This window comes from Myotis yumanensis, unplaced genomic scaffold (assembly GCF_028538775.1).
Source record: "Myotis yumanensis isolate MYYU_CA2020_CCGP unplaced genomic scaffold, mMyoYum1.0.hap1 SCAF_20, whole genome shotgun sequence".
Classification (NCBI taxonomy): Eukaryota; Metazoa; Chordata; class Mammalia; order Chiroptera; family Vespertilionidae; genus Myotis; species Myotis yumanensis.
The window spans coordinates 9,961,064-10,080,172 of record NW_027223771.1 but is presented as its reverse complement, the minus strand read 5'-3'; the positions used below and the strand labels follow the sequence as shown (position 1 = coordinate 10,080,172).

Genomic DNA, 119,109 nt, shown 5'->3' with positions numbered 1-119,109 from the left:
CACACGAGGCCAAGTTCGCACAACAGGAAGCCCAGGGCAGGAGCAGCTCCTCTGGGCTCCGCTGGAGGCTCGGAGGTTTGTGTTGGTTCCACCCGGATGGAAGCTGTGGGTGGATGCGGTCCTGCTCCCTCCTCCCAGGCAGTCCTGTCTCCAGGGTCTCCTGGGGGGTCTTCAGTCGCCCTCCCCCTGCCCCTCCCCCCCCAGCAGCGCCCTCCCCTTTCCTGTCCCAAACCAATGCCTGGATCTCCTTGGACCCCGGTTCTCAGCATGTCATTTGGGGAACCCGGGAGACCCCACGAGGCCCTTTTAGGAGGCGTTGAAGGTCAAAAAGGATTTTCCTGATAAAACATCAGTTGCCCTTTTCAATCTCGCTCGCTCTCAAGCGCACAGAGGAGTTTTCCGGGGCCCACGCGCCTGATACGGCCACAGCCCGAGTTCCCGGGCCAACCCAGCTAGCTGCCTTCTCTTAAGCCAGACGGAGGTTTTCACTATTGGGGGGGGGGGGGGGCGTTCTTTTTTTCATAAAAATGTTCTTTGTTAATGTGAAGTGGACTTGTTACTTTAATGTTACAGTGTTTTAACATGGCCGATATCAACAGGCATACCCCACGCGAACAGGTGCGAGCCCTGCCCTGGCCGGTGTTGCTCAGTGGGTAGAGCGTGGGCCCAGGGAGGAAGGGTCCGGGTTCCATTCCGGTCAAGGGCACGACCTCGGTTGTGTGCGTTGCTTGCGGGAGGCAACCCATCTGTGCATCTCTTCTCTCTTGTCTCTTCTCCCTTCCACTCTAAGTCAATGGACACATACCCTCGGGGGAGGATTAACAGCCGCAGCAAAGGAGCGCGTGGGAGTCCCGAGGCCAGGAAGTTTGAAACCCACTAGTGAGACCAGTTCCTGGGGAGGAGCCAGGGCTGGGCCAGCCGGGCAGCGGCGGGAGTAGAGGGCGGGGGCGGGGGAGGGGGGGGGGGAGACAGGGGCAGCTGCACCTGCTGTGCTCGCTTTCCATCGGAATCGGGCAGCTCCAGACCCATGCAACAGGCCCGCTGAGCACGAGGTCCGCGGTGCAGGCGGGGGACCGAGGTGCAGGTAGGGGATCCCGGTGCAGGCGGGGGACCGCGGTGCAGGCGGGGGATCCCGGTGCAGGCGGGGGACCCCGGTGCAGGCGGGGGACCGCGGTGCAGGCGGGGGACCGCGGTGCAGGCGGGGGATCCCGGTGCAGGCGGGGGGACCGCGGTGCAGGCGGGGGATCGCGGTGCAGGCGGGGGGACCGCGGTGCAGGTAGGGGATCCCGGTGCAGGCGGGGGGACCGCGGTGCAGGCGGGGGATCGCGGTGCAGGCGGGGGGACCGCGGTGCAGGTAGGGGATCCCGGTGCAGGCGGGGGACCGCGGTGCAGGTAGGGGATCCCGGTGCAGGCGGGGGACCGCGGTGCAGGTAGGGGATCCCGGTGCAGGCGGGGGACCGCGGTGCAGGCGGGGGATCGCGGTGCAGGCGGGGGATCCCGGTGCAGGCGGGGGACCGCGGTGCAGGCGGGGGATCCCGGTGCAGGCGGGGGACCGCGGTGCAGGCGGGGGATCCCGGTGCAGGCGGGGGATCGCGGTGCAGGCGGGGGATCCCGGTGCAGGCGGGGGACCGCGGTGTAGGCGGGGGATCCCGGTGCAGGCGGGGGACCGCGGTGTAGGCGGGGGATCGCGGTGCAGGCGGGGGATCGCGGTGCAGGCGGGGGATCCCGGTGCAGGCGGGGGACCGCGGTGTAGGCGGGGGATCCCGGTGCAGGCGGGGGACCGCGGTGCAGGCGGGGGACCGCGGTGCAGGCGGGGGACTGAGGTGCAGGCGGGGGACCGCGGTGCAGGCGGGGGACCGCGGTGCAGGCGGGGGACCGCGGTGCAGCGCCCGTTGCCACGCACGAGGGCGGCTTCTAAAGCAGACACCGCCCGTGGAAAAGCTGAGCTCGTGGTGCCAACAGGCTTTGGGCTGAGGACGAGCCAGAATCTGCCTCCGGGGACGCGGGGGGCGAGGGCGGCGGAAGCTTTGCTGTGCCTGCGGGACTGACAGCTGGAAGGCTAGTTCTCAAGGACCCGGCGGAAGTCCGCTGCCGGAAGTCCCGCCCCATCCGGAAGTGGCGCGCGCCTGCGCAGTGTGCACCGGCCGGAGCTGGAGCCAGAGCTGGAGCTGGTGCAGCTTCCTGACCCCTCGGCGCAGCGGTGCCGCCGCGGGAAACTGCGGGGCGGGATGGAGCCGGCGGGCGGCGGCGGCGGCGGCGGTTTCCCCGCGGACTCCCCGGGCGCCTTCGTGCTGAGCAACCTGGCGGAGGTGGTGGAGCGGGTGCTCTCCTTCCTGCCCGCCCGGGCGCTGCTGCGGGTGGCCGGGTGAGCGGCGGGGCGGCGGGCGGGTCCGGGCGGGGCGGGGCGGGGGCGGGAAGGACGCCCGCTCCGCTCACCGCCTTTGTGGTCGCGCCCGCAGCGTGAGCCGCCTGTGGAGGGAGAGCGTGCGCCGGGTGCTGCGAGCCCAGCGCGGGGTGGCCTGGATCTCGGCGGGCCCGGCGGACGCTGGCCCCCCGCAGGAGCACTGCCTGGTCCGCGCGGCGGCCGCGGAGCTGCAGGCAAGTGGGGGACGCGGGGGGCGGGGCGGGGCGGGGCGTTGCACGGGCCGATGCAGCGGGGGGTGGGGGGGGTGCGGGGGGTTGCACGGGCCGGTGGATTGTGGGCGGGGGGGGGGGGATTTGCACGGGCGGTGCGGGTGCTGGTCCGGCCGGTCTGTGAGCGCGAACTCTGGTTGTACCCCGGTTTCGCTCACGGGGTTGTTTTTTAGAGTTCGGGGATCATCTGCTCGTGGCCTGGAAACATTTTGAAGCCTCAGGCTTAGTGGCCGCATCTCCTTAAGGAGGTGCCGCGGTTGCTCCGGACCCTCCCGCACCCGGAGCTTCCCTGCGCGCGGACCCCTCCTGCCCGGCCTCCCTCCCCGGTGGCGAGTGTCGCTGTCACTGTTGGTGCAGGAAAGGCGGCGGCGCCTCTCAGGCGTAAACACAGCCGAGAGCTCGTCCGAAACCTAAAGGTTTCCTTAAGCCCAGACCCCGAGTCCTCTCCGGTGTGTTTCTGGGCCCCGGTTTCAGCTGATGGGCGACAGCTGGGAGCCGGGGGCCGCCTCTGAGCGCAGGTGGCGGAGGCTGCGCGCTCGGGGAGGAGCCCTCGGAGGGTGATTCCCCCCCCCCCCCCCCCGCCCCCGTACTTGGGTGCATGTTACCCGCAAACCCGGACGCAGCGCAACCACCGTCAGGGTCAGGATGTGCGGCTCACACCTTCCCACCGCCTCACCCTCGTCTTCCGTTTCCCCTTTTGCCACTTGTCCCCGGGACGTCCGTCAAAGCCAAAGGATTCAGTTTATAGAGTTTTATGTTGCATTTATTTGTCCTGATTCTTTAAAAAAAAAAATATATATATATATATGTTTTTAAATTAATTTCAGGGAGGAAAGGAGAGGGAGTGAGAGAGAAACATCCATGCTGAGAGAGAATCAGGGATCGGCTGCCTCCTGCACGCCCCCTACTGGGGATGAGCCTGCAACCCTGGCCTGTGCCCTGATCAGGAATCGAACCCTGACCTCCTGGTTCTTAGGTCGGTGCTCAGCCACGGAGCCACGCAGCCAGGCTTGTCCTGATTCTTGATTCTTTGTCCTGGAGCCTTTTCTCCAGGCTTTTCCTGGACTCTCACAGCTCGGACACACGTGTTCATGGCTGGCGGGTTTTGCTATAAAGCTTCCGACGTTGCTTAGGTTGACACTATGTATCGTTGGCTGATGCTGTGCTGTCATCATCGCTGATGGTGGTCACCTTTGATTTTTTTTAATTATCATTATTTTTAGTGACATGGTGTCAGCCAGATGTTGCTTCTGTAAACTTAACTCTTCCACTGCAGTGAGTGTTTGGTGGGGAGATACTTCGAACCTGTATGTTTAGATCTTGTTTCAAAGTATTCATTTATTTACGTCTATATAGACTTTTCGTCCCTTTTATTCAGTGGCACTTGGGGGGATCCCTGGCTGGTCTGGTTCAGTGGATAGAGCGTCGGCCTGCAGACTGAAAGGTCCCGGGTTCCATTCCGGTCAAGGGCACAGGCCTGGGTTGCAGGCTCGATTCCCAGTGTGGGGTGTGCAAGAGGCAGCCCATCAATGATTGGTTCTCATCATTGATGTTTCTCTCCCTCTCCCTCTCCCTTCCTCTCTGAAATCAATAAAGATGTATTTAAAAATAATAATGAACTATCTCTTGGGGGAGACAATCTTAAGTGGAAAAGGAAGCGAGCTGCAGAGAATATACGAGGCAGTGTGTGTGTCGGGGTGATCGTACGCACACTGGTCGCTATGGTGGAAGTGGGGCCTGGAACATCTAATGAAATAAGGAGTGTGATGCAGGAACACCTTCCCTCTTGCTCAGCAGCTTCTGTTCCTGCACTGCCTGCTCAGATAGAGCAGGTGGCCTTTGGTTTCTTTTGTTTCTTTGTTTTTTGCTGGTACTTAATGTTTTCGTTTAAGAGCTTAAATCACCATGAAAACGAACTTCTTGAGTGAGTCGGGATGAGCCTGCCTGGAAGAAACAATCGATGTTTCACGAATGACTGAGCTGAAAATGCGAGCGCATGAGTGAAAAAATGAATGAGCAGTGGAGGGGCCCAGAATGCCAGTGCTGACCGACCGGAGGGGGGCGAGAGGGGGGCAGCCGTCACTGGAACGGGGGTGAGACTTTAACCCCAGAAGCACTCGTGGGTTCCTGAGCTCTAATCCCCACTCATTTCCTCTCTGCAGAACGTCCACATCCTGCCGCAGACCGTCCTGTACATGGCCGATTCGGACACGTTCATCAGCCTGGAGGAGTGCCGGGGGCACAAGCGAGGTGACTATCCGCAGGCCGCCTCGTGGGTGTTTCTGTTCCTTCCGTGTGTTCTGTTTGCGAAGCATAGTGACCTCCATCTGGGGTAAAAACCGCCATTCTGGCTTCTGAAGACATTTTCTTGCTTAAATAACAGGGAAAAGTAAGACTGCTCCCCACTCCAGAGAGGCCATAAACTCTGCCCCAGACAGAGCTGTCAGTGCTGACGCCGGGCCTCGAGATACGGTCTCACGACCTTGTCTCAGCAAACACGACTTTTTCTCAAGAAGGTCCGGAGGTCTCGTTCCAAATTTGGAAAACAAAGAGCTGAAAAACGTATAAATTGGAAAGACTTCCACCATATTGGGCCCCAGAATCTGAGAAGCAAGAGTTCCCCTGGGCCCGCTAGCGCTAGCGAAAATGAACAGGACTCCAAATAAATTTGGCTTATGGATTAAGGCGTCTTCTGATTTACAGGATAACATTTGCAGTTCAATGTCGTCTCTGTCCTGGGAGTGACTTTAGTTCCCGAGGCTCTGGGCCTGCTCCCTGTGGGATGCGGGACGGCGTTGCCTGTGAAGGGCTGTTTTTGCTTCAGAGATTGGTTTCTGAACCTGGCGGGACCCTGGCAACAACTTCTTTAAATAGAAAAGTGTTTTCCTCGTTTTGAAATACTCCCATCCTCCAGGCACTTCTTTTTATTACTGAAACAGGATGTGTTTCTGTGGCTATTCAAGCCTTTTTGTTGTTTGTTTTCTTTTTTTTTTTTTTTTATTGTCGTAAGTTTTACATATGTCTTCTTTTTCCCCAATTGACACCCCCCCGCCCCAACCATCTCTACCCGGGGCAAGCCCCCACCGCCACGGGCAAGCCCCCACCGCCCCAGTGTCTGTGTCCATTGGTTCTGCTCATATGCGTGCATACAAATCCTTTGGTTGCTCTCTAACCCCACCCCCCACCCCCCCATACCATTTGTCTCTGGATCTATTCTTGTTCATCAAATTATGTTGATCATTATATCCCACATATGAGTGAGATCGTGTGATATTTATCTTTCTCTGACTGGCTTATTTCACTTAAGCATAATGCTCTCCAGTTCCATCCATGCTGTTGCAAATGGTAAGAATTCCTTCTTTTTTACAGCAGCATAATATTCCATCGTGTAGATGTACCACAGTTTTCTAATCCATTCATCTGCTGATGGGCACTTAGGCTGTTTCCAGATCTTCGCTATGGTGAATTGTGCTGCTGTGAACATAGGGATGCATATATCCTTTCTGATTGGTGTTTCTGGTTTCTTGGGATAGATTCCTAGAAGTGGCATCACTGGGTCCAATGGGAGTTCCGTTTTTAACCATTAGAGGAAACTCCATACTGTCTTCCATAGTGGCTGCACCAGTCTGCATTCCCACCGGCAGTGCACGAGTGTTCCCTTTTCTCCGCATCCTCTCCAGCACTTGTCGTTTGTTGATTTTATGGAGGGAGATTTTATGATTCAAGCCTTTCATGGTGTTAGGTGATGGGGAGCCATTTACCAAAGGTATGGATAGATGCAGTGCGACCTTCGCTCGCAGCCAGAGGCAGTAGCCTGTGTCCCAGGAGGGGCACCCTGAGACCCCCGTTAGCCTGGGCTGTGGATTACCTGCCCTTGGAATGCAGGGGCCTGTGTGTGCAGCGTCTGTGCTGAGCAGAAAGGTACAGTAGCACGTCTGCAATCCAGCTGCTGCTGCAAAGTTTAACGGCTTTGGAGCGAAAGCTGTCCGTGGGCAAACGGGTGATGCTCAAGGTCAGTGTGGAGTTAAAATATAAAACAGGCCCCACCCGGGAACACATGTGTTTTCATCAGCATTTTAATTAAAAAAAATATATATATATACATATTTTAAAAATATATTGATTTCAGAGAGGAAAGGAGAGGGAGAGAGAGAGACAGAAACATCAATGATGAGAGAAAATCATGGATCGGCCGCCTCCTGCAGGCCCCCCACTAGGGTTCGAGCCTGCCACCCAGGCATGTTCCCTGACCGGAATCGAACCTGGGACCCTTCAGTCTGCAGGCTGACGCTCTATCCACTGAGCCACACCAGCTAGGGCTTTTTATTGATTTCAGAGAGGAAGGGAGAGGGAGAGAGACTTAGAAACATCAATGATGAGAATCACAGATCGGCCGCCTCCTGCACGTCCCACACTGGGGATCGAGCCCGCAACCCTGGGCCTGTGCCCTGACCGGGAATCGCACCGGGACCTTCTGGTTCCTAGGTCAGCGTTCAGCCACGGAGCCACGCCGGCCGGGCTCTATCAACGTTTTGAGACTTCCTTACACCGCGTTCTGGTGTGAAATGGCTCCAGCTTTATTCAGTGTTGGCCTTTGTCAGATGGGACCTTGTGCGACCTTGCGTGGGTGACCTTTGCTCCTTGTGTCCCTTGTTGTGCAGCCAGGAAGAGAGCGACGACGGAGACCGCCGTGGCCCTGGAGAAGCTGTTCCCGAGACAGTGCCAGGTCCTGGGGGTCGTGGCCCCGGGGATCGTCGGTGAGAGCGGTGCCCCCGGGCGGCCTCCACCTTACATTCCTGCGGGTCCTGTCCGGGGGGGCTCCTTGTAGCTTAAAGCCCAAGATACATAGAAGGTGGTTCATTGGCACATCTCAGCGCTGTCTGTATAAACCAGCTGTACTGCATGTCTGTCTGCTTTTTTTTTTTTAATATATTTTTATTGATTTCCGAGAGGAAGGGAGAGGGGGTGAGAGAGACATCAATGATGAAAGGGAATCATGGATCGGCTGCCTCCTGCACGCCCCACACTGGGGATCGAGCCCGCAACCTGGGCATGTGTCCTGACCAGAATCGAACCAGTACCCTTCAGTCCTCAGGCCAGTGATCTATCCACTGAGCCAAACCGGCCAGGGCTCTTTCTTCTTTTTTTTAAGCTATGTTTTTATTGATTTCAGAGAGGAAGCTAGAGAGAGAGAGGAAGAGAGAGAGAGAAATGTCAACGATGAGTCGGCTGCCTCCTGCACGCCCCACACTGGGGATGGAGCCCGCAACCTGGGCATGTGCCCTGACCGGGAATCGAACTGTGACCTCCTGGTTCATAGGTCGACGCTCAACCACTGAGCCACACCAGCCGGGCACTGGTCCTGTTTTTAATTAGGGCCTCACCCTTAGGATCTCCTGTAACCTTACTTTCCTCTTTAAGGTCTTCTCTCCGTATACAGTCCCAGTGGAGGTTAGGACTTCATATGAATTTTGCAAGAGATACAATTTTGTCCCTAACCCCCACCTTTAAAATTCACTACGTATTACAAACATATTTCCATGTCAGTTAGGATGTCTGTCATTCTGAATGGCTACATTTCATTATATAATGTAACTTCTTTTAAAAAATATTTCAAGAAAAACCATCTTTAATATATAATGTAACTTTTAATCTTAATGCCAGTGTAGAGCATTTCAGTTTTTCTTTTTCATTTGTTACTAAAAACTCTCTGATAGAAGTATTTCTGTGAGTGTGTGTGTGTATACACTTTACGTAATGATCAAATATTTTAGCCCAGGATACATTTTTTAAAGCGGAATTGCTGTGAAGAAGTATTCATTCCCCTCCGCCCCAGACACAACTTTTAATTTAGAAAAACTTCCAACGTATAGAAGAGTTGGAAGAATCATAGTACAATACACACCCCCACACTGTCCATCTAGATTCACCATCTAAAGGAATGTTGCAACACTAGCTTGTTCTGTCTCTGCTTATAAACACACTAGAGGCCCAGTGCACGGATTCATGCACATTGATAGAAAATTAATTAGAAGAGATATTTTAGAGGCTGGGAAGGGACCGCGGGAGGGCTCCAGGGCGTGTCCAGCCCATCTCGCCCAGTCCCAATTAACTGGACCCCAGCAGCAAGCTAACCTACCGGTTGGAGCGTCTGCCCCCTGGTGGTCAGTGCGTGTCACAGCAGGTGGTCGAACAAATCGTTGGACAGTTACCATATTAGGCTTTTATTTGCAAGGGAATCGCAGACATCACGACTCTGTACCCCTAAGAATGTCAGAGCTGAACATGCTCTTGGGTCGTGGCCTGTGAGCCTGCTGGCTGGTGATCCGGGTGGGGCTGGCCACGCGCTCGGTGACGGGATGAATCCCCCGTTTTTACTGACTGTGGACGAAGCTGCTTCCCTTTTCTCCTAGTGACGCCCATGGGCCCCGGGAGCAGTCGGCCTCAGGAGATAGAGATCGGAGAGTCTGGGTTTGCCCTGCTGTTCCCTCAGGTGGAAGGAATAAAAATACAACCCTTTCGTTTTGTCAAGAATCCAAAGAATTTATCGCTAGAACGGCGTCGCTTCACTGAAGCCGGTAAGTCGCTGTCGTGACGGTCCGTTCCCCGTCTCGGTGGTGGATTCTGGGAGGGTCTGAATGCAGCTCACGCCCCCGGAGGTGAGGGCGAGTCGGACTAGCCATGAACGAGGCTGGTGCGGTGCATTCTGAGTTTTAGAAAAAGTGAGTTCAGCCCGGCCGGCGTGGCTCAGGGGTTGAGCGTCGACCTAGGAACCAGGAGGTCAGGGTTCCATTCCCAGTCAGGGCACAGGCCCGGGTTGCGGGCTCCATCCCCAGTGTGGGGCGTGCAGGAGGCAGCCGGTCCGTGATTCTCTCTCATCGTGGATGTTTCTCTCTCTCCCTCTCCCTTCCTGTCTGAAATCAATAAAAATATGTTTAGAAAAGAAGGAAAAAGTGCGGGTTCAGGCAGACTGTCGAGCGAGGACGCATCAGGCAGAGGACGCGTGGCCGAAGCAGGCGGTCCCCAAGAGGCCACCGCGAGGCGTTAGAGAACGGCCTAGCGTCTCAGCTCTCATGCGAAAGCGTATGAAGCGACACGCTAGCTACTCCGCGAAGCGAGGCCTTTTATCTACATCTGCAAATGAATCGATCGATCGGCACTAACTGGTTAAAAAAAATCTTGTTGGCGTAGAAACTATTCAGTGGTGACCCCCGGTGTGTGTGCGCGCCAGCCGCCCGTGGAGATGAGCCTCCGTTATTGGCAATGGCTCTGAACCCCGTGGGGGTAAAAGATTGTGCAGCCGCCAAGGGGAACATCTGGGAATGGTTCCTCTTCTAATCAGAAGAGGAAAGGAGCCCTGGCCGGTGTGGCTCGATGGATAGAGCCTCGGCCTGAGGACTAAAGGGTCTCGGGTTCGATTCCGGTCAAGGGCACCGACCTCGGTTGCAGACTCGATCGCCAGCCCTGGTTGTGACGAGGTATTTGGGAGGCAACCAATCGATGCATCTCTCTCACGTCGATGTTTCTCTGTCCCCCTTCTCTTCCGCCATTTAGTTTTTGTTTTATTTTTTTAATATATTTTTATTGATGTCAGAGAGGAAGGGAGAGAGAGAAACGTCAATGATGAGAGAGAATCACGGATCGGTTGCCTCCTGCACGCCCCACACTGGGGATCGAGCCCACCACCCGGGCCTGTGCCCCGACCGGGAATCGAACCTGGGACCCTTCAGTCCACGGGCCGACGCTCTGTCCCCTGAGCCACACCGGTTAGGGCGGGTCTTAGGTTTTTAATGGGAGAATGCTGCCCAGATGTGGAGTCGTGTTACAGTTTGAACAGTCGGGGGGCTTGTATATACTAGTAACCGGAGAGCATGTCACTCAACGCGCGGAAACGGAGTTTCCCTGGAGTGACGGTGCCCTCCCGTCTGCAGGCGCCTCTCACGTGCCCTTCCTCCCCCAGGCCTCCTGGACAACCCCGAGCTGCGCGTGGTGCTGGTGTTCGGCTACAACTGCTGCAAGGTGGGGGCCAGCAGCTACCTGCAGCGCGTGGTCCGCGCCTTCGGCGACACCAACGTCGTGGTGGCCGGGGGCCAGGTGGACAACCTGGTGTCGCTGACCTCTGACACGTACGTCCGCCGCGCGCCCGGGGCAGCCCAGGGGTCTTGTTACCGCGGGTTTTCTTGGTTTGTTTTTATTTTATTTTTTCCTCCGGCTTTATTGTCAGACACGCCGTATGAACACAGCACAGCAGACAGCAGGGGTCCTCTTGGGGAAAAAAATACAGCAAGGAAGGGAGAGGTTCCAGAAACTTTATGGACCGAGCAACATAAAGCTAAAAATGGTCCTAACCGGTGTGGCTCAGTGGATAGAGCGTCGGCCTGCGGACTGATAGGTCCCAGGTTCGATTCCGGTCAAGGGCATGTACCTTGGTTGTGGGCACATCCCCAGTGTGGGGCATGCAGGAGGCAGCCGATCCATGATTCTCTCTCATCATTGATCTCTCTCTCTCTCTCTCCCTCTCCCTTCCTCTCTGAAACCAATAAAAAAATATATTAAAAAAAAAAAATAAAGCTAGAAACGCCCTCCATGATTGAATATTTATAGCTGAATATTTGGGGGAAAAAGACACCAAAGATGTAAATAATCCCAAAAAGCTGCACTTAGGAGACGTCACTGTGTGCAGGGACAGAAGGGCAAGGTGACTGTTAAGGCAGCGAGAAAGGTCAGGGTCCCCTTCTAAACACTCAGGGGTGGTTCAAGAATCTTGGTGGAGGTACATTTGCCCTTTTGTACTTGTTTTAAAATATATATATATGCTATTTTTAAAAAATATATTTTTATTGATTTCAGAGAGGAAGGGAGAGGGAGAGAGAGATGGAAACATCAGTGATGAGAAAGAATCACTGACTGGCTGCCTCCTGCATGCCCCCCACTGGGGATTGAGTCCGTAACATGGGCATGTGCCCTTGACCGGAATCGAACCCGGGACCTTTCAGTCCGCAGGCCGATGCTCTATCCACTGAGCCACACTGGCCAGGACTATATATACTATTATACCTGTGTAAATTTTATTGATTTTAGAGAGAGAGAGAGAGATAGAAACATCAATGAAGAGAGAGAATCACTTACCGGCTGCCTCCTGCACGCCCCACACTGGGGAATGAGCCGTGACCTCCCGGTTCATAGGTGGGCGCTCGACCCCTGAGCCACGCGGGCCGGGCTGATCTCTCCTGCGAACACGTGGCACGTTCCGTGTCGTCTCGTGCTCAGCGGCCCGTTCTGCTTGCGTCCCCAGGTGCCCCCTGGATGTCGATGGCACCGGCGTGGTCGGGCTGTCGGTGAGCGGCCAGCGCGTGCAGAGCGCCTCGGTGCTGCTGAGCGAGGACGTCAGCGACGAGAAGGCCGTGGAGGCCGCCATGCAGCGCCTCAAGGCCGCCGGCATCCCCGAGCGGGACACGGTGGGCTTCATGTTCGCCTGTGTGGGCCGCGGCGCCCAGTTCTACCGGGCCCGGGGCAACGTGGAGGCCGATGCGTTCCGGAAGGCCTTCCCCGGCGTGCCCCTGTTCGGCTTCTTCGGCAACGGCGAGATCGGCTGCGACCGCATCGTCACGGGCAACTTCGTGCTGCGGCGCTGCAGCGAGGTGCGGGACGAGGACCTGTTCCACAGCTACACCACCGTCCTGGCGCTGGTGCACCTGGGCGCCTCCAGGTGAGGCCCGCCCGGCCTCCCCGCACCTGCTGGGCGCCGCCTCCGGAAACGTGGGGACTGGGAATATATGTCTTTGAAACGAAAATAACTATGTATCTGTTTTGTAGCTCGGACGCTCTAGGGTTTCTCGGGTGGTTTCTAACGTCAGAGGAAGGGGGGCTCTGGCATCGGGCGCAGACCCGCCGGTCGTGGCCCTGGCCCAGGCCCCGTGGCTGCCGGGCGTGTCACGTAACCAGACGCCGGCACGGGAGCCGGGGAAGGGCCGTGACGGGATGGGCGTCCGTGGCTCCCTCTGCAGGGCGAGCAGGTCGTGGAGCAGAACCACGAAGACACTTTTCTCCCTGAATAAAGGAGGAAACCGTTGGGATGGCCCGAGAGATCTTTCTCCGCTTCGAAGCTTGACCAGATTCTTTCAGCTGCGACAACAGAAAGGTGACGGACTTGTTACGCCTTTGATAAACACGAGAGAGTTATTTTTGTCTTCCTGCTCCCAGGTGGCTCAGCGAGATACGTGGCCAAGGCGCATCGGCAGTATTTTATTTTCCGATGAGGAGGTTTTCTGCCCCCCCCGCACCCCCCCGCCCCCAGGTCTTCGCTGCAGGATGACTCACACTTGCATATCCCGCCTGATGTCCGGTCACTAACGATGACTGACACTTGCGTTGCCAAGGCTCGGTGGTCCCACAGGACGGCGGGCAGCGCGGCCGGTAGATGGAATCCGCGGCTGCCTTTCCCGCTGGTCTGTCCTCAGTCTCTTCCCCCGTTTTTACCTCGAGAGATTGTCCTCTTCCCGCCGACGTTTGTGATAAAGTTACTGGAAGTTTCCTCCGGTTGACAGTGACTCCATCTCGGCTCCTGAAGAACAGAGAGAAGTGTGGCGGCCAGAACCTCTGGCCTCTGAACCGTGAGGGGCTCTTGTTATGTCACATCGGTGCTGTTACCAAGGAGACGGGGCCGCAGGGTCTGAGTCCTGGGTGTGATTACACGGCACGCACGGAAAATGCCGTGTGGATCTTTGTTCCGGGATAAATAGCACAGGAAAAAGAAATTGAAAACTGAGAAATTTTTTAAATATGAGCCGGGGCGGGGCGGGGCGGGGTTGGGGGTTTGCGAATGAATGATGTTATTTTTCCAGATTAATATATAAAGTGTTTTGTTCCTCCTCACAGGGGAGCCCGTGCGGGGCCCTTTGCTGTTCTCTGTGGGGTTCATGCGGGTTCCTCTTTATAGCCGAGCCGTTGGGCTGGTTTTGGATGGAAGATTCCTTAGGCGACAGGGCGATCATTCCCTTCGTGGGGACAGAAAGCAGAGCTGAGCCCGTAGGAACCGCGTGGCTGTGGATGGGGTGGCCCTGTGGTGACATGACATACAGTGAAGCCGGTTTTGCCATTGGCTGCTTGGTGGAGAGTTAAGTTCCCATGGCATCTCATCACCGTGGTAACAGAACGACCCTGAATGCTCCAATGTGACTCTCAGTGCTGCGATGTTACGCGTAGTTTTCCCGCCTCTCAGAGGCCTGAGGTCGCATGGAGAGGGAGGGAGGGGAGTCGCCATCGCACCGAAGTTAGAATGAAATAACGTGGTACAGTTGTGAGTCAAGGCTGGTCTTAAATAAAAGCAGTCATTACAGGAATAGTTACCGTTTCAGCTAAAAACATAAGTGAATGTCCCTAGAAGCAGCCACTGTTGCAGCCGCTTGTGAAAAGGAGGAGGAGCCCGTGAAACGTGGACGCGAGAAGAGAAGGGGCCCCCGGTGTGCGGGCAGCGTCTCCCGCACCGGACGGCCTTCTCGTGAGTGAGGGCAGACCGATCGGTGGTTTGTTTAATCGGGACATTAAAAACATTCACCCCCCCATGTGCTTCCCAAGCTCCATCTTCCCGCAGCCGCGGGCGGCGGCGAAGGGAATCTGTTCCCAGCCCCTTTCCCAAGCGGACGTGAACTGCTCGTGGGCCCGTGGCCACCCCGGGAGGGACAGGGAAGGCAGGCCCGTGACTCTGACTGGGAAACGGACACCTGCTCGTCGACGACGCGGGGAATCATCCGGGACCTCTTCCCACCAGGGTCCCGTCGGCCAGCTCACCTCGCAGGTCCCTCCCGCGGGCCTGAGCCCGGACGCCAGGCAGACACCACGTTCCCAGCCAGTCAGAGGCCGGAGAACAACAGCTCTGCCGTTTGTCAATACTGTGCACGTTCAGCGCGGGGACCCTGTGGAGGATGTAAATAAATTCTACGAGTCCACGTAGAAATTGTCGAGAAAAAAAAAATCTCCTTTTGTCACCTGACGCCCACCCCGTAGGACCGAGGTGAGCCCCACCGCACGGCACGTGTTCATGGGACGAGAGCTCCTCTGGATCGGAAACGGCGCGGTTTTCAGACTGGCCTGGTTGTCCTTTGTAGAGACTGGGCGAGGGTCTGCTTAATAAAAATCCTAAAATACTAACTGATTTGGCTCAGTGGATAGAGCGTCAGCCTGGGGACTGAAGGGTCCCAGGTTCGATTCCGGTCAAGGGCATGCACCTTGGTTGCAGGCACATCCCCAGTGCGGAGTGTGCAGGAGGCAGCTGATCGATGTTTCTCTCTCATCGATGTTTCTCTCCATCCCTCTCCCTTCCTCTCTGTAAAAAATCAATAAAATATATTTTTAAAAAATCAAAAGAATCAAAAAAAAAATCCATTAGAGGTTTTCTTCCAGTTTCTTGGAATTATGAATCTCGCCTTTTTTGCAGGCTGTGACGACAGTCACTAGAGAACTTTTTTTTTTTTACATTGTTTTTTAAAATTGTTTAAAGTATTACAATATCTCCTTTTCCCCCAATTGACCCCACCCCAAGAACAACTTTTATACAAACTGTTTATAAATGGAAACACTCCTTCACACTTTGTACCGAAACCTGAAATGACGTTTATCGGCTTCGGCCGCTTTCTATTTTCTAGTCGCATATTCTTGTCGCCCGTCTCGGCTGTGCTGTAGGGCAGAAACGGTGCGTGTATAAGACAAAAACACTAAAAATCCACTCGGGGACACGCTCTTCACGTGAAATCGGAATTAATTTTGTTCATTTCACAAGGACGTTATCACTGATGCTCAGTCCTGTGATTTTAGGACTTTTAGAATCCAACCCGGGGCCCTTGAGTCCGCAGGCTGATGCTCTATCCACTGAGCCAAACCGGTTAGGGCTCTAATGGATTTTTAAACACAAATGATCAGATGAAGAATTTTGAGACAACTTTCTTTTTTAATCCTCACCCAAGGATATTTTCCCATTGCTTTTTAGAGAGAATGGAAGGGTGGGGGGACAGAGAGAGAGAGAGAGAGAGAAACATTGAATGTGAGAGAGACACGTCAATTGGTTGCCTCCAACCTGCAAACCCAGCTAATGTGCCCTTGACTGGATTCGAACCCAAGACCCTTCAGTGCGCGGAATGACGCTCCAACCAGCAGAGCCACACTGGACAGGGCCGCACCGTCTTCCTGAAAGTCGCTGTTGCTTCTTGCTTTCTATTAAGTTTCAGGGTAACTTCACAGTTGGAGAAAATGGGACATTATTCCGGCCTCATGGATTCTTTATCTGCCACCTAATACGATGAAAAGCCTTGATTCTGCACGGTCGTGCCCTAAAAATTGGAAGCCTCACGGGGGGGGGGGGGGGGGGGGGGGGTTGGAACTTTGAAACCTGAGCAGGAATGAGAACAACGATCCTCGATGTCTACCAGTAGCCGCCTTGAGAATTAGCGGGCCCGCCACTGGCAGCCGTCAGCTTTTGGGGTGGGTTTCTTCTGAGCTGTAGATCCTGGAGACCAACTGCTTTTAGTAGCAACCGTTTCCATCAACATTAACAGGACGACGTAGGGGCGGCCTCCCTCGGCCGTGGTGTCTGTCTCCTCGCCAGGCGAACCGGCTTCGTAGCCCGTCTGTGCTCAGCCTCACAGTGAAAAGGTGGGTGATTTCTTAAGTGAGGTTTGTGTGTGCGTGTGTGTTTTCAACAATATTTTTATTGATTTCAGAGAGGAAAAGAGGGACTGAGAGAGCAACATCAATGATGAGAACATGGATCGGCCGCCTCCTGCACACCCCCCCCACCCCCCCCCCCCCCCCCCCCGGGCATGGAGCCCGAAACCCTGACCTGGTCATAGGTCGACGCTCAACCATTGAGCAACACCTGCCGGGTGAGGTGACTTTTGAAGCCACCAAGCCGGGCACTCCTTACACTTAAAGAGTGTCCACCTTTTCTCTCTGGTTGTGAGGACCTCTGCCTCCGGCTGCCTCCGCGTTAGCTCACGGGGAGAAACGGCGTCGGGCCCACGCGGCTTCCGCCGGACTGACCTCAGCTCCCTGTCCGCCAGCTGCACGGGCAGGAGCGGTGGCCGCACACCTTGTAGCAGGACGGCCTGTCCCTGGGGGGCAGCAACTTCGGCCTCATTTAGGGAGCAGAGAAGGACGAAGTCTTTTTGTTTCTGTGACCTTCTGGCCTTGGTTGTCTGCTTCTGTAACAGAGTAGCCACGATCAGTTTCACTTTGATATTTCCTTCTTCTGTGTTTTCCATGACCTAGAGCAGCGGTTCTCAACCTTCCTCACGCCGCGACCCTTTCATACAGCTCCTCATGCTGTGGTGACCCCCAATTTCATGGTGACAAATTGAATGTAATTAAAGCATCGTGATTAATCACAAAAACAATCTGTAATTATGGATGTGTTTTCCGATGGTCTTAGGCGACCCCTGTGAAAGGGCCGTTCGACCCCTAAAGGGGTCGCAACCCACAGGTTGAAAACCGCTGCCCTAGAGAATAAGAAGGAAGAGGTTCTCCCATATTTTCTTTATATGCCCCCCCCCCCCCCCAACAGGCCTCTTATCTCGTTCCCGTGCGCACACCCCCTTCTGTCTGTGCTGTGAAGTCCAGGCGGACCAGCCAAGTCCGCCCCGCCAGTCAGACCTTGGCAGTGGTGTCAGTGCCCCCTTCAGGTCGCATAAGGAAGTGTCCCTGCCTTTCGCCTTTTTCTATTTTCTCTGTTATCCAAAGTGCTAACAAGCCTGCGGACCTTTTATTTTTTTTTCCCTTCCCCATTTTGCAAAGGATAAAGGAGAGGGTAAGGGGGGAGGGTTGCTGGGGCGAGTGAGTCTCAGCCACGAGAACAACAGATGGCGAGAGAACAGGAGCAGCACAGGACTGAAGGGCCGGGAGCTGGTGAGGGCTTTTTAGTGCTGGCGGGCGAGTCCCTCAGCCAGTGGCCGCGAGGCCGCCCCCCGCGCCTGCGGGAGTGGAAGTGCAGACGAGAACCCGGGTCTGGGAGCTGGACTCCACTGGGTTTAAATCCGAGACCCAGATGCATGATTTTTATTTGTAATTTTTAAAAATATATATTATATTTTTAATTGATTTTTACAGAGAGGAAGGGAGAGGGATAGAGAGTTAGAAACATTGATGAGAAAGAAACATTAATCAGCTGCCTCCTGCACACCCCCTACTGGGGATGTGCCCGCAACCAAGGTACATGCTCTCGACCAGAATCGAACCCGGGACCCTTCAGTCTGTGGGCCAACGCTCTACCCACTGAGCAACACCAGTCAGGGCTTTGTAACAAGTCTATGAAAGTATTACATACGCCCCCCCTTGTCCCCCATTAACCTCTTCCAGTCTGCCCCTGTCCTCACCACCCCCCCCAGGCCCCTCACCACCCCCTGTCCGTGCCCACGGGTCATGCCTACATGCACACAAGGCCTTTGGTCAATCTCTCCCCACCCCCCACTCCCCCACCCCCCGCCCCTGCCTTCCCTCTGAGGCTCAGCCGTCTGCTCGTGCCTCTGTGTCTCTGGGTCAGTTTGTCTGGTTCACGAGGTCCCACATGTGAGGGAGACCAGGGGACGCCTGTCTTCCTCTGGTGGATTCCGCCCGCGTGACGCTCTCAGCCTCTGGTCCTCCTTTGTGGAGTGAGAACAATGCCAGCTGCCTCACCGCGGGTGTGAGCGCTGGTCGGAGTGAACACGTGTGAACCATGAGCCGCGGGGCCTGGCACGCAGGGGCAGCTGAGGTCGGGATGGTCCCGCGACGCTGATTTCTTTCCGTTTGCAGAGATGGGCTGATCCATAATTATAATCTAAACTAGAGGCCTGGTGCACGAAATTCGTGCAGGGGGTGGGGGGAGGATCCCCTCAGCCCAGCCTGCATCCTCTCTGGGACCCCTCGGGGGAAGTCTGACTGCCGGTTTAGGCCCAATTGTGGGGATTGGGTCTAAACCGGCATTCAGACATCCCTCTCACAATCCAGGACAGCTGGCACCTAACTGCTCACCTGCCTGCCTGCATGATTGCCCCTAACTTCCCCCCTGCCAGCCTGATCTCCCCTAACTGCCCCCCCTGCCAGCCTGGTCGCCCCCAAATGCTCCCTCTGCCGGCCTGGCTGCCCCACGCAGTCTGCTGTTCAGTAGTTTGGTTGTTCCGCACTAACCCCCCTGCTGGCCTGGTCGCCCCCAACTGTCCCCCCTGCCAGCCTGGTCACCCCCAACTGTCCCCCCTGCCAGCCTGGTCGCCCCCAACTGTCCCCCCTGCCAGCCTGGTCGCCCCACGCAGCCTGCTGTTCAGTCATTACTGTTACCGTGATGGCATCCCGGACAATTTGCATATTCCTCTATTATTAGTATAGATGTGACCTGGGACGTTGGCTGTGGGTCTATATTCAGAGCACACAGGAGACGTGAGCAGACCTCTCAGAGGGGAGGGAGCTGCAGGCTTTCTGTGTGGCCAGGGGCGTGTCCTGGTGCAGCGATCATGGATAAACCTTAGAGCAGCACATGCCATGATGCTGTGATTTTCATAACATACATATGAGCTAAAACACCTCGTCCTTGGGAGAGACAAATAAGCAGGCAATTAATATGAGCAGCGGAGACCAGTAACTCATAAGGCAAAAGTGAAAAGTGAGGGATTTTTACCCTTCGTTGTGACATCTTTTTTACCCTAAATTTTTTTAAAAGTTGCAATTTAATATTTGAGTTCCACACTCTTTTCCCAATTAAGCCAGCAGATTCTCTCTGTAGGAAGCCGCCAAAGGTATGTTATATATATATATATATATATATATATATATATATATATATATATTTTAATTTTATTGATTTTTTTACAGAGAGGAAGGGAGAGGGATAGACAGAAACATCGATCAGCTGCCTCCTGCATACCCCCCACTGGGGATGTGCCCACAACCAAGGTACATGCCTTTGACCAGAATCAAACCTGGGACCCTTCAGTCCGCAGGCCGACGCTCTATCCACTGAGCCACACCGGTCAGGCTGGTGTTATATTTTATTGTAAATGTGTTTTTATAAACAAAGATCAAGATGTTGTTTTTACGTGTGCAGTGGTTTCTAACAAATAAGTGTTGACTGTCCGATGGAACATTCTGGGGAAAGAATCTAGAGGAAAACCTTTTGAGGAGAGAGGCTGTTGGTGAGGGATTTGGGGGGGGGGGGGGGGAGAGACAGTGACAGGACGGTCTGGCGTTGTGTGTTTAAAGCCTCGGGGTTCTGGCCTCCCTAACCTTTTCCTAACGGGAATCGAACACGGGATGGTGCTCCCCCAACTGAGCCACTCTGGCCAGGTGACACATGGTTTTCTCTGGGGAGAAAGGGTGACTTGTATCTCACTGCTGATACATTCATGTGAAAGGAGTGCTTCTTTCAAAACCCATAGGTACGTCCTTAGGGCCCACTTTTTTGTTGTTGTTGTTGTTAGATCCAAATCCCTAACATGTTACCACAGCAGTCTCACTTAGGGCTTTAAAAATGCATTTCAGTCCAGCCAGCGTGGCTCAGTGGTTGAGCGTCAACCTAGGAACCAGGAGGTCAGGGTTCGATTCCCGGTCAGGGCACAGGCCCGGGTGGTGGGCTCCATCCCCAGTGTGGGGCGTGCAGGAGGCAGCTGATCCATGACTCTCTCTCCTCATGGATGTTTCTCTCTCTCCCTCTCCCTTCCTCTCTGACATCAATAAAAATGTATTTTAAAAAATAAATAAAAGCAGCATTTCGTTTGGAAGCTACTCGCTGCGGCTAATCCTCCCCTGGGGGTTTGAAAAGAAGAGCAGGACAAGTTTGGGGAAAGCAGAATGGCATCCTATCTGATTTAGGTTTTCCACACCCTAGAGAACTGATCAAAGTGAGGGGAAGATTTGAGTTTGGATACCTGCTGTGAAGTGGGACGCCACCAGGGGGCAGCACACAGAGCTGACAAATTATACAAGTTTGGGGATATTTTTGATTTCTCATGACCGCATAAAACGGTGGCACCTACATTTTTTACAAACTCCGATTACCTCCCACCCCCAATTAAAAGCACTTGAAAGGCACGTGTTAACGATGTTAGCATATGCTTCCCAGTCTTAGGGTTCTTTATAGACAGAGATCATAGAAAAAAGTTCTCTAATGAACAACATAAACTGATGAACAAAAACAGATCCAGAGCCCTGGCTGGTGCGGCTCAGTGAATAAGAGCATCGGCCTGAGGACTGAAGGGTCCCAAGTTCGATTCCGGCAAAGGGCACATGCCTAGGTTGTGGGCTCTATCCCCAGTAGGGGGCGTGCAGGAGGAAGCCGATCAATGATTCTCTCATCATCGATGTTTCTAACTCTCTATCCCTCTCCCTTCCTCTCTGTAAAAAATCAATAAAATATATTTTAAAAAAATATACAGTGGGGGCCTTGACTTACTTCGTTCCCTGACGGAGCTTGTAACTCAAATTACTCGTATGTCAAATCAAAAAGTGAACGAGTGAGACACGTGATGCTGGGCTGATGATGTGGCGTTCACTGTGACGTTCGCTGCGCCAACTAGCGGTGGGGTGTCTGAAGCTGGCTCGTAACCCGAATTTTAGCTCGCAACTCAAAGCAAAAAATCAGCCGAGAGATGGCTCGTATCTCGAAAAACTCGTTAGTTGGGACACTCGTAAGTCAAGGCCCCACGGTATTTAAAAAAACACACAAAACAGATCCAGAGACAGAGAAGCATCGATCAGATGCTCAAACCTCAGGGGGAAGGTAGAGGAGGGTGGGGGTAAGGGGGAGAGATCAACCAAAGGACTTGTATGCATGCACATAAGCCTAACCAATGGACACAGACACCAGGGGGTGAGGGCATGAGCGGGGGGTGGGGTGGGGGCAGTGGGGGGATAAGGACACGTATGTAATACCTTAATCAATAAAGAAAGGGGAAAAAAGTGCCCTTACAGTAGGTAGCATTGCATCTGAATCAAAAAATCGTATCAGACGACAAAGATTCCAGGGAAACAGAAGTGGCGTTCCAAATTCTCTGTCCGCAACTTTCAAAATGCTTGTCCCACTCTTTTAAAAAAATATATATATATTTTTATTAATTTCAGAGAGGAAGGGAGAGAGGTAGAAACATCAACGACGAGAGGGAATCATTGATTGGCTGCCTCCTGCACGTTGGACCGAGCCCGAAACCCAGGCATGTGCCCTTGACCGGAATCCAACCTGGGACCCTTCCGTCCGCAGGCCGGTGCTCTATCCACCGACCCACACTGGCCAGGGCTTGTCCCACTCTCTTAACCAGCATTGTACCTGGATGCTTTTCAATGGTTTGGATCAAATCCTCAGTGTTCTACTTGGTGGACAATTTGGGCAGGTGATGCCAAAGCTTTTTTTTTTTTTTTACAATTTTTCAAGGGTGGTTGAAATGTTGCCACCACCTGTCAGAAAACGATACCTCCTTCCCCAGCACCATCTGTCTTCCCAAGTTGTCTTGGCCCACCGCCACTTTTTCCAGTCCACATTTCTTTTTTCTTTTTTTTAAATATATATTTTTATTGATTTCAGAGAGGAAGGGAGAGGGAGAGAGAGATAGAAACCACAATGAAGAGAGAGAACCATGGATCGGCTGCCTCCTGCACGCCCCACACTGGGGATCGAGCCTGCAACCCGGGCCTGTGCCCTGACCAGGACTCGAACCCTGACCTCCTGGTTCATAGGTCGATGCTCAACCACTGAGCCACGCCAGCCGGGCCAGTCCACATTTCTTGTAGAAAACTAGAAAAAAATCCCTCTGGCAACCCAAGTAGCTTCTACAAATATCACCACCAAGGCCTTTTTACTCTCCTTGGAAATTCCACCATTAGATTTGCGTAGGAAACATTGGAAGATGGCGGGGGAGGGGGGAGTTATTTCTCAGCTCTGCACAGTTAGATGCCCCACGATGAGATGTGGAGACAGGTATTCCTGTGTCTAAGGAAGGTGACCCAAGCCTGAGTTTGGAAAGCTTCCAACTTTAGTTTCCTTTAGTTGGAAAGGCTGAAGGAGCCCTGGCTGGTGTGGCTCAGTGGACAGAGCGTCAGTCTGCGGATTCTAGGGTCCCGGGTTCGATTCCAGCCAAGGGCACATGCCCAGGTTGCGGGCTTGATCCCTAGTAGGGGGCGTGCAGGAAGCAGCCAATCATTGTTTCTATCTCTCCCTTCCTCTCTGAAATCAATAAAAAAAAAAAAATATATATATATATATATATATATAATAAAAGCCCAGCAACTGTTACGGCAGAATGATCGGAACGGACCGATTGCTATGACATGCACTGACCACCAGGGGGCAGACACTCAACGCAGGAGCTGTCCCCTGGTGGTCAGTGCGCTCCCCCTGTGGGGAGCACTGCTCAGCCAGAAGCCGGGCTCACAACTGGCAAGCGCGCAGTGGCTGTGGTGGGAGCCTCTCCAACCTCCGTGGCAGCGCTAAGGCGCAGCGAGCAGGCAGGCGGTAAGGAGAGAGGGGTCCCAGACTGTGAGAGGGCGCAGGCCAGGCTGAGGGGCCACCCCCACTCGTGCCGCCCAGTGCATGAATTTCATGCACCAGGCCTCTAGTATATACAATACACACACACACACACACACACACACACACACCAGGCCTCTAGTATGTATAGATAGATAGATAGAGGCCTGGTGCATGAAATTCATGCACTCGGAGATATATATATATATATATATATATATATATATATATATATATACACACACACACATACATATACATGTATATTTAATAAAATGCTGGAGGAGGCCAGGATGGCAGATATTCCTGGGAGGCCAAATGGACCAGACAGACCCCCGAATAAAACAACAACACCCCCCCAAACAAACAAAACCCGGCTTTAGAGGAGGCGTGAGAACCGGCCATGGTCGCTGTCTGTCCGCGGAGCCCAAGGGAAAAGGCCAGGAGCGCATGATTTTAGGGTGACTTCATGGAAGCTACACATCATCCCCCAAAGCTGCCACGAATCCGAGGCCGCCACCTGCCGCCTGCGGGCACCGGGCAGCGGCGCACAGGTGCGCGGAGTCCCCGCCCGGCCGCCCCCCATCTCCCGCCCCCCGCCGCCCCCCCGCCGCCGCCGGGACACCCTCCTGCGCATCACGCGGCGGCACCCGCGCTGCATGGAGGTCGCAGCGGGGGCGGGGGTGCGGGGCAACCAGCAGACACCATGTCTAAACAGGCTCCTTGCGGGCGGCCCGAGAGGAAGCGCGGAGACAGTGTGCCCCCGGGACTGACAGGTACCCGCACCCGGGCCACGGAGGGGGGGGGTGCGTGCGCCTCGGACCTCAGGACGCCGCGCGGGAGCCACAGGGTCCCCGAGGGCCTCGCACCTGTTGCCGCCCGGCCCGCCCGCCTCCCACTCCCCTCGGACCGCGGCTCACGACCCTCCTGCGTCCGCGCCCGCAGCCGGCGGCGCTCCGGGAGTCCGTGCGAGGTTCTGGACGGCGCCTCGGCCGCGCGACGGGAGGGGGTCGTGCGCGTGCGCGAGGGAGGGGGCGGGGGGTCGTGCGCGTGCGCGGGGCAGGGGGCGTGCGCGTGCGCGGGGGGAGGGGGCGTGCGCGTGCGCGTGCGCGTGCGCGTGCGCGGGGGGCGCCGCGGCCAGGGGTGGGTGGGCGCCTGCGTGCGCGTCGGGAGGGGGGGCACACGGGGGGGAGGGAGTGCGGAGGCCGCGCGGCCAGCGTGCAGGCGCCACGGCGCAGGCGCGGGCCCCGGAGAGCGGGCGGCGCGAGGCGTGAGGAGAGCCCGGCGCGCGAGCGGTGGCGGCCGCCGCTGCAGAGGCGCGCGACGCGGAGCCCGGCAGGTACGTGTCCCCGCAGCTGGCGGGCAGGGAGGCCTCCTCACGCGGGGCCGGGGGGCCGGGGACCGGGGGGCCGGGGGGGCTGGGAGGCCTCCTCAGGCGGGGCCGGGGGGCCAGGGACCGGGGGGCCGGGGGAGCTGGGAGGCCTCCTCACGCGGGGCCGGGGGCCGGGCTGACCGCTGACCTTCACCCCGCGGCGGGTGCGTGCGCCGCCGGCCTGGAGGCAGCCGGGACCCGCCGGTCGCCCCGCGTCCCCGTCCGTCTCTGCAGCCGCCGGGTCGGTCCGGCCGCGGAGCGTGGCGCGTCCCCGCCTCCCGGGCACCTCGCGTGTCGCCGCAGCGCGAGGCCGGGGGACCGGCTGCGGGGCCTGGCGCGGCGTCCCCGGCTCGGCCGCTCCGCGCGGCGCGGTGTCGCCACCTGTTGGCAGCTGGAGCCCGGGGGCCGGGAGCCGTCCCGTCCGTCCGTCCGTCCGTCCGTCCGCTGTCGCTCGGCGGCGGCTTCGTCTCCCGGAGCCCGCGGGTTCCTGGGCGCCGAGGCGGGTGGAAGCGGCTGGTCAGCGCCGCGCCCCCGGGACGGGTGTGCCCTCGGGAGGAGGCGCCGTGTCCCCCGAGACGCGGGGTTTGTCGTCGTTTCCCCCCAAATCCCCTGGCGTCGGAGAAGCCGGGGCGCCGCGGGGACACGGCCACCGAGGGGCAGGGCAGCCAGGGCCCGGGAGCACGGTCCCGGCGCCGCGGCGCATCCGGAGGGGACGCCTTTCTTTCTGTTTTATTTTCATTTTTTAAGTTTTATTATCCCCAAGGATACATTTCCTTTTTCTTTTTTAAATTGATTTCAGGGAAGAAGGGGGAGGGAGAGGGAGAGGGAGAGGGAGACGTCCGTGGTGAGAGAGGATCATGGACCGGCCGCCTCCTGCGCGCCCCCTGCTGGGAATCGAACCCGCAACCCCGGCCTGTGCCCTGACCTCCGGGTCATAGGTCACGCTCAACCACTAGGTCAAGGGCACATTTCGTTTCCCTTTTTTTCCTTCTTTTTAATAATTCTTTATTGTTGAAATATTACCTATGTCCCCTTCCTTCCCCCCTTTAATCCCCCGCCTGCCCCCCCCCCCCCCCCCCCCCCCCCGCCATCACCCCCCCTATGGTCTGTGCCCATGGGCTTGCATATATGCACGCAAGGCCCCCCCCATCACCCCCTATGGTCTGTGCCCGTGGGCTTGCATATATGCACGCAAGGCCCCCCCCCCATCACCCCCTATGGGCTTGCATATATGCACACAAGGCCCCCCCCATCACCCCCTATGGTCTGTGCCCGTGGGCTTGCATATATGCACGCAAGGCCCCCCCCCATCACCCCCTATGGGCTTGCATATATGCACACAAGGCCCCCCCCATCACCCCCTATGGGCTTGCATATATGCACACAAGGCGCCCCCCATCACCCCCTATGGTCTGTGCCCGTGGGCTTGCATATATGCACACAAGGCCCCCCCCCATCACCCCCTATGGGCTTGCATATATGCACACAAGGCCCCCCCATCATCCCCCTATGGTTTGTGCCCGTGGACTTGCATATATGCACGCAAGGCCCCCCCCCCCCATCACCCCCTATGGGCTTGCATATATGCACACAAGGCCCCCCCGTCACCCCCTATGGTCTGTGCCCGTGGGCTTGGGTATATGCACACAAGGCCCCCCCCCCATCACCCCCTATGGGCTTGCATATATGCACACAAGGCCCCGCCCTCCCTCTGAGGTCCCATGTCTCTGGATCCACTCCGTCCATCTGTCTGTTTTGTCCCTTAGATCCCACACATGAGTGCGGTCGTGGGATGCGTGTCTTTCTCTGCCTGGCTTATGTCACTCAGCACGGTGCCCTCCCGGTCCTCCATGCCTAGGACACGTTTCTCACTAGTAAATGCGCGTGGGTGCCGTGCTGCACACCCTCACATCATCCCCGCGACCCGCCTGTGACCTGCAGGAGGGAGCTGAGACTTAGGAAGGTCAGGGAACTTGCCCAAGGTCACGGTCAGGGCGGGAGGAGGCTGCAGACTCCGGTGCACGGGGTGGCTGGGGTGTTGGGGCGCGGGCCTCGGGAGACGCCTTTACCCGGTGCTGCTGCTCCATCCACACCTCATTGAGATCGGGCTCATGCATGAGCACACCGTCTCGGAGTTTCCATTTCGTAGGTTCCAGACCGACCTTGTGGCTTCCCGCTAAGAGAAACTGTTGGTGTACAGTGGGTCCATGTGGAATTTTTTGAGGGGGCACTGAGCCTATAAAAAAAAGGGGGGGGGTCCAAGAATGCTTCCATTTGACTCTCCCAAACAAGCAGTTTAAGTTAAAAAAGCAGCCCTAGCCGGTTTGGTGTCGTTATGGCAAAGGCAGATTTAACCAGTGTCAGGCTCATGTTACGTGTTTGAGACGGTGGTGAGAAAGGTGTACGGATTATGTATGTGAAAAGTATTTTCCACCGAAGTTACAGCTGTCAGTGCTAAACTGGCGAGTACTCGCAGGTAGGGAATATAAGACTCTGGAAAGTTCCGGAAGCTGTTTCCTGACTTGGGCAATATGACTGGTTTTAGACCTTCTCGACGTGCCTCTTCCTTACACTGTTCCGTTGACAGGAGAGCAAGGTGCATGGCTGGCTTTGCCCCGGAGAACACTTGTTTTTGGAAAAGCATATCCCCTAGTGCTGACGGAAGTGCTGGAGTCCTCTGCCCTGGGGATCTCCAGTCTGCGATCAGAATGACTCACGTTGAGCCCTGATGTCGCTGGGAAGAAGCAGAAGCCAAGAGAGGTGCTGCTTGATTTGTGGGGAGGAAATGGGGCTTCCCATGGGAGCATCACTGTCTTCCAGTCAGAAATCTCATAATTAAAAAGCACCCAAGGCCCTACCTGGTTTGGCTCAGTGCATAGAGTGTCGGCCTGGAGACGGAAGGTTCTGGGTTTGATTCCGGTCAAGGGCATGTACGTTGGTTGCGGGCACACCCCCAGTAGGGGATGTGCAGGAGGCAGCTGGTCGATGTTTCTCTCTCGTCGATGTTTCTAACTCTCTATCCCTCTCTCTTCCTCTCTGTAAAATATCAATAAAATATATTTAAAAAAAAAAAAAAAAAAGCACCCAAGGCCCTACCTGGTTTGGCTCAGTGCATAGAGTGTCGGCCTGGAGACGGAAGGTTCTGGGTTCGATTCTGGTCAAGGGCACATGCCCTGGTTGCGGGCTCGATCCCGTGTGGGGCTTGCAGGAGGCAGCCAATCAGTGATTCTCTCTCGTCATTGATGCTTCTATCTTTCTTTCTTCCTCTCTGAAATCAATATATATATACACACACACACACATGCACACATATACACACACATATACACACATATACATATACGCATATATACATACACACATACACACACACACTATATACACACACACATATACACACACACATATACACACACTATATACATACACACACACACATATACACACACACATATACACACACTATATATATACACACACACATACACATACACACATATACACATACACACACACACACACACACACACACACTAGAGGCCCAGTGCATGACATTGGTGCACTGGGGTAGGGGGTTCCCTCAGCCAGGCCTGCGCCCTCTTGCAGTCTGGGACCCCTCGGGGGATGTCGGCCTGCTGGCTTAGGCCCGCTCCCTTTGGGGAGCAGCGAGCAGCGAGCCCCACTTGTGGCTGAGTGGCACTCCCCCTGTGGGAGCACACTGACCACCAGGGGGCAGCTCCCACATTGAGCATCTGCCCCCTGGTGGTCAGTGCACGTCATAGTGGTGACCGGTTGTTCCACTGTTTGGTCAATTTGCATATTACCCTTTTATTATATAGGATATGTGTGTGTATATATATATATATATATATATATATATATATATATATATATATATAAAGCACCCAAGAAGTGGACTAGCCTACTCTCTCCCATTCAAGCAGAATTTTATTTAATGCAGAGCTGAGCACCCTTTTGGTGCAGTGGTCAATTCGAGGAACGTAAAATGTTTCTGAACTACCTTATTCTTTTTTTCTTGGAACATATTTATTTATTTATTTATTTAATATATTTTATTGAATTTTTACAGAGAGGAAGGGAGAGAGATAGAGAGTCAGAAACATCGATGAGAGAGAAACATCAATCAACTGCCTCCTGCACATCTCCCACTGGGGATGTGCCGGCAACCCAGGCACATGCCCCTGACCGGAATCGAACCCGGGACCCCTGAGTCCGAAGGCCGACGCTCTATCCACTGAGCCAAACCGGCTTCGGCTCTTGGAACATATTTAAACAGGAGAAGCCATAGGGAAACTGTAGATGCTTCAGCATTACTTTTTAGTCCCCCTCACCAGTGTCTTTTTGTTTTTTGTGGCGGTAGGGGGAGAAACTAACGGTTTTCCCGGCTCGGTGACCAGCATGCGTGGCGGTGCCTGCTGTAACGCACGTTTTAGTTCGTTGCCGAGATAGACACGGGAACCACCACAGGTGTCTTTCCTTGTCTGGCCTGTGAGCCACTCGGTTGTGAAGTAGTTTTTCCTCCTTAATTTAGTGTTCTTTAAGGTGGGGTTTGTTTTGTTTCAGTACCAACAATCTTGAATCACAGAGGAAGTCCACGGTCAGCGTAAGTGAAAGACGTGATTTTCATCCGTGTCTTTTTTCCCTCCTCGGTGGCAGCCCGGCCAGGTCTGTGGGGAGGGGAGACCTGCGGGCTCCCCTGTTGGAGAGCAGGATGTTTGAGGATTTCCAAAGATCCCTCCCCTTCCCCCGTGGCCCGCGTCCTGGGAAGGACGAGGAGTGCATGGACACTCGCTCAGGCGGGTCAGCCGCGGCTGCTTCAGGGACGAGACACGTGGTGACTCCCTGCGTCAGCCTGGGTGTGAGGTCCGGTGCCCGGGCGCCCCAGCCTGAGGCCTGGACTCGGGTCCCCGTGCACCTGCTGTTTGCCGTGGTCCTTGAGCTGCAGCACACGATGGCATCTGTGGGCTCGTGCAGCTGCCAGATTCGTCACCTGGATGCTGGAGGGAGGAACGGTTCTGGGATGAAGTCTCCCCGAAACTGCTGCTCAGCCACGGGGAGGCCCCCTTCCCCCCCCCCTTCCTGCCGCGTCCATGCTGCTCTGGACGACCTGAGTTACCCAGCCGGAGAGAGCTCCCCATCAAAGCACACAGCCTCCCCATCACTGCTGTGGATTTGTTACAGAAATTACTCAGTAGCCAGGACGGCTTGCAGCTCGAGTGTCCACAGCTCATGAGAACAGAGAATTTAATGCGTGTTTCTGTCCTCTGCAGCCCAGGTACCTGGGAGTCTGGGCTGCGACTGGGCAGCTGTTCTCTGGGTTTCAAGTCATAACACAGACTTTCGGCTGCTCTTGGGCTCAAAAGAAACAAATTCTTTCATCCTGTTCCCTCAGCCTCCCGCCCTCATTCCAGAATTGCCATTTCGCCCAGCCAATGCCACCCATAAGGCGAAGTAACAGCCCTCCCTACTGTGGCTTCCCTTACAATCGTTAGGTCTTGTATTTTACCTGAATTAGACGTAGCTTTACAAAATAAGTTCCATGACACGTGCTAATTCTCACTTAAACAGACTACTACAATGTGCTAGTCTTGTCCTTCGAAACAAAAGAGAGAACCCTGTAATCTCTCCAATAGGAAAATGTCCCATTGCTTTGGGCCTAGCCTCAGGAAAGGCTTGGAAATTGCTCTCCTGTCTCTCTCTGTCCTTCCACTGTCTGTTTCTGCCCTGGGCTCTCTCTGCTGTCACCGCCTCCTCGATGTCCTACAAGGAACCCCTGTCCCACCCGTCTGCTGAAACGCAACTCCTGGAGGTCCCCTGGGGCTGCCTCACCCGTCCATGGCTGTTTCTCAGATTTCGCTGCTGGCAGCTCCAAGCCTGACCCTGTTGACTCCTGCTCCTTGAAATGCTCCCGTGGCAGCTCCTTCCCGAGGCGCCTGGTCTGTTGGCTTCCTCCCTGCCTGTGGGGAGGCGTCTGCAGAAGAGGCTGTGTGCGGGCGCTCCCCAGAGTTGTTGGTTTACTGTATGTGTAGATATGTATGTGTGTGTGTGTGTATGTGTGTATGTATGTGTATGTGTACCTGCATGTATATCTATATATCTTATTGATTTCAGAAGGAAGGGAGAGGGGGAGAGAGAGAATCGTGGATCAGCTGTCTCCTGCACACCCCCCACTGGGGATCGAGTCAGCAACCCAGGCCTGTGCTCTGACCGGGAAGGGAATCAAACCAGAACCTCTCAGTTCATGGGCTGCCCCTCCACCCTGAACCATCATGGCCGGGCCCTCCCTAGGGTTGGAATCCTGACTGGAGCACTGACTACGGGTGTGACTCTGAGTGACTCACCACCCCCTGTGCCTCAGTTTCCTCGTCAGCGCAGTGGACAGAAGAGTGGCTGTGTCCCAGGGCTGTCAGCAGGGACTGCGGGTGCCCAGTGCAGAGGAAGCCCTCGGGAAGTGTCACCTGTCAGCGTCCTCCTCAGATACCGTCCGCTCTCAGTTATGTGACTTCCCTGGCCCTTCCCAGTGTGTGCCCACCTCTGAGCCTGTGTCCATGCGGCCCCCCCTCTCGGACCACCTCCACCCCTTCCTGCCCTGCCCCCCTTCCTGCAGGAGACACCCGGTGAGGTCGCGCAATGAGCCTGTCTGCTCGAAAGATTATAAATCAATTACCAGCTGTGATTCACACTTTTAAGAACAGCCTCCTCAGCATGTAACACTGTACTTGACACACAGTAGGAATGTAGCTCGTATCTTTTAGCTGCCAAATGCTGTTTTTCTTGGCTCTTTCAAAACCTACTGCCTCCTAGGTATTGATCAGTCCGAAGGCCCCTCCCTGTAAGCTTATGTGGGAAATTGAGTCAGCCCCCAGGGAGAGCTAACCACCTCAGAATAATTTTGGAACGAGGAAGGATCTATAGAAATCATTTTAAAAATAGGAGCCCAGGGAGTACTTTAAGGCTTTTAGAAAGGAGTTTGAAAGCCTACCAACCCATGAAGCTGTTAGGATTTTATAGTGTTCGGAGCTTTTCCCCCTCGTTCTCATGACGTTTCTCCAAGTAAAATGAGCTCTGAGGATGTACGCGGGAAATGTTTAAACTCTTCAGACCTGTCACAGGCCTGGTCCTGATCCGCTAGGTTCTAGTCCTGCCTTCTTCCCTCTACCTTGCGTTGAATTCATTGACGTTGAATGAAGATCGAAGGAGGGACTGCCTACTTTTCTAAAATTCAGTGTCTCTGATCAGTTGAAGATGACATCAGAAATAAGGAGATGTACACAGTTAAAAGAGTTACAGAAGCTAGACCACGTTACCCCTGAAGTTCTCAGTCTGAATGCAGCAGCACGCACTGGGGCTGGTACGGTCCTCGGGGTGTTTTTGCTGGGGTTGTGGTTAAGTGGCTTTGACGATACGTGGGTTGTTCCAAAAACAACATTCCTGGAGAGAGCTTAGCTGGTTACCGTTGGAGGTGGGCTGGCTGTGCTCCCCAAGGCTGCTCCTGACGCAGCTGCTCTCCGACGGGACTGAAGTAGGAACGGCAGGTGCTCTGTGCTTTGTAAGGGGCCGCCATTGCTCAGGAGTCTTTGTGGCTGTTAGGAAGTTTATCTAGGCTTGTGATGTAAAACCCACCTCCAGCCCTAGCCTGTTTGGCTCAGTGGATAGTGCGTCGGCCTGCGGACTGAAGGGTCACGGGTTCGATTCCGGTCAAGGGCATGTACCTTGCTTGCAGGCTCCTCCCCGGCCCACACCCTGGTCCGGGCGTGTGCAGGAGGCAACCGATCGATGTGTTTCTCTCACATCGAAATTTCTCTCTGTCTTTCCCTCTCTCTTTCACTTTCTCTAAAAATCAATGAAAAAATATCCTTGGGTGAGGATTAAAACAAACAAACAAAACCCCCACCTCCAATGGACTGTCTGTTCTTTCTAAGGCAGGAGCATCCCAATAGACTGAAAGCCACCATGTCATTCAACACCTGCTGGAAAATATCGAGGCTGTTTCTTGTTACTCTCCTTTTTCAAAGATCACAGCCCGGGTTCTGAAAAGAAGCCTCGCACTAAGGCATCCGATTCCTGGAGTCCAGCCCCCGCTGTTGCACAGACTAGGAGTCCTGCCCTGGACAAGGCACTTCTCTCTCCTGGATCCTGACATCCTGTCGTGTTCAGTGGCAGGACTGGGCTTTGTGGTTTAGGGGTCTCCGAATCACTTCTCTTCTGCAAACCACGCCATGCCTTAAACCAGCAGGGCAGATGACCCACACGGCAGGCTTGCTGTACACATTGTACCTCGGTGGTGTTTGCTGGAAAAGTCAAGCGTAGATGAATGGCATTTGGCAGGGCAAAAGCTTAGTGCAGCCGAAACCCTTAATTAGGCACTGCCGGCAGCTCTAGCTGGGTCTGCATCAGAAGACGCAGCGTTATCGGGTGTCACGCTGTAGACATGCAGTGCTTGTGACAGCTGTTCCTCTGCGGCACGCCTGGCCTGGGGCAGGCAGGTGTCTGTGTTGGACCCTCAGCTCCGGGGCAGATAGCAGAGAAAGGCTGGTGTCCAGCTCCTGTGGGTACCAGGTCACTGAGATGGATGACGCTCCGTGGGAAGTCGGGGCCCGTGACTAGGGACACATACTGTCGTCACCCCCCACCCCCCCAATTTTATGTATACACACTGGCACCGTATACTAGGTGTAAGCGTTGTTTTGTGTTTTCATTCCTCATTTTAATATCTCAGTCAGGCTAACATTTCTCAGTTGGGATGTTATGGTTACTATCTTTTTAAAATATATTTTTATTGATTTCAGAGAGGAAGGAAGTGGGAAAGAGAGATAGAAACATCAATGATGAGAGAGAATCATGGGTCGGCTGCCTCCTGCACTTGCCCTGCTGGGGTTCGAGTCTGCAACCCGGGCATGTGCCCTGACCAGGAATTGAACTGTGACTTCCTGGTTCATAGGTCGATGCTCAACCACTGAACCACACTTGCTGGGCGTGTTATGGTTACTATTGCTGCCTAACAAATTATCCCAAAACATAATGACTTAAAACAAACATTCCGTTTTGCTCAGGCTGCCTGGCCTGACCTCGTGGAGCTGGAGACAGCGGTGGTGGTGCAGGGACGGGCGCGGAGCTTCTCTGGGGCTGGGATGGTCCCCTCCCCTTTGCTGGCTGGGAGGCACCCCGACTCCGTGCTGGGGCCCCTTATAACTGACCGCTGCTAACTCTGGGCCCTGGCGTTTGGGATAGCGGAGGAGAAGCCTTCTCTCCGTCTCACACACGTGCTGGTGAGTATGTTTTCGGCCTGATTTTTATTTCCTGTGAGTTTGATTAGCGTGATGTGGCTGATCGTGCTAAGGTTGACTCACCGTCGGGAGAGAACTCGAGGCCGCTTCCTGGCACGTGGTAAGTTTGCCAGCTCAGGCCATGGTGAGCCTTCCTGTGAACAGCCTCAGGGGCATCATGCTTCTCCCCCCGTTTAAAATCTGGGAATGCACTTGTTCAACAGGCATTCTTTTCTCGGCACTTAGACGCGGGGGTGGACTCGGGCTGGAGGTCCTGACGTGCTGATTAGGGGAAGGACCTCAGCGCCTGTGTAGGTCCCCTGGGGCTCCTGTGGCAGAGAACCCCAAACTGGGCCCTTTAAAAAGTAGACATTTATTGCCTCGCAGTTTTGGAGGCCAGAGGGGCACGATCAGGGTGGCAGCAGGCCACACGCCCTCTAGAGCCTAGGGGAGCCCTCCTGGTGGCTCTCAGCAGTCCTGCTGCCTCAGGAGGACACTGTCATGGGGCTTCGGGCCCACCCCGATCCAGGACGACCTTATCTAACTAATTACAGACCTGCTTCTAAGTAAAGCCACGTTCTGAGGTTCTGTGACTTTGGGTGAACACTCCTCAGCCACGGTGCCTCCTGAAATTGGAGAAAGCGCTCGGGTGGCAGAGCCCTAATAAAAGGAGTAACTGCAGCACAGACCACGGAGGCCCTGGTGTGCGAGTGCGTGAGCTGTGAGAGGCCTAGAGGAGCTTGGTTATCGTCAAGGGACACCTGGTGGCAGCAGGGCTCACAGTGCTGTCCACTGGTCCGATCCCCGAAGGCACCATTCCAAACCGGAACAGCTCCCCGCCCCGCCCCGCCCGTGGATCGCCTGCCTCCTAGTTGAGATCACCCCACAGCACTGCTTGCAGATGGGCCTGGTCCCCAGCCCCTGCTGTCCCTGCTGTGTGGCCACCTGTCCCCTGGCCCAGGGCCCTCACAGCTTAGGAACTTCCCATGGACACCGGTGATGATTCCAAAGGCTCCTTTTCTCCGGTTCTCTCCTGTGGGCTGCTCCACCATCATTCCAGTCAGCCCCCAAGTCATCGCCATCTTGGCATTTGTGCCCCGAGCTCAGAAGGTCCCAGGAGAGCAGGCCTCCCCAGTGGGGACACAGCACTCTCCTGGCGCCCCTGACTGGACCGGCCACTGAAGCATCTTCAGTTGGGTTAATCCGTGACGCAGCCTGTGTCGGTTTCTTTCTGTCCTCCCTTCTCAGTCGGAGGACAATCATGTCCCTCCTGGTCCCGTTCACTCATAGAAGACCTGGCGGCACAGTCTGCAGAGTAAGCCCACCCCCTAGGCAGAAACTGCCTGTCTCCCCTCCACTGGGCCAGCCCCTGGCTGCTCGGGCTGCACCGGAGCAGAGCATCGGGAGCAGGAGAAGGGAGCCAATTGCCTGGGTGCCTGGTGGGGGCGTCAGATGGACTGGGGGTCCAGGTCCAGGCCCGCCGCTTGCTGACCGTGTTCTTCGCCTCCCGAGCCCTTGTTCTGTGAATTGTCAAGTGTCTGTAATTGGACCTAAAACCATATACTTTGAAGTTATTGTAAAAACTCAGTGAGAATTCCAGCGCCAGGCCGGTTCACTGTGATTGTGGGCAGAATCCACGGCACGTGGACAACATGTGGCGGTCGATGGCACCGTGAAGATTCAGGAAAATGGGCCCTAAACCACGTGACCATAATAATGCCTCTCCCACCAGGTGGTGTGCTTTTCTAGAGCGTTCCTCACTTTCCTGCTCTTTCTCCACCTCGGAGGGAGAATTATTCTTCCTTTTCAAAGTTGATCATCTCTGTGCTCTGTCCCTTCCCACCTGCGTCAGAACTTACATGCCCCATCTCTTCATCTCTGTTGGCTGCCTTCCCTCAGCCCCCACTTCTCAGACACGTCTGAGATCCATCAGTCCAGCAGGTGTCTTCTACGCACGACTGCGCGTTGGGTACCAGGACGTGATGGGCAGAGAGCACACTCCCAGTTCTGCTCCTCCGGCTCAAGCAAGATAGCGACCAGACCCTTCGCAGGGTCTGCTCTGGCCTTGGCCCAGCCCTTGTCCCTGGCCTGGGGCCCTTCGCCTCTGATCTCAGCTCACCAGCTCATCTCACCGTTGTCCACGGTCCCAGTCCTCCACCTCACGGAGGGAGCACAGCTCACCTAGTCGCCTCCTCTGACGGTTTCCTAGGGAGACCGTCCTGCCCCTCTCTCCCCTTCTGGGGAGATTCCTCTCACATCCTGTAGATTCACCCGTGTCTTTGTTCCGAACACTGACTCCGTCTCTAATCCATGTCTGGGGGTGTAATTACTTGACCGTCTTTCCGCTCTGCCCTAAGCTCTGTCAGGGACTGTGACGGTTTCGCTCGTAGTTCTGTGCACGGCCCAGTCTCAGATCTGTCTGGTGGGAGGAGGGGAGGGAGGGAGTGTCTGGCAGGAGCCGCTCAGGTAGAGAGAAGTGAACTGTGTGTCTCCTGCGTGGAGCGAGCAGGATAATGGGGTTAACCCGTGTGCGAAGAGGGCGCAGATCCAGCAGTTGGCTCACAGGGGTGGGTGCAGGTGTGAAGTCATCAGCCAACACCTCCAGGAAGAGGAGCAGGCACTCGCTATGCAGATGAGGAAGGAAGTGGGATTCAGGCCGAGGGAGGGGAAGGGCTTCTGCGAAGCTGTGAAAGAACCAGTGCCGTGAGCGAGGCGGGTGTGACTGGGATGGGGGGGCGTGTGGACGGGCTGACAGCGGCACACAGGTCCTGGAGGCTTCCGCTTCCTGTGGAATCGAGCGTGTCTGGAAGGAGCCAGAGGTGGGCTTGCATTTTTAAAAAGACTTAACAACTGGAGCTCCCTCTGAAAAACTGTTGGGCACTTTCTTACAAGGTTAAGCATACACCTGTCCCGGAAACTGGCAATTCCACTCCCAGTTACTTACCTGAAATTGGGGGAAAAAATGTATATGTATATATATATTCCCATATAATAAAAGAGAAACATGTAAATTAACCACCCCTCCACTACACTCACCAGCCAATCAGAGTGGATATGCAAATTAACCTGACAAAGATGGCTGGTTAATTTGCATACACAGGACCGGGCAGCTGGGGCGGGGCAAGTACTTCCCCCGCATCGCCATGGTGATGCTGGGGAAGTTCTGGCCCCGTGGCCGCTTGTGCACGCACTGGCGCAGGGGAGCTGGGGTCGGGGTGGCGTGCGGAAGCCGGGGAGCCGGGGGCGGGGCCTGGAGCTCCCCCCCCCCCCCCCCCCCCGTAGCCATGGCGCAGGCGCCGGTGGAGGTTCTCGTTCTGTGGCCGCTTGCGCGCGCGCCAGCACCAAAAGGCCTGTGTCCCCGGGACAGGCGTCCTCGGGAGCCAGGCCACCCTGAGCCTGTAGGCCGGCGCCTAAGCCCGAGCAGCCGGGGTCCCGGAACGTGAGAGGGTGCACGTTGGGCTGAGGGGACTTCCCGCCCCCCCCGCACGAATCTCGTGCACCGGGCCCCTAGTGTATATATAAAAGACTTACACAAAAATGTTCATGACAGCTTTTCCATAAGAGCCAAAGCTGGAAGCAATTCAAGTTCCCATGAACAGGTGAATGAACATATAAATTGTGGGATTTCCATAGAATCGGGTGCTACTCAGCCACATACTAGTAAGGAGCAAAGTGCTGATCGATGCAGACGCCTGATGAATCTCACAGGCCATGTGTCGAGCTGAAGAGTCCAGACACAAATAAGCCACGTGGTGTGATGCCACTTACATACAGTGGGAGAGCAGGCAAAGCTGACCTCTGGGAACAGGGGGAGGGGGCTCCGCCCTGTCCTCACTGAGACCCCAGAGGAGGAGAGGAGACGCAGCGTCACCAGGTGGAAACAGGAATGGGAGGAAGAAACGGGGGACACTTGAGATTTTGGAGACAAGCCTTATCATTGAGATTCCTGCAGCTGAAACATAAAATTACCCGGTTTCCTGAGGCTCGGGTGGTGGGAGAGCCTGGGTCCATGCTGGCTCGTCTGCCCTCTGTGTGTGGCAGGATGGTCGCTGTCACTCACGGCTGTCTCTTCATCGCAGGAGGAGCGAGTCCTGCCTGTTGTCCCCAGAAGATAATCTAGGGTCTGCTCAGCATTATGGTGAGGGACTTCCATTTTTAGATGGCCCGAGTGTAATAATTCCTCTGCAATTGTCTGTTTTCAGGTGCCACACGTGTGGGCCTGGGAGAACTCACGCTGGGACATGCTGACCACAGGCTTCCAGGCAGCCGAGCCCCACTAGACCCCAAGGAAACCGTGGCTCTGGCTGCGCCTCAACATGAGCAACCCACAGTAAGTCGCACGGGGCTGCTCCCTGCACTGAGCTGGCGCTCAGTCAGCTGCGGGGCAACCGTGGCTCCTTCCAGCCCTTTGGGGACGGAGACTCCAGGTGGCCGGCTGCACTACCTGACATTATTGTTTATTTGTATTGCTTTCAGAGAGGAAGAGAGAGAGAGAAACATTGATTGGCTGCCTCCTGCACGCCCCACACCAGGGATCGAGCCCCCAACCTGGGCCTGTGCCCTGACCGGGAATTGAACCTTGACCTCCTGGTTCATAGGTCAACGCTCAACCATTGAGCTACGCCTGCCAAGCAGAGCCAAATATTATTAGTCTCAGAAACTCAGTCCCCCAGGAATACCCCACTGGTCAGAAAGCTCTGTGTGTGTAGTTCATAATCCATAGTTTTCTTGGGACCCGCAGAGAAGAACAGACTCAACCCAGAACCTCCTCTTTTGAAAACATCTGGAGGAGCTGGGTCCCCCATAAACATCCACTGGCCGTGTGGCTGTGCGGTCTGAGGGCCTGGGGTCATTCTGTAAATGCCTCGCAGGGAGGAGCGCGGCTGCCTGTGCCTGGCGGAGCAAAGGCAGGGCTTGAAACACCCACAAACCAGAGTCGGGCCTGGCAGCTCCCTGTGGTGTTCAAATGGAAACCCCACTGTTCCCTCGGTTACCCGGACGATTCGAGCAGAAGAGAAGCAGGCGGGTTCGGCTCTAAGCTTCCTGGGTAACTGCCGCTGAGCGTTGCTGGTTCGTTCATGGGGGGAAGAGACCTAAGCGGCAGAGCTCCCCAGTGTAGGCCTGTCGTCCCCCGCGGCCCCTCCTTCGTGGTGGGCGAGGGCCTGCACGGAAGGGGCCTGCCTGTCGCCCCCAGGCCTGCCGCCCGAGGAGGACTTTCCGAGGTGGAGATCATCTCCCAGCAAGGGGACGAGGAGGCCAAGAGCATCGCTGCGGGGCCGCTGGCGAGCTTTGCGTATCGGGACTTGCCCCTGGCCCCCGTCGACCTCTCCGCGGCGGGCTCGCAGCTCCTGTCAAATCTGGACGAAGATTACCAAAGAGAAGGGTAGGTGCTGGGGCACGCGGAGGGCGAGGTGCCGTGTGTGTGTGTGGGCGGGGGGGGGACCACGCAGGCCTTTCCCCGGGACAAAGGCTCTGGGCTTGGAAATACCTGCCGTTGCTAGACCAGCGTCTCACGTCGCTTTGGCTCGGAAGTCAGAGAAAGCCACTGGGTGAAGTTTAAGGATTGACCTTCTCCCTAAGCCCCACCCAACCGCGCTCTGGGGAGCAGGACCCGCAGGGAGCAGGGGCCGCCCAAGGTCACCGAGCCCCTCAGGAGTGGGCTTGGGCTGCACTGCCCTTGGCCAGCCAGCTCTGCTTTGAATCTGAAATGAAGGTTGCTGGGCTGTCTTAGGAGCTGGTGAAAAGTATTGGTTGGAGTCACATTTTTACAGCTTGGGGCCCCTCTGTTTGTTTTCCAAACAAAAAAAAATGTTTTCCCGAGAGAAATTGCCCAACAAAATGTTTTCCCGAGAGAAATTGCCCAACAGTTGTGAAACCTTTTATGAAAACGCCACCCAGTGGCTTTCTCTGAAAATACAATTTGCTCTGAGCGCTGTGCAGAGATTCAGCTGGACACGGGAAAGGGCCAGGCAGGTGTGAGAGCGAGGGGTGCTGCCCTCTGGTGGCCACAAGCGGCAGTGCAGCCTCAAGCCTGTAGGGTCCAATATCTGCCAACAGGAAGGCCTTGAAGGATGCTGGTTGGGCAAGGCCCACGCCTGCAGCCTGTGGGCGTCGGGTCGGGAGGAGGCAGAGGCCCAGCCTTAGCGTCACTGCATTTGCTTCTGAACTGGGCCTCCGCAGAGGCTCTTCCATCAGGAGAGGACAGATGAGGGGCCCACAGGGCAGAGGCTCTTGGTTTGACCTGAGCGTCCAGGTGTGCCAGGAAAGCTGCTCCTGGCGGTGGCAGTGCTGTAGGCAGCGGAACGGCACCAGGTGTCTGACCTCACTGTTGGTCAGACCAAACCTGGGTTCAGCAACCTTGGTACTGGGTTCTGGCTCGGAAAGCATTCAGAGGCAGGCCCCACCTGTAAGAGAACATTTACTTGGTTGATCTCCCAATTCTAGAAGCAATTCCTGGGAGAAATGGGCTTAGGAACCAGTGATAGAGGTAAAGGAAGGGCCCTTGGAGCTTGGGAGTGAGGGAGCTCATGGTCACGTGCCTGGGGCGGGAGGGAGAGGGGAAGGGAAAGGCATGGGCAGGCTGGAGAGTGCCCTGGGCCCCGTCCTGAGGGCTTTAAGGGTGGAGATGGTAGGGGCCCCAGGAAAAGATCTCAATAGAATATTCTGCAGTTTCCCAGGTGTGTCCTCTCAGGGTGGTGGTCTCCACTGACTGGCTGGCACCAGGGCAGGGGTCAGGATTCGGTACAGCGGGCCCTGACCGTCGCGGTGGCTGGTCTTGTGCTTCTCTGTCTGGGCCAGGAGCTGAAATACAACTTGAGGCGCAGATGTTCTCTCTCGGGAGGGAAGGTCAGGGGCCCACACCACCCGGCCAGGCTGTGCTGGGGGGAAGAGTCCCTACAATTGATTGTCCACGGCTGGGCACCTGGCTTTCCCCTGGTGACTCTGTACCTGGCCCATCTGTTGCAGAGACCAAAGAAAAACCAAGCTGCACTTTAGAGAAAAGGAGGGACACTGTTTACTACGCCGGCGGACTCAGGGAACAACTTTCCAAATCTGAGTAAAGACACACGCAGGGGCTTCTCTTTATATCTCCCTGTGGTCTTTGTCCTGCAAACATGGATTATGCTTCTGGTCCTTTTCGCAGGCCTTGCAAGAAGGCCCCCCGGCGTTGGGGTTCTCCAGGCCATATCTGATGGTCTGGCCTGGCGCCAGCGTTAATAACCCTCCCTCCGGGGCAGTGCACACTGTTTTATGGCCTCTGTAACAGGTTCGGCAAGACCAGTATCTGGGAAGGAGGTAGTGACTTAATTATAGATTATCAAGAATGCACACTGAGCTTGCTGGCATGGATTCCAATTGCTAACCCCCCAAATATCGGGGTTACATTGGAATTAGCCCTTTTTAGCCTTCTCACATCGTCCTTGTTCTGCTCACGGCTGCCACCACAGTGGGAGTCAGTGGGTGAAGGGATTTGTCTCGCTGCGGGCTCGGCGGGGCTCACTTGGCAGCCCGAGAGCTTCCCGGAGGAAGGAAGAGCAGGCGCAGGAGGGAAGCCAGGGAAGAGGAAGCGAAGCAGAAGCTCGCTGCGCGGGGTGGGGGAGTGCCCCTCCGCACGCGGAGGCTTCTGGGCTCGGCTGCATCTCCGGGCGTCCCCACATCCCCACTGCCTGTCTGATGCAGAGCACAGGGCGCGCAGTTCTGCTCGGTCTCTGCAAAGCTTCAGTGGAATTCTTGTCAGACACGCCTCTTCCTGCTGGATCTTTCCCACAAGAAACGAGGCACTTCAGGGACCCTGCGCCCCACCATTCACTTCCCTTTAGTTTTAAAGTTTCCCAGAACCTCAGAACATTGGAGCTGGAGCACAGCTCCGAAGTGTCTGGTCTCAATATTCTGCTAGGACAGCAGAGTCCCGGTGTGGGAGGAACTTGCCGAAGGTCACACCGTGACAGAGACACGCGGAGCCCCACCCCCTGGCCCCTGGTGCAGGCCACACCACGGCTTCCCTTGTCACCATCCCTTTCCAGCGCCTCATGTTGAGACCGTGGTTAACGTGCACTGAGTGTGGGATGCCACTGCTGGCCACACTGTCCAGTGCCTGCCCCCTTGTGTCCACCCAAACCCGTGACGGGCAGGCAATGGCGGGGGCGGGGGGGGGCACCACCTGGTCAGGCTGCGGGGCTCGGGGAGGAAAAGCAGACAGACAGCCATGGGGCTCCAGCTGCCATAACAAAGACCACAGACCCAGTGGCTTAAACAACAGAAATTTGTTTTCTCCCAACTCTGGAGATGGGACGTGAGAGCACGGTGCTGACGGGCGTATGGTGAAGGCTCTGTCCGTGGCTGCACACGGGGGACAGAGTGACTCCCAGCTGCGTGTCTTCCTCTTCTTACCAGGGCACTCGTCCCAGCCCGGGCCGCTCTGAGCTCATCTGAACCTGTTACCTCCCAGGGCCCCGCCTCCAACGCCATCACATCCAGGTGTCGGGCTTCAGCATGTGAATATTCGGGGGGGGGGGGGGGGGGGGCACAGACATTCAGTCCAGAACAGCACCTCCCAGACTCGGGTCTGCGGTCTCGCTTGCTTCTCAGTCCTCGGTGGTCCTGGTTCACGGTCCCTCCTGGTCCAAGGGTCTGTTTCAGGTCCGCTCCACTGTCCTGAGCCCCGTTGTCCCCCACAGACGACCTCCTCTCCTCTGAGGTAGACACAGTCATGGATGGGCTGCGCCCACCCCCAGGCCCCTTTCAGGGCGCTCCCCCCTCCTCCCACCTCCACGAGCTCTCAGTGCAGCGGCACCGTCTCCTTCATGGCCCGGCCTCCCACGGTCTCCCTGTACCCGTCCTGGTCCAGGGAGCTGCCACCACCTTGCTCTTCCTCTGCAGCTAAACTCCACAGCCTCTCGGACACGTGCCATGTCCCCCGGCCCCTCCCCTTAGCCCCTCAGTCCCTGCCGTCTGCTTCAGCCTCGTCCACCTGTGGGAAGACCTCTCCTGCCGCCATCAGCCTGGTGGTGTAGGACCCCAGGTTGCCCTCTGAGAGAGCCAGGTCTCCATCCAGAAGTAGATCTCCCGCCTGCCTACGGAGTCCCGTTCTAACCAGGAAAGGCCTGGAACTCGCCTGCCTGCTCAGCCGTTTTGGCAGGAGCTCAGTTGACCTGATTTGTGCACTTGATGCAGTTTGACTTGTGTCCCGTCTTGACCTGGCTTTGTGCTTTCACGTAACCAAGCTCTGGTCCTCGTTCTTTGGCGTTGGACATCACCCCATTCAGCGGGGGAAACTGAGGCACAGGGCTCTCCTCAGGGACCCACCACCCACCTGGGTTTGCAGGAGCCTCCCTCCTGGTGCAGACGGGAAGTTGTACCTTCTCTCAGCCTGGTCGGCGTGCGGGAGGCCGCCCTCGGGAAAGGCCAGAGAGGCTGCGTCTCTGCCGGGAACCTCACGGTGGGAGAGAGGACGGCCAGGGTCAGGTCGGGGGCAGCGAGCTCCAGAGGTTCATGGCGAGTAGGTGGTAGGGGGGGGTCGGGGGGGGGTCTGTGTCAAAATGCATAAGTAAAGTCAGGAGTGAAAGATGATCAGTCTTTGACATCATTTACAGTTTAGGGTTCTAAGGTCTCACACGGGGCCCCACACGGGGAAGCTGGAGGGAGGCCGCGTAGACAAGGGCTGCTGTCCCTGGGGTGAGGCAGGGGGCCTTCTGCCGGAACGTCATTCAGAGGAGACGACGGGGCACAGGGGCGGCATGAGGCGTCAGGCTGCAGAGTCAGGTCCAGGATAGCACATCTTCATAAGCAAAGACTCACATGACTGCAGAGCTGCCAGCAAACAAGGGCTGCAGGCAAAGGGGGCGTGGAGGCCTCCGAGCTGGAGCCCGGAAGCCCTTGGCTTCCCTGTTGTCTTGCTCAAGGACCAGCGTCTCCTCCTCACCTTCCTCCCCCCCCCCCCGCCCCCCGGGGCTGCATCTGGGCTCTCAGGTCGGGTCTGTCCCAGCACCGGCCTGGGGCTCCCGAGGGCTGGGGTCAGCTCCTGCGAGCCCCGGACGGGGTGTTTGTGAGGGAAGGAAGGACTTGCATGAATGAGTGGGTGGGGGAGGCCATGTTACGATGAGGATTAGAAGAGAGGGGAAGCCAGTTCCTTTGGGGAAGTCGGGGGCTGGCCCCAGACCTGCGTGGAGTCCAGGGAGAGCCACGGGGGACCCGGCTCTGGGCAGAACTCAAGGCCTTGGTCCTGGCTGGCCCACCTCTGAGCTAACTCCACACCCTCCACAGAGTCATCCTAAAGAGAGAAATCACTTTGCCTCAGGACTCGTACAGTTTTAGCATCTTTTTAGGAGAAGGAAAAGCCTTTTGTGGTTCAGGGTTAAAAGGCAGGTTCGTCCCTGCCATGACCTTTTGCATTGTTAAGCCTGGACGTTCCTGCCTCGTGAAATCTTTGCGTCATTTTCCCCCAAAGGAGAAAGAAGTTAAAAATGAGCTTTACTAGTCCGTTCTCTCGATGTCCCCAGGACCCATCTGTAAAGCACAGCCCTTCCTCTGGCATCCGGTGCCCTGGGCTCTGGGCTGACCCTGGGGCCTCCACCCTGTGTGTTTTTAGGAGACGCAGGCTTCCAGGGGGTTCTTGACGCCTCACAGAGGAAATAAAGATTCCATTCAGATCACAAGTTCCTTTCTGATAAGCACAGGTTAGCCTCTTTCTCGGACTCCAAGAACTGCAAAGATTTCTGACTGACTAAGAAGGCAGTAAATTCACAGATACATTATTTTTCAGCACAATGAACCCCGTGTCCCCACTTCTCCCAGGATGGGGTGTACACCCGGGCCACCACTGGGTGGCAGCAGAGCCCCTCTGAGCGCCGCCTGGAGGAGGGAGGGAGAGCAATTTAAACTTAGGGTCAGGTCCCCCAAGGAAAGCGAGCTGAATTTACGGGGTTCTAGAGCCCCAGTCATCTTCGGAGCCACCTTGGATCTGGACTTTGGCTAAACAGGAAGGGGGAGCGTGGCCAACCCGGATTTGCCGAACTACAGCTGAGAACAGAGAGCTGGGCAGAGAAGCGCGTGTGCCTGGGAACTAGCCACTGGCTCCCTCCCCAGCCACCCACCCCCTCCTCCAGGCAGCCCTCCAGGCACAGGGAGCCTCAGGCGGGACCAGTTCCCAACACTGAGGACTCAGAGGTGGGAGGCGGCCTTATGGCCAGCTTGATCCAGCAGCACCGTTACCTCCTGGGTCAGGCTTGAACCCGAGGCGGCTTTTCATAGCTGTGTGAGCAATGCCCTGGACCCCACACGGTGCGTGTCCCCCATTGCACCCCCAGAAGGGGCTTGGGGGCTCGCCCCCCGAGTGGGGTGGCAGCTCCTACCTCCTGGCCTGAGCTCGTCATTTCTGAGGGTGCAAGAAGCCTGGATTCTGGGACAAGCGAATGTCAGACTCCGTGACCCAGCAGCACCGGCTTTGCTTCCTCCCCCCTCCCTCCTTCCTCCCCCTGTGCAGGGCTGACCTAGAGCTCTGATTGCAGAACCAAGAAGCTGCTCCTATGGAAACTTTGTTTCTCCAGTTCCCCCGAGGGCTGTGAGAATCACCTCTCACCTCCAGCTGGTGGGTCCCCGTCAGGCACGTGTGCCGAATTCCTGGGCCCGTGTGTGCTGCTGGGCCTTCCTCCTGGACATGGGTGCAGGGACAGAGGATGCCGGACAGGACTTCTGTGGTGATTCTCCCCAGGAGAATGTGAGAGAAGCCCACCCCCATGCAGACACTCAGCGCAGGGGGCTCTGTGGGCGCTGGGCCCATGGTTCTCACAGGTGGATGCTTGTCTGTCTGGAGAAGTCCTACGTGTGAGCTCATTCCCTCTCCTGCTTCCCTTTATTTCTGTGCTTTTCACGAGTGGGCTGGGACTGGGGCTCATTGCACAGCCAGAACCCACTCGCAAGGCCGCAGGCTCCGTGAGGGAAGGCGCTCAGCACCCAGCACGGCGGGGGGGCTAGTGGGCACTTAGCAGTAACTGCCCGTGTGCTGCCCGTGTGTGGCTGGAGTGACCACCGACACCTCCCGTGTGGAGGTAATTTGCCCTTTTCTGAAGCCCGGTGCCCCGTCCTCACAGGAGGTGTATGTGGTCGGTGCCCCGTCCTCACAGGAGGTGTAGGTGGTAGGTGCCCCATCCTCACAGGAGGTGTATATGGTAGGTGCCCAGTCCTCACAGGAGGTGTATGTGGTAGGTGCTCGGTGCCCCGTCCTCACAGGAGGTGTATGTGGTAGGTGCTCGGTGCCCCGTCCTCACAGGAGGTGTATGTGGTCGGTGCCCGGTGCCCCGTCCTCACAGGAGGTGTATGTGGTAGGTGCCCGGTGCCCCGTCCTCACAGGAGGTGTATGTGGTAGGTGCCCCGTCCTCACAGGAGGTGTATGTGGTAGGTGCCCCGTCCTCACAGGAGGTGTATGTGGTAGGTGCCCGGTGCCCCGTCCTCACAGGAGGTGTATGTGGTAGGTGCCCCGTCCTCACAGGAGGTGTATGTGGTCGGTGCCCGGTGCCCCGTCCTCCCAGGAGGTGTATGTGGTCGGTGCCCGGTGCCCCGTCCTCACAGGAGGTGTATGTGGTCGGTGCTCGGTGCCCCGTCCTCACAGGAGGTGTATGTGGTAGGTGCTCGGTGCCCCGTCCTCACAGGAGGTGTATGTGGTAGGTGCCCCGTCCTCACAGGAGGTGTATGTGGTCGGTGCCCGGTGCCCCGTCCTCCCAGGAGGTGTATGTGGTCGGTGCCCGGTGCCCCGTCCTCACAGGAGGTGTATGTGGTCGGTGCCCGGTGCCCCGTCCTCACAGGAGGTGTATGTGGTAGGTGCTCGGTGCCCCGTCCTCACAGGAGGTGTATGTGGTAGGTGCTCGGTGCCCCGTCCTCACAGGAGGTGTATGTGGTCGGTGCCCCGTCCTCACAGGAGGTGTATGTGGTCGGTGCCCCGTCCTCACAGGAGGTGTATGTGGTCGGTGCCCCGTCCTCCCAGGAGGTGTATGTGGTCGGTGCCCCGTCCTCACAGGAGGTGTATGTGGTCGGTGCCCCGTCCTCACAGGAGGTGTATGTGGTCGGTGCCCCGTCCTCACAGGAGGTGTATGTGGTCGGTGCCCCGTCCTCACAGGAGGTGTATGTGGTCGGTGCTCGGTGCCCCGTCCTCACAGGAGGTGTATGTGGTCGGTGCCCCGTCCTCACAGGAGGTGTATGTGGTAGGTGCCCCGTCCTCCCAAGAGGTGTATGTGGTAGGTGCCCCGTCCTCCCAGGAGGTGTATGTGGTAGGTGCCCCGTCCTCCCAGGAGGTGTATGTGGTAGGTGCCCCGTCCTCCCAGGAGGTGTATGTGGTAGGTGCCCCGTCCTCCCAGGAGGTGTATGTGGTAGGTGCCCCGTCCTCCCAGGAGGTGTATGTGGTAGGTGCCCCGTCCTCACAGGAGGTGTATGTGGTCGGTGCCCCGTCCTCACAGGAGATGTATGTGGTCGGTGCCCGGTGCCCCGTCCTCACAGGAGGTGTATGTGGTAGGTGCCCCGTCCTCACAGGAGGTGTATGTGGTCGGTGCCCCGTCCTCACAGGAGGTGTATGTGGTCGGTGCCCCGTCATCACAGGAGGTGTATGTGGTCGGTGCCCGGTGCCCCGTCCTCACAGGAGGTATATGTGGTCGGTGCTCGGTGCCCCGTCCTCACAGGAGGTGTATGTGGTCGGTGCTCGGTGCCCCGTCCTCACAGGAGGTGTATGTGGTCGGTGCCCGGTGCCCCGTCCTCACAGGAGGTGTATGTGGTCGGTGCCCGGTGCCCCGTCCTCACAGGAGGTGTATGTGGTCGGTGCCCGGTGCCCCGTCCTCACAGGAGGTGTATGTGGTAGGTGCCCGGTGCCCCGTCCTCCCAGGAGGTGTATGTGGTAGGTGCCCCGTCCTCACAGGAGGTGTATGTGGTAGGTGCCCGGTGCCCCGTCCTCACAGGAGGTGTATGTGGTCGGTGCCCGGTGCCCCGTCCTCACAGGAGGTGTATGTGGTAGGTACCCCGTCCTCACAGGAGGTGTATGTGGTAGGTGCCCCGTCCTCACAGGAGGTGTATGTGGTAGGTGCCCCGTCCTCCCAGGAGGTGTATGTGGTCGGTGCCCCGTCCTCACAGGAGGTGTATGTGGTCGGTGCCCCGTCCTCACAGGAGGTGTATGTGGTAGGTGCTCGGTGCCCCGTCCTCACAGGAGGTGTATGTGGTAGGTGCCCCGTCCTCACAGGAGGTGTATGTGGTAGGTGCCCCGTCCTCACAGGAGGTGTATGTGGTAGGTGCCCCGTCCTCACAGGAGGTGTATGTGGTCGGTGCCCGGTGCCCCGTCCTCACAGGAGGTGTATGTGGTCGGTGCCCGGTGCCCCGTCCTCACAGGAGGTGTATGTGGTCAGTGCTCGGTGCCCCGTCCTCACAGGAGGTGTATGTGGTCGGTGCCCGGTGCCCCGTCCTCACAGGAGGTGTATGTGGTAGGTGCCCCGTCCTCACAGGAGGTGTATGTGGTAGGTGCCCCGTCCTCACAGGAGGTGTATGTGGTAGGTGCCCCGTCCTCACAGGAGGTGTATGTGGTAGGTGCCCCGTCCTCACAGGAGGTGTATGTGGTAGGTGCCCCGTCCTCACAGGAGGTGTATGTGGTAGGTGCCCCGTCCTCCCAGGAGGTGTATGTGGTAGGTACCCCGTCCTCACAGGAGGTGTATGTGGTAGGTGCCCGGTGCCCCGTCCTCACAGGAGGTGTATGTGGTAGGTGCCCGGTGCCCCGTCCTCACAGGAGGTGTATGTGGTCGGTGCCCCGTCCTCACAGGAGGTGTATGTGGTCGGTGCCCCGTCCTCACAGGAGGTGTATGTGGTCGGTGCTCGGTGCCCCGTCCTCACAGGAGGTGTATGTGGTCGGTGCCCCGTCCTCACAGGAGGTGTATGTGGTAGGTGCCCCGTCCTCCCAAGAGGTGTATGTGGTAGGTGCCCCGTCCTCCCAGGAGGTGTATGTGGTAGGTGCCCCGTCCTCCCAGGAGGTGTATGTGGTAGGTGCCCCGTCCTCCCAGGAGGTGTATGTGGTAGGTGCCCCGTCCTCCCAGGAGGTGTATGTGGTAGGTGCCCCGTCCTCCCAGGAGGTGTATGTGGTAGGTGCCCCGTCCTCACAGGAGGTGTATGTGGTCGGTGCCCCGTCCTCACAGGAGATGTATGTGGTCGGTGCCCGGTGCCCCGTCCTCACAGGAGGTGTATGTGGTAGGTGCCCCGTCCTCACAGGAGGTGTATGTGGTCGGTGCCCCGTCCTCACAGGAGGTGTATGTGGTCGGTGCCCCGTCATCACAGGAGGTGTATGTGGTCGGTGCCCGGTGCCCCGTCCTCACAGGAGGTATATGTGGTCGGTGCTCGGTGCCCCGTCCTCACAGGAGGTGTATGTGGTCGGTGCTCGGTGCCCCGTCCTCACAGGAGGTGTATGTGGTCGGTGCCCGGTGCCCCGTCCTCACAGGAGGTGTATGTGGTCGGTGCCCGGTGCCCCGTCCTCACAGGAGGTGTATGTGGTCGGTGCCCGGTGCCCCGTCCTCACAGGAGGTGTATGTGGTAGGTGCCCGGTGCCCCGTCCTCCCAGGAGGTGTATGTGGTAGGTGCCCCGTCCTCACAGGAGGTGTATGTGGTAGGTGCCCGGTGCCCCGTCCTCACAGGAGGTGTATGTGGTCGGTGCCCGGTGCCCCGTCCTCACAGGAGGTGTATGTGGTAGGTACCCCGTCCTCACAGGAGGTGTATGTGGTAGGTGCCCCGTCCTCACAGGAGGTGTATGTGGTAGGTGCCCCGTCCTCCCAGGAGGTGTATGTGGTCGGTGCCCCGTCCTCACAGGAGGTGTATGTGGTCGGTGCCCCGTCCTCACAGGAGGTGTATGTGGTAGGTGCTCGGTGCCCCGTCCTCACAGGAGGTGTATGTGGTAGGTGCCCCGTCCTCACAGGAGGTGTATGTGGTAGGTGCCCCGTCCTCACAGGAGGTGTATGTGGTAGGTGCCCCGTCCTCACAGGAGGTGTATGTGGTCGGTGCCCGGTGCCCCGTCCTCACAGGAGGTGTATGTGGTCGGTGCCCGGTGCCCCGTCCTCACAGGAGGTGTATGTGGTCAGTGCTCGGTGCCCCGTCCTCACAGGAGGTGTATGTGGTCGGTGCCCGGTGCCCCGTCCTCACAGGAGGTGTATGTGGTAGGTGCCCCGTCCTCACAGGAGGTGTATGTGGTAGGTGCCCCGTCCTCACAGGAGGTGTATGTGGTAGGTGCCCCGTCCTCACAGGAGGTGTATGTGGTAGGTGCCCCGTCCTCACAGGAGGTGTATGTGGTAGGTGCCCCGTCCTCACAGGAGGTGTATGTGGTAGGTGCCCCGTCCTCCCAGGAGGTGTATGTGGTAGGTACCCCGTCCTCACAGGAGGTGTATGTGGTAGGTGCCCGGTGCCCCGTCCTCACAGGAGGTGTATGTGGTAGGTGCCCGGTGCCCCGTCCTCACAGGAGGTGTATGTGGTCGGTGCCCGGTGCCCCGTCCTCACAGGAGGTGTATGTGGTAGGTGCCCCGTCCTCACAGGAGGTGTATGTGGTAGGTGCCCCGTCCTCACAGGAGGTGTATGTGGTAGGTGCCCCGTCCTCACAGGAGGTGTATGTGGTAGGTGCCCCGTCCTCACAGGAGGTGTATGTGGTAGGTGCCCCGTCCTCACAGGAGGTGTATGTGGTAGGTACCCCGTCCTCACAGGAGGTGTATGTGGTAGGTGCCCCGTCCTCACAGGAGGTGTATGTGGTAGGTGCCCCGTCCTCACAGGAGGTGTATGTGGTCGGTGCCCCGTCCTCACAGGAGGTGTATGTGGTCGGTGCCCGGTGCCCCGTCCTCACAGGAGGTGTATGTGGTAGGTGCCCCGTCCTCACAGGAGGTGTATGTGGTAGGTGCCCCGTCCTCACAGGAGGTGTATGTGGTAGGTGCCCCGTCCTCACAGGAGGTGTATGTGGTAGGTGCCCCGTCCTCACAGGAGGTGTATGTGGTAGGTGCCCCGTCCTCACAGGAGGTGTATGTGGTAGGTGCCCCGTCCTCACAGGAGGTGTATGTGGTAGGTGCCCCGTCCTCACAGGAGGTGTATGTGGTAGGTGCCCCGTCCTCACAGGAGGTGTATGTGGTAGGTACCCCGTCCTCACAGGAGGTGTATGTGGTAGGTGCCCCGTCCTCCCAGGAGGTGTATGTGGTAGGTGCCCCGTCCTCACAGGAGGTGTATGTGGTCGGTGCCCCGTCCTCACAGGAGATGTATGTGGTCGGTGCCCGGTGCCCCGTCCTCACAGGAGGTGTATGTGGTAGGTGCCCCGTCCTCACAGGAGGTGTATGTGGTCGGTGCCCCGTCCTCACAGGAGGTGTATGTGGTAGGTGCCCCGTCCTCCCAGGAGGTGTATGTGGTCGGTGCCCCGTCCTCACAGGAGGTGTATGTGGTAGGTGCCCCGTCCTCACAGGAGGTGTATGTGGTAGGTGCCCCGTCCTCACAGGAGGTGTATGTGGTAGGTGCTCGGTGCCCCGTCCTCACAGGAGGTGTATGTGGTAGGTGCCCCGTCCTCACAGGAGGTGTATGTGGTCGGTGCCCGGTGGCCTGTCCTCCCAGGAGGTGTATGTGGTAGGTGCCCCGTCCTCACAGGAGGTGTATGTGGTCGGTGCCCGGTGCCCCGTCCTCACAGGAGGTGTATGTGGTCGGTGCTCGGTGCCCCGTCCTCACAGGAGGTGTATGTGGTCGGTGCCCGGTGCCCCGTCCTCACAGGAGGTGTATGTGGTCGGTGCTCGGTGCCCCGTCCTCACAGGAGGTGTATGTGGTCGGTGCCCGGTGCCCCGTCCTCACAGGAGGTGTATGTGGTAGGTGCCCCGTCCTCACAGGAGGTGTATGTGGTCGGTGCCCCGTCCTCACAGGAGGTGTATGTGGTCGGTGCCCCGTCCTCACAGGAGGTGTATGTGGTCGGTGCTCGGTGCCCCGTCCTCACAGGAGGTGTATGTGGTCGGTGCCCGGTGCCCCGTCCTCACAGGAGGTGTATGTGGTCGGTGCCCCGTCCTCACAGGAGGTGTATGTGGTCGGTGCCCCGTCCTCACAGGAGGTGTATGTGGTCGGTGCCCCGTCCTCACAGGAGGTGTATGTGGTCGGTGCCCGGTGCCCCGTCCTCACAGGAGGTGTATGTGGTCGGTGCCCCGTCCTCACAGGAGGTGTATGTGGTCGGTGCCCCGTCCTCACAGGAGGTGTATGTGCTCGGTGCCCGGTAAGCACCGTGCCCTGGTTCACATCCGTCGTGTGTAATTTTCTGGAACAACAGCCCTGCAAGGGTGGGTGATGGTGCTCCCCGGGGGGTTGGGATACAGGCTCCGGGGTTGCGTCAGAGGCTCAGTCACGGGGCTGCTGTTTGGAGACACCAGTTGCCACAGATGGGAAAGATGGGGAACAGATGGGAAAGTCAGGCTGTTCCCCAGGGTGTTTGTCAACAGGAAGGAGTTGAAGAAGGAACCATCTTTTCAAACAGCTCGATGAGGTGACGTTTGTGAAGTGCTCGGGGCAGCTCGGGGCCCATCCCAAGTGCTGGACAGCGTCTGTCACCAGCAGAAGTGAGGCCCAGGTCAGGGGCAGAGGCTGGGTCCCAGTCGCGCCATGGCTTCCTCGGGCAGCTCTAATCCTGTGGCATAAACACAGCAACGGACAGTAAGCGGGGCCTCCGGATGTTCTGCTCACAGCGGAGACGCCCCCGAGCCTGTGCGTCCAGGCCCGTCAGCATCAGAAGCGGAGCATTTGGGGACGTGGGGTCTCGACTCCGTCCCAGGTTTGCACTGGGTCCCGGTGTGCTCAGCTGACCCATCGGTGAGGCCAGGCGCCCACACACTCCGTGGGGCGTTGGGCACAGCGCTGTGATGGTGTGCATTTTGGGGGGCGGGTGCAGGGCTGTAGTTTCCATCCCTGTGGGAGAGCTTTGCAACCAGAAGGGTTCTAGCCTCTGGCCCGGCAGTGCCACCGTGGTCAGTGCCAGGCAGGAGGCCAGCGGTGCTCTGGACCTCATTCCATGCCTGCGGCCAGACAGCTGACTCCCTGGGACCCCTCCCTCGTTCCTTTGGGGACTTGAGGGGCGAGCATCTCAGTGCAGGGCTGACAGGGCTGTCTGGCCTGGCTGCCTACAGGGCAGGGGGCTTTGCTGTGGCCCCCTGGGGACCCATGGCTGCACTGCCTGTGGGCACTTGCTGGGATGACTTGAGGGTCTCCACAGCCCCTCCAGCTACTGCTCCCCCCCCCCCCCCCACACACACACCCTTCCCCTTCCATGGCCTGGCAGCCACCGAGCCGGATCACACAGCTCTGCCGTGTAAGAGCCGGATCACGCAGCTCTGCCCAGCGGGAGCCCAGGCCCCACAGGAGCCAGCGCAGCTCTGCCGTCCAGGCACCAGACCTGCCCCCCTCAGAAAGGGCTCGTTCAGCACCGGGTGTGGGACGCTGCCTGACAGAGCGGTGACCTGGAGCCGCCTCTTCAGGCCACTCCCGTGGCCTTGCCTCACACGAAGGAGCCTTCAGACGTTTGCCAACGTTCATTTTAATATTCCAGAGCCGTTCTTTCAAGCTTTCACCGAGACTCCTGAGCACATAACGCAGAGGCAGTCACGGCGCGAGGCCCCCCTCCCCCCAGGATTTCTCTGCGGCCTCAGGAGTGACCGGGGGAACCACACATGGAACACGGCCCCCCTGCCGGACATGCCATCTGCTCCTGGTACTTCGGCCTTGGCAGCCCCCGTGGCCTCCTGGCGCTGCCCTCCTGCTACAGGAGATAGAGACTGGGACACGCCTGCCCTCTGGTGGCCGCTCCGGGCAGCACCACCTGGGCACCGGGCTCGGGGTTGGATGGGCTGATGCTGAAGGCGGTGGGAGAACGTATGTTCAGGAATTGAAGTCAGCACAGGCCCAGGCTGTGGGCTCCGTCCCGTGTGGGCGTGCGGGAGGCCGCCGACTCATCGTTCTCTCTCATCGCGGATGTTTCCATCTCTCTTCCTCTCGGAAATCAACAACAGCAAAAGGATGGAAGTCAGCCTGGCCGGTGGCTCCGTTGGATGGAGCATCGTCCCGTACCCCAGTGTACATTGATGTTTCTCTTTCTCCCTTCCTCTCTCTCTAAAGAGGAAAAAGCAAAAATAAAAACAAATCCTCGCATGAGGATTAAGAAAAAATTGCAGTCAGTGCGATTTCTCTTTGGGCCACTACACTCCTTGATGTCGGGAGACGGACACATCCTGTTTTTCTGCTAAAACACCGTTTCCTCGGAGCGTCGGACTCTTCTGAATCTCAGAGGACATTCTGTTAGCAGTTTGCAATTTCCAGACACCCGGTCAGCCAGACGTCTGCTCCTTCCGCTCGGCTCTGTGCTGGAGCCTCGGCGCCCACGGTCGGTCCTGCTCTCCACGCTGCTGCAGCCGAGGAGGCCTCAGCACCCAAACTCAGCCTGGCTGCTCAGCGTGCCGCCGTCCTGGAAAGCGACCTCACAGTGCCCTTTTACTGATAGCTGCAGCGTGCGTGGCTCACACTTCAGGTGGCAGCGGATCTGCATCAGTTTTAGGGGCCACAGACCATCAGACTGGGGTGAGAGGGTGTGGAGTTGGAGCTGGGTCGCCTTTGAGACCTGCAGTGCCTGTGGCCGTGGGAGGAGTTGACAGGAAGCCGAGGGAAGTGCTGAGAGAGGTGTGAAGGGTTAAAATAGGCCCCAGGAAGGGGCAGGACTGTCACCTTGTGGGATGAGAAGGGGGGGAGTAGGTGAGACACGATGGATCAGCAGAGCAGGTCAGCTGAGTAGTGACAGCCAACTTCTTACAATTCAAGGGTCTTTCGTGCACAAAAGCAGCTCAGCTGATAGCACCCGTGGGCGGGCACCTGGCTTCCCTGGGCCTCTGTCCAGGTGGGCAGGGCTGCCCCTCTGAGCTGGAGGCGGAGGCTTCATGCCTCGTCCTTCCTGCCCCTGGACAGACACGCCTGGGGCCTCTCCCCCTCTGTCCCCAGGTTAGTGCCGCCTTCCTGGGACCAGCGTCCTGCACTGGGGCTTGAACCCCAGGCTGCGTCCCCCAGAGCCCGGGACCGCGCCTTTCATTCCGAGATGTAGGAAGATCCGGAAAGACTGGCTGAGCCCATTTCCTGCCGGTACTTGAGCTGTGAGCTTTGTGCCACAGCTGGGGGCTCCGCAGGCTCTGCTGGGCGGACTGAGGAGGAAACCCCTCTAGGAGCCCCGTCCGGGGACGCCCTTGGGGTCTCGGGGGCTGGGCACGGGCTGTCTGCTCCCTTGGGACAGGAAGGAAGGGGTGGCCCAGTGTGTGGCCGAGACCTTTTATCAGCATCACCGTCGTCCTCCTCAGCTCAAGCCGCTGCACGGTGCTTTAGACCAGCGACACCGTCATGGAGCCTCCGTGACGGGCTGAGGAGCCTTACAACAGGGGAGCTGCAGGCAGGGCTCCCTGCCTCCTTCCGGGCCTCTGACCTCCGCGTTCCAGGCCCCTCACAGGCACCCCTTTGCCCCGCATCCTGGGTTTCTGACGGGAGTGGATCAGATGCCCGAAGAGACCCCTCTTCGTATTTCTGCTCCGCAGCCTCCTGACTGAGATGTGTTTCCGCGGGAAGAGGGACGTGAGGGGTTCAGAGCAGGGCCTTCGGCGTCCCCCTCTCAGCGCCTCCTCCCGCTCTTGTCCCCGCAGGTCCACCTGGCTGAGGCCGTGCTGCGGGAAGAGAGCAGCCCAGTGGCAGGTATTTTTGCTCAGTGCCAGTCTCAACAGTGTCCTGGTAGCCTGTGTAATATTGGTGGTGACTCTCCTGACCCTGGAACTGCTAATAGATATAAAGCTCCTCCAGTGTGAGTAGCAGGAGGGATCCTGTGCCCATACTATGATGTCATGTTCCCTGTGCACCCACCAGGGTCCCCCGGCAGCGACCCCGCCATCGCCCTGTGTGGCCGCTCCGTGTCCTCCCAGCATTCCACCCCCCGACACCCATGAACATGGTGGGGAGCCTGCATGCACTTTCTTTTATTCCCACCGGGAGTTTTCTGGGCGGGAACTTCTGTAGCTTGAAGAGTTCCCACGTGTGGAGGCATCTCCCCGTGTAACTGACAGCAGCCGCCACAGGGACGTGCACTTCCTTGTGTTGCCCACGTAAGTGACCGTGAGAGGGGCGAGCCTGAAGGCACCCCGTTTACGGACGGAGTGAAGATCCGGAAAATCAGCCCCAAGCGAGAAGTCCTCCAGCGGGGACTTCAGGCCCTCGGCCAGTTACGGGCAGAGCCAGCGGGCCTCCCACCGTCATCCCAGCTGTTGGTCCCGGTTCCGGGTGCGTGGAGGCCCACAGCGTGTCCGCTGGACATCCTGGCTGCAGGGCTGCCATAGCAGGGGCCCAAGGAGGTGCTCTGGGGAGGGGGCTGAGTCTCCTGGTGCCCACAGCCCCCAGGTCAGAAGGTGGGTCGTTCAAGGCCACAGACAACAGATGAGATTATTCCCCCCGACAGGGTTTCCTTCCTGCCTTTGGCCACACCCAGGACCACAGACCAGTCACCCCAGAGCTGGCTGGGACTTGTTTCTCAGGCGCCTCCAGGCCCTGCCCTAGAGCTTGGGTTCAGGGCTCCTTCCCAGGCCCAACAGGGAGGGGGTCCCGTCAGCTCCCTGGGTTCCAGTCAGAGAATCTCCAGGCGCAAGGTGGCCAGCACAGCGTACACTCGCCCCATCTTCAGTTACACCACACAGTGGGCTCCCCCCCCCCCCCCCCCCCCCCCCCGCCACACGCCCACCCGCCTGCTTTTTATGAGGTCTGCCCCCAGCGAGTCTCTCTCCCTGGGGTGGGCTGAGGGCCTGGCCGACCCTGGAATGTGGCTGAAAATGAAATCTCCAGATCGGCTTTGGTAGGAGACCCAAAGCAGCTCATAAAAGGCTCTTAAATCCCGTAAAACACAATCAGAGACTTAGAGCTCTTCTGAAGCAGCCGTAAAAAGGCCCAGGAACTCATTGGAGAAACAGCGGGGCGAGGGTTTGTTTTCAGAATCAGCGGAGGTCCTCTCAGAGCCCGGGCCTCGCCTCCTCCCACGAGTCTTCCTGTGGCCGAGATGGAAGACCGGCGTCTCCGGGCTCCTTTTTAAGGGTCACGTTGGCCCAACGCCAGGGGAGCCCGAGTCCCCCACCTGCAGCCTAGGATCGCAGCCCTCTTCCCACCACCCCCACTCCAGACCCAGGGTCTGCCACCCCAGGTTCCCCAGCCTCAGAGCTCTGGGGGAGGTTGTGGGGTCCACCTGCCCCTGTGGTGACTCTGGCATCGTCCTTCAGCCCAGGGGACGCTGAGCTGAGTGTGGGCCCCGCTGTGGCCCAGAAGGGAAGCAGCACATGTTCCCAGCGGCATCCTGTGCCCGCTTAGGCCCCACTGCCCGGGCTGTCCTGCCAGCACCTCTCCTACGCCTGTCCCCCGGGGAGCACCCTGCACCCCAGTCTCCATCGGAGCCCCCTGGCCCTGCCCTGTCCCCCGGGGAGCACCCTGCTTCGGGTCCGCCCCCTGGTGAATGTGCCCTGCACGGTCGGAGGCTGACCTGGCTCCTGTATTTAAAGGGCCTCTGGAGCTGGTGCCTCTGGAGCTGGTGCGGGTGGCAGGGGTGGGAGCTGGCATGGCAGCTGTTCCTTGCTGGCACCCTGGCTGCTGGAAGGCCAGCGGAGCCCCTGGGCAACGTGGCAGACCCAGCCACATGCTCTGCCACTTTGGGGGGCTGGCCTCCCCCAGCCCCTGGCTCCCTCTTCCAGTCCTCCTTCCAGCCTGTTCCCTGAAACAGCCTGGCCGACACCACCACCTCCGCCTGCAGAGTGAAAAGTCAAAGTGAGGGGCCTCAGTCCCCTCTCACGTGTGGCTCTGGGGCTGATTGTGGGCCGTCCCGGCAGCTCATCCAGACTGACAGGCCGCCCGGGTCCGAAAGCCCCATGTTTCCCGAAGCCCCTGGAGATGGCAGGGCTGAGCTGGAACCCCAAGAGGCGGCCTGGGGCGGGGAGGGGGGTGTAGAGGAAAGCATGGCCTGGCGGCCCATCCCTCCACCATCTCAGACACCGCCTGACTCCATCCAGACCTGAGCCTTCCCGGCGGCTGGACTCCTCCCGGTGCATCCACGTCCTCGCTCCTCACACGGCCTGTTCCTGTGTTTGTTGCAGTTTCCAGCGCCTTCCAGTTCGCCGGCGTCATTCACTGGATCAGCCTGGTCATCCTGTCCGTGTTCTTCTCCGAGGTAGGCCCTGGGCTCCTCTTCCTCCTGGGGGGCGGGGGGGCGGGGGGGCTGTGGGAGCAGATGGCCCCGGGGCACTGACCTGTGGGAGCAGGACCCCAGCCCTCCCTCTGCCTGCGCACATTCCGGGCAGCTCCCCGGCTGCCACAGGACACCCTGGCCTGTGTTTGAGGAGCGGCTGCAGGCAGGGTCTCCCAGGAAAGTGAGAAGACTGGCTTCCTGCTGTGGGCGTGGCGGTCTGAAGGCCTGGGGAGTTACACATGGAAATCCAGTTCTCCTAGCAAGTCTGTCTCCCTGTCTCTCTCTCTCCCTGTCTCTCTCTCTCCCTGTCTCTCTCTGTCTCTTTCTCTCTTTCTGTCTCTCTGGCGTCCAGAACCCTGGGTGTGGGGTGGGTGTGGGGTATGTGGGCAGCATCAGTGAATCACAGACCCCGCTCCTGCAGCCTGTGGAATCGACAGGTGAACCCAGGGCTAAGGGTCAGACTTGGGGGGCAGATCCCGGGGTCCCGGCAGCTCTCCGAGGTCAGTGTCCTGGAGGTGCCTCGGCCTCAAAGGAGTGTGGCTCCCAGCTGCTGCCCCTGAGTGCTCCCCCCCCCCCCCCCCCATGGCGTCCTGCCCACCAGCTCCATGCAGACCTTGGAGAATGTGCCCTGTGTCTGCTGCCAACAGAAATGTGTGATCAGTTTCTGAGGTTCCCCTGTGGTCCCTCTGCTGTGGTATTTTAAAACCAGCGGGTGCCGTCTGATGGCCCCGAGGTGGGGAGCTGAGCGGGCCGGGCTCCGGGCCGGGCCTGCCCCCCGAGCAGAGACTGGGACGTGCTGGGTCGGGAGGCGGGAGGCCTGGCTGTCCCACGGCAAGGCCACGGCGGCGTGAACCCAGGGCTTCGGAGCTTGTGCTGTGGGCCGGGAGCCCTGAGGACATGAGCGAGGGGCTGGCACCCTCATGGGCACTGGGTGGTGGGGACGCTTCCCGTGCGGGACAAGACTCCAGGTCCGGAACCTCCGTGGGGCAGGGCCGTCACCCACCCCCCTGTGTCTCCCTCAGACCGTCCTCCGCATCGTGGTGCTTGGGATCTGGGACTACATCGAGAACAAGGTCGAGGTGAGGCCAGGGTCCCCGAAGCCGCCCCGGGGGGCTGGGGCCAGTTACACGCTGCTCCCCCGCCCTGGACGCGGGTCCCCGCGAGGGTGGGCCGGAGGGAACAGGAGAGAGAGCGTTCCCAGGAAAGGGGTCTAAACAGTCCCCACACAGTCCTGCAAAACTTATAACTGATTCTGGAATCGTTTTGAAACGTATTTTAAAACCAGCGGGTGCCGTCTGATGGCCCCGAGGTGGGGAGCTGAGCGGGCCGGGCCTGCCCCCCGAGCAGAGACTGGGACGTGCTGGGTCGGGAGGTGGGAGGCCTGGCTGTCCCACGGCAAGGCCACGGCGGTGTGTCTACTGCCCACCTCCTTGCCTCCCACCCATTTTTAGCTTCTTTCTCTGAGCAGACAGGCTTGCCTTGAGGTCTCGGGAAGGCTGGAGCTGCAGGGGCCGAATCACAAGGCTGGGCCCCGCCTGTCCTGGCCCTGCCTCCCAGAACAGAGAACAGAGATCACAGAGATCGGGGCAGGCTCTGGGCCCCAGCTGCCCAGGGGAAGGGAGGGGCCGTGGGGCTGCAGGCCCAGCCCAGAGGGAGGGGAGGCTGGAGCAGCCCAGCCCCTCTGAACGAAGGACCAGCTGGGGGGGGGGGGGGGGGCAAGAGTCACTGGAGGGAGCGAGCTCAGGAGCACGGGGGCGGCGGGGGTGGAGTCCCAAAACGCTGAGCGCAGGGGAGACTGCCCGGGGTGGGCGGGGGCCTTTCACTGGGTGGACAGGAGAGGGGCCGGGGCAGGGGCCGGCCTGGCCTGCGCTCTGGTTGGGGCAGCGAGGACGCCCAGCACTGGAACCTCCTCCCCAGGTGTTTGACGGGGCCGTGATCATCCTGTCCTTGGCCCCGATGGTGGCGTCCACTGTGGCCAACGGGCCCCGGAGCCCCTGGGATGCCATCAGCCTCATCATCCTGCTCCGCATCTGGCGGGTGAAGAGGGTCATCGATGGTGAGTGTCCGGAGGGCTCCGCGGGGAGGGGTGGGGCCGCCCAGCCGGCACAGGGTGGTGGGCGGGGACTCGCAGGAGAGCCCAGCCTCTCGCTGCTCCCTCAGGTCAGTTCAGGAACCGCTCACGTGCTGCCCGGCTATCCCACACAGACACCTGAGTTAGGAGGTCAGAGGTCACTCATGCATTCGACATGACTTTCTCGTTGGCTTGGGTGGTCGCCTCTCACCTGAGAGCCGGCAGCCGGGCCTGCCTGGAACGACTAGCTCCTCACAAGCCAGTGCCCCCTGAGGCTCCCACCGGCTCGTTCGGGTCCCAGGTTGAGGTGCTGCTCTCTGTCCACCAGGGCCCAGCTGGGTGCCCCCAGGCCTGTCCGCTCGCCAACAGCCAGTGTCTGGGAGCTGCTGGCTGGTGGGTTCAGCCCCGGCTCCCTCAGCCCCAGTGACTCACGCTCCGTCTCTGGGCCCCCTCCCTGCCCTCCTCTGCCTCCCCCTCCCGGGGCCTGGCTGCCCTGCTCTGAGCATGTCCCCCAGATGCTGGGTCCTGACCCGGTGGCTCCCGTTTCCAGAAGGTGGTGACAGACCAGCATGTGCCCCCAGAGGAGGGGCCTGGGTGGGAGGGGCGCACACGCACACGCACACGCACACGCACACGCTCGCTCACCTGTCCTGACCAGGAGGGTGGTGCTCTTGGCCCAGTGGAGGTGCTGCCACAGGAGGACAGATCTCAGCCCCACAGGGCAGGGCCACCTCCCACACACTCTCTGGTTGCTGTTGGGCACTCAGGGAATGCGCCTCGGCCCGACCTGCTGGCCGGCCCGGTTCCCAGGTCCTCACGGCCGTCTCTGTCCGCAGCTTACGTCCTGCCCGTGAAGGTGGAGCTGGAGCTGGTCATCCAGCAGTACGAGAAGGCCAAGGTCGTCCAGGACGAGCAGCTGGAGAGGCTGACGCAGATCTGCCAGGAGCAGGGGGTAACGTGGGCACAGGGGTTCTGTTCGGTCTGTGCAGGGCTGAGATCAGAGGTGGGGGGCGGGTGCGTCTCGAAGGCCCAGCCAGGCTGACTCGGCCCCAACACCAGGCCCAGGTTCTTGGCACTGGCCCACGGCACCCACTGCGCTCTCCAGCCTGCACCAGCCGAGCCGGCAGCTCAGCCCTCGTCTTCTGGGCACAGCGTCTCTGACACAGGTTGAAGCCTATCTGCTGGGCTGCTGGGCCCAGACACTCCTGAGTGTCAGCCATGCTTTGCTCTCTGGGGACCGCGGGGAAGACTCGGGGACCCTCCATCCCCAGGACTTTAGCCAGGTCGTGCCCCCCTTTGCCCTCATGTCCTCGTCTGTGGGAGTTTAGGGGCGGGGATGGCAGTGTCCGCAGGCGGGGCTGGGGGGGCGGGCGGGCAGCAAGGCTGCATGCTCTGCAGGACACCTGGTACCGGTGAGCAGGCTGGGAGCGCACAGAGGGACGGCCGGCAGGGAGGGGGGCCTCGTGTCGGCCTCACCGGGCACCGTGGGTCCCTGCTCCCGGGGCGGCTCTCCCGGCTGGAGGAGGCGCTGGAGGGGTGGGAAGCCAGTGGAATGTCCCACAGGACATTACCTATACCTGTATCTATGTATCTATATATACCTATATCTATACATACCTATATCTATACATACCTATATCTATACATACCTGTATCTATCTCTGTCTCTATCTCTGTCTCTCTCTCTATCTCTATCTCTATCTATCACCTATACAGTCTGGCTCATTGGAGCCTCAGAAAATGTAAACTGAGAGAGAGAAATGCTGAGTCACTGGGTAACCACCGACAAATGCACCGTCAGGGACTGTTGCTCATGTTGAGTTGGTCAGAGCTGGTAGCTCCGTGGTACCCAGTCCAGTGCCTCGTGCTTGTCAGGGAAGCGGGAGTGGCCTCAGGGCTGTGGGCCGCCTTCCTCCTGCAGGAATGGCCACCTGGGTGAGGCCGCTGAGGCTGGGAGGGAAGAGCCCATTTCCCTCACTGCCTCCAGGCGCCTCCCAATTCCAGGTCCTGGCATTTCCCCCCGTAGCCCAGGGGACAGAGGGATGTGCACAGGGTCTTACTGGCTGGGCCTGAAGGTGGCGACATCGCTTCTGCCACCACCTGTGGGCGGAGCTCAGTTGCAGTCACACCTAAGGCGCCAGGTGCTGAGGGCAGTGGTCTCGGAGCTGAGGAGGAAGCCGCACCTGCAGTCACCTGATCCATAAGTGAGGCCTGTCCCGTCCTCATGACAGGCCCTCTCTCCCTTTCCATGGAGCGAAAGGCGTCATCTCACTTAGTGACGCTCCCTGCCCAAGTGCCCCCCCCCCCCCCCCGCCTCTTCCTTTAAGAAGCAGGTGATCATCTTGACCCCACGCTACAGGGCTACAGGCGTCTCTCGGGGAGGGTGGGGGGCGCATCCATCAGGCCAAGACCTGTCAGTTGTCCTGCTCCTCTCCCTCCACCCACTCTGGCCCCTCATGGGCAGGGTCATGCCCCCGTCAGGGAGCCAGGGCCACCTTCGCCATCCTTGCGCCTGGTTGTGGACGCCCGGCGCCCCGAGGCAATGCTGGTGGCCGATCGCCCGCTGGGCCTTGCCCCTGAGGCCGCAGTGCCTTCCGTGGGTGAGAAGCAGCAGGAAAGGGCCCTGCCTGGACTCGGGACGCCTGGTGCGGCTCTTTCCAGGGAGCCCCCACTCGGCACAATAGCCTTTGCTACCTGGATTATTCAAGATCTCCGCTGTGGGAGGTCAAGTGTGTTTAAAAAAACATGGGAGTGATTTGTAAAACAGCCGATAGCGTTAATGACAAACTATTTAGCTGATAAATTAGCCGTCAGAGGAATAACGGATGCTATCCTTTCACCGTAATTTAAATTTACGGCAGCTGCCCGTCATCCCACGGTGGGTGGCGAGGGGCCAGGTTTGCACTCGGCTCCCCTGCTCCTAAAGCACAAGCTGGCCACCGTCTCCTGGTGTTTATTGTCCCAACAACGGCAGCCCGAACGGGAGTCAGCACTGGCTGCCGTCCCAGAGCAGACGGGTGTGCAGGCCGGCGGTCTGTGCCGGCAGCACTGACAGGACGGGAGGAAATGGCTGCTGTTGCATTAGACGCCCTCGCGCTCCGGCCAGAGTGCACATCGATCGGCCGAGGCGTGTCCACTGCACTCCTCAGCCCAGACCACCGAAGGCAGAGATGCGCTGGGAGCCCCACCGCGCAGGGGCACCCCGCCCGGCCCATTACAGCCCAGCCCTGCGGGTCCACTCGCTCCAGTAATGGTGCGGCTTCCCCGGGGCCCTGGTCCTCTGATCAGCGATGCTCAGCTAACGACGTGCATTAAGGAGGGTGGTGCCGGCACCTCCTTTCTCCCCGAGTCCAGGGCAGGCTGTCCCCCGAGGGGCCAGTTTGCACGGGAAACTCCTTCATGTTGTCTCCACCGCAGGCCCCGTCCCTCCCAGAGGCCTGCCCAGGGCCCTGCAGTGAGTGTTCTCATGCCCACCTCCCGGCCCCCTCACTGCAGGCTCTGTGTCTGCCGCGTGGCCTTGGGCTGGGCAGGCCCCGGCCTCCGGCTGTCTGGCCTGAAGTCCAGTGGGACACTCGCGGGCAGCGTGCTATCGATTACAAGTTATCAATAATGCATCTGTTCCGAGCGGCCGGGAGGCCATTAGCTGGGCCTGCCGCCTGAGGAGCAGCCTTGGAGAAAGGGCTGGGTGTGCCCATGGGGAGTTCCCATCCGCCTGGCAGGAGGGCTCCCCCCTCCCCCCAGAGGTCAGGGGCTGCCTCTCGGGCCTCTGTGACCTCGGAGTCTCTGCCTGAGGGCCCAGGCCACCCTGGGACACGGCAGCCGATTTCTCACCATTTTAGTGCTGGGTTGTTGAGGTCCAGAGTCTAAGCCTCATCTGAGACCAGGGTCAGGGCACAGCGTGGGAGCGGGGTTGGGGTGCAGCCTGTGAGTGGGGTCGGGGTGCAGCGCTTGGGGGAGGACGCCAGCTAGTCAGTGCCCTGGGTGGTCCCTGCTGCAGATCGTCAGCACAGACACCTGACGGGGCTTCAAACCCAGGCTCCCCGAGGCCTCCAGGTGCTTCCCACAGAGCACAGCTGTTTCCGGTTCCGCCGCGGCAGGGCTCACTTCCTGCCTGGAGGAGGCTCTGCGGTGCAGTCCAGCCTTTGGGTGCTCAGAGCCCCCGTGAGCACAGTGCCCCAGACCGCTGGTCTGTACCCCGCCTGCCTCTCCACAAACCCCACCTTCACCCCCCAGACCTACAACCCTCTCCTCTTGCAGTTTGAGATCCGGCAGCTGCGGGCGCACCTGGCCCAGCAGGACCTGGACCTGGCCGCGGAGCGGGAGGAGGCGCTGAGGGCGCCACAGGTGCTGCGGCCACGCAGCCGCTACCACGTGGTGGAGGACACGGCGACCGAGGGCGAGGCGGAGCCGCTGCAGCCCTCGCCAGGTAGGCTGCCGCGTGGGGAGCCCCTCGCCTCCACCTCCCCAGGTCTGGAGTTTTGTTCCTTCCTCTGGGACATGCTTGTCTCCTCTTGGCTGCCTTTCTGTGTCTGTGCGTGAGGTAGAGCTGCCGTGTCTGCGGGTCTTGGTCGAGTGGCCTCATGTCGGTGCCGGTGGCACCCGAGCGGGCAGCCAGGTGCCCCTCGTATGGGTGTGGGTGTCCTCCTGTGGCTCTGGCACATCCGTGGGAGGGTGACCTCGGTGACCGGTGGTGAGGCTGGCGTGACAGCCGTGAGGAGCTGTTGTGCAGGGGCCGAGCCCACGGAGCAGGATGGTGAGCGGGCTGGTGCTGACGCCTTGGTCGTGAGTGTGTGTGTGGAGGTGGCCGGGTTGTGCTCTGGTCGGAAGCTGGCCACCAGGTGTGTCCGTTCTGAGGCCTCTTGGGAGGTAGAGGCCAAGGCCAGCTGCTGCCCGGCCCTGCCCGGCCCCGGGTGTGAGCTGCAGAGGGGTCTGTGGTCTGCAGGCGGCTGCTCCTCGTGCCGGGCTGGGAGGGGCCTGGGGAGCCTGAGCTGCGGCTGCGGCTGCGGCTCTACTGCTGAGCTCGGGCTGTTTCGCAGGACGTCTGGACACGCCGAGGCCAGCAGCTGTTTGGGGTTGAGAGGTTCTAGGAGGGTCTGCAGCGTGAGCACGACAGGCCGTTTGTAGGGAAAAGCATGAAGCTGTTGGCGGGGGGACAGGGTCTCGGGGAATCACCAGGGCGGGGTGAGCCAGGTTGCACCTGCATGGGGAGGGCTCAGCAAAGCAACAGTGGAAGGAACTGGGAGAGAAAGTGAGAGACACATCCATTGGTTGCCTCCCACACGCACCTGGACCTTTGTTGCAGGTACATGCCCTTGACTGGAATCGAACCCGGACCCTTCAGTCCTCGGTGCTCTGTGCACGGAGCAGACAGGCCAGGGCTTCAGGCGGTGCTCAGCGATGGTCGTTCTGTCGATGGGTTGTAATCTCGATGTGGTGATGGCCGGAGGCCGTAGGTGCTGGCGTGGGGTGTTGGTGGGGGGAGCTGTAGCCTTGACCCACGCAGCCACCTTGACCGGAAGCCCCCATGAGCCCATGTTCAGTCGCCTGGACTCAGGCGAGCATTCCTGGCACAGGGCACGCTCTGCCTCTCCCGGATCGGAGCTCTGGAGGCCACAGCTTGGCCATTATTGTCACATCTAGACCCTTGGCCCCTGATGCCCCGATTGGGCCCCGGGGTCAAGGTCTGGGTTGGAGAGCCTGCAAAGCAGCCACGGCTTTAAAGTAACCCCGTGTACCCAGGAGCGCAGTGACACTGTGCGTCTTCCCGTCTGTCTGCGCCTCCTCCCTGCAGTCCCCGTGGTGGGAACTTCCAGGACAAGGAAGGAGGCGCAATGGGAGGGACGAAGCTGGGTCAGGCTGGACGCTTACTCGGCCGTGTCACCAGCTGGGGCGATGGGTCTGTGCTGCTGTCCTGGGGACGAGGGGTGTCTGAGCAGGCGTGGGGCTCCCACAGAGATGCCAAACATGCACCCCAGGAGGCAGTTGGAAATGCCCCTCCCGGCGAGCCCTGGAGCCTCACCCCTGCTTCCTTCATCTCCTCTTTCCCCACTTCCTCGCGCTCCCTAGAGGGCACCTGCCCCCGTGGCCTCTGAGCCACAGGCAGGAGCAGGAGGGCTGCATGCGATGCAGGGCTCCCATCCTCCAGGGAGAAAGGTGCCCCAGCTGCCTCTCTGCCCAGGAGCTGTGTCGAGGCAGAGGTCTACGTGACGTGAGAAATGAGGCTGGACACGCGGGGGCCCGGGCCCCTCTGGAGATGGGACAGGGCAGCGTGTGCTGCCAACGGTGACCCAGAGGCAGCGAGGGCCCTGGGCTGCAGTCACAGTGGTGCGCCCCCCCCCCCAGGGGTTCACCTGCAGACTCGAGGGCGTCACAGCAGCAGGGGGAGGGTACCCGGGGTGGGTGCCGTGGGGTGCCTGCCTCTCAGCAGCTGTGGCCACACCCACACCCACGCCCACCAGCTGTGCTGAGCCAAACCATCTCTGGCACAAATCATCTATTGGTCTCGAAGCTTCCCCGTCACTCACACCTTCCAGCCCCTGGTGGGCCTGCCGTGTCCTCACCACATCACAGCGCCCTCAGCCCCCCACCCCTGCCCTGTGCCCAGAGCTGCTGGGAAGGGAGGATGGTGTGGCTGGAGGGGGTGCTGGGGATGAGCTACAGGGGAGAGTTCTGGAGGCGAGCTGAGTGGGGAGCTGGAGTGGTTACCTAGAAGGGGGGCTATGTTGCCGCGTTAGAGGGGGTCCCAGGGGACCAGGTACTGGGGCAAAACTAGGGTGTGGAGTGAGATTGTGGAGCAGGTGTGGGGAGTGTGGGCCCAGCTTTGGGGGGTGAGATCAATGCTCAAGTTAGAGTGGGGTGTTAGCTGGGCAGTTTAGAGGGGAGGTTCAGAGGGTGAGCTAGAGGGGGGATCTGGGAACAACCCAGAACGTCAAGCTGGGGGCGGGGGCGGGGGAGGGGCAATTTGGGGAGCTAGGGGGCCCACCTGGGGCTGACCAGAATGGGGAGCTGGAACGGAGAACCACTGAGACTCTAGTGGGCAGGCAGAAGGGAGTTTTGAGGGCAGCCAGGGGGGTGAGCTAGAGGGGTAAGGAAAGGGGGTCTCAGGGTGAGGGGGCAAGCTAGAGCGGGGTGCTAGTGAGGGGATCTGTGGGCAGAGCTAGAGAGGTGAGCTAGAGTGGGGAGCTGAAGGGATGGCCTCTGGTAGGAGCTAAACCAGAGTAGCTGGAGGGGGAGCTGGGGGCAGAACTAGGCAGATGGTCTGGAGGGATGAGAGCTGGAGTGGGGTGAGCTAGAGTGAGGAGCTCCATGAGGAGGCAGAGCAGGGGGACAGGGAAGCGAGCTGGGGGGCCAAGAGATGGGTGCAAGCTGGTGCTGAGCTAGCCGGGCACAGCAGAGGGGCAGCCAGAGGGGGGGGACAGGGAGGTATGGGGCAGGCTAGGAGGTAGCTAAAAGGGGGAGGTGAGGGGTGAGCTAGTGGGGAGTTAGAGGGGCCAGTATAGAATGAGGAACTGGGGGGCAAGCTAGAGTGGGGGTGAGCTAAAGTAGGGAGCTGAAGGCGGGAACTAGGGGGGGGGAGGGTGGGGAGCTAGAGGGGTGAGCTGGAATAAGGAACGAGGGGGGAGATCTAGAGAGGTAGCCAGATGGTCCAGCTAGGGGTCAAGCTAGAGTGGGGTTCTAGTGTGGGGACTTACAGGGGGAGCTAGCAGGACTAGCTAGAGGGGGGGCAGAGTGGGGTGCTAGGGAGATCAAGGAGGGTATCCGCATGGGGGAGCAAGGGGGGTGAGCTAGAGTGGGCAGCTAGGAGGGAAATTACAGGCGGAGATAGAGGGGCAGCTAGGTGTTTGAGCTATGGGGGTGAGTGGGAAGCTGGTTGAGCTGCGGGGATAGCTGGAGTGGCTGTCTAGGGGGTGAACTAGATTGGTGAGCTATAGCGGGGGGCTAGGGAGTGAGCCACAGGAGCAAGCTGGTGTGTGCAATTGGGGTCACAGCTAGAGCAGTGAGCTGAGGGGTGAGCTAGATTGTGGAGCTGGTAAGTTCCTGTGGGGAGCTCAGTGGGGAGGGGGGTGGCTGAGCTAGAGTGGCAGCAAGAGGATGCGCTAGGGGAGGGTACGAGGGTGGTGCGGTACATGGGGAGCAAGTGGGGTGAGGTAACTTGGAGGGGTGAGCTAGAGTGGGCAGTTAGGGTTCATGCTGTGGGCTAGGGCTAGCGGGGTGAGCTGGAGCAGTTTGCTGTAGTTGGATCTGGGGCTGTGATCCAGAGTGGGGAGCAAGACTGGGGAGCGAGTGGTGTGAACTAGAGGAGCTACAGTGAGGAGGTGGAGTGGGGAGCTGGCGGGGAGCTAGAGTGTGGGGTGATCTAGAGTGGGCATTGGGGCGGGTGAGTGAGGACTAAGCCAGTGGGGAAATGGGAAACTGCAGGGGTGCAAGGGGCTAGAGTGGCCAGTTAGGGTGTGAGCTTGACTGGGATCTAGGGGGTGATTTAGAGTGGGGAGAGAGATTGGGGACCTAGGGGTCAGGCTAGGGGTGAACCTGAGTGGGGAACCGAGTTACAAGCTAGACGGGCGCTCGTCTAGACAGCTAGCAGGTGGTAGAGTGGGGAACAAATATGGGGATCTTGGGAGCTGAACTAGATGGAGCTAAAGTGGGGAGCTAGTGAGGTGAGTTAGGGGTTTTTAACTAGAGTGGGGAGCGCGTTGGGGAGCTGGGATTTGAGCTAGAGGGAGGAACTAAAGAGGGAGCTAAAGTGGGGAGTTATGGTCCCAGCCTGACTGGGAAGTCAGGGGGGCACCCCAGAGGGGGAGCTGCTATTCCAGTGAGCTGGGTGCCAGGTGGGCAGCTAGTGTGGGGAGCTCGAGGGCATGGGGTGAGCTATGCTGGGCCGCTATGGGGGCTGGCTGGAGGTAGAGTGTGGTGGGGGGGCAGTTATAGTTGAGAAATAGAGGGGGAGCCCTAGAGTGGATCTAGGGGTGAGCTAGGGGGGCAGTGGGGACCTAGGTTAGTGAGCTGGAGGGGGAGTTACGGGCTGAGCTATTTAGTGGGGTGAGCGCGTGTCCAGCGCTAGGGGCCTAGCTTACTCCTCTCCCCTCCTCTCTTCCTGTTTCTCTGCTACCTCTCACCTCCCCCCCTTGCTTCCTCTGCTCTCACCTCTTGCTCCCCTCCCACCTCTCACGTGCGTTAAAACGTGGTTCAGTGGTTGAGCATCGACCCATGAACCAGATCACAGTTCGAGTCCCCGTCAGGGCACAGGCCTGGGTTATGGGCTCAAAGTAGAGGAGCTCAAGGTGGTGACCCAGGGTGGGGCTGTACAGGGTGACCCAGGGTGATGTGTGTTGGGGTGCGGGGAGCCTAGAATGGGGAACCGTAGTGGGGATGTAGCATGATGAGCTGTAGGGGACTAGGTGTTAGGGGCCAATCTAGGGGGATGAGCCAGAGTGGGAGCTGGAGGGAGACAGGGTGGCAGCTCTTGGTGAGTTGAAGTGGGGTGCTAGAGGGTGAGCTGTGAGTGAGGAAAGCTGGGGGGGGGCGCCTAGGGCGGCGATCTAGAGGGCAGTGTCCTGTCCTCTCCTTTGCCCCACTGCCCCCCATGACTTGTGCGTGGAGATCCTGTGTTGTGTCCGTGCTGCTGTGTGCATGTGCACGTGCGTGTGCATTGGTTCTGGAACTCTCTGACGGTAACATCACCGTCCACTCCCAGAGCTGGTGGGGCTCAGCCCTGCCTGGTGTGGACCCACAGGTCTATAGAGGCGACGTCACAGCACCCCTCCTGTTCCGCAGACAGCGGCGTCCCGGACCCGGCCGTGTGTGTGGTCACCACGGCTGCCATAGACATCCACCGGCCCAACGTCTCCTCGGACCTCTTCTCGGTGGACGTGCCCCTGAAGCCCAGCAGCAGGGGCGCCTGGGTGAGCTCCGCCTCCGCCTCCGAGAGCACGTCCTGCTCCACTGGCAGCTCCGTCACCGGGGCCCAGAGCGACAGCAGCCAGACGCTGTGCTCCTCCCGCGCCTGCAGCACGGCCCGCGAGCTGTCCTCCGAGCCCAGCGCCTCCCCCCTGCCACTGTCACCGCCAGCCCAGCCGCCCGTGGCGGAGACCACCGTCCAGGACCTGCTGTCCTCCCTGTCGGACGACCCCTGCCCGTCCCAGGGGGCCTGGGACCCAGCCCCCTTTGCGCAGCCCAGCCCCGCGGGCTCCCCCCAGACCAGCCCCGAGCTGGCGCACAGGGTCAGTCTGCTCAACCGCAAGAACCAGGAGGGCTTCCCCGTCCTGCAGCTCAAGCCCACCCTCCACTTCCAGGCCGCCGCCCCAACGCTGCACAGGTTCTCCTCGTTGGAACCCAAAGAGCAGAGGCTGCACAGGGTCCCGGAAGCCTAGAGCCCGCTGGGCCCAGAGGCCACCCAGGGCCACACGAGGGACCCAGCAGCCCACCTGGCCTCTCGGGTGCCGCCCGCCTCCAGGGAGGGGACGCCAGGCCAGGAGGACACATGCCTCAGCCCTCGCCGCCCAGAGCGGGTGCCTCTCTGGCTGCTCAGGGGACGGTGGTGCTCGGCTGGGGTTTTAAACCGTTTTTACAAGAACCAGCCTCTGCCATCGCCTTGGCTCCCGGCCCCTCCCCTCGGGAGCAGCACTGTGAGCAGGGGCTCCGGCCCCACCCACGCCCTCTGGTCCAGGCACCTGGGTGGAGCCCACGTCGTTCCTCATTCTCTCATTTCCGCATGAGCCTTTCTGAGTATTTTTAAGACAAACCCTAGTTTCCACCCTCACAGGACGGAAGGGATGAGTTTGGAGGTGGGTGGGCGTGTCCTGGGGAGGGACGCCATTTTGCACACTCAGCTTTGTAATAAAAGCCAGCTGCACTGAGCCCAGGTTGGCAGGCGTTCTCCTTGGGTCGCTGGCCTCGGTGACGCCTGCAGTCCTCTCTGGGGTTGGGGTTGGCTGCTGGGACCCCACCAGGGACCCCACCCTCCGGCAGCCCCGAGGGATTTCCAGAGAAGAGGGCACCTGGGCTCAGGCAGGAAGCTCACCCTGCCGGCCTGTGACTGGACTAGTCCCCCCCCCATCTCCCCTCAGGAGGCCAGAATCCCCCCTTTTCGCTGACAACTGCCTGACCCAGCTCCCTCCCTGGGATCTCGAACTCAGCAGGTGAAAAGCTGAGCGCCACCCTGACGCCCCCATCGGGGCTCCCTCCTCTTCCTCCACAAGCAGTCGCCAGTCCTGGCCATCCTGCCCTCCAGCCCCTTTGTGAAATGGCTCACCTGCCCCTGTGGCCACCCTTTCTCCCTCCGTCCCTGTCCAGGTTGTTCTCAGTGTGTGACTGTCTCATGCGCCCCCTTACCCTTCCCACCCCCCCATAGGAGGTCAGGGTGTCCGCAGGCTCCTGTGGCCCCAGGAAACCCCGATCCCAGGCTGTGGCACCTGCCTGCCTGCATCCCGAGCCCAGAACCCTGCACAGGCCACAGGCGGGGCCAGCACTGGGGCAGATCAGACGGCTGAACTTGGAGATGGGGGGGGAGGGCGGGGGGCGCACATGCGAGGCCAAGCACATCGCTGTCAAAGGCATCTGCCAGTTTTGGGGGTGTCACGTGAGGCATTCTGGGTCCCCAACAGCAAAATTACAGCTCCCACTAAGCGCCCTACTAAGGCCACTACACCTGGGCTTTACTCCCTGGTGCCCTGAGATGGTGTCACGACCTCCATTTTACAGAGAAAGAGCCCCAGGCTCAGCGCCTCGGAAACTCCTAAGGACACGCCCCAGTGAGGTGCCCACACTGGGTCCCAGGTCCACCCCCCGCAGCATGCGAGGTGCGTGCACCAGGCTGCAGAGCTTTGGAAGCCGAAGTCACAGCTTCTGTCACATGACGGGCGGTGGGCATGGCATGACTGACCGTCTCTCGGCCAAGAGCCAGCAGGGCCCGGTGAGTGGCCTGCAGGCCCGGCTGCCCAGTGTCGCTGCCCCAGCGCTCGAGGGGCCTGTCCTGAGCCAGAGGTGAGACCCAACCGCCGGCCAGTACTCGCCCCTGCTGTGGACGTCTTCTCCGGAGAGACCAGACGCCTCAAAGGACGGCCCTGGGGACGCTGCTAGGCAGGTGTCTCCTGCTCCCTGCCTCAGTTTCCCCACCTAGAAATGGGGTCGGCAGCAGAGCTTCGTTTGGGAGCTGGTTTCTCAGGGGTGACACATGGCCGTGCGGTGCATTCTGCTGAGCAGCCCCTGGTGAGAACGGCAGGGCCAGACCAGGACGGGAGAAGGATAACGAGAGGTGCCCCCCCCCACACACACACACAGACAGTCCACGGCCGCAGCTTAGGGGGTGCACACTTACATGCCAGGGCACAGGTGTGGTGTGGAGCCTGGAGGCGAGAGTAAAAGCCTGTGGCTTTCATGGTGCCCTGGGGCCCGCCTTTCAGAGCCCCTCCGGTGCCCCCAGAGGGAGGAGGGCCTGGGGCACACAGCTGTCTCCCGGCACCAGCAGGAGGGAGAGGACAGCAACGGCTCCCAGGCCTTCACTTCCTGGGTGATGGGCTCTGCAGAGTGGGTGCTGCTTTCCCTGCTCTAGAGGGAAACGGTGCCGATGGTCAATTACTGACCTGGCGGGGAGGGGGGGTGGGGGTCAAACCCAGGTCTGTCAGGCTAGTAGACATCACACGGCACGTGGAGAAGAGGGCACCTGGGATGGAGCCAGTGGCACAGCACAGACAGAAGTCGGCCTCCGGCCCAGGCAGCTGCCCTCCCTGTGGACCCTCCAGCAGGGCCCCTCGCTGCCCAGCCTCAGCCCAGAACTGGACGGGAGCCAGGCTCCGAGCCAGCAGTGCTGGTGGCCAGCCCTCGGTCAGCCGCCCCTAATGACGCCAGGGCCCAGGCCTCTAACCCAAACCTTGGCCTTCAGACCAAGTCCCACAGGCGGGGTTTTCACGGGCCGTGCAGCTGGCGTGTGGCGGGGACGACCCCCAGCTCAGGGAGGCCCGGTGCTGCCCCCAGGCCATGTGGGCGCTCACTACACAAGGGGAAAGGGAAGGGCCTCGCCTTCACACGGGCGCTGACAGCAGCTCGGGTGGCACAGACTAGCCGGGGTCTCGAAAGGTGTGGGGCCTCCACCTCAGGTGCTGCTGGGCCTAGAGGGAGCGCCGGTGCCCAGGCACCTGACGCTGGGCCAGCCCTGCTCCTGGCTGGCTCTACGGCCCCCTCCCCCGTCCTCCCACCAGGATCAGGCAGGACGCTGACCCCCGGATGAAGGTGGCAGACTCCCCGGTGCCTGTGATGACGCACCTTCCACAAGTGCTCTGGGAGCCTCAGGACTGGGCAGGGGCCCCTCCCCCTCCACTGCATAGAGAAGGGGTGGGTGCGGGGCCGCAAGGGACGGCCAGTGTGCAGACCAGACCAGTGTCTTCCCTGGGCAGCGTGGCCCAGAACAGGGAGGCCAGGCCAGGCCTGGGGAGGCCCCCACCCCCCATGCTCCTGGTGCCTCTGGACCTCGTCCACCTGCCTGCTGCCCGGGACACACTTCCTCCCGCTGGCTTTGCTGCCCCTTCTGAATCAGCGCAGCTTCTCCTCTCGCTCCCTCCACTCGCCGGGGCCCCTCGCCGGGGCCCAGCCAGGCCAGATGAGGTGCCTCCCCTGTTCTCCCCAAGAGGGACTTGGGGCCTGGAGGGCGGGTGAGAGCAGACTGTGGCCTAAGGGCAGCACTGCTGGACAGTGGGGAAACGGGACAGTGTGTGTAAAGGCTCAGCACAGAGCCCTGGGCATAAGCAGCTCTCCGACATCACATCGACCTGCCGGCATTGTCCACAGGTAGAAGCTAGAAGACATCCTGAAAGATGACCAAGTGCAATTGCCGTTTACACGTGACAACAACGGTGTGTAAAAGGAGACCCAACAGGACAACGGGCTGCATCTGCAGCAGCCAAGAGAACCAGGACCAGAACCCATGTGTCCTGTGACCAGCCTGCTCCGCGCTCAGCCCTCTTGGACCCAGGCCCAGCCCAGGACCTGCCTGTCACCACGGCACCAGGGGAGGAGGCAAAGCTGGTGAAGTGCGGACAAGTGAGCCTCACCAGGGCCTGACCGCACCCCAATCCAAGCCCCACAGAAAGGCAGCGCCAGCTTCCCTCCCAATAAGCCCCCCCTTGATCACTGCCCCGTGCTCTCATGACGACCAGAGGATGGAGTCCTGCAGAAGCTGGAAGATGGGGTGGGGGTGGAGGGCGGGGGGCAGCCTGGTGCAGAGGAAAGGCCCTGCTCCCCAGACCTGGAGTCCAGGCAGGTTCCACACCTGCTCCCTGGCTGCATTCTGGTCAGTCACCGCTCAGCCAATCACTTCGTCCGGAAAGTAGGGGTGATGACACGCACTTTGGGGACGTGACGCACCCCGTAGGTCTCATCAGTGACGTTGGCCAGAAGTTGTGGTTTGTGTGCTAGTTCTACCACTCGCTTTGGGACGGAGGCAAATCACCTCTCCCGAGAGTCTGGTTTCTCACGGGTTCCTACCCTTTCCACCTCCGACGTCCTTTAAACAAAATTACCTTATAAACCAAGGATTATCAGCAGCTCTTCATTTGGGTTTCCCACAAAGTATTTTTTTTTTTAAAACCTAGGCATATACCAAGTTGTGGCAGTATTTCACCCTCGCGGCTTTCTAGAAGGTTCTCAGGTAAGTCGCCTAGAGCGAGCCAGATCCATCTGCTACAATCCAGTCCTCGGTTCCCAGCCTCTCCGCACACTTGTATGCAGATCAAACAGCCCTTCCGGAGGGAGTGCACTGAGGCAGCCAGCCTCCCTCCCAGAAAGAGAAAGAGCACTTACAGCTGGGGTTCCGCGCCCCAGCACCCGCTCCCCGAGCCTGGGGGGAAGGGCCCCACTCTGCCAGCCTCGCCCACAGCTCTGGACCATCTCTGGCCTCGCGGGACCCACTCTGTAGCAAAAGAGCTTTCAGCCAAACCCATCCAGGCACAAGCCACAGGGTTCCTGCCACGGCCTCCCAGTCACTCCCCCTCCTCCCTCCCACCCTGCACTCCCCCGTTTGGTCCTCCTGGGTCAGGTCGCGGCCCTTCCTCACTAAACGTCGATGGCTCCCGGCTGCAGGAGGGAGGCACACACTCTTCTCGGAGCACTCGCTCACTCCTCTGCCTCATTAACAGGAGGTTGAAATGCCAGAGACATTTAACGTCTAAAGGGTCTCACAGCGAGTGATCGTGACACAAATCAGAAAGGTTCAACTCGCAGCTCTAGGCGGGCCCCTTCACCCCCACCCCCCACACACGTACCGCCGGTCACCTCTGCTCTCTTCCCCGTGTCCCGTTAACCCCTAGCGGCTGCACACCTGCGTCAAGGTGGCAGCTCTGTCACAACTCACCTCCTACGGCCCCGACACCTGTCCACACCTTCCTGCAGTGGCCGACCTGTTCTGGGGCTGCACTCGCACAGCGTCCGGCTCTTTGTGACACTCGACCTCAGCCACGCCTGGGGCAGCGGTGTGAGTGCCATGCGAACCGCATCTGTTCACCCGCCGCTGCTTTCTGAGAGCTCACAGGAGGCCACAAGGATAGACAGAGCGTTCTCTGCATGGATTTTAAACATATTCTGTAATAACAAAAGCACAATACGCAAATCGACCGAATGACTGTCTGGACCGGACCGCCACGCTGACACACACTGGCGCCAGGCCAGCCAAGGCGGGTGTGATGCGATTGGTCGGGGGGCCCGCCATCGCCCCGACTGCCATGCAGAGGGAGGCCCAGGCCACCGGCCAGCGGGGTGATCGATCGGGAGGAGGGGGGTCCTCCATGATCGCCCCAAAGAGGGAGGCCCAGGCCGCCACTGATCCTGAAGCCCTGGCCGGGTGGGCAGAGCCTCCCTCTGCTGGGCAATTGATCACAGAGCCCAGAGCCCGATCATCACGGAGCCCAGTGATCGACTGCCCCAAAGAGGGAGGCCCAGGCCTGTCAAGCGATCGCACTCACACCTGTTGCCTGCAGAGGGAGGTGACGGGGGGGGCAGAACCGCACAGATGTCAAGCAGTGGCAGTGGCAGCGGCAGCGGCAGGGTGGGGCCAGCTGCCAGCAGCCGGGGAAGGAAAGCCCTGATAGGCCCTGATCGCTGGCCAGGCCGAGGGACCCTACCCGAGGGGTCCCGGATTGCGAGAGGGCGCAGGCCGGGCTGAGGGACACTCCCCCTCACCCCCTGAATGGTTTCCGTGCACTCACTGGGCCTTTAGTTTATAGCAGCATCAGAAAGCAGCCCCTCCTCCCCTCCCCTCTCCTTTACAGACACAAAGTCCTACAAGCTGACAAAACCTTAACGAAACGGAAAACAATCTAACTTCAGCCGGCAAGCACGCTCCGCAGGACCAGGTGGAATCAGGGTGCCATGACTTTCTGAAGACAGAGGCATCTTTAAGAATAACCACCACGCAGTGTGGCCGGGCCGTGCTTTAACTCCGAACCTGCCCGTCTGTCCCCTCTTAGCAGCTAGGTCAGGTGGACTAGGATGGCGGCGACATTCACGTTCACAGAGCCCTCGATGAACCAGTCAGGCAAAGGAAAAGAATGAATTTTTACTACCTTTCTTCAATTTTCTCTCTTTACAAAGCGAGGATATTTCTGGTAGTATTTTAAAGCTGTGGAAAGACTTTATTATATTTTATTACAGAATTAGAAAATTTCAAAAATAATTGTTTGGAACCACAGTTAAAAAGAAACGTAATACCCCCATAAAAAAGCATTCTGGCACCTGTTAGAATTTCCCCTCAAGTTATGAAATGCAGCTTTCCAACGATTGTTATAACAGCCGTGACTATAATTTCAGCGGATACTCATAATTTTTCTTCTGAACATATGATCATGACTCATTTTTTCTTTAATAGCTCAGTCATTTCAGGAACTACCTGCAAATTAAGAAAAAGAGTAATTAGGCCACTTGAGGCCACTGTGCCTGGTCACCACTTCTCAGGAAGCCCTCGGAGGCCACAGGAAGTGTGAAGCCCTCCTGTGCCCAGGTGCCTCCCTCCCTCCCTCCTCCAGCCTCTCCTCCCTGACACAGGGCTGCAGGGCCAAGAGCCCACTCACTGCCTAGGAGCTTTCTGACCAATCACAACCCTCAGGCCCCGCACGAAACACGAGTCCAGCGTCTCCCGTCTGTGCCGAGTACCAGCTCCCGGCATCTCCCCCCCACCCCCCACTGCACGCCTGCCTTCCCTTCAAAGGCCACATGAAGTCTCGCTCAGTCATGCCTCTGCCAACCTCCTCGACCTTTTCTCCTGTCTGTCCATTTGCTCACCGTTCACCTCACAAGCAGTGCCGTGCTCCCAGGCTCACAGAAACGAGCCGCACGCTGACCACTGAACCATCACTATTAGCACCGAGGCCTCCTGCCACCAGTGCTGGCCCGCAGGACAGGGAGGGGACGGTGAGGGCACAGTGAGGCGCAGGCCCAGGCTGACAGTGTTAGTTACTGACCCGGAGTCTCCCCAGTTCAGTGGCTGCACCGGGACTTTCAGTGTGGAGCTGCCCGTGTGGGACCTGCGGGGGACGGCGCGCAGCCGCGGAGCAGCCCCCGGAGCACTAGCTGAGCCGCGGGTGTGACTGTCCTCACCCAGGCTGCCAAGACATCCCAGCGGCACCCCTGGTGAGTGAGCCTCTCAGTGATTTAGCAGAGCTACTCCCATTAGGTGGAGACAATGTGCTCGTACAAACTCACTAAGGAGACTGTCGACACGCTTCCCCTGAACGGGGCTCTGTCTGCGGCCCATGGAAAGGCCCTGTCCCACTCTCCTCGGGGGATGGGCCCCGAGCGAGCGCCAGCCACGCACAGGACGTGCAGCGTGTGCTGAGCCTGGGAGTGTACGGTTGGCCGAACGAAAAAAGACATAGATGGTGGAGAGAGAGAAACCCCCTCAACCCTTTTTGGGGCAGGAAGACCTTCTGTAAGGTTTTTAAAAACTGTGTGTTCTAAACCAAATTCATGTTTCCTTTAGAAAAAGTTGAGCTCTAGCCTGTTTTTCATGAAAAATTTAGTCTAAAAAAGGTGTGTGTTTTTTTTAACACAGCTATTGAGTTATTTTCTGTAAGATCTTAATCCAAAATGGGTAATGCTAATTTTCATTCACAATGTATGAGATTTTTTTTAAATGTCGTTATTTCTTTAAATATTGGATTTTTAAAAGACAGAGTGTGGCCCCAGTGAATACATTCACTAAACCAACATGTCCGCTCCTGTCAGAACAACTGTAATCACCACCGATGTGACCCTCACTCTGATTTCAGCTGAGGGCGCACTGTGATGGGCACGTCCGGGACGTGGTCCTGTCATGTGAGATGCCCTGGTGCTGCCCTCCCGCCTGCAGCACCTGGTGAGCCAGGAAGGCGGTGATGAAAGGACAGGATCAGGAGCCGGCAGTAGTTGTGTTAACAACCTGCTGAGTAATTTCCCCAAATCACAACGCGGGACACAGACAAATGAAGGAGAATGCATTTCGCTTGTAGAGACAAACGGGAAGGGCCTCTGAGGGGAGGGTGCCCGTGCTGACCCAGAGCAGCGGCCCGCTCCATCCCCGCACCGCGTCTGGGCGTTACCGAGCAGCGAGCAGCGCGGGGGTCCGCCCTCCTCTGCGGGGTCATGCCCTTCAGAGTAGAGGCACTCAGCGTTGGGAGCACAAGGCGCTGGCAAAGCCCAGGCAGGCAAAACCCGGCTCTGTCCTGGGCTGCAGGCTCTCCATCAGGCCCACACAGCTCCCTGTGCGAGGGGTTCCTACTCCCGCAAACCCACGTCTCCCAGGGCTGGATGCTACTTCCAGAGTCTCTACTCCCGCACGAGTGATCGCTGCACAAGGTGACCTAGGAGCCTGTAGGCAGGCCCTGAGGTACCAAGAGGCCAGGCCACGCAAGCTGTAACCTTTACATGTGGCCAAGTGAGAGCCAGGTGCTCCTCAACACCCTGCGTCATTCTCTCACGCGGAGGCTAACATGGGAGGCAGCAGCCGAGGAGAAAGAACATGCGAAAAATGAAGACTGTGCCAGTGGGAGTCGTGTTCCCTCCACACTCGTCACGTCAGGAGGGACGGCTTGAACTCAGCGCAGCTCACAGAGCGCACTTGTTGGGACAGAAGCGGGACCTGAGCGCCCCCTCTCCCACCCCCACCCCCCCCCCCCCCCGAGAAGGGGACCTGAGCGCCCACTCCCCCCCCACCCCCCCCCCCCGAGAAGGGGACCTGAGCGCCCACTCCCCCCGAGAAGGGGGACCTGAGCGCCCACTCCCTCCCGAGAAGGGGGACCTGAGCGCCCACTCCCCCCCGAGAAGGGGGACCTGAGCGCCCCCTCTCCCCCGAGAAGGGGACCTGAGCGCCTACTCCCCCCGAGAAGGGGGACCTGAGTGCCCACTCCCCCCAAGAAGGGGGACCTGAGTGCCCACTCCCCCCAAGAAGGGGACCTGAGCGCCTACTCCCCCCGAGAAGGGGGACCTGAGTGCCCACTCCCCCCCAAGAAGGGGGACCTGAGTGCCCACTCCCCCGAGAAGGGGACCTGAGCGCCCCCTCTCCCCCGAGAAGGGGACCTGAGTGCCTACTCCCCCCGAGAAGGGGGACCTGAGCGCCCACTCCCCCCGAGAAGCTGGGGCAGGTTCCCCAGGAGGCTGATGTGACTGTCTTCACAGTACCTGCCAAATAGGAGCCCAGGTTCATGAGATGCCAAGAGCCAGATGGATATTTTAAAGACCATACAGACCACTTAAAGGGAGAAGTACCATGCTCTAGGTAAACATCATGTATTTGTTAGGACAACTTCACCTGAAGTAGCTCAAAATTATGTTCATATATGAATATACACAGACAGACAGACAGACACACAGATGCACAAACACACAATGTCTCCCTATACCAGCTTCCTCCCTGGTCAGCTCAGAGGTGCTCGGACGACAGGAGAGACGACAGCCACCACGCGCAGCGCCAGCTTACCTTGAACAGATCTGCGACTATTCCATAATCTGCCACTTGGAAAATGGGGGCCTCAGGGTCTTTGTTAATGGCCACAATTGTCTGTGAAACAGAAACGAGAAGTTTGGTCTTTGTCAAGAAAACAGACCACGTACATGGGTAGTTCTACGGGCAGGACTTTCACAGTCCGACTTCACATACAGGCCACACGACAGTGTCACTCCCAGGCCCGGAGGAGCCCTCAGAGCGATGGCCACATCGCTCAGGACCGGAGCCTGCAGCTCAGTTAGTCCAGGAAACTACGGCCGGAGGAACAGGCCAGAGGAAGGACGGGGTCAGAGACAGTGAACAAGGGTCCGCTCTGAGCCTCAATTCCAAAGTCACACGGACAAACCGTCCGAGCCGCAGGCTCCGATCTGGGTGGAGGCGTCTCTCTTCTGGGCACAGGGAGCCGGGTTCCCTGCTACTGGCAGAGGCGAGTGCAGTGAACGCTGGGTCACCATTTTCCTGGAGACCCTTGCTAAGCATCTGACAGTTTAATCATCTGAGAGCTTTTCCATCCCTCCATAGCAAAGTTACTTTTTTTTAAATATATTTTTTAATTGATTTCAGAGAGGAAGGGAGAGGGAGAGAGAGAGAACCATGGATCAGCTGCCTCCTGCACGGCCCACACCGGGGATTGAGCCCATAACCTGAGCATGTGCCCTTGACTGGAACTGAATCCGAGACCCTTCAGTCGACAGGCCAACGCTCTATCCACTGAGCAACACCAGCTAGGGCTCAAAGTTACTTTTAAAGAAATAGCACAAAACTGTGGGCAAGGAACCACAGAAATATTTAAGGAAAAAATATTTGGGCTGGCTAGTTTTTCAGATTACTAAAAGAATATTCCTGAATTATCAACTATACATACTAGTAACTATGATAAAACCTTGCTTACACCCCAGAGCTTTCTTTTTACGTCCTTAAAAATCCGTGCTCTTCTTCCTTACAGAGTTTTAAAAGCAGATTGTATTCAACCATATCAATATGCATACTGTTCAGAAGTGCTTTCATTACATTGATTCGCTTGATATAATAACACATCTCATGTTCTTTCAACTGACTCACAATGCTCATTGAAACTGCAGCTATCAGATTTATGAAAGCAGCTATCGGATTTAAGCCAATCACGCCGAAGTCCTGTTTCAGAGCTTAACCAAAAGGACAACCAGGCTGTTGTGTCTCCCACACCAGACAGTGCTGACAGGGGCTGTGTCTTCCTCAGCTAAGCATCCCCAGCATGCGGTGCAAGTACGTGCTGAGTAAACATCTGCCGACTGCGTGGACAGACCAAGTCTTGGCTCAGGTCTATTCCTGTGGGTTGCTCCCTTCTTGCTTGGGCGAGTACTATCCAGTCTAGTCCATCTCTCACCCAATCCAGCCCTGCTGGCCTGGAGCGAGCACTGTCACCAGGATCATCTTGGCAGGCAGTCTTTTATTTTCGAGAAGCAGGATTCTGGGTATGTCTGAACTGGCCCAGCTAAAAATATGTGTCACGGTTGCTGGTGTTGGAGTGTCTTTCCCTCTAATGCAGCAGTAACATTTTCTGAGTTGGCACTGCTGTTTTCAGAACTCAGTGAAGAACCTGCCATCTGACTGTAAAATCTGACTGGTTTTGAGGCAATTCATTTAGAGGTTACAGAAGGTAGTGCATGTATCCTTTCACGGCAGAAGTTAAACCTGTTAAAAGTTTTATTACCTTTTATATCAAACTTCCATCTGAATGGATAAAAGCAGGGGTGTCAGAAGCATCGCTGACTTCATGAAGGACTAAGTCCATCATTCAAACTGCGCGCCGTTATGACGGCTCAGTGTGCCGTGTTCGGAAAGATGCGCACAGGACTCCAGACATGTCCAAGCAGCAAGTTAAAATCAGTGTTCCCTCCGTGCACTGTGTTTTTTAAAATTACTGCAGTGTTAAGACACTTCAACTCAAAATGTGTCCGTCACACGTTACCAACAACCCAAGAAGAGGGGCCTTTCTAATGTGTGTGTGTGGGGGGGTTCTTAGGGAACTGGGTGAAGCAGACAGAGAACGAGTTCTTTTCACCCCACGTTTTCTACCCACAGACTCAGAGCTGAAAGGGACCTCCACACGGGCACCGGGCAGGCCAGGAGCTGAGGTGCACACAGGACACGCGAGGTCAGGCCTTTCTCCAGGCCCCACATCTACATGAACGGTTGGACTCCACGCGCTGAGATCAGTTTTATAAACAGGAAAGTGTATCCACTGAGCAGCACTAATGCTGTGTCATTACCTTGCTGTCTTTCATCCCAGCTAAATGTTGGATGGCTCCAGATATCCCTACAGCGATATACAGCTCCTGAAAGAAGAGAGGCGTATCATTAATATGTACTTATATTATATAAAAGGGCATTCATTAAACTGTTAATCAAAATACACTTACTACATCTCACATGCAGGACAACCCAGGCCAACAAGTTCTACTGTAAAGACCCTGCCGCACTAGCCCTCTCCTAGCACATTCGCAAAGCAGCATCGGAAAGGGTCACAGTTCTGCGAGTCCTTCCGACACACACGTCCACATTAGACTCAACAAGTCTTCAAAGCCTCGCCAGCCCTAGCTGATTTGGCTCAGTGGAGAGAGTGTCAGCCTGCAGACTGAAGGGTCCCGGGTTCGATTCTGGGCAAGGGCACATGCCCGGGTTGTGGGCTTGATCCCCAGTAGGGGATGTACGGGGAGCAACCAATCAATGATTCTCTCTCATCATGGATGTTTCTGTCCCTTCCTCTCTGAAATCAATAAAAACATATATTTTTTAAAAGCCTCTCCATGTGCATCATAAAATACTAATAACATTGTTGCTTCATTCCAACAGTAAATGTCCATAAAATGTAATATAAATGCAGTTTTCTTTAAACCCCCAGGAATTGAATGCTGTTTGTTGACGTTAACCATGTCCCGGAGGAAGTAACAGATTCTGGGCCAAACCAACCCAGACAGGTGGCTCCAGGGCCTCTCCTCCTTTCTAACCAGCAGCAGAGACAGTCGGACAGGCCCACGCGGCCACAGGACCTTCCCGACTGTCCTGCAAACAAGGGTTTCTGAATAAACAAAAGCGTTAGAACAACAGCTGAGCTGAGCCCTGGGCCTGGCTGCTTTCTGAGGTTGGTGGCTCTCAGGCAGAAAGGCGGCAGCTACTGGTAGAGAATGTTGTCGGCTGCCTTCCCGTGGCTCAGGGGCATTTCTGTGCGTCAATAAAATCACCACCACCACGCACCAAACCCCACAGGAGGCCACGGAGAACTCTATGTGGACAAGGCCACCTGCCCTGAGGCACTTTCCTCTGAATCAGATAGCGAGTAAGGAAGAGAATTTGGAGAGACCATGAGAGGCGTGTTGAGGGGAGAACAGCACTTAAGGGCCAAAGAGTGGTGAGAGGAAGAAGGGAGCAGGCACAGAGGAAGGCGGGCGGTCCTGGTGAGATGGAAGCCCCAGCGGCCCCAGGAAGGAGGGAACCCAGAGGGCAAGCCCAGGCCAACCAACAGCTGCAGCAGCAGCACAGCTGGCCGTTCTCAGCTCGAGAACAGGACGGGGGAGGAGTAAAGCCCAGCCAGCAGGAGGACGGGTTACTCTGCGATACAGAGACAGCGCTTCATGGCACACAAGGGCCGGCAGAAAAAGGCAAACCCCTCCTCCTGTCAAAACTGGACAGACTGTAGCTGCAGACTTGCCCACAGAACGGGCTGAGACAGAGCTGCTGCGTCAGGTGGTTCCCCAGAGGCCGCAAGAGCACCCGGCCCTGTGGCTACGAGCCCGGCTCTGGCATCTCGCTGCCCACGGGTCAACCCCAGCCCAGCCCCTGACAGACATGTGACTGTGGGCCAGTCCTCTAGCCTCTGGGGCCCAGATTGCTGGTCTGAAGAACCTGTTATGTGAACCCTACTTCACAGGTGTCTGTGAGGCTTGTCCTTAGCTTCCCGGGACCCCGTGGCCACACGAGTTAAGGTGCGGTTCCCTCAGCGCACAGGGGGCCGCGGAGCGCCGTGCAGAGCTGAGCAGCGTGGACACGGAAGGACTCTGGAGGGAAGTGTGATTCCCATCAGCCATTGCACATCTTCATTTTTATGACAGTAATTTCCCAACAGATGGTAGTAAAGTCACTGGAGAACGGGGTCCTTCCCCCTGATTCATTCAGACAAGCTGTGTGACCAGCAGACTGGCCGGGCAGCCAGAACCCCGTGGTGCCGACACTGCCCTTCCCAAGCGCCCATACGAGGGAGGAGCTGAGAAGCAATGCTCGCTGCGGCTTTCCTGTGTCCACATCGTCCTGTACCTTCCAGGTGGGAAAAGACACCTACCTCACGCTCACAGGCTAACCACAAGGTTCAATAAGAGGATAACAACCTATGAACAGTTCAGGAGACACTCGCGTGTGACGGAGCGCGGGCCTCTTGAGCGGCCCCTGGCCTGGGAAGCGCAAAGGCCGAGAGGCAGGAAGCCGACACCCGCTCTAGTCACCTCTGCCCACAGGACCCCACGTGTGCAGCCGGTGCCGGCCGTCCTGCTGCCACAGGCCTCGGGCCCAGAAGCTTTTACAAGCCGGTTTCACGGGCCGCGGCTTGAGGACAAGCCCACGCGGCTGAGAAACAGGAAGACGCCGGGACTGAAACGTGAGTCCTGTCGGAGCAGGCGTGTGGCCGCGGGTCTGACACGCTTGTGTCGGAGAAATCCACCAACGGTGGAGCCACGGCAGTGTCCTCTGGCGGGCGACGTGGCTGGGTGCGCTCTTCAGAAGAGAGTCCTGGCTTCACTCCTGCTCCGCCCTGACCGTGTGCAGGACACCCGCCCGCCGGGAGTCAGGGCGGAAGCGAGGGGCACGCGGCCGTCCACCTGCACGTGCGACCTCTGTCCGCTCCGCTGACAAGCCCAGAGACGTGTGAGGTAACGTGAGCCCATGTTTAATTCTAACTGTCCTGTAGCCGCATCAGCGTAAGAAGAAGCAGTGAAACTAACTAATGAATTCCTGTTCCGACCACCACATCCTGATGGGAACGTGCTGGACAGGAGCTGAGGAGCCGCCTTCGGGTCAGCCCTGCAGGTGCCTGTGGGGCCTGTGGGCGGGGGGTGAGGAGACAGCGCCTTGAGCCGCGGTGCCCGTGCCGGTCAGAACAAGACCGGCCACGGGGCCACGGGGTGTTCAACTCTGAGAACAGGAGCAGCAGGACTGACCACGGCAGTCACAGTCTCAGGGCGTCTGGACCATCACAGAAAACCAAAGCAGCTGAGCACCCCCGGTTCAATACAGCAAATGCACACTCTGAAAAGAAACTATCCAGTTTTTTTCTCTAGTAGGTTGTGTTTTTTCTTAAAACTCTGGAAGAACCTGAAAAAAATATATCCTAAAAACTCACACGTCTCAAAAAAAAAGGGGGGGGGGCACCTAAATAATCTGAGTTAATAAATTAAAATTTTTAAATACCTGGAACAAAATACCAAAAAAAGAGAGCACAGCGGTCCCCCTTGCAGTTTTGGTTACCCATCAGCAACTGCAGTCCGAAAACATTAAATGAAAAATTCCAGAAACGAACAAGTTTTTCCAGATTTTAAAAATTAAAGTGTAGCTGACAGACGACATTACATCAGCTTCAGGTGTGCGACATCGTGATTCCGCATCTCTGAGCCTCACAATGTGGTCGCCACGGCGAGCCTACTAACCTCCATCACCACAGCCTCTGCGTGTCACTGACCACACTTCACATGCCCGTAACTTACTTCCTTTATAGCTGGAAAGCCGAGCCTCTTAACGCCCTTCACCTTCGTTCACACGTGCTGAGCGCCGCGATGAAATTTCACGCTGTTTCCAAAACATCTTCAGAGGATGTGATGTTTCTGACAATCACACACACTTATCTATTCAAGTAAAGTTCTCATCGCAGTAGCCCCTTACCAGTATTTTCTCAGTATTAATAAGAACTCCACTTGTAGAGTTATCTTTATAAGGTAACTTACTCAATTCCTACCCTAATACCATATATTTCAAGTGAATAAAGGGATTCATTTATTAATTTCTTACTGTGCCTAATTTATCAATTTTATCATAGGAATGTACGTACAGGGAAAAAACTGTATAGGGTGGGGCAAAGGTAGGTTTACAGTTGTGAGTACATGAAACACAGAGTTATTATTATTTTTATCTTCATCTGAGGATATATTTATTGATTTTAGAGAGAAGAGGAGGGAGAGAGAGACAAACATCGATGTGAGAGAGAAACATTGATTGGTTGCCTCTCGTATGCACCACGACCGGGGATCAAACCCATAACCTTTTTGGTGTACAGGACGACACCCCAACCGAGACAGCCAGGGCACAGAGTTTATTCTTGTATTACATTAATTACGAGAGGCCCAATGCACGAAATTTGTGCACTGGGGTGGGGGTGGGGGTCCTTCAGCCCGGCCTGCGCCCTCTCGCAGTCCGGGAGCCCTCAGGGGATGTCTGACAGACGGCTTAGGCCCGCTCCCCGGCAGTCGGACAGCCTTAGCCACGGCCGCTGCACTCACCAGCTGTGAGCCCGGCTCAGAGCTTCTGGCTGAGCGGTGCTTCCCCTGTGGGAGTGCACTGACCACCAGGGGCAGCTCCTGCATTGAGTGTCTGCCCCCTGGTGGTCAGTGCACGTCACAGGGACCGGTCGTTCTGACGTTCCGTCGATCTGCATATTAGCCTTTTATTACATAGGATAGGATTGCATTACTTTCCATATGAACAACTGTAAACCTACTTCTGTCCCATATATAGGGTTTGGCACCACACTGGGGGTCCTGGAAAGTACACTCTGTGGATAAAGGATGACGACCATGTAACAGGAAACGTGGGATGCACTTACCAGTAATACTTAGGATGACAGAAAATTAGTGAGCTAAGATCTCAGCTCAAGAAAGTTGAAAATGAGCAAGTGTAAGAAACCATTTGTTCAGTCACTAATATCTATCTATATAAAAGCCTACACCACCATCAGACGGGTAGCTACGACGCGCACTGACCACCAGGGGGCAGACACTCAATGCAGGAGCTGCCGAGCTACAGTCACTTGGCAGCTGCGGTTCTTGGGTGATGCACTCAGGACCAGAGAGGAGGGAGCCCGATTCCGGGGTTCATCACCCCAGACCCGCCCTCTCTCACTCGGGGGATGTCGGAGAGCCGGTCTCGCCCCAATCCCCGCAGGCCAGGCCCAGGGACCCCACGGGTGCACAAATCGGTGCATCGGGCCTCTAGTAACTCAATAAATAAGGTGAGAGAGAGAAGGGTTCAGGTCCTGACTCTTCCACTTACCATCTATGTTCTTGGGAGTTACTTAACCTCTCAAGGGTTCACCGCATGTGTGAGACGGAGGTGAACACGCGCAGCTAATGGGAGTGTGTGATTATCAAACAACCACGATGTGAAGTGCTCACAACAGAACACAGAGGCCATCAGTGCTGCCAGCATCGCCCAATCATCACAAGGCCTTTAAACTAAACGTTATGACATGACAGCCGCCGACCGTGTGAACGCCACTTTACTGAGTAGTTTAAACTATTAGTCTCTCAGAGAAATTTCTTATTGCGGTGACACAGTTCTCCTGGGATAATGTACTGGAAAAATGTCATTGATTCCTGTTGGTTCCTTTTTTGAATTTAAAGAATATGTATACTTTAAAATTGATTTCAGAGAGAAAGGGAGAGGGAGAGAGAGATAGAAACATCAATGATGAGAGAGAATCATTGACTGGCTGCCTCCTGCACGCCCCTCTCTGGGGATCGAGCCCGCAACCAGGGCACGTGCCCTTGACCGGAATCGAACACGGGACCCTTCAGTCCACAGGCCTACGCTCTATCCACTAAGCCAAACCAGCTAGGGCCTTTTCTGCATTTTTTTAAGGTAAGCTATAAAGTTATAATTTCTGCCCAACTTCCTAGACAGTGATGGTTGAATGTGGGGTGAATTTCTTTATAAAATTCTAACACAATCTTTGTACAGGGATACGTATCCCAGATATACATTATCAAGACATTAAATTGATCATATAAATATATAAGAGGTAAAAATTAGACAAGTTCATGATATAAACTCATACACTGACTCTTTCTGGAATTGGGACAGTATTCTGCCTGCAGAAACTTCAATCTGCTTTACTTTAAACAAAGTAGAAAAATTTAAACATTTAGTTTTTTGTTTACATGACACATGAGTTTGAGTGGAGTGGTTAACTCTGGATCTGTCAGAGCACAAAGGCCAAGCCAATATTGCTTCATCTCTTTAAAAATCAGGTTTAAAGTTTCTTTTCTACCAACAGCCTCCCTTTCTAGACAGAGTTGGGGAAGGAATATAAAAAGCTACATTTCTTCGAAGATGAAAATTTAAAAAAACATCATAAGCAATTCTAACTAAAGTTCAGAGATCGAACGTTACGTTCTCAAAAACAATACCTATCACGTCTCAGACTGGACAACAGTTTTACAACATGGCAAGCTCTCGCTCAACCTTCCTGACTCAAAAGACTACAGAGGCATAACCTTCAACAGCGACTGTTCCAGCTAAAACATAACACAATCCACAGGACAACTGCCGGGTTAGGAGTTAAAGGGAATTTATTATAGCAAATAACGAGTGTCTTTTTGAGGAGTAGATTAACCCAACTACACTTTCTAATTACAGCAAGTCTCCTGCGCATTAATGTTGCCATAGTTCATCTCGCTGTTCATTTAAAGGCCAAGATATTTCTTACGTTTGCCAAGACGTGTTTAAGTCCCTTTTCTTTTTTTTTTTTTTTTTTTTTTAAATTAAATCTTTATTGTTCAGATTATTACATTTGTTCCTCTTTTTTCCCCCCATAACTCCCCTCCTTCCAGCTCCCACCCCACCCTTCACCCTCACTCCCCACCCACTGTGTTCATCCATAGGTGCATGATTTTTGTCCAGTCACTTCCCGCATCTCCCACACCCCTTTTTCCCCCAAGAATAGTCAGTCTATTCCCTTTCTATGTCCCTGATTCTATTATAATCACCAGTTCATTCTGTACATCAGGTTATTTATTCACTTGATTCTTAGATTCATTTGTTGATAGATGCATGTTTGTTGTTCATAATTTGTATCTTTACCTTTTTCTTCTTCTTCCTCTTCTTAAAGGATACCTTTCAGCATTTCATATAATACTGGTTTGGCGGTGATGAACTCCTTTAGCTTTTCCTTATCTGTGAAGCTCTTTATCTGACCTTCAATTCTGAATGATAGCTTTGCTGGATAAAGTAATCTTGGTTGTAGGTTCTTGGTATTCAGCACTTTGAATATTTCTTGCCATTCCCTTCTGGCCTGCAAAGTTTCTGTTGAGAAATCAGCTGACAGTCGTATGGGTATTCCCTTGTAGGTAATTGAGCCTCTTTCTCTTGCTGCTTTTAAGATTTTCTCTTTGTCTTTTGCTCTTGGCATTTTAATGATGATGTGTCTTGGTGTGGTCCTCTTTGGATTCCTTTTGTTTGGGGTTCTCTGCGCTTCTTGGACCTGTAAGTCCATTTCTTTCACCAGGTGGGGGAAGTTTTCTGCCATTATTTCTTGAAATAGGTTTTCAATATCTTGCTGTCTCTCATCTTCTGGGACTCCAATGACTCTGATATTAGACCGCTTAAAACTGTCCCTGAGGCTCCTTACACTATCTTCACACTTTCGGATTCTTTTTTCATTTTGCTTTTCCAATTGGGTGTTTTTTGTCGAATCTTTGGTTTGATTATTGTACTCCTCTGGTCTGCTATTGGGTATAATATTCTTTATTTCAGTCCGTGTATGCTTACTTTCTAATTTCTTTATCGTAGCATCGAGGGTCTCATTAGTTTTCGTGAGGCTCTGCACAAATTTATGGCAAGCCCTCAAAATTGCGATTCTTAGCTCCATATCCTCCATTTCTGTCATGTTTTTTTGTCTCCGCATCTTTTATGCTTTCTTGGTGCACCCCCTTGTGGTCTCTGTGCGCAGTCTTGTTCTAGCCAAGCCTTAATTGTTGTAGTTAACACTAGAGGGATTTGACCCCCAGGTCGACTGGCTGTGGAAATCAGCTGTGTGGAAAACGTCTGCCTTCTGGGGAGGCGCTAATCCAGCCTTTGCCTGAGGCGATCGGCAAATGGCTGTGCGCAGGGTTTGGGCGGGGCGGGATCAACAGGGCGGGCGGAGGGAGCAGTTATGGCCACGCTCAGTCCCGTTCCCAGAGGCTCTGCTTCTCAGAACCCCGGCAGCCGCTGCAAACCTCGGAGAGAAAGCTGCCCTCAGGTTCCAACTGATGCCGGATAATCCCGCTTCTCCCGTTTGAGTCTGGGTCCCTAGAGACTCGCCCGGATCTGGAGCCCAGAGTCTGAGACTCACTCCCGACCGAAAACGACAACCGCGTCCTCAGCCACCAGCCCGCTTTGTGCGCGCACCTCGGTACCTTTGTATTTTCCACACTGCGCCGCCTCTGAGCCTCGATTTGCTGTTCTCTTTCCTTCTAGTTGTAGAGTCTCTCTTCAGCCAGCCTTCCTGTGGTTCTGGGTGATGTCCGTTCAGTCTTTTAGTTGTATTTTTGAAATGGTTGTTTGCGGCAGTGGTCTCCGGTGTTTACCTACGCCGCCATCTTGGTCTCCCTCTAGCCTACTCTCTAAGTCCCTTTTCTTTTTGGAAGAGGCCCCCAATGCAAAGCACAGTGATCGGTGGCTCTTTTCCCGAAGAGCTCCCTCCTGTGCCACACACTCCCAGGCAGGGCGATGGCCAAACTGAGCGTCACACAAAGGGGCCTGACCCACACTCGGGTCTGAAGCTCAGAGCATGTCCCATCCGTCAGCATGTCCCAGTGCTCCCGGCGAGGACAGCACGCAGGACGCACATTCGTCATCACAGTCACACGAGCCGTCTCGGAGAGGCCAGCAACCACACTGTGCTCTACGTACACGACAGCAATGACGACAATCACTCAAAGGAATGGACAATATTCCCACTTACAGACGAGAAGGCACAGCCTCAGGCAGGGAGAGTGAGTTGTCCATGGATCTGCCCACACAGTAAAAGGCAGGATTCTTAACCCAAGTTTTTTAAATTCAGTACTTTCTCTACTATCCCACAATAGCTCTTATTGTGACAGTTCTGGCAGCTTTAATTGAAGTCACTAGTCTATTAAAACTCTAGTATATATGTTTATCTAGAGAAAAATCTCTGAAGCCAGATGAGATGAACAGCTAACTTAGGTTTATATGTAAAAAGTATCATCAATTCTCGCTACCACTAGATTCTGTCCCACGTTACCAAGTACCGGTTGGTACATTATCTCTGGGCTCCTTCCGCCGAGTAGGGACACAAGCTTCACCCTGCAGCTCTCTCTGCCAATCACTCTGGCAAAGGAACTTCTCAGCCAGGCCCCCCACGCGCACCAGCGGCAAGGCCGTCAAGGAGACAGACCCAGAAGAGGCAAGACTTGGAAATTCCTGTTTACTGTTGTTGATGCTTGTTTTAATTTACGTACCTGCATTGAAAACTAGCTAATAGTTTCAGATAAAAAACACTCAGACCTGGCTTTCAATGTCGTCAAGAACTGGCTCCCAATGACTCCTAATGGGAAGTCAGAGCAAAGGCAGCAAACACTTAGCGGAGGGCGGGCAGCGGTCCCCGCCCAGCCTCTGGAGGCTTCGCATGAACGGACCTTCCGAGGCGTGTGCTCATTAGGCAGAGGACGTGAGCCCTGAATTCAGCCAAACATGTTTGAAACCCTAAACCCAGCCTTGGAAATGAGCGTCTCCATGTTCTCCTGCCGGATCCTCTTTCCCCAGGAGGAGCCGAGTGAGTGCCTTCCTCCGGCTCCCTGGTGGGGACAAGCCCAGAGCAGATGGCAGTTCATATGCAAGCAGATGCTTCAGCATGCACTTCACTGTTTTTTACAAAATGTAAACGAATAACCCAGTTGCTCAAATACAAAGTAAAAAAAATTTTTTTTAAAAATAAGGACATTAACTATATTGTGGCTCATAATTGAAAAAGTTTAACTGTAACTCAGAAAAAGTGAAATTTCAGCTCTTTAACCTTTTAGTACTGTTTTTAAATGATGGGTTTTGAGTACATAGGATGCACAGGACCTGAAATAAGGTTTTCTTAAGAGAATTTTTTACAGTAAAGTGTAACTTTTAATATTGAACTATTTTGCAATTAAGTGCTTAGTATTAACTTGAGCTTCTACATTATTTCACACATTTTTCAGTGCGGGAAAATACTCCCCAAGTATACTAAGAATGTGAGAAAGCCAAGTATATTATTAGATACCTTGTTGAAACTATTCAGATTAATTTATATTGAAATATTTGGGTAAATGACACCAAAGTACTTAGATATATAAACAATCTAGTGCAAAGCTTTGCATTTCAGCAGGTTAAATAAAAAGTTTGACTAAAGCCAAAACCGGTTTGGCTCAGTGGATAGAGCGTCAGCCTGCGGACTGAAAGGTCCCAGGTTCGATTCCGGTCAAGGGCATGTACCTGGGTTGCGGGCACATCCCCAGTAGGAGATGTGCAGGAGGCAGCTGATCGATGTTTCTCCCTCATTGATGTTTCTAACTCTCTATCTCTCTCCCTTCCTCTCTGTAAAAAATCAATAAAATATATATATTTTTTAAAAAGTTGACCATCAAATATTTTATCATTAAGGTTTCCCAAGTCAGTCCGAACATGCTGAGTTGTACAGACCAGTAAAGAATGCTGGCGTAGTAAGGAACTCTAAGGTCGTCTAAGCAATCCTCTACACTTACCAATGAGAAAAAAACCGAAGCCCCAGGAACAGCTCTCCAGAACAGGCTTCCAAGTACTACTCTCTTCACTCACCTTGCTGCCACTTTCCCAAAATTACTAGGAAAAGTAGGCCACTGCTTAAGCACAGCCTTTCTTGATGTTTAGTCTAAAATTATGATAATCCCTAGCTGGCTTGGCTCAGTGGATAGAGCGTCAGCCTGCGGACTGAAGGGTCCTGGGTTCGGTTCCGGTCAAGGGCACATGCCCAGGTTGCGGGCTCGATCCCTAGTAGGGAGAGTGCAGGAGGCAGCCGATCAGTGATTCTCTCTCATCATTGATGTTTCTATCTCTCTCTCCCTCTCCCTTCCTCTCTGAAATCGATAAAAATATCTTTAAAATAAAGAAATAAATAATAAGATAAAATAAAATTATGGTAACTTTTATGCCAAGGAGCTCATGAAAGCTACAGAATAACCTGAGAAAAACAGTTTGGAGGTTCCTCAAAAAGCTAACCATAGCCCTAGCCGGTTCTGCTCAGCGGTTAGAGCGTCAGCCCACAGACTGAAGGGGCGCAGGTTCGAGTCTGGTCAAGGGCAGGTACCTCGGTTGCAGCTCAATTGCTGGCTCTGGTCGGGGCACATGCAGGAAGCAACCAATCCATGTGTCTCTCTCACATAGAAGTTTCTCTCTGTCTCTCCCCCTCCCTTCCACTCTCGAAAAATCAACGGAAAAAGTATCCTCGGATGAGGATTAACAACAACAAAAAGCTAAATATAGAATTACCATCTGGCCCAGGACCCCATCCTCGGTGTGGAACCTACAGAGCTGGAAACAGGGACTCAAACAGGTACCTGTGTGTGAATGTTCACAGCACGTTACTGACAATGGTTAGACGGTGAAAACAACAATCCAGATGCCCGTCAACAAGTAAATGAATAAACACAATGTTTACGGAATGTTATTCAGGCATTTTTCGGCCTTAAAAAGGAATAAAGTTCTTACACAGACTACAACACAGATGAAATTGGAAAACACGCTAAATGGAATAAGACAGTCACAAAGGGACAAATAATGTAGGATTCCACTTTTATGAAATACCCACCAGCACAGGCAAAACCACAGAGACACACGGGGATGACCAGGGATGACCAGGGGCTGGGGTGGGAGGGAGGAGCTACTGTCAATGGGTATGGAGTTTCTCTGTTTGGGGCCATGAAAAACTTTGGGTATAGTGATGACGGTTGCACAACACTGTGACTGTTATTACTGCCACTGAATTGTATACTTAAAAAGGACTAAATGGCATATTTTGTTAGATTTCACAACAATCAAAAAGTCATTAGAAAGTGATCACCCTGTCAGAAAACTTCACACAATTCTCCATCTTTAAAAAACTTAACTCTAGACTCATGTTTTTGCCAATTATAAGATTTAATTACTAGAATGTTTAAAAAAATGACAACAACAATAAGGGGGAAAAGGTACTACAGGATCTACATGAATTCTCTGTCCTATCTTTGCAATTTTTCTGTAACTCTAAAACTGTCCAAAAAATAAAGTTTATGGGGGAAAAAAGCCAAGCAGATTTGTGAAGTTCAGCCTCAGTTACAGAAAGATTTCCTTTTAGCACCTTCTAGAGTTGTAAGAATTTCATTAAGTTATTAAAATATTCTTTTGTACAAGATGTTAGCACTCTTATCTTGGCCCCTAAAGTGAACTAAGGGATGGGATTACATATGCTAAATGATCAGTTATCCATTGAATAAACATTGCCTCCTAGTACATGTCTTATGTTCTCTGACATTCATGTGCATGTTTATATCTGAAGCTATTCATGAGAAAGTAAATCAGTTTTAATATGAACCAAAAATTCAGTTAGAATAAGAATAAAAATTTAGACTAGTTCTATTCCTTTCAAGTTACCACACCAAGATAGCTACAACAAAGATTTTCTGTCTACTCTTACTGATTTTCATGTCAGCTGTTAAATTGGACTGACACGATAGGTCAATATATCATATCTGTGGAATGCTTTCAAAGTTACTCTATATGTAAAAAGAATTCAATAGACTCTCCAAACTTACAAATTTTAACTTTATATATAAAATAGTATTGTATAAAAATTTTACTGATACAGTCCTCTGGAATAAATGTTTAGATAAATCAGTCTAACAAAAATGAATCAAAGATAAAATTAGAAGTCAAAGATACAACTAATTTTTAGCAAATAAGTTTTTAACTCCTGCACAACCAGTTTATGCATCCAAACCCCCGTGTATAAACTCTGCAACCTCTCCTGGTCCTTCCAGGCTGCACTGCAGGACTGACCGCCCGCCACACGATTACCTCTAAGAAGCTCCATGCTTAGGGTGCTTGCGGACGCCAGTCCATACAGAATTGCCCTTGGTCCTCTTGGGACTAGAACATCAATTGCTTTCAGCTAAATGCACTCACATATGAATATTTTAGTACAATTTAATGCTTCCATACCAAACCCAAAGGAATAAAGCATCAATTTGTGAACACAGTTCTCTGGGAGTTAAAAGCCAAGCTGGATAATGCAGTATGAAAAGCACACTCAAGCTGCAGCTCTTTAGCAGGTCAGAACAGCAGTCCCAGCTGTATACAAATAACTCTATAAAGTTTGTTCCTACACAGACTTTCTGACATTAGTGAGTTTTCAAAAAAGAGCCCCAGAATCAAAATTTCTTGTGTTGATAAATTCTCCCAAAACTGCTTCTTCATCTAGTAACTTTTCGCTTACTATCAGAATTATAAATGGACCCTGATCTGCTAGTGTAACACCAAAATGTAGACAAAGCAACCTACTACCACGAAGAAGACGCACTGAATGCAAACACCCATTTCCCTGGCAATAGATGACGGGCTCTATAATGACTGCAACATGCTTCTCACCTGACGGTTAGGAAGGTGAAGCCAGCAAGTCTCTGCAGGCGGCGGAACTGCCCCTGGCCAAGGCGCAAAGGCCGTTCTAGTTCTAATCATGGCAGAAATCTGACATCGTATTAAGCTCAACAAATATTAATGTGCTAACAACATCCAATGACATTATCAGACATCAGTTAAAGAAATAAGAATTCAGCAGTATCTGTTCATTATTTCAAAAGAAAAAAAGGTCTTAGCAAATGAGGATTTGTAATAGGAAATGCTGGGCACAATTTTAAGTGTTTGACAGATATTAACTCAGCAAGACTTTATAACTACCAAATCAAACAGTGACTATTTTTTACTGATTTCAGAGAGGAAGGGAGAGGGAGAGGGAGAGAGAGAAACATCAATGATGAGAGAGAATCATGGACCGCTGCCTCCTGCACGCCCCCTACTGGGGATCGAGCCTGCAACCCGGACACGTGCCCTGACCGGGAATAGAACTGTGACCTCCTGGTTCCTAGGTCGATGCTCAGGCCTGAGCCAGGCTGGCCGGGCCCCACAGTGACCATCATCACCACTAGACGGTGACAAGACTGTACAGAGAAGTTCAGGGGTTTGTCCAAGGTCACACAGGAAGCCAGTGGGAACACTCAGAGCTGGACTCGGGCAACCTGGCTGGAAAGTCTAAACCCTTAACCCTTTTTAACTATTACATACGATCTATTGTAGGGAACTTCTTTAATCTGATAAAGAATGTCTACCAAAAACAGACAGCAAACATATCTAGTATTGTAATAGTAGAGGGATTTCCTTGAAAATAAGAATAAAGATGTTTATCATCACCGCTTTAATAATATCCAAGGTCAAGACTTGTCTGTGTCTATGGGTTATGCATATATGTTCTTTGGTTAATCTCGTCACTGTCTTTCATCCACTCCCCCTCCCCTCTGACAGTAGCTGTCAGTCTGGTCCAGGTATCTACGCCCCTTGCACAGCAAAGGAAACCAACAAAATGAAAGGGCAACCTACTGAATGGGAGAAAAGTATCTGCAAATCATATCTCCAATAAGGGGTTAACATCCAAAACATATAAGGAACTCATACAGCCCTGGCTGGTTTGGCTCATCGGACTGAAGAGTCAAGGGCACATGCCCAGGTTGCGGGCTCGATCCCCAGTAGGGGGTGTGTGGGAGGCAGCCGATCAATGATTCTCATCACTGATGTTTCTCCTCTGAAATCAATAAAAATATATTTTTAAAAAATAGAACTCATACAACTGAATAGCAAAAATAATAATAATAATAATAATAATAATCTTATTTAAAAATGGAAAGACATACAGACAGATGGCCAACAGGCACATGGAAAGGTGCTCCACATCACTAAATCTTCAGGGAAATACAAATCAAAACCACACAGTACTGTTACAGCTTTTCAACTTTCTGTAAGTTTGAAATTATTTCCAAATAAAAAATTAATTAACAAATAGAGAGGAACGAAGTCTTTGTTGTAACATAAGCTATAGATTGGTGGTTTCATATCATTGCGTTGGAATTCTTAAAGGGAGCATGAATCCATCAACATACCAGGAAATGCTCCATATATACATGTTCAATAATCTTCTGTATGTTTGTGTAAACTGCTGTGAATGATCAAAGAAAAATATACTTAAAAGTGTCACTAGCCCTGGCCAGTGTGGCAAGAGGCAGCCCGGGCACCAAAGGTCACTGGTGTGATTCCCAGGCAAGGGCACATGCCCGGGTTGCAGGTTTGATCCCCGGCCTCACATTGATGTCTGTCTGTCTGTCTGTCTGTCTGTCTCTCTCTCTCTCCTCCCACCCTTCCTTCCTCCCTTCTACTCTCTCTAAAAATCAATAGGAAAAATATCGTCGGGTGAGGATTAACAACAAAAAGTGTAACTAAATTCATAGAATCTTTTGGATATTATGTTTTCTCAAAATTTTGATAATAAAAAATTATTTTGTGAGTACAATGAAATGTTTCCCCTTACTTGAAAAAACAGGGAACTTCTTACTATTTGCGATGATGCTTTTCAGAACTATTACAAGAGGTTTCTAGTAGAGAACACAGATCAAAATTTAATGAAGATAAATGAAAGGACTGTGTTCAGTTTTAAACACAAAGAAACACGGCATGACTAGCAGACAAGGGAGACGGTTCAATAGCAGGCGAGAAAGTGTGGGGGGTAAGACAGCTCTGCATGTCCACAAGTGAAACCCATGCCAACGGTGGGATTGGCTGCCAAGAACCTAATGCAGCATTTAGCAGCATTAATTAAAATATCATTTAGGAGATAATAATCCAAATCGGCACTAGTCGGAACAGTGTGAAGTAATGCATTCAATCCAGGGCCTCAGGACTCCTGCTTACAGCCCTGAGGGAGTAACTCCTGCGGAGGAAACGATGCACCTGGTTAAACACAGACAGTCCCTGTGTAAGGACACGGAGACCCACCGAGACAGGAGCACCTGAGAGGCCAGCTCTGCAGGGAGGAGGCACGAGGTGAGCCCACCATGCACCTCCACTCGCTCCCGATCGGAGAGCAGCCCCTGGAATGGAACCCGCAGTCGTATCAGCTGAGGAAACACAGAGCCAGTCCCTTGGCTGCCACGGACCAGGAAAGTGAGGGGAAAACCCCAGACGGAACCACAGACTCTGCTCAGAACTTGGTGAGGCGGCATCAGACCTGTGTGCGGTGCCTCTACGCCACTGGCAAGGACGAAAAGAGAAGGCAGTTTGGAGTTTTATTTCTGCCGAGTTCACTGCCTGCTAAAATCAAACATAATGATCTTCAGAGGAATATAACAGAATCCATGATCTCTACATGTTGTTCACCGTCTATAACCCACAAGTACCAGGACGGGACGCTCCAATAAGGTCTGCGCATCCCTGGGGCCCCAAGACCCCTCCAGGTGTCTCCAAGGTCAAGACTTTCAGTGACATCAAAGTGGTACCTGCCTTTTCTTTCATCCTATCACACTGTATAGTGGAGTCTCCTCGAGACTACATCACTTATGAGGAAATCACCACTCTGATAACTACTAGAATGTACCTGTATTTTTGTGTTTCCTAAAAACTTTTAAGGTAATATGTCTTTAAGTATAAATACGAATGTTTAGAGAGCTTAACTCAGTTCGTTCTCAGGACAGTAATGGTGCTCTTACAGTTATAACTGCTGTAAGGTCTTTAACCCCATTACCATCCAATAAACTGACATCTGAAATCCCAAAGGTTTCCTTGTACACACAAGCAAACACAGTATTTGTTGTCCTGGATGGCAATAACATTTAATTTTTGAAAACTTTATATATTTTAAATTTTAAGCCTATTATTTTTTAAACTTTTTAATGTTTTTATTGATTTCAGAGAGGAAGGGAGAGGGAGTGAAATAAAAACATCAATGACGAAAAAGGATCACTGATTGGCTGCCTGCCTCCTGCACGCCCTCACTGGGGACGGAGCCCACAACCAGGGCGTGTGCCGACTGGGAATGAACCGTGACCTCCTGCTTCAACCACTGAGCCGCCAGCTGGGCTGAATGTTTTATTTTACACACAGACATGGTGAGTTTAAAAGCCAAAAATTATTTATTTTAACTTTTCAGACCAGAAAGCAAAGAGTCAATTCTGAGAAAACAACTGAAAGTTTTTGTTGCCAAGGACAAAATTTGAGCATTTAGGTGATAATTAGAATTCTAAAAGACTTGTATCCATGAATATGAGCTTTAAAGTGTCTTTTAATAAGACAAGTGGTGATACTAGTAAATGTGATTTCTTTGATATTGATAAGATATGGTTTGCACATTTGGGAGATGTGCCAACTCAGCAAACCATTATTTTCTAAATAGACAATGCGTAATGTTGCAAGATGGCAAAAGATCCATTCAAAGTGCAATGTAGACCAATGGATCTTAATGTAAGAGAATGAAATGTTCATTGATATGGTTTCAGAATCCACACTTGAAATAACCTTTCCGAAATGACTACTTGTCAAGTTTTGATGTGATGTTAAAGAACAATATCCACAATTTTCTGAAAAGGCTATTAAAATACTCCTCTCACCAATGGTGTTTTTCATAGAACTAAAACACACAATCCAAAAATTTTCATAAAACCACAAAGACCCCAAACAGCCACAGAAAACCTGACAAAGCAAAACGAAGTGGGAGGTCACGCTACCTGACCCCAAACCAGACTACAGGCCGTAGCAATCAAACGACATGGCATTGGCATAAAAACAGACACACAGAGCAATGGGACAGAATACAGAGCCAGAAATAAACCCACACCTGTGTGGTCAGTTAACATATAACAAGGGAGGGAAGAGCACTCTGGGGCATAAAGACCGTCTATTTGTAGATGGTATTGGGGAAACTGAACAAACACATGCCAAAAAATGAAACCAGACCACCTTCTTACATCATATACAAGAATACACTCAAAATGGTGAAGGCTTAAATATAAAACTTGAAACCATAAAAATCCTACAGGAAAACAGGCAATCATAACTCTGACATGTCTCTTAGCAGCATTTTTTCTGATCTATCTCCTCTGGCAAGGAAAACAAACAAATAAAATAAGCATCAAACTAAAAAGTGTCTTCACAGCAAAGGAAACCAAACACAAAGACAACCCACTGAATGGGGAAGGTAGTCGCCAACGATACGCTCAACACGAAATAAAACGGAAGATGGATAGGGAAGGCCCAGCACGGGAAAATATTCACAGTGCATGTGTCTAACAAAGAATCTGTACACAGCTTATATGAATAACTCCTACAAACAGATGATAAAACAAAGCATCCAATTTCGAAATGGGCAAAAAACTGAACAGGCACTTCAAAACAAATTCCAAGAAAATACTTATAATTTTGACTATTGTGAAATTTTGAATGAACATCTGATGAACAGGGCACTGAGATGAGAGACATTTTTAATGGCTGTGAAAATACAGGTTTCCCACTCTCTCAGAGTAGAGCGTTCCAAGGAAACCATCCATTAAGCCAAATGGCATAAAACTAAGCAATTGTCATTCATTTATTTATTTTTATTTTTTAATATACTTTATTGATTTTTTACAGAGAGGAAGGAAGAGGGATAGAGAGAGTCAGAAACATCGATGAGAGAGAAGCATCAATCAGCTGCCTCCTGCACACCCCCCACTGGGGATGTGCCCGCAACCAAGGTACATGCCCTTGACCGGAATCGAACCTGGGACCCTTGAGTCCGCAGGCCGACGCTCTATCCACTGAGCCAAACCGGTTAGGGCTGTCATTCATTTATATGCAGTGGTTCTCAACCTTCCTGATGCCGCGACCCTTCAACACAGTTCCTCATGTTGTGGGGACCCCCAACCATAACATTATTTTCGTTGCTACTTCATAACTGTAATTTTGCTACTGTTATGAATCGTCATGTAAATATCTGATATGCAGGATGTATTTTCATTGTTACAGATTGAACATCATTATAGCATAGTGATTCATCACAAAAACAGTATGTAATTATATATGTGTTTTCCGATGGTCATAGGCGACCCCTGTGAAAGGGTCGTTTGACCCCCAAAGGGGTCGCGACCCCCAGGTTGAGAACCGCTGATTTACATGGATAACTGTGTGCGAGTTCCCAGATCCCCACACTGGCCTGACATCCGGAACTGAAAGTAACACCACGTCACAGTGAACGTAGGGCCACTCCCGCCCTCAGGACGCCACTGCCTGTTACTGCAGAACAAACATTGAATACGATTTTCGCTTTTCACTTTTTTTTCCACAAAAGTCATAAATCCTCTTCAGATTTCTTTCAGTTAAGCAAAACAGAATAATAATGTAGGACTTTCGTGAAAGCAAAGTGGCTTGACCCAAGCTTTCAAAAAGCAAAAATACGTGTATCTTGTTTTGAGATACAGTAAGACCACTCATTTCCCTCCACACGATAAATATGTAAAGTGGCTGAGAATCCTGCTCACTGAAGACTTGCATCCTCTGAGAAATGTGATGATCATTACGTATTTCACTGACTCAACTGTGAAAGCTAAGCATTCCCTTTGTAAGTGTTGGACAGGTTTAACTGAGGAACTTCCTGGGATCGCTTATCTAGGTGGATCCGAATTTTATAAATCTCATGCAACTAAAATACAGAAATGCAAGATTCTGTATATATAAATACAGATTTATAAAATTCAAGATTCTGTGTTCATTACTACAGACTCATTATTTTTGTGGATTGATTTTATAATATATAGGCTTTATACCAAATAAATGTCAATGTGAACTTATAAAGTCCATTTTACAATGAAATGCTGCTTTTACCAATTTTATATTTCGTGTTATAAGATGAATTTGAAAAATCTGAAAAACAATGGTGGATTTAAGAACAGCCAAGCACTGACGGAGTCCCGGAAGTCCACAGACCTTGTGAAGAACACACTCACCATGTAACGGTAACTGCTTAAGCACACGGAACAGGACATAAATCACTGAGGCGAGTGTTCAACAAATGCATACAGGCCTTATCCCCATATAACTTTGCATATTTTATTGCAATACTTACTGGTGCTACTATTTTTCCTGTCTGTCCAACTTGCATGTCATTGGGAACAAAGCCAGCATCAACAGCAGCACGCGAAGCACCAACTAAGGGGGAAAATGGTCATTTTTAAGCCTGATGATTCAGCTAGTTGGGATATCACTGATAATTATAGAACAAAACAAAAACCCCAACACTGATCTAGTACAGTTAGAAATTTACTTTATTAAGGTCTTACGTTATCAACTCCTTCCTTTATCTAGCCCAGCCGTGGGCAAACTAAGGCCCGCGGGCCGGATCCGGCCCGTTTGAAATGAATAAAACTAAAAAAAAAAAAAAAAAGACCGTACCCTTTTATGTAATGATGTTTACTTTGAATTTATATTAGTTCACACAAACACTCCATCCATGCTTTTGTCCCGGCCTCCGGTCCAGTTTAAGAACCCATTGTGGCCCTCGAGTCAAAAAGTTTGCCCACCCCTGGTCTATCCCCTTTATTTCTCAATGATTTTTAGCTTCTGGGTCACTGTCACTTTCTCAAATACTAGTCTTCATTCTTGGAGATTTTAACACCCTGGATTCTTAGTTCCTTAAACGACTCTCCTCCATTTATTGTCGTCCGTGCTACCTCACCCACACCCATGGCCACATCCAACTTCTCTATTACCAATATCCCCTGACAGCTCCCATTTCCGAAGTCTCTCTGTGACCTGCCTCTTCCTGACTGACTTCCATTAGTACTAACTCCAACAATCCTCTAACCTCACTGGGACCCACAATTCTATTCCCTGTTTTTCTCTCCCCTCATATTTTCTACCTTTCCTATAAATGATTAAATACAATTTTAAAATATTAAATGTTCATTTCAATTTGTATGAGATTTATATTAGACCACCAATAAAGAAAAAAACAAGGGCATTCCTGAATCTGAAGTAGGCACTGAAGCCAATATTTAAATTCTCTTAAAAATGGAAAAAACTACTAAGATTTGGCAAATTAAGTGTTACATAAATAATAAAAAAGACTGGAGACACCCACTCCTCACTGAATGCTTTACCATTAACTTGGAGACTAAGAAAAACTGTTTCAGAGAGAAACGTAAAAACTGGAAAAAGTAACATAATTATCAGCCTTGAGTGACACAGATAAATGAAAAAATAAAGAAAAAAGATCTCCATGAAAAGGGAACATTTTTCTACTAAGGAAAACAACTTTACCTGCAGCATGTAGTTGATCCGCCAAATCATATAACAACTTAAAGTTCTCGCCACTCTTCAAACCCCGACCTCAATAAAAAAGAAAAAAAATAGGCAAATATAAACTCCATTCTACAAAAACTTTGCAACTTTGTATACCTGAGTGATCTTCGCATTTCACAACGGCCACCGTAAGCACGCCCCCTCCTCCGAGAAGCCTGCCCGGTCCTCCCGGTGATGCTCCTATACGTCCGAACAGCATTCAATGCCGCTGTAATTAACCAACCAGTTAACTAAGGGGACAACCCATCTTTCAATCGGTCTCCCCACTAGAACAAAAACTCTTTAACTGTGGGATAGATATGGGATCCATATCTATCTCGGTCACTGCTATATCCACGGTATTTAGCACAACTTCACTGAATGGCTGAAGTGATTTGAATGGAAGTCATTCCACTAGACTTCCCACACCCCACCAGCAAGAAGCCCTGCCTTCCTCTTTCCCCAGCACTGTGCCATGGGCCTGGCACAGAGCAGCACCCAACAACAATCATTTCTTGAATAAATAAGGGATGAAATGAGTCAGATATATCTTTTCAACATGTTAAATTATTTCCCCTCAATGCCTCTTGCCAGTGCAAGGCTGTCTGGAAGCTTATTTTGTTTGATGTTTACTTTGGAAAGATTTTAAAATCATAGCCGACTATATAAAATGGGTGTGTGTTTTTCTAAAAACAGGAGCATGACATACAAAAAGAAGCAAGCGTGTGCAACGTTAACAGCTTTGATATTAAACGTGAAGAAACTTTCACAGAGTTATTCATAGAGAAGGACCCTGGAAAGCACAGCAAGTTGGAACAAAGTCGTGTGAAGGGTGAGAATCACACCACATGGCCCAACATTCCCCCCAATTCTTTCTATGACTCACAAGCCAACCGTACTCCTCAGAACAACTTGGAAGTCAGTCAATAAACAAAGATACTAAGCTGTAAAGTTAAGTTGATAAGCTCTGTATTATGCTCCCCTTGGTGCCAGGGACACAGATTTGCAACAGAAAGCCCAACTTGGGTATTAAGCTCATGATTTCATTTTCCTACTTGGTGAAATGGAAATAATACTCACAAGTTACCTACTTCTTACATTTGGGGAAAAAAATCTGTGCTCCTCTAAAATAAACATTAATAAAATCAAAGTATTTTAACTTAACATCGTCCTTTAAAATTAATACATCACAAATCTCACTTACCGCCAGATACCACCACTTTGGCGCCAGTTAGCTCTGGTCGATCACTTTTGGTTAATTTCTGGTCGAGCCATTCTGATATCCCCACCGGGGAAGTACTGGATGCTGCATACATTGATATACATGTATAACAAAACAATGACTATGAATTCCAGTTGTAAAACAACAATTTTTAAGAGAAACACACAAAGAATTAATCCCATGACATTTGTTTGTTGGCTGTTGTACATTTTTTGGGCTCCCACTTACATTCTCTCTGATTTTTTGAAAGACGACGGGGACTAGATTCTAGCCTTTCCCTCATTGGCTGCATGCCTTCTGAGAAGTCAGCTAATTCTGAGATTTACCTATAAACTGACATAACCCTGTCTACGTGGTTCAGATAAGATGCTGTGTCTGTTAAGGTGTAGCACTGGCTGCCCATTTACTATCACATCCTTCCACTCAGCAGAACCTCCAAGGATCACAGCAGGAACAGTGAGAGGAGAGCAAAAACCTTAACATCCACGGAGCACATTCACCTTAACCCTTTGAGTGCCAACCGATATCCTAGGAACTGTGCTAACACTGCCAAGGCATTGTTGCTGATTGTACAGCAGTTCAGGAAATCTGCAATGAAGAGTGAACTACTGGCATCTCACAGTGACACTGCGGGAGGAGCGCCATCACGCCCGGCACGCTAGGGGTTAATGGGCCCTCTCTCCCCCACCCCTTTGATCTACCAAAGCAGCTATCCTGGTACCAAACGTGACATGAAAAAGATGTTCCAAATATTTCTTACTTTGGGGTAAGATTGGGAATATCACGGCAGGTTCTCTGCATTAGAAGTTTAACCAGAGACCATCTCTCGAACAGAAAAACAAACATAGACCGCAAGTGAACGCTCACCCTTCTCAGAACTGGCACCACCTCCACTTGTTGCTGCCGCTTCAAAAGCCGTTCCTCGGACAGAAAACACCTTCACCTTTTCATCGCACTTCACTGTACATAACGCGTTTCCTGAAATACAGGTTTTTGTTTAAAAAAAACACAGCAACCAGGAAAGATAACAAAGAATATTCTTTTGGCTCAGAATTTACTTCACACACACAGGGCAGAAATAACTGTGGGCCACTTGTCTCCTTCCTCTACCAAGTGTAGGGGGAAAGGCCTAACACTGAAGGAACATATCAGAACAGATTGGTTTAACCTTGGGCATATTTAAAAACAGGACAAGCTGCTGACCTGCCTAGACGCAACTAATTGAAATAGGAAATCACACTAATACGGCATTCTCTTCCTAAAAGGAATATAAAGAAAAACTTCCTTCTCCAACAACAACACAATCAGTAATTCCATAGTATGAGCTGCACCAACTGAAGAATAAAGTGCTCTGCCTGCTGAGGGAGGAGGAGAAGTGAAAGATGACAGGGCATAAGGAAGAGAAGTGTGGCCTGGCCGTGTGGCTCAGCTGGTTGGCCATCGTCCATGCACCGAAGGGTCGCTGGTTCAGCTCCCGGTCGGGGCACGTGCCTGGGGTTGTGGGCTCCATCCCCATCGTGGGCCTGCAGGAGGCAGCCGATCAATGCTGGCCTCTCGCATTGATGTTTTTCTCTCTCTTCCTCTCCATTCCCCTCTCTCTAAAAATCAGTGAAACTATTTTTGAAAATAAGAATAAGAAGCGTGATAGAGATTTTAAAAGGTTTTGGGACTTTTCTTATTAAATAGCAATCACACTAAGAATGACCTAAACTATGACCAGATATTTCTCCTCAAACTCTACTAAAGATCAAAGTTCTGATTTGGGAGTGACCATTTATCTTGAAACACACAACTTCAATCAGAAAGAATTAACAACACAGTGTGCTTAGCCAAAGGTCAATCAACCAGAGAGACACTGAAATGAATTTCTTAGCATAGATGGAAGGGAAGCAGCAAAGAAGACTGAAAATGCTATTTAAAAAAAAAAAGAACAAAAAAGAGAGTGTTGCTTTTCCAGGTGTCACTCACAAAATGTATTGAATAAGGAATGCAATTCTTACTGACACTGGATGACCAGGAAGGAAAGAACCGTGCTCTGGATCTATCAGAGAGTGTCCTGTCCTGGTCTAGCTACAACGCGAAGGTTTTTCTCAGGAACCTTTAAGATGGTCCATTCAAAGCACGTGTATGATTTTTAAAAAATCCTGACTTCAAGATTAATTTCTGCTTGTAAAATTGACAAACATTTAACATTTTAAATTAATTACTTTCCTTAGGTACTCACCTGCATAAATAGTTCTCACAAATGTGTCAGGTGACTTGATTGCAATGATGTCAGAAATTGGAGCAACATCAAGTTTGGCTGCGATTCTGGGCAAAAGGTTCTAAAAGCAAAATAAGCAGTAAGTTACACACAGACATGCCGACGAATGGCTCCACACTACCGCGGTAACATTCTCTAAACGCATATTCTACAGAAATTTTAATTCAAGTATTTTATATTTCACATACGTCTTTAGACACTACAACTTTAAGTACGACTTTTTGTATAGTCTTTGTATTAAATAAGAGTCTATCATGACTCTAACTACATTAAGAATTTGAGTTTTACATGTTAATAAACCACCTTAACTCAGTAAGCTGAATTACGAGATGCTACCTGCTTTAATGAACATCACTTACAAAGTGTGACAGTTATGTATTACTGAATTTAGATGAGAAAAAACAGGAAAATACTTAGAAGAACAGTAAAATTCTCAAACTAAGAATATACTTGTATATATTTACTTACTGTATATATACATAAAAAAGATTTCAAGGGGGATAAAAGAAACCTAGGAGAACCCCCATGACCCCAGAGAGAAGGGAAGACACCCTGACAAGACTCCTCTGGAGCCGCCCCCCGCCCCCCCCACCTTTATTAGGAACCTCTCCCTGCAGACCACTACCCTCTGGCGCACGCTCCCTCCTCCGCCCAGCACAGGGCACTAACCAGGTCACAGCTGCTTCACACTAAGGATGTCGCCAACCACCACACAGCTCTTCCCAAATCCCTAAGGAGGGAGAACCTGCCTTTCTCAATATCCATCCGTTACCCAAACAAACCAACTCTTAAGATGGGTGACAAATACAAATGACATTCACACACAGAGATAGTTCAACATGGTTTTTAAAAATAAATTTTTAAGTAGCCTCCATGACAAAACTAGAAAATCTGGAAGTGGCATTCTAATAAATGATGACAAAATCTTAAAAGAGCAGAGTTGTCTCTGACAAAATTCGAAAACATGGAGATCATGTTTTAACAGAAATTGTAACAAAACTTTGCAATAAATTTTAGCAAAACTACCACATTAATTCAGAAAGCCAAGACCAGCTCTCGAAACAAAGTCTGCTGTAGTTTCAGCACAGCGACCTCTAGCCCTTCCGAGTAGTGACATCACAGCCCACCCTCCACCTGCTCACCTTTCCGAAGGCAGACGCTCCGGCACAGATGTGCGTGTAACTGAACTGCTTCTGAGTTGCCAAAACCAATGGTGTCAGTTCCTCTGAGAATCAAACACATCTGATAAGTAGATTTCATAATATTCCCACATCATATAGTCATCAATGAGACATTACGTTCTTATCCACTGGAAAAACCTACCTGGAAGAAGGCCCTTGTATGCATCATTCTGAGCCACCAGAACTTTTGCTACACCTGCTACTTTGCAGAGATCTTGGGCCACCTGTGATTAAAAGTGTTTAATTATCCATCTAACAGGAAGATGCAAACAGAGCCACCACTACAAGTATCAAGAGAGCATAAATCCTTAAAGGGCACTTGTAAGAATCCTTATCAGAGAAAGGGCTTACTCAGAAATAAAAAATATATACCCTTTAACAAAGAAAACCTATGTCAATTGATCTTACAAATTGACCTTAAACAAAAATTCCTGCCTTAAAAATGAAAGTACTAATTGATAAACCAAAATCCACAAAGCTGTCATCAAATTTAGTTGTACCCTGTTCTCTTTACCTTTCATTTCGTGCAAGTTCATCATTTTAGAAAGACTGGAAATGGGCAATGACTAGGTTCTCTCTGTCTCTCACAACAACACAGCCAATGCACTGCAGCCTCGGGGTTCCCAGGGGTAAGAACAGGACCCAGCCACGGTGGTTCACGGCCACAGCCCTTTACTGGCAATGACTCTGCTGATGTTAGAGTCAGTGAGTCTGGGCAAGACCAAAATCTCCTATCAGTCCGTTCACTGGCCACCACTGAGTTCCTGCCCACTTACATACATTTGTCTGTAATGAAATACAGATTCCAACTCCTCATTTTTCCTGTTTGGATCAGGATGGGGCTCTGCCTTTGGACCACTCAGGCTTCCTGTACAGAGAGGCCGCTAGAAGTCCCCCTTCTCAGTCTCTGAAATCACAGCACAGCTGGCTTCCGCTTTAGCGGAAACACGGCAGTCCTACTACAGTCTTCTGGTTGGCCTCCATGCTGACTCACTGATGAGCAGGCATAAAAGGCTGTGTCTCCTGCCCCTCAAAGGGTGGCAAGGCTGGGGGAGGATGCCCTGCACAAGCACCTCTGCCGAATCAAGTGTCACTGGCAGGCAGGCCACCCTGTTCTAGCAAACCACCTTCTTCTTATCAGCAAAAGCTTCGGGTACTGCACAGAGAAATCACCTGCTGCCGGTGATGAACGGCTACATAAAACAGTACACAACTGAAATCTGCCTCGGCTACTAGCGGCCTCCTTATACAGGCACTGTTTTCCTTTAAGAACAGAACGTGACACGGTAATAAAACTGTAACTGAACAGAAGATGATTTCTGCTTTGATTTTTCTCAAAATAACGTAAATAAAATAGCATTTCAAATATTTTAACATAATATTAGAATAATTATTTAAAATCACAGCAAATAAACAATCAAACCCAGAACTTGTATATCTGAAATCCAGTCCTATCCCATCCATCGGCACCAGGGGCTAGTGTCAACCACGTCAGGCTCAGTAGCTGTTAGCAGCTTTAGGAAGAGAAATCCATAACTTAACCCCAAGCCAGCCAGAATACGTTCTTTTAAGATACCAGTGTCATGTAAGAAGTCAGAAGCCACACTGGCATTCTGAGCCTTATTATACCACACGGTCTGCAGCAATGAAGGCATTGAATAAACAGTAAACTCCTGCAAACAGAGAAGGAAACACGCCTTCCCCAGATGCCGTCCCCGAAGGTCCCGAGGGGCGTGGGAGGGACCTGGAGGCTCCGGCTGCATCAGCGTCACTGAAGCGCGACGTCACCTGCATCAGCCAGGGGACCAGGCCCCGCACACCGGGAGGCGCGTTCACAGAGCGGTCACGGCCTTACGCCAACAACAAAAACGAATGCTATTACTGACGCAGACCACACCACTCTCACTGGAAAGCGCAGGACTACTTCCATTTGAGTCCTTACCCCAATTAAAGGAGCATGCATGGTACTGGGTCCAGATTTACCACTTTCAGGAATTAAAAGCAATTAGCAAGTATATTCATCAATACAAAAAGGAATCGGCTATTAACCTCTAAGGGGACTCCAATATTATCATTCTACTTGGTACCTGATGGCACACGACGGTGCCAGGGGAACTAAATCAAGGATTCTACCTCATTTCAGAAGATGGAATGCTCAGTGGGCACCTTGGTTCTCTTCACACACAGTGAGGGTGTGACACTGCCACGTAATGAGGACGGGGCCGGTGTGGGCTACAGTCCTCACCATAATTCTCTGTCGCCATCTTTCCCTGTCTCTTGATGGAGATTATATTTGCTATGATTGACCTTAAAATCTCTTACCTTGTCACATTTGGTTCCAGCTATTAAGCAGGACACTTCACCTCCCAGGCGTGTGGCTGCAGTGATGGTATGTAATGTGATGGGTGCTATGGTGTCGTTTGCATGCTCAGCTATTACCAGGGTACTCTGAAATCGAAGCAATGTGGCCTAAAAGAGGGAGAAAATGGAAAAGAATCTTATAAAACACATTTTTTTTTTACTGATTGCTAAGCATGTGTGCTTTAAAGAAAACTGTACACAATATTCAGTTCTTAAATCCTATATAATAAAAGGCTAATATGCAAATTGACCAAACAGCAGAGCGACTGGTTGCTATGATGTGCACTGACCACCAGGGGCAGACGCTCAATGCAGGAGCTGCCCCCTGGTGGTCAGTGCACTCCCACAAGGTGAGTGCCGCTCAGCCAGAAGCCGGGCGCACGGCTGGTGAGCACAGTGGTGGTGGGATCCTCTCCCGACAAGGACGTCCCCCGAGGGCTCCCGGAAGGCGAGAGGGCGCAGGCCAGGCTGAGGCCCCCCCCCCCCCCCCCCCCCAGTGCACCTGAGCATCACAGACACTGCCGCGTTCACACGGAGGCAGAACGGCTGACGGACAGTCCCCCTGAGGTCTGCCCAAGTCACCCGCCGAGCCTGGGGTCAGGGGTCACTGTGCACTTTCGGAGCCAAACTTCTTGGAGAGGCCCACAGGCACCAGCCCTGCTGCCTCCTCTCGTGCTCCCCGGCAACACGGCGCCCACCTTCCGAGTCACCAGCCACCTGCACTCGCGGAGCCAGGGCACATCTGGCCCTTCTCCCACCGACCTGAGCAGCTGTGCCGCTGCCTCCGCTTCTCATTCTCCGAGAAGCAACCAAGGAGATGAGCTGCTAGAGTTCCTCCGGAGACTAACTGTGGGCAGGAAACTCCACAGGTGTCAGGCCAAAAAGAGCTGGAATCTAACTCCCTCCTCTACCCGACAACTCAAACCTCAAGCAGGAAGAACAGTTTTAACCCACGCCCCCCCTTTCAAAAGTGAGGGTACGGGTGAGGAGGGGGCAGTGTGAGGGCCTTTTTGCTCCTTCACTTGCACACTTAGAAGCAGGAATAACCAATAGTCTCTTCCAGTTCTACTGAAAGAGATGAATATGGACTTAGTCACCTGTCTATTTTTTAACATATCCATTTTGTAGTAAAATATATCGTACATTCCTGTACTTAAACCAAATAACTCACTTAAACCTCTTTCATAATAAAACACGGTACCTGTTACTCATGAGTAGAAATGTCATATGACATTGATTCTAATATTAACAACACAGTCAATTCACTTCCCTTTAAAAACAGACAAGACCCTTGGTAGACACACTGGCTCAAAATTGGCTCTCTTTCTTTTCAAAAGAAATTAAAATTTGCATTTGAATTACAGAGTTCACTCTCTCTCATTCGTCAACGCTAAGCCACGGACTCTGAAAACTGCCCTGTTCCTCCCGAAGTTTCACAGCTTCCGAATCACGACAGCTACGCCTTTCGCTGGCAACAAACACAGGCACAGGGCACGCCGACGACCTTGAAAGCGCTGCTTCACTCTCCACAGAACATGTTTCTTTGGTGCTTTATTAGCCAACAAATTAATTCCAAGTGCAAACGAGGAAAAGAATACAAATAACTCAGGTTACTATCCCCACAGGAATGCTAACCAATTGCCAACGCCACCCATTCTCCTCTCGCGTGTCCCCAGCTCCGACTGTCGACGTAAAACACCGCCTTCCTGACAGATGACACTGAGCGGCCCCCAAGGTGAAGGGCTTTGCTCAAGGGCACCAGTAAGTCCAAACTGGAAATGAACTTAGATCCAAATGCAGGTCCCTTAACTCACACTCTGACAGTTTAAGGTGTTTCCTTTATTTATGATCGTGGTTATAAAGTAAAACTGACCATCTGAACCCTTTGTAAGTGTACAGGTCAGTAATGTTACGTGTCAAGAGTGGGGATTTCAGATGAGCTGGGGTGACGGGAACACATCATAAATGTAAGCGGAACAGGGGCCAGAGTGAAGGGACTCCACTGAGAAACATGGGACAACTTGCGCCTCAAAACTTTAAGCGGAATAATGGTGTAACCTGCCGCTAAAGGGACTACACGTCCATACGTGCACCCACATTTATGGGAAGGGACTGTTCCGCCCACAATAAACAGGAAGCTGGAAAGCACAGGAGGAATGCCGGGACTAGACAAACCAGCTCCTGGCAGCGATCATTGCTCAGGCAACGGATGCTAAGCCTCGGGGTGAAAGTCCGACGAGAAACAGGAGCCCCAGCGTCTCCTGCATCCACGCGTCACGGCTCCACGTATCTCCCTGCAAATCTGTCTGTAAACACGGCCTGCACCCTGACAGCGAGAGTCCACCCTGGTCACCTGGAGCGCACACCGCCCTCCCCCAACTCACACAGGCGCCCCGAGTGCTGCGCACGGCAGCCGAAGTGAAATGTCTCAGAGCAGAAAGTCCGGCCGAGGACACGTTCCCCCAAGAAGCCGAGCATCGCCAGCAACGCTAGCTCTGCAGGACGCGTCCTAAGTTCTCCCAGTTCATGAAACGCCTTTCCCATTACTGCGCAGGGAGGTGAGGGGTGTGTGTGTGTCTGTGTGTGTGTGTGTGTGTGTCTGTGTGCCTCTCTGTGTCTGTCTGTTGTGTGTCTGTCTCTCTGTGTGTCTGTCTGTTGTGTGTCTGTGTCTCTCTGTGTCTGTGTGTCTGTCTGTTATGTGTGTGTGTCTCTCTGTGTGTCTGTCTGTTGTGTGTCTGTGTGTCTCTCTGTGTCTGTCTGTTATGTGTGTGTGTCTCTCTGTGTGTCTGTCTGTTGTGTGTCTGTGTCTGTCTGTTGTATGTCTGTGTGTCTGTCTGTTGTGTGTCTGTGTGTCTCTATGTGTCTGTCTGTTGTATGTCTGTGTGTCTGTCTATCTGTGTGTCTGTGTGTCTGTCTGTTGTATGTCTGTGTGTCTGTGTGTCTCTCTGAGTGTCTGTCTATCTGTGTGTCTCTCTGTGTGTCTGTTGTGTGTCTGTGTGTCTCTCTGTGTCTGTCTGTTGTATGTCTGTGTGTCTGTCTCTCTGTGTGTCTGTCTGTTGTGTGTCTGTGTCTCTCTGTGTCTGTGTCTGTGTGTGTGTCTCTCTGTGTCTGTATCTGTGTCTGTCTGTGTGTCTCTCTGTGTCTGTGTCTGTGTGTGTGTGTCTGTGTCTGTCTGTGTGTGTGTGTGTCTGTGTCTGTCTGTTGTGTGTGTGTGTCTGTGTCTGTCTGTTGTGTGTGTGTGTCTGTGTCTCTCTGTGTCTGTGTGTGTCTCTCTGTGTCTGTATCTGTGTCTGTCTGTGTGTCTCTCTGTGTCTGTGTCTGTGTGTGTGTGTCTGTGTCTGTCTGTGTGTGTGTGTGTCTGTGTCTGTCTGTTGTGTGTGTGTGTCTGTGTCTGTCTGTTGTGTGTGTGTGTCTGTGTCTCTCTGTGTCTGTGTGTGTCTCTCTGTGTCTGTGTCTGTCTGTGTGTCTGTCTGTGTCTGTGTCTGTGTGTGTGTGTCTGTGTGTGTGTGTGTGTCTGTGTCTGTCTGTTGTGTGTGTGTGTCTGTGTCTCTCTGTGTCTGTGTCTGTGTCTGTCTGTGTGTCTCTCTGTGTCTGTGTCTGTGTGTGTGTGTCTGTGTCTGTCTGTGTGTGTGTCTGTGTCCATCTGTGTGTCTGTGTCTGTGTGTGTCTCTCTGTGTCTGTGTCTGTGTATGTGTGTCTGTGTCTGTCTGTGTGTGTGTCTGTGTCTATCTGTGTGTCTGTGTCTGTGTCTGTCTCTCTGTGTCTGTGTCTGTGTCTGTCTGTGTGTCTCTCTGTGTCTGTGTCTGTGTGTGTGTCTCTCTGTGTCTGTGTCTGTGTGTGTCTGTCTGTGTGTGTGTGTGCGTCTGTCTGTGTCTGTTGTGTCTGTGTGTGTGTGTCTGTGTGTCTGTCTATGTCTGTTGTGTCTGTGTCTGTGTGTGTGTCTGTCTATGTCTGTTGTGTCTGTGTCTGTGTGTGTGTGTGTCTGTGTGTCTGTCTATGTCTGTTGTGTCTGTGTCTGTGTCTGTGTGTGTGTGTGTCTGTCTGTTGTGTGTCTGTGTGTGTGTGTCTGTGTGTCTGTTGTGTGTCTGTGTGTGTGTCTGTCTGTTGTGTGTCTATGTGTCTGTGTGTGTGTGTCTGTCTGTTGTGTGTCTGTGTGTGTGTCTGTGTGTGTCTGTGTGTGTCTGTGTGTCCGTCTGTGTCTGTCTGTGTGTGTGTCTGTCTGTGTGTGTGTGTCTCTCTGTGTGTCTGTGTCTGTTGTGTCTGTCTGTGTGTGTCTGTGTCTGTCTGTTGTGAGTGTGTGTCTCTGTGTGTGTGTCTGTTGTGTCTGTCTGTGTGTGTGTGTGTGTGTGTGTGTGTGTCTGTCTGTCTGTCTGTGTGCATCTTGCGGATCTGGCTCTGATACCTGGACTCTTCCCAAACCCAGGCTTTCACCTTGTCTCAGAACCTTTGGGGGGAAAAACCAAAACCACAAAACCAACAAAAGCCTCCCGGGGACAAGAAGGAACTCGGGCTGCAGGAAGGGCTTGACCTTCGCGGGCGGTCCGGGAGCTGCTTTGAATTTTATGGGACCAGGAGCTGAGGGAGGGCTCCCTGCGCAGGGGGGGGGGGGGGGGCACGAGGGGCAGGAAGAGGGGCCGGAAGAGGGGCAGCCCCGTCTCCGGTGGGAACCCCGCGGCGCCCGGGACCCTCCTGCGACCCCGGGGCCACGAGGGGACTCACTGCCGGTCCCGCCGCTGCGGGAGGAACATCCCGCTCAGTCCCGCTCTCTCTCTCAGACGAGGGAAACGGGGCGAACGCACTGATAATAGAAGCGCCCAAAGCGGGGCGCCCCCCCGGCCCCCACACGCAGCAGGCGCGGCGTCGCGCGGGGCCCACTCCCCGCACCCGCACCTCCACGCGGCGCGGCGACCACCCCCGTCCGCCCGCGTCTGGCTCCCCCGGGCCCTCCGCCGGGCCCCTGACCCTTTCCGGACACCCCGGCGGCCACATCCCCTCCCGCCCCGCGCCCGCCACCCGTGGGGAACCGGGGGGCCCACTGAGAACCCCGACGCCGAGCGGAGCCGGCCGAGGCTCAGGGTCACCCCGCCCCTGACCCCGGGCCCGCGCGGCCGCCGGCAGCCGCCAAGGGCAGCCCCAGGCCGCGGGCCGCGCGAGGCCCGTCAGGTCCGTGGCGCCCGTGACCTTCGCCGACACCGACGCCGTCGCAGGGACGGCGGCTGAGGGCCCGGCCCCTGACCCCCGCCCTCCCCGCCGGGCCTCACCGCCCCCTGGAGCCGCCTCGTCGCCACCGCCCGGAACATGGTCTCGGCTCGCGGTCTCCTCAGGCAGCCTCGGTCTCGCAGCGGCTGGACGCGCGCCCCTCTGCCCGTCACGGCAACGCTCGCGAGACGCGCGGACGAGAGCGGACGCTCGGGGCGAGGAGCGCGAGCGGGCGGTTCCCGTCTCGCCATTGGGCGGCCGCGCAGCCAATAGGGACGGCGGAGAGCGAAGGGGGCGGGGCTTAGGAGTGGAGCCGACGCGAGGCGGCTCGGCCACGCCCCTGCGCTGATGACGCCACGCCCCTGGCTCCCAGCCCTCGGGTGTCCCCGCCCCCTCGCTCCGATTGGTCACGGGCGCTACACCTGTCAGGTGCTGACCACACCCCCCCGGCGCGGGAAATGCAGGAAAAGGCTGCAGAAGACGTTGCCCTCTGGGGGCGAACACACAATGCAATACAGTGGGGCCTTGACTTACGAGTTTAATTCGTTCCGAGACCAAGCTCGTTAAGGAGCTCGTTAACTGAAATTACTCAGTCAACTCAATGCAAAAAATCGGCCTAGAGACGGCTGGTATCTCAAAAAACTCGTTAGTCGGGACACTCGTAAGTCAAGGCCCCACTGTATGTACAGATGATGTGCTGTGTGCAACTGGACACTTGCAGCCTCTATAATTTTCTAACCAACGTGACCCCAATAAATTCAATTTATTTATTTTTTATAACATTTTTATTGATTTCAGAGAGGAAGGGAGAGGGTCAGAGAGAGAGAAACATCCATGATGAGAGAGTCATGGACCGGCTGCCTCCTGCACGCCCCCCACTGGGGTGATCGAGCCCGCAACCCCGGCATGTGCCCCTGGCCGGAACCGAACCCGGGACCCTTCAGTCCGCAGACCAACGATCTATCCACTGAGTCAAACCAGCTAGGGCCCAATAAATTCAATTAAAAAAAAAAAAAAGGTGGCCCTCACCTGACTCCGGAGAAAACATCCAAGCAGACATATTCCTACTCTGAGAGGAGGGGTTCGCCGCAGGGGTGATATCTGAACCGGGTTCCGTGGCGAGGAACTTGGTGGGCACAGACAGGGGAGGGTCGTGGGGGAAGGTGTAAGGACAGGGCAGGAGGAGTCAGGATGGCTGGGGACAGGGCTGCAGATGCGGCTGGAAGAGCAGACGGGGGAAGGTCTTGAATGGGGTGTAACTTGGGGCCCCACCCTAGCCCTCTTGTGTCTCGACTCTGCCGTCCCTGGGCAGACCCCCCGACTCCTGCCCACCAGCCCAAACCTCTGACCTCTGCGCCCACAAAACCACCCACCTCCCCCGCATCTTCTCGGGACATCCCTCAACACCTCAGACCCACCTGTCCACAACATCCGTCCTCCCACTTACTTTCTTTAAAATAAAATACATCAGCCCGGCCGGTGTGGCTCAGTGGTTGAGTGTCGACCTAGGAACCAGGAGGTCAGGGTTTGATTCCCGGTCAGGGCACAGGCCCAGGTTGCGGGCTCGATCCCCAGAATGGGGCGTGCAGGAGGCAGCTGATCCATGATTCTCCCACACCATTGATATTTCTATCTCTCCCTCTCCTTTCCTCTCTGAAATCAATAAAAACAAAATAAAATAAATACATCGTTTGAAAAAGCCATTAATTTAACTGTCAGTAATTACTAAGGTCTTGGCTACGTCTCACTCGCCAACCCCGACCCACCTGCTTCAGGACTCCAGGGGGGCGGACTGCTGCCGCTCACCTTGGTTAACGAGCTTTACAACCTTCAGTTCCGTTTTCTATCGATCGGACTCAGATGGCCCGCTTCCCAGAGCTGCTCCGGAGTGTCTGGGTAAGCATTTTGGGGGCAGCCGCCTGGTGATGCGGGAGGCCCAGAGATTCGTCTCAAAGCTGCATTTGCACAGCAGACCCAATTCGTCGCTTAAAATTTGGGAGCTGACGGAGGTTGGACCTGAATACTGTTTCTGGGTGGTCTCCCCCTGGGCTTCAAATGGGCCAGGTGGAAATGGGCCTACATTCTTCATAAAAATATTTTTTAAAAAAATGATTTCAGAGAGGAAGGGAGAGAGAGAGAGAAACATCCATGATGAGAGAGAATCATGGATCGGCTGCCTCCTGCAGGCCCCACACAGGGGATCGAGCCCACAACCCGGGCCTGTGTCCTGACCGGGAATCGAACCCTGACCTCCTGGTTCCTCGGTCGACGCTCAATCACTGAGCTCTGCCAGCCGGGCGGGCCTGTACGTACTTTAAAACCTGCTTCCTAGTTTCAAGGCTCGTCTGTGTCCTCAAGAAGAAATTATTTTGCAACAAGATTCTGCCTTTCTAAATAGAGCTCATGAAAATGGACCAACCTTCCTGGCAACGCCTGCCAACAACGGGATTTCTTTCTTCGTGCTAAAAATACCGACGGAGCGTTTTAATGGGGCCGCTTTCCGACTCCCCTTTCAACTTACCTTTTCCCTCCCAAGTGTTGTCATTTCTCTGTTTGAAAATCATGACCGTAAAACCTCGAACATTCATGGGTTATGCAAACAGCTTCCCTTGGTATATTTTTTAATAATCTCCGCTCTTATTATTACCAGATGTTGAAATCCCCAATGATAACAGAATGACAAACTCTAAGGGTAAGATTATGTGAGCAGGAGAAACGCGATGTTTCCTATTCTGAGATAACAGGTGTCGGGGCCTGGGTCTGTTTCAAGTCCCCCCCCCCACCCCACTTTTAGAGAAATTCTTTAATTTCACGGATCCTCTGTGTCTCTGTTGGTCAGAGTACTGCGAATGCCTTCCTCATAGGGATTTGGTGACAAATGTGAGAGGTCGTATGTTGTATTGGTTACCTATTGCTGCGTAACAAATTACCCCCCAACATGTCGCCACTTGGAACAACATTTTTTAAAAATATATTTTATTGATTTTTTACAGAGAGGAAGGGAGAGGGATAGAGAATTAGAAACATCCATCAGCTGCCTCCCGCACACCCCCCCACTGGGGATGTGCCCGCAACCAAGGTACATGCCCTTGACCGGAATCGAACCCGGGACCCTTCAGTCCGCAGGCCGACGCTCTATCCGCTGAGCCAAACCAGTTACGGCGGAACAACATTTATTATGTCACACGGCTCCTCGGAGCTAGGAGTCATGGCGGGCTCAGCTGGCTGGGTCCGGCTCAGAGCCTCTCACAAGCTGCAAAGTGCTGGCCAGAGCTGCCGTCTCTGGAGACGCCGGTGGGATGGAGGACGCGTGTCCCAGCTCACCCACGTGGCTGGTGGCAGGAGACCTCGGTTCCTCTCTGCAGGGACCTAACCATATGGCTTCCCCCAAAGACTGTGATCAGAGACCCCCACAGAGAGAGACATG

At 54.8% G+C, this 119,109-nt stretch overlaps 3 protein-coding genes and 1 long non-coding RNA gene across 8 annotated transcripts; 2 read left to right on the top strand and 2 right to left on the bottom strand.

Moving 5' to 3' along the window:
• Positions 1-2,155: 2,155 nt before the first annotated feature.
• Positions 2,156-14,784, top strand: FBXO22 (F-box protein 22). 2 transcript variants are annotated; one of them, XR_011469139.1, is made up of 8 exons: positions 2,156-2,365; positions 2,460-2,598; positions 4,797-4,884; positions 7,296-7,391; positions 9,048-9,212; positions 10,595-10,760; positions 11,930-14,134; positions 14,405-14,784. XR_011469139.1 is itself a non-coding variant. In XM_070400408.1 (7 exons), the coding sequence occupies exons 1-7, from the start codon at positions 2,229-2,231 to the stop codon at positions 12,345-12,347; spliced, it is 1,209 nt and encodes a 402-aa protein (XP_070256509.1). In that variant the 5' UTR covers positions 2,156-2,228; the 3' UTR covers positions 12,348-14,784. The 2 variants fall into 2 exon arrangements, 1 of the variants encoding a protein (XP_070256509.1); XM_070400408.1 differs by having other exon boundaries at positions 11,930-14,784.
• A 9,038-nt stretch (positions 14,785-23,822) lies between these two features.
• On the top strand, positions 23,823-70,941 carry TMEM266 (transmembrane protein 266). 4 transcript variants are annotated; one of them, XM_070400631.1, is made up of 10 exons: positions 23,823-23,886; positions 37,972-38,099; positions 38,964-39,152; positions 55,447-55,601; positions 57,922-57,995; positions 59,036-59,092; positions 59,931-60,069; positions 60,921-61,036; positions 64,342-64,510; positions 69,859-70,941. In XM_070400631.1, the coding sequence occupies exons 2-10, from the start codon at positions 38,086-38,088 to the stop codon at positions 70,452-70,454; spliced, it is 1,509 nt and encodes a 502-aa protein (XP_070256732.1). In that variant the 5' UTR covers positions 23,823-23,886; positions 37,972-38,085; the 3' UTR covers positions 70,455-70,941. The 4 variants fall into 4 exon arrangements, with proteins under 4 accessions (XP_070256732.1, XP_070256731.1, XP_070256734.1 ...); XM_070400630.1 differs by lacking the exon at positions 23,823-23,886 and adding an exon at positions 24,374-24,449; XM_070400633.1 differs by lacking the exon at positions 23,823-23,886 and adding an exon at positions 27,123-27,242.
• Positions 57,320-59,554, bottom strand: LOC138998499 (uncharacterized). Its single transcript, XR_011469178.1, has 3 exons — positions 59,440-59,554; positions 57,840-58,019; positions 57,320-57,575 (listed from the first exon to the last, which is right to left on the bottom strand). It is a non-coding gene; the product is annotated as an uncharacterized lncRNA (long non-coding RNA).
• A 5,671-nt stretch (positions 70,942-76,612) lies between the features above and the next one.
• On the bottom strand, positions 76,613-115,856 carry ETFA (electron transfer flavoprotein subunit alpha). Its single transcript, XM_070400635.1, has 12 exons — positions 115,745-115,856; positions 110,445-110,591; positions 108,265-108,346; positions 108,084-108,166; positions 106,903-107,002; positions 105,546-105,656; positions 104,661-104,762; positions 103,436-103,504; positions 102,243-102,325; positions 82,300-82,365; positions 80,021-80,101; positions 76,613-76,957 (listed from the first exon to the last, which is right to left on the bottom strand). Exons 1-12 carry the CDS (start codon positions 115,781-115,783, stop codon positions 76,919-76,921), a joined length of 1,002 nt encoding a protein of 333 aa, XP_070256736.1. The 5' UTR covers positions 115,784-115,856; the 3' UTR covers positions 76,613-76,918.
• Between the last annotated feature and the right edge of the window lie 3,253 nt (positions 115,857-119,109).

Coding starts and splice junctions, on each gene's coding strand:
- FBXO22 (XM_070400408.1), top strand. CDS start 2,229: ATGGAGCCGGCGGGCGGCGGCGGCGGCGGCGGTTTCCCCGCGGACTCC. Junction 2,599..4,796: donor CGGCGGCCGCGGAGCTGCAG/GCAAGTGGGGGA, acceptor TCCTCTCTGCAG/AACGTCCACATCCTGCCGCA. Junction 4,885..7,295: donor GTGCCGGGGGCACAAGCGAG/GTGACTATCCGC, acceptor CTTGTTGTGCAG/CCAGGAAGAGAGCGACGACG.
- TMEM266 (XM_070400631.1), top strand. Junction 59,093..59,930: donor ACATCGAGAACAAGGTCGAG/GTGAGGCCAGGG, acceptor CCTCCTCCCCAG/GTGTTTGACGGGGCCGTGAT. Junction 60,070..60,920: donor GGTGAAGAGGGTCATCGATG/GTGAGTGTCCGG, acceptor CTCTGTCCGCAG/CTTACGTCCTGCCCGTGAAG.
- ETFA (XM_070400635.1), bottom strand. CDS start 115,783: ATGTTCCGGGCGGTGGCGACGAGGCGGCTCCAGGGGGCG. Junction 110,592..115,744: donor CGAGGCGGCTCCAGGGGGCG/GTGAGGCCCGGC, acceptor TCCCTCTTTTAG/GCCACATTGCTTCGATTTCA. Junction 102,326..103,435: donor GGATCAACTACATGCTGCAG/GTAAAGTTGTTT, acceptor TTTCCCCCTTAG/TTGGTGCTTCGCGTGCTGCT.